The 113,379-nt window shown below is 43.2% G+C and overlaps 6 protein-coding genes across 8 annotated transcripts; all 6 read left to right on the forward strand.

Annotated features, from left to right (window-relative positions):
• Positions 1–1,497: 1,497 nt before the first annotated feature.
• onecut1 (one cut homeobox 1) lies at positions 1,498–7,278 on the forward strand (the record flags this gene model as incomplete). Its single annotated transcript, XM_079159757.1, has 2 exons — positions 1,498–2,941; positions 6,989–7,278. The coding sequence occupies exons 1-2, from the start codon at positions 1,864–1,866 to the stop codon at positions 7,276–7,278; spliced, it is 1,368 nt and encodes a 455-aa protein (XP_079015883.1). The 5' UTR covers positions 1,498–1,863.
• Positions 7,279–16,045: 8,767 nt separating this feature from the next.
• On the forward strand, positions 16,046–43,106 carry atosa (atos homolog A). Its single transcript, XM_079166444.1, has 12 exons — positions 16,046–17,110; positions 33,718–33,902; positions 34,483–34,679; positions 35,193–35,318; positions 35,500–37,330; positions 38,330–38,455; positions 39,224–39,312; positions 40,409–40,505; positions 40,857–41,015; positions 41,167–41,235; positions 41,614–41,807; positions 41,916–43,106. The coding sequence occupies exons 1-12, from the start codon at positions 17,080–17,082 to the stop codon at positions 42,067–42,069; spliced, it is 3,258 nt and encodes a 1,085-aa protein (XP_079022570.1). The 5' UTR covers positions 16,046–17,079; the 3' UTR covers positions 42,070–43,106.
• A 653-nt stretch (positions 43,107–43,759) lies between these two features.
• Positions 43,760–46,591, forward strand: arpp19a (cAMP-regulated phosphoprotein 19a). Its single transcript, XM_079180122.1, has 3 exons — positions 43,760–43,927; positions 44,819–44,941; positions 45,036–46,591. Exons 1-3 carry the CDS (start codon positions 43,871–43,873, stop codon positions 45,204–45,206), a joined length of 351 nt encoding a protein of 116 aa, XP_079036248.1. The 5' UTR covers positions 43,760–43,870; the 3' UTR covers positions 45,207–46,591.
• A 1,170-nt stretch (positions 46,592–47,761) lies between these two features.
• myo5aa (myosin VAa) lies at positions 47,762–89,619 on the forward strand (the record flags this gene model as incomplete). Of its 3 annotated transcripts, none has more annotated exons than XM_079161681.1 (42): positions 47,762–47,788; positions 57,614–57,724; positions 58,778–58,949; positions 59,255–59,399; positions 60,676–60,832; positions 62,157–62,300; positions 64,330–64,411; positions 65,221–65,328; positions 65,653–65,759; positions 66,016–66,281; positions 66,441–66,522; positions 66,793–66,933; positions 67,942–68,067; positions 69,845–69,928; positions 73,562–73,717; positions 74,157–74,254; positions 74,372–74,458; positions 75,103–75,211; positions 75,437–75,648; positions 75,863–76,019; positions 76,337–76,576; positions 76,680–76,928; positions 77,681–77,774; positions 77,871–78,016; positions 78,194–78,307; positions 78,483–78,617; positions 78,942–78,998; positions 79,187–79,414; positions 79,878–79,886; positions 81,468–81,568; positions 81,753–81,809; positions 83,358–83,438; positions 84,770–84,968; positions 86,122–86,215; positions 86,329–86,478; positions 86,764–86,918; positions 87,075–87,164; positions 87,550–87,700; positions 87,862–88,144; positions 88,260–88,434; positions 88,589–88,669; positions 89,225–89,619. In XM_079161681.1, the coding sequence occupies 42 exons, from the start codon at positions 47,762–47,764 to the stop codon at positions 89,375–89,377; spliced, it is 5,613 nt and encodes a 1,870-aa protein (XP_079017807.1). In that variant the 3' UTR covers positions 89,378–89,619. The 3 variants fall into 3 exon arrangements, with proteins under 3 accessions (XP_079017807.1, XP_079017805.1, XP_079017806.1); XM_079161679.1 differs by lacking the exon at positions 79,878–79,886 and adding an exon at positions 85,623–85,688; XM_079161680.1 differs by lacking the exon at positions 79,878–79,886.
• Positions 89,620–94,466: 4,847 nt separating this feature from the next.
• On the forward strand, positions 94,467–105,052 carry gnb5b (guanine nucleotide binding protein (G protein), beta 5b; the record flags this gene model as incomplete). The annotated part of the gene is made up of 12 exons (XM_079160669.1): positions 94,467–94,592; positions 95,993–96,104; positions 96,786–96,922; positions 97,099–97,140; positions 98,504–98,580; positions 99,133–99,265; positions 102,795–102,938; positions 103,122–103,213; positions 103,632–103,680; positions 104,019–104,115; positions 104,374–104,550; positions 105,021–105,052. 12 exons carry the CDS (start codon positions 94,467–94,469, stop codon positions 105,050–105,052), a joined length of 1,218 nt encoding a protein of 405 aa, XP_079016795.1.
• A 2,755-nt stretch (positions 105,053–107,807) lies between these two features.
• Positions 107,808–111,824, forward strand: bcl2l10 (BCL2 like 10). The gene is made up of 3 exons (XM_079186633.1): positions 107,808–107,882; positions 108,866–109,312; positions 110,883–111,824. Exons 2-3 carry the CDS (start codon positions 108,869–108,871, stop codon positions 111,003–111,005), a joined length of 567 nt encoding a protein of 188 aa, XP_079042759.1. The 5' UTR covers positions 107,808–107,882; positions 108,866–108,868; the 3' UTR covers positions 111,006–111,824.
• The last annotated feature ends 1,555 nt before the right edge of the window (positions 111,825–113,379 follow it).

The raw sequence follows: 113,379 nt of genomic DNA on the forward strand, positions 1-113,379 counted from the left end.
CCGTTGACATTGACTTCACATCAGAGACAGTTTAACTTCTTCTCTTTTTTTTCCTTTTCTTTTATTTAACTCGTTCAACCGAGCGTTGGGTCTATTGTGGGCACCCTGACAGATGCGGGGCCCCTAGCAGGTCCAGGACAGGGAAAAGTCTGAAAGGTTAATCTGTCCCCCGCAGATGTTGGCTTTGGGAGTCTTGAAGCGTCACCTTTGACATGTCCCTCATTCAGCGGGGGGTCCAGCAGGACACTGACCGCTGCAAGCTGTCACCTCGGCCGGCTGAGGACGCCCTGCGCTACCGCTCTATTAGGCTAAACGGCCCCTGACATGTAAGCATGGGCGGCCTTCTGTCCGGCTGCAGGTTTGGGGAGTTTGACACTCATGCAGCATTATGCACTATAACAACACGGGGATACCAGTCATGTTATGTGTCAGCATGTCATTTCCTCCGCGGCCTTGGATTTTATAGAGAAGCTGTTTGTGTGTGTTTGTGAGTGTATGTGCGCAATTGTATTATTTGGAAGTTCCTGTCAACAAAAATAAATGTTCTCTTTTTTGAATAAATTACATGTTGGCGTTTTATTTGTAATGTGATTGTATAGGCAAATGTTTAAACTTAAATGATTCTCAAATGTAGGGATTGAATGTACACGTGTCCATCTCCAAATAGGACAAGCACAAACACACACACACACACACACACACACACACACACACACACTGCTGGGCTTGGTTCGTTAAGCCTAATGGTTGAACAAAAGACACATCTGCTCATCTTTTTCTATCAAAAGAGAAGGTACTACTGTCTTCTTCGTTTGGTTAAACCGCCACATATTTGGCAATGGGGGTGGGGTGGTGCAGCTGAAGTAGTCTGATAATGAAAGAATGGATCCATGTGGTGACCATGAATACAACTTTATTAGCAGCCCATTAGCAACAAATTAAGTCAGCATGATTTGTTGTAATTTCTGAAGCCTAATTTTCTGCATTCTTGGGAAGAATTAAGCGTGTTTTCATTGGAAGCTTGGAGGTTTTGAATCCCAGACCGTACTAGTTAAAAATCAACTCCAAATGAACCCGGAAGTTTACTTCATTTGCACTTAGTAATTTAAGGAGGACTGGAGATACAGCCTCATTACAGCCCTAATGAATGGCACATTTTCTATATAACAAGTGGCAATAAAACGTTAGGCGCTGCATCCAGTCCATTTGTATAGGTGTATTCTGTACTGATTTTATCAGAGATCCGTCTATTTGCATTTTGAACATTTCAGTAAAGGCTGGATATGGGTTATAGGGTAGAACAGCTTTCAGCAGGTGGTTAGATACCGCCCTTCCTTAATAAGGTAGGTGACGTCAAAGCTACGAGGCGGCGTGTGTGTGCGCGTGTGTGTTTGAGAGAGAAAGAGAGGGAGAGAGAGAGTATGGGAGGAGATGGGATGTTCCTAATGCGCATGTGTAGACAGTGATCTGTGCTGCGGTGGAAAAGGGGCTGGAGACACACAACTAAAGAGATGGCGCGGCACCCGACCGGAGCGCAAGGACAGCTGGCTGGCGGTGGGGGGGCTTGAATTATAAAGAAAATCTGAAAAAAATAATAATAACAAACAAAAACAACGACAACAAAACGACTAAGAAAAAAAAAACGGGATTCGGAAAAGGAGTTTCCATTCTGCAAAACAGCGTCAGAGGTAGGAGAATATATGTGACTATAAGGACAGAGAGGAGGCAATAGCAAAGGAGGCTCCTGCAAGAGGAAGAAAAAGCAACAAAATACAATTGAACTTTACTGGACGTGAGGACTTCTGGACATCACCTAACTGCGGTAGACCAGATAGATGGTTTGTCCACAGCGCTGCACGGATCATGAACGCACAACTGTCGATGGATATTGGCGACATGCACGGAGTGAGCCATGAGTCCGTGGCCGGTCACGGACAGCTGCTGAGTGGACACAGTCCGCATGCCCGTCCAAGCCCCCGGGGTCTAAGCCACCGCGCTATGGGCATGGCCACCCTACTGGACAGCGGAGACTATCACCCCGGTCACCACGGACACTTGCATCCAGCCATCAGCATGTGTGAAGCCCCCCCTGGCATGAGTGCGAGCAGCACTTACACAACCCTAACCCCTCTGCAGTCCTTACCCCCCATCTCCACCGTGTCCGACAAGTTTCCTCCCCATCACCACCACCACCACCACCACCATCCCCACCATCCTCACCATCATCCCCACCAGAGGATCCCCGGAAATGTCAGCGGAAGTTTCACATTGATGCGAGAGGACCGGAGTCTGGCGCCTATGAACAGTCTGTATCCCGCATATCATCACAAAGATCCCTGTATGGGCCAGAGCCTCTCCCCGTTGTCTGGTTCCGGTCTGGCCAGCATACACACGTCTCAGGCCGGCATCCCTCCCTACGCTCATCCCGGTGCTGCCATGCCTGGTGAGAAGATGCTCACCCCCAGCGGGTTTGAGGCTCACCACCCGGCCATGCTCGGCAGACACACGGAGCAGCACATGAGCTCCTCAGCGGGCATGGTACAAATCAACGGCCTCCACCACCACCCGCACGCCCACATTGGCGCGCAGGGGCACGGCCAGGGGCTGGGGAACAGCCAGGAGCAGGCCTCCGGTCCGGGGCAGCAAGGGGGCGGCGGTGGAGGGGGTGGTGTTTCTGGGGGCCAGATGGAGGAGGTGAATACCAAAGAGGTGGCGCAGAGGATCACCACGGAGCTGAAGCGCTACAGCATCCCTCAGGCCATCTTTGCCCAGCGGGTCCTGTGCAGGTCCCAGGGGACCCTGTCCGACCTGCTGAGAAACCCCAAACCCTGGTCCAAACTCAAGTCCGGTAGAGAGACCTTCCGCCGCATGTGGAAGTGGCTGCAGGAGCCTGAGTTCCAACGCATGAGTACACTCAGGCTCGCAGGTGAGCGAAGCCTCGGTAAAGCCCCCTTTTTGTTTTCATCTTCTGAATGTGTTGCTGAGAGAAACAGACGCTCAAGTCAGCACAGAGGATCATTGGTCCTGAATACTACCCTATTGAGCAAATTGGGGTTGGGGACTAAAACTGATGTTGTACCTTTTATTATAACAAACAGAAAAAACATGTTCCAGCAGTGTAATGTAAAATCGCATCGGTGTAGCATTCAGGACGAATCTCCTAGGCTGTTAGTTGTTTAGCAAAATAGCATACAACACAATGTCTCCACTTGTCTCCAGAAATCATACATTTATGAAAGATGCTGGAAGTGAAATGGTTTTAAATTCAAGCAGGAACTACATGCCTTAGGATTTTGTAGAACTGACGACCATGGATTCTTTCGATAAGGCCTCCAAATTAGAGCCTCATGTCTGGGGGGGGGGGGGGGGGGGGGTTCTGTTGGATGGTCAAATCCAACATTCGTGTGTTTAACAATATGTGAAGAAGCTAAAGTTGAAAAGTTCTTCGCCAAGTGGATGCTCACGAGTGGCCTGATATCAATACGCATCCCTTTTCTGCCTCTACACAGATTTTGGGGTTGTGTGAAACAAGTGCTCATGTCATTTTACCTCAAAGTATCGACCGCTGGACTGTGTGCGTAAGCTGATCCTTCGCCCCAGAAATCGTTAGGAATGTGTTTATTTTGGTGTAAATGCAACCGATCAGACTTTTTTGGTGATGCCCTTGGTGTAAACAGTGAGAGGGAAAAGTGTGCGTGCACGGGAGAGTGTGTGATGAACTAAATTTAAAAGCTGAAGTCATGCATTATTTAGTCAGTGAAATGGGCTTTGCCTTTTAATTTGTTAATATTATAGGCCCTTATTTCAGAATAGAAGAGAGAGCGTGTGTTTATGTTTTGGTCGTAAACTAACCCTGACTTGGCTGAGGTTTCTCTAATTAACTGATAGACCTCTGTATTAATTTGTCCCTGAGGTATACACACGAGTCAATTAGGGCGCGCATTGAGGCCCAAATTGCACGTGCGCGTTCACACACCCAATGGATTTTTTTTAACGTTTATAGGCCCAATCAATGACCCTCCAAATGGGCTTTTTGGCTTTTTGAAAAGTGAGGCTGCGGCCACATGGAAAGTGCGTGATTTTGCGTACGTGTGTGTACGTGCATGCTCGTGCGTGTGCACGTCAGTGTAATCGCAATTGATTACTTTTCAGTTTTCCCATCTGCTGCTGCTCTGTGTGTGTGAGCGTGTGTGTGTTTGTTGAAAATTTGATTTTATCACTGACTTTTGCAAATTAGTTTGTAAAAAAGCTGGTTTTCTATTTGATCATATGTGTGATCAGACTATAATTGACCAGTAGTCTGTTGATTCGTATTGATGATGCTGTGGATTTTTTTAAAGGAACAGCAATTTGACTGGCTATACTGGGAAATCAGTGTCTGCTTGAGTTGTGCTCATTCAGTTTTGCTATTCACTTTTCCTTGAGCATGTCCTGTCTTGTTTTATCTCAACTTTTTATTAAAAAAAAAAATCATGAATAAAAATGACAAAGCTTCTCTTGAGCACAAACCTAAAATATAAAATCATAGATTTTTCCTGGAAAACGCCACCAAAAAAAGGTTGGGAGACGAGAAATTCTTTACAGTTAAAAACTAAATTAATTTGGAGAGAATAGGCTGAGCGCCCTTGTATTGATCCGTTCGTTGCGAGGTGAACTAGATATGGGATCGTGTGCTAAAGTAGATGTGATATACTTATTGATTTTAGGCTTCTGAAATTAATCTCGGGCCTTTTCTCCCTTTCCCACGTATTCAATTACCCATCTGAATTTGCTTGAACAGAACGAAATAGAACAGAATCGAATATGCTAGAAACGGTTTGGACGTGGGCAGGTATGATTTGGCACAGGACAGAATGAATACATTCAGAAACGAGAGATCAAATCAAACTCAGTAAATCAGTTGTAATTGCAGAGAACATGTTGGTTGATTCTTTCATTGTCGCTGGTGCTTTTGGAAATTGTAAGTGAATATTACCCGCTTACGTTCAAGGGTTGAATATTTGCAGCGCAGAGGTCTGTTTGTTGTCCTCGTGCTCTCTGTGAGATTATGAAATGCAGGACTATCGTCCCACCGTGTCTGTAGGCCCAGTGTGTGCAGTCTGTTTGAGTGTGTGGAGTTATCTGTGTGTTTGTAATGATTAGCCGGGAGCAGCAGCAGTGTGTGTGTTTATGTGTGTGTGTGTGATTAGCGTGATAACGAGGCCGCTGTTATGTCCCTCTGGTCCTGGGAAAACTACCTCTCTGCCCGGGCCTCTTGTCCCGGGGCCGGGCCGCTCTGTGGTGGCTCCTGCTGTCTGAGTGGCCTTCACCGCTGCTGATTTATAGCGGCCCTTACACGAGGAGCTCCGGCTCTCTGTTAATATTTACCAGCACTGGAGACACCGGGCTGCTCGAACTCACAATTATACTCCAGTTTATGGTCATGCAGGCACGTCGCTGTACTGTACTTTACCACACACCTGAGAGCGTGTTAACATTACAAGGTGGGATCAGCAAAATCAGCTTCAACTCGGCTGATTTAATACATCTGTTTATTTTTATATCGTTCTCTAATAACGTTTAGGCCTACTGTTTACTACCTATTTGAATATGAAAGACAATGGCACGTACATAAAAACTAAATACGTTCATAGTAACTCGAAGTACTACGCCACTTTAAATACACTACAAATGCCTTAGGTAATATAGCAATGTTGGTCGTTCTTATGCGCTCCAAATAATTATTTAGGGATTTAGGGATTCTTCATACTTTGTTCGCAATGCTTCATCGCATATTTATTTAATTCGTTTCCTTTGTACATTATTGTGTTTTGAGGTTTTCTATAATAAATTGCTTTTATTCATCAGGTGCATATTGCAAAATTAAACAGCACTGGTTGTAAAACGTGCTTTGCTGTTAGAATATGCCGTTCATTAATTTCCCCAGTGAGCAAATATTGGGCCTTGCTCCAGTGGCCCACGCCTGCCCCCTCCTGGTCTCTGCTCACCAATGAACCTCTACATGGCTGTAGGGCTCAAAAAGAGAGAAAAAATGGTTTCGCTGTCAAACGGATTACCAAGTCCCCCTTTCCAATATTAGATGATCTGTAGTTCATGCTTCCACATACAGTGTGTTACGGCGCACCGTTGTTTTCAGCACCTCGGACAGCACATTGTTCCCCAGCTGACAGGCTGCAAAGCAACAGAGGACAATGGGGTTCCCTGACAAAATGCGGAAGAGTTTAACCCCGCTACTATTTGCCTGATGAAAGAGTGTCTTGAGCAAATGTACCACTGCTTCCAACCTGCAGACTTCTGTACAAAGTCATATCTGACAGATAAACTCTTCAACACTTGTCGTCACTTTTGAGTCAATGATAAATAGCTCGTTGACTATAGGCTACAACATCAGAGTACATATATGGGTAGAATTTTAGTTTTTATCTAACTCAAACTGCAACAGCTGGTTTTACTAATTAACAAGTTAAACCAGAGAGGAGGAGCATTCGTCATCATTCAAACTGTGCAGCTTGTAGAGATAAGACATTTAATGTTTCTAGTTTGGCTCTTGATTTCATGGTTTACAGTTACAATAATGGAAATTTAAAACCAATATTTGGTGGATTGTCGAAATACTATCTTTTCTGAATTGTCATATTAGCAATATAAATAAAGTGGTCTCAAAAGCAAAAATGAATCTTGATATAAGCATCTATTTAACCAAAACAAACCATATCAGTTAGTTTGGGTCAAAATGGATTGGAAAATATCTGCTATTGGTATTGGCTTTAAATAATCAGAGATGAAAACAGACTTATACGTTAAGCTGGTTTGAGGGAGAACCACAGAGATGATTCATGGGTTAGTCTATGGATTTATTCAGGACTTATTTAATCCAAGGTCATGGTGTGATGGAGAAAAGATTGACATGTCAGTGTTAAGTAGATTCTGCCCTCTCTCACAAACACACTCTCTCTTTCTGTCTGTCTCTTTACTGAATCCTCCACAGCATGTAAGCGTAAGGAACAGGACCACGGCAGAAGCGAGCGGGGGAGCGGGTCCAAGAAGCCCCGGCTGGTGTTCACAGATGTGCAGCGGCGGACGCTCCACGCCATCTTCAAGGAGAACAAGCGTCCATCCAAAGAGCTGCAGATCACCATTTCCCAGCAGCTGGGCCTCGAGCTGACCACAGTCAGCAACTTCTTTATGAACGCACGCCGCCGGAGCCTAGATAAGTGGGTGGACGACGGCTCCGGTCACCCACCCAACTCTGGCCTCAATGCCTGCACCAAAGCCTGAAGACGGACTGATTTGACCAACTCCTGGACTGACTCAACCTCGGTGGAAAAGCTTTAAAACTTAAGAGAAACAAAGAGAAACTTAAAAAGACCTTGAAGCAACGTTTTGCCCTTAAACCTGTACTATATTGATATTTATAGTATCCAAAGATGAAAAAAACAAACCAAAGACTTCTTGTTTGACCTGCTTTCATAAGTTGTTTTCAGCAACACATTTAAGTGTAACATACTGCAAAAAGACTATAGTTTTACCCCCCCCAACCCCCCCTTCACGCATACTCACTGTCACTGGTCTCTAGCTTTACTACATCCCCCACACCTCCCTACCCAGTATCAATCTATCATTCACCATCCTTATCTTTAATCTGATTGGTTGGTTTTAATGATGGGTACCTACATGGAGGTTTAATCAGCCTATTTGCAGTCTGATCTGCAGCTGTCCACACCCTTGAAAAACAGCCAGAATGTGGCGCTCCGGTGGGATTGGCCAATCAACTTTAAAGACAAAGAAATCCTACAGGAGCAGCTGGATTGTTGTGCAACCTTGTTTGGATCGGTGGCGGTGGACAGTCTGTCTATCTGTCTGTCCAGCTGTCTGTCTCTCTATCAAGCATTCCAGACAGACGGGGAAATGCCCATGCATAGACTGCTAACCCAAAACCCAACCCTGAAGCAAACCAAAAACCCCTAACCTCAACCCTCATGGTAGTGCTTTCTTCCAACATGCTGACGCGTTGAATGATTTAAACAAGAGAAACCAAAGCCTTCTACACCCTGAAGCCTCTCGTGCAGCTTAGAAATAAAAACCACTTCAGAACCTGCTATGAAGTAATTTGACCAAAGACTATATTTTGTAGCTGATAATCTGGAGAGTATTTTTACCTCATTTCCTCCCTTACCTCCTGAGATAGACTGTTAGTTAGGCGCCACAAAGAAGAGAATGTCACCGCTTATGGTCCAGACGACATTTTGAGTCATATGTTCCCTGCAAATGGAAATACTATATGACACAACCCTGAAAATTAACTATTGATATTTGCCTTATAGATGCCTTCTTAAATCAAACTAAATATTAGGGTTATATCTTCGCAAACACTCTCGAGGATGTTCCTGTAAAATGCTCATTGTGAGGATTAATCATTGCAGAGGCATCCTTTCCTGTAAGTCTGTTTAGCTAATGCCTACAGATTTAATTCAAGTGTATGTGTTCAAATGCCAGCAGCTGGAAAACAAAGACTAATACATTCTGTAGTTTGTTTTCTCTGCAAGGGTGAAAACAAAAGACGCAGGCTCTCATGCTCTCTGTGTGGTTGTGACATATTGAAGGAGACAGGTGGCCTCTGATGGTTTTCGTTTTTTTCCGGACAAACTGTGTCACCACTCTAATAATAAGCATTCAGCATCACTCCGTCGTCCCTGTGCGCTTCATACGTATTTGATTTTATCTCCTCATCAAAGATGTTGGGTGGAGGGGATGATATCAATGATCAAATCACTTTCAGGCACTTACACAGCAATGTCACCTCGTCACCTGAATACGAAAGCACCCCACCCTCCTCTTGCCGATCCCCAGACCCCACCCTGCCTCCACTCTCCTGGTGAGCTATGCATTTCAGCACTAGGAGGAAAGCACTACACGGGGCTGGCCCAGGGCAGCGCATCATTAAAGATATTGAGCTGGCCCCTTGCCGTCATCCCCCTCATGGCCAGGGTTAGCAGCTCTACATTCATCAGAACAAGCGCTGAAGGAGAGGCGAGCTGCTTCTTCGCCTCTGAAAGAAAAAACCAAAAAGACGACAAGAAACAAAAATGTGTCAAGACCTGCTGATGTTTTATAGTGTGAACCAAAGATGCTACCTCACTCAAGTTCCATACGTGATTTCTATCACTTTGATGATACCAAAGATAACCAAAGATTTTTTCTCATTGCACGGCCTCTATGAGTGGTGTTAAAAGATGTTGTATGTCTCCCCTCCCCCCATCTCTCCTCTCTCTCTCTCTTCCTTTCTTCTCCCCTTTCTCCCCCTCCCACCTGCACTCAACCCATGCACCCCTGCTATGCTTGCTCTTGCTTCATCTGTGCTCTGATTACAGCTCCATAGATAGTCATGCTGATGTAGCTATCGGCAGATATGCTGATCCAGCCATAGATACACACAAGCGGCCATGTAGGTGCCTGTGGGGTACAGCGAACCTGCTAGCAATCCGTCCTTCTTTGTGCTTGGTAGCACTACCAAAGTATTCATTTCTACCATGAAATGGAAAAGCTGACATTGTGGCTTTATAAAAAGAATATGGTTTTTGTTCGGTTCATGATTCAGAGTACCCTGCTGGAGTGTCTTTTTTTGCAGCTTTTCTACTCTAACCTGCCTCTAGTGTGTATCTATAGGTTGTTAATATTGATCCACCAAATAGGTCAGACGTCTTGACGTCAACGTAGACAGACAAGCTGACATGGGCAGAATTGTTGACTCAACTATAGGCAGACATGTTCCTGAAAGTAGAAGCAGACGTGTTGCAATCTTTCTAAAACTCCCAGGACGAGTGCCTTGCTTGAACCAAAGTGTTAAACCGCTGTTGACCTCTCACCTTTGACTCTGTGAATACCTCAGCCTGTAGAAGGGCCACTACTGAAGAAACAAGGAAAAGGTTTTTTTTTTAATCACACCGTGGTGCTTTCGCCAGCGCAACCATGCAATGAAAACATACCAAAGGAATTTTTCTTGTCCACTTCAACAGATTAAACCAAAGGTCTTTGTTTCTCCTCCCCTGCTCCCTTCTTCCCCTCCATCCCTCCTTCCCCCAATCGTCCTTGTCTCTCTGCTGTGTGTAGGAAGGTTCAGCACTCTGGCCGTGCATGTCTTTACCAATGTCTCTGAATACCTCATAGTAATAATTCCTTTGAGTTCTGCATTGAGACGTCTATCTGTGAGTAAGGCAGAACTCCACCCGTGTGGTAACTGTTATTGTTACTTCAAAAAGTTGTACGATTATCTATTTTGAAGCTGTTGTTTTTTTTTTTGGCAGAAGTGCTCTGTTTCGAGTCACGGACGATGAGTTTCAGGGTTGATGTATGAAACTTAAGGGATGGAGGGAGAAGCATATTTTTTATCAGACATTGGGTTATGCCAATATTATGATGGTAGACTATTGCTTTTACAGGGTAAAACCAACTGCTGTGATATTGTGTTCATGTTTTCCCTTTTCTCTACTTCTGTGTTGTGATTTTAATTTAATTGCATTTTGTAATGGTTAACCACTGCTTTAATTTATGCATTTGTAGAAACTCTAGATTTGTATATAGTAGGTTTTTTGGAAAAAAAAGGAAAAAAAAGACAGTTTTATGTTACAGCCTTATTTCCCACGCTTAGATATAAAAAAGGAGTAGTTTGTATTCTTCTTCAGCTAAATCCTAGCCGGCATTTCAATGTGTGTTTTAAACACTGCCAGAAACCCAGACAGTTGATTTGCCAATGCAGACAAAGTTAAACAGGAGCTACTTTGTTGAACAGCTGGCAAAAAGCAGTGTGTACGTGTGTTTTTTCTATTCTTTTGACTTTTGAAAAAAACGGTTATTTTATGGGTATTACTGCACATCCAAAGATTTTTAAAACAAACCAAAAATTGGAAAAAAAATATGTATAATGTTGAAAAGCACTGGCATTTGTGAGGTAGACTTGTTGAGTTTTGATTTGCCATTCGCACGGGTATAGAATGTAGAAGGCGTAGGGCTATGTAGACAAGCTTACTCTACCATGTGGGGAATCTCCTGTTCAATGTACAATCTGAAGCATTTGAAACGAGGGGCTGCAAGTCCCGCTCACTTTGCTGTCTCATGCACAGAGTGAGGTGGAGTGTAGGCTGGGCAGCCGGTCTGCCAGGGGCTGTGCCGCGGAGCTGGGTCTGTTTTTATTGCCGTGGCACTGCCGCCTCGCTCCATCTAGTATCTGTTCTTTTGGTACGTACTCGTGTAATGACTATGAGCAAAGTCTAATAAAACTGCAAAGAACCTTACCAAGGAATCAATGTGTGAGTGTGTATGGGGACGATCACCTGCTCATTTCCGTTTTCTGTCTGTGGATGAGTGCGAGTGAGCGCGTGTGCAACTCAATTGCCAAGTACAGCTGAGGTTTTGTGTGTGTGTGCTCATTTGCATGTGTTCCTTCACTGTGTGTCTGTCCGTTGTTAAAACCTGTATGTACTGCTGGTGTGTATGCATGCGCGTGACTGATTGGTGCATATCCCAACAGTGGGTTTGACTCCCCCTGGTTGTCAGAGGCCTGACTGTTAGTACTGCTTCCTCTCTGTCCTGCAGACAGCACAGTATCAGCATGCTATGCAGCCGTTATGTCACAGAATGGATGTTTCCAGCAAAGTATACAGGTGCTTACATTACAGTTATGAAAGCCTGAGATATAGATGGAATGGATGGTGATTTTCCCCCCCCCCCCATTTTCACAATTTCGGTTATTTATTTTGTCCACAAGGAGTTCCCATGTGATGGGTAGCTTGGCTGCAAGTCTCATAACAATACTGCGGCGCCTAAGACAATCATCTGGATCTCTTATGCTGGGGAACTAGTTTTCTCACCCGCAGAGGGGTGTCCTCCAGCGATTCATATACAAAGATGCTTGAAGGGTTTTGATAAACAAGCATATTTGTTTTCATAGACATTTAGGAATAGAATACAGTAGTATAGTTCATCTTGCACTTGCATTTCAAAATGAAATCTCATTGCTCTCGTCGGCCTTGTGCTCTTGTCAACCTTGATCTCTTTCTTTTGACCTCCTTCTCAACTCACAATGCTTCTTCAGTTTTCAGTATGTGTGTGCGTGTGCATGCGTGAGTGCCTGAGTGTGTGCACGTGTGTGCAGGAGAGGCAATACCGTCAGTGTTACTCTCAGATGTATAACTCCATGTCTCATGACTTGATTTGTCATTGCTGTTTCCCAGGCTTTGCTACTGCTTTCTCAGTGCCGTGCAATATCATCTGTTGTGATTGCTAAGCAAATGAAAAAAAGAAAAAAAAAAAAAAAAGAAAGAAAATTGAGAAGCAAGTGATGATGTCATCCAGCTTTTTTCAGTGTTCAAAATGTTTCAACATTTCTGTAGTCACAAAAAGTAGAAAATAAACTGTTGGTATTTCCAGCTTCTGAATCCTGGCTCTTGTTATTATTATTTCATTTTATTTTGATTGCGTTGCGTTTTGTCTTTTTTGGCTCAGACAGGCAAATCAATAAAACATCAAATCAGATAAGAAAGTAGAGGACAAGCAGATGTATGAGACTGTTTTGCAGGGGAGCCTGCATGACAAGTAGCTTTAGAGTACCAGTGGATAGGTTATGCCTTGCTGTCTTGGTTTAAAGGTTAATTTGCACCGAGGGGCCCCATCTTTAAAAATATACAGGCCTATACATTATATTTAGCTGCTTAAACAAATCACTAATTATAAAATAATTTGGAAATTCTTAACTTTGAATAACATGTGGGTTGGAGGGCTCATTCCCATTCATAAATTAACCATAACCACAGTCCAACAACTAAGGTGAATTTGTTCAAAGTGTGGCTCAATTCATTAATTCTGAGCTTAGCCATCACTTTATATACTGCTGTGTAATGTCAGGAAAGCACCAATAGCAATGGAATCACCAACTCTGACAGCGCACTCACATGTATAACTATTTAATTTCCTTTGAAGATCTGATGTTGCTAAAAAGTCAGAAGTCATTTGAATTCCAAATGGATGAAATACAAAATGATGTGGCCCCTTTAAATAACTTTAAAATGAGCAAAGTCGTTGCATCAGCAAAGTCATCTGGATCATTATTCTAGCCGTAATATGTTTTACCTTTAGTTACATAGAAACATGAATGAATCAAGCCAAGCCAAGCGGAGACATCTACACATCAATCCATAAGTAATTTCATTGATTGAACTCAGCAAAACAAAACACATTAAATAGATATTTCAATGGGATTCTTCTGTTTGTGGCGCTAAACCCCACAAATCCATCTGTAAGTAATCCATCACACAAAGGTGATATGTTGTATAGGTGTCTCTGATTGCACTGATTCAATTTGCATGACCAAAGTTGAAGCAAAAATAGTGAAACTTTTTGACAGCAGGCTACATTTTCAAACATAGTAAGTTGAATTCAAATGATTGACGTTCGAGTTCAAAGTCGCATTTCTCAGTTAGACACTGAGTTAGTAGTAAATTACTGATCCTCATCTGGCCTCTAAGTGGGACTATGGTTGGACCAAAAACGTTGTCAAACTTGTCAAAGTAGCAAACTCGACCCAGGGCTGGAAATACTTTTTCCTTTCTAGTACAGAAAGATCTATTTTAGAATAAATATTACAATTGTAGTCTGTTTTCCTTTTTTTATTTTATTTGCCGCATTACTTGCATGCTGCCACTAGATGGGGCTATAAACAAAGGAGCTTCTTTGTTTGCATTTTTCCAACATTCACACTGAAAACAAATCACACTAAAAGAAGATCATTTAAACCCACTGGTCTAATAATGTTGCAGAGTAAAATCAATATCTACAAACAGAGATATCTGTCTCCCCACATTTAAAATCAGAGCATCCATCATTTAAATGATATTTGGTTAAATTACACTGAACATTTAATCCATTACATTACAGTCATTTAGCAGACGCTTTTATCCAAAGCGACTTACAATAAGTGTATTCAACATCGGTATTCAAGAGAACTACTAGTCACCAGAAGTCATAAGTGCATATCCTTTGCTAAACAAGTAATCCAAATGAGCTTTACATCAATGCAGATCTTCCGACGGTGGATCTGAAAACGTTCTCATATCTCTTTAAATCAGCAAGGCTTTCAAAGCTCTCTCAGGGTTGCTACTGTTTTGTTGCTACTGTTTTGTTTGTTTTGTTTAGGAGTTGCTAGCTCCAGGATTTACCTCTATATGACATCATCACAACGTCATTACAAACCACAAGGTTCACACACCTTTAAAAAAAAAAGAATACACCTCTTTGTTCCAGGTTAGGCTGTATTTGCTAATTTTAGATCTACAATTAAACAGAACACAATTACAGTTTGGGCACCAGTGCAAACTCAAAGTGGCTGATCTTCCCCAAGCTGTTTCCAGGCTCAAACCTTGAAAAGGACACCCCATGGTTTCTTATGGGTTTTGACAAATGCAGGATCTGGCAGATTATGCCTCATTTCCTTAACTGTAGGAACCACAACGTTAAACACCAGGTGACTTATCCCGTTTAACATCATTGTGCTGTGTATCAGTCTCAGTAGACTTACATTGTAAAATGTAATCCCTTGCTATATAAATGTCCATCATCAACTGGTAGATGTTTGCATTGTTATCGTGGACCTATGACCCGACATTCTCTGGGTCACTTGTCTATGTTATCAGAAACAACGGACAAGTTAGTCAATTTAAAATATATCAGACTTACAGCAAATAGTCTGGCAGGCCCTTTTTTTTGTTATTTTGACCCCTATGATGGCGATAGGTTATAGCTTTATTGTTCATTTCAGGAGTCTGTCCAGAATATCATATTAATACTCTTAATTTCTCACACTGTGGAGTATGTGAGTCACAAACACCAAAAACACACAAAAAACAACTGCAGCTGCCAAACAGATTTGAGAAGCAGATTCTAGTGTCCTCGTGTTGGCCTTTGCCTTTGTTCCAAGCGGTTCAGAGAACAGATTAAAACAAAGAGCTCTCTCTCTGTCCTTTATTATCTGTACCAAAACGGCAATGGGCCAAATCCTGCACTTAGCTTGAGAAGTGAGCAGAACCACTGATACTAGATCTATGTTTCTTTTCTCACTTTAACTTCACATGCAAACACTTACTTGTACTTTGCTTAAACATAGGTCTCATGTAGGGGAGAACGGGGTTGGTTGTCACACTTTCTACTCTAGTGTGAATTGCTCATCATCAAAACATCTTTCAATAGTCATTCCTACATTAAATTGAAGCTTAAGGTGTTGGCTTTTCTGGTTGGCTCAATATTGGCCTGCCATGCTTTCAAATTGTTATCTGACTTACAACCCATAGCTTTTTCTGTTATATTACTTTATGATTATTATCATAATTTTGATTATAATTATTATTGTTGACATTATTAGTAATGATAATACGACATAAGACATAGCTCTCTTTTGTTTACCAACACAACAAGGGACACATATAAGGCAGTTTACTTCAATAATATACACAAGCAAAATGATTAATTCCTTTTAGATATCAGAAAGAATCACGGGTTAATATCTAATGTATTCGCCAGGAACTCCTCTTGGCCAGTTACGACTTTTAACTACAACATACTACCCGCATTACCTTGAACACAGACGATCTTTGGCGTCCTATAAGCCAAAGCAAGCCACAGAACAAAATGTTCACGACGGGGAAAAAAAAGACGAACCCTCATGTGTGCACGTGAACGCTCACCGAATTCCACCGACCAATCAGCGTGCAGAGAGAGTAGCCCATCTCTTGTTCGTGCAGTTCTGTCAGTGACGCGACAGAACTGTACAGGAAGATATTCAGGTTTTTCAACAGACACGACGCGTGTCTTCCTCGCAAGTTTCTGGTACCACTTGTAACTTTAGCGAGTTGGTATGGCTGCGAGTTCATGCGAGGCTGGCCTGGCAGACAGGGCGGAAGTGACGACAGGGGCTGTTGTTGGGACACGTGACCAGAGCTGCGCTGATCTGTTTTGACAAGCAGTGAGGGAGGGAAGTGAGGAGGGCAGGCAGCAGACTGTGAGCATCACGACTAGGAGGGTTCACTGTTTCATCTACATGTCGTCTGAATAATGTCAGTATCGACCTAGTCTCTCTAGTTTCAGCAAGTCAACTGGTCTGTCCGCGTTTAATTAGCATATTATACCCGAGTAAACGCTCGCGGGTGAAAAAAAACGTTGCCCTCTGCTACGAAGCGGAGTTACGTTAGTCTATTTGTTGTTGGTTTGACAAAAAGTTTTAATGAAGATCGCAAAGGGAAGTCACGTTAAACAGATGGCGACTAATCGAAGGCTGGAGATGGATAGAAAGCGGATCATATCGGTCTGATGTCACCGGTTTAACGTTTCGTGAGAAGAACGATGCGCTGAATATGTTCTCGTCGTAGCGAAAGAAACCCCCCCCAAAAAAACACCGAGACCGTCCGTCATCGGAATCGGTATATTTTCAGCTCAGCTGTGGCTACCTGCGCTATATTGGGCTCGGGGTGTTTGGGAGGTCGTCGTCACCAGTAGACGCGTAACCAAACAAGTGACTGATTAAGTTAGCTGGTTAGTTACTGCAGAGTTAGCGAGCCCCCCCCCAGAGTCGTTGTGAGTAGCCCATGTTACAGGAGAGGGGCACACAGAGATGCATCGCGACGTAACTGTGGTTTAGGTGGTGGAATTTGAGACGAGCTGTGAGAGTAGCCATCGTGCTAGTTTACATCACTAGTAGTCCGATTGTTTTACTCGCTAGCAAGCCGATTGACAACTCCTTTACCTAAGCGCTAACTGCGACTTGTCTATCAGCTGTCTTTGTGTTAGTCTAGTCGGCAATACAGTGCGACTCGATGGAAGCGTACAGTAGTAGCATGCTAACAAAGCAATGCTTTGTTGTTGGATAGGGGGGCAGCAGCTGGCACCAACACACAAGGCACCAAAGCTGATATTATTGCTTAGCTAATACTAGCAGGTTTCAGTCACAGAGAGGGTTTTTTTTTTTTGGGGGGGGGGTCCACGCGGAGAGAAAGAGACCACTGAGAAGACCCTCCAGGAGATCCTGAAGGCGACCTGATGACACTGGACAACATGAAGTCGGAGCGAGGTACGTGGGGAACACACTGACACATATAGAGGGGACTTGATGCTGTGCATGTCCAGCTTTAGTGGACTGACTGTACCCCCATCATCACCCTGAGAGAAGAACCAGGCCAGGGTGTTGCGTAACAGCTGGTCATCCTGGTCACTGGTTATGTGAATTAACAAAGACCTGACCCGGGTCAATGAGGGCGCCTGCACACAAACACACTGCTCTAGTTTTTTTTTGGATGTTAACCCAAATGTCAGCTGTTTCTTTCCCCCCATTTCATTGGCATCAATGTATAACCTGCAAGATCGTCTTGTAGCAAGTGCTGTTCCCTTTTCCAGGAGCTCTTGTTTTGACGGTCTCATGCACGAAGGCTGCTGCAAAGTGTTCTTGACACCCACCCTGTTGTGGAAATCAGGCTCCTGCCGTATGCTCTGCAACCTGTTTACATGTCGCTGTCTCTGCAGCAAGAGGTGAAGCAGGGACAAGAGGGGACAGCCTTGTTTGTTTCAAAGTAATTATGTTAATTGTATTGTTGCATTCATTTATGAAGGGGATTTCGGACTCTGCGTCTTAATCTGTGCCCTGACACAATTAACATTAGGTGTCGTTTCAGCTCCTTCGTCCTGCAAGCTATCATTCCTTTTGTGATTGAGTGTACACAGTTGTTTGTGATCCAGGGTTACAGCTGACGTGATCAGTTGTCAACAACACAATAGCACCATACTTGGAAACAGTGGAGGGCCATTGTTCTTTGTCATGGGGAGATTAGCTGCAGTCAATCAGGGATAGTCGGATCGTGTTGTTGTTTTTTTTCATAGGTTATGTTATGCAACTGTAGCCATGCTGCTGACTGGCCTGAGTGGGATCCTCCTTAGACCACAATATGCTGGTAATGGGACTCCACGAGGCACATGTGCCCTATACGGGCCGAGACTTTAACCCTAGGCTTGCCCTGCCGTCCCTTGACTGACCCAGACATCTGTGTGATGTGACTGGCCAGCATAAAGGGCACACTGGCGTACACTGTGTACAGTGTAATTATAGACTAATGATGCAGCACGGCATGCTGGGTCAACTGTGAACAGCAACACTTTCTGTTGCATGTTGTAAGAGTGGTTGGTTGAGGACTCGCATCGGGTAATATTGACATCATTTTACAACCAAATACTCCAGTATGCCTGCTTTGTATCAGCCACGAAAGACAGATTGGCTACAGTGAGTCCGATCCTCACCCTTTGTGGATTGTCACCACGGCAGGTTTGCTCACTCACTCACTGTCATGTTGTAATTATGAGCCAGTAGAAGCTGATCTACAAGCAGTGGCTCCCTGTTTGACTGGCAGACACGATGGGGCGATTGTTATTTGGCTATTGTTCCGTTCCTGTGGTGGAGAACGGCATATATCTCCTACACACACACACACGCACACACGCACCTCCCTTCTGTTGCCTCTCTCTTCTCCCTGGTCTGAGAGAACCGGGCCGCAGTGGTGACAGAGGCTGTTTACTGAGTAGCTTGGAACACGGCAACGTCGAGGCAGGCTGTTTCACTGCTCTGACGCTGGATTGAGGGTTCCTAGGAGAGCCCAGCTATATTAAGTCTGAAGGGGGGGGGCGGTGAACAAGTCCAGACATGTGCGTCTTACACTGAAACTCCTGCAACAAGTGTCAAAGGCTACGAGCTCCTGGTCAGGTGGGTGTGAAAGTCAAGCCACGGCTTTGGGTGGGTGATGAGGTGATAGGTTCGGGCAGTACCATACCTTTCTGTATCTGTGTGTGCTGATGTTGACCTTAATGAACAGATCTCATGTCAGGCTGATGTGAACAATCCAACTTCAGTTTCTTAGTCACTGCTGCCACAACATGGTTAGATGTTGCCACATAAGTAGTGATGTCTTGTTACAGCCTTATATTATCTTGGACATTATTGGTGCCGTTGAGTGTACATATCAAACTGAAAAACAAAGAGCAGAACTGGGATCAGTTGGGAACCATGTACCGGAATTGGTATCCAAAGAAAAGAGCAGCATCAGTTTAGACAAACCTCAGCTCCTGATGAAAACAAAGAATTTAGACTTCACGAGAGCAGAGTTTTCTTCATGGTCTCTTTGTGAGCCAGGCTTTTGTTATAAAGGTAGAAGAGGAGCACTTGTGTTGTGCTCAGGGGCCCAACCAGAGTCATCTGACCCCCTTGTTTTTCTGTGAGTCAGAATGGCGTGTGTGTGAGTACATGCGGGGTGTGATGAGACCGTGAGTGTGGCAGAGAGTACGCTAACCGATTGCTACTGGCTAATGCGCGCTGTGCCGTTGAACCACGTGGCTCAACTGACAGCTTTTACTGGTCCCATAAAGAGCTGCTGTTGGAAAGACTCTCGACCTGTTCACACCAGTCAGGGAAAACATGGCTCGCCTCATCGGGTTTCAGCCGAAGTGTGGTAAAGCTGAGTTTTATTTGCATCCTTAAAGACATCATTTTGTTTAAGCGTGTTCCCATCTCCACATGTCGAACAGTGGAATTTACACCATACAAATATGTCTGTTTCTGCTCTACTGTGGTCCCCTTCTCAACCACCGAAGGGGACATTACAAGTAAAAGACGTTGTATTTGATGGTCATATGGTGAAATGTATGAGCAATGAGCTAAGAATGGCGACTGAGTGCTTCCTCCTTTTTATGCCCTCAACCACAGCCCTCCTTCTCTTTCTTCCACACACACATTAAACATTATACAGAGGGATGACTTTAGATTTAGTCATGTTGGAAAGACTCCGTCAGCTGGCAAGCCTCTGCGCTGTGCTCCGGCTCTCTGTTATGTTACTTTGTGTTTTTGTATGGTGCTGCTTCCTGTTTAAAGTCATTAGTCCTTTAAGGAGGAGTTAAATACAAGTCCCCCCCCCCTCACTCAATTTACTCCACTGCCTGTGCTCAGCCAGATTACAGCTGCCCTGAGACGTCCGAGCTTAGGGTTGCCAAATTCCCAGAATATTCACTTTCCATGGGAATTAACAGGAATCTATTGGGAATTAATGGAAATGAACGGGAAACATAGGGGTTATCTGCCCAGGCTTTATTTACTCTGTCATGTGCTGAAAGAAACTATCTTTTCTGCCATATGATAAGAAGACATAATTCATTGATTTTCCAAATAAATCCATTCATTTGTCAAATAAATCCATTGTGAAATGTGCCATGTGGTGAGATAGCTAGCTAGCATGTTAACTAGTGCTTAACTAGTACTTTGAATGTTCGAGCCGACAGTGTGGGCCGTGTGCAAACTTAGGGTTTAAAGATGAAGATAAAGATTTGTATTTTTACTAATTTCTATTTATTGGGATGCTGGCAAATTATCTGTACTTTTGACAAGTGTGCTGCTGAATTCAGTGCACGGTTACAATTTGACCGTCATTTGAACCACAACATGCCATGAGACCTAGTGTTTCATGTGTATTTCCCCCACAAATAAGCTCACGATTAAAAAGTAAGCTTTTTAAAATGAAAAAAAAATTCTGCACTTAACTTTTCTTGGAAATGTTCTGCCAATGAGTATACACTCTTTCTCACGAGAGACCCAGATAACCCGGAGCGACATACACAGTTGTCCCGTACAGCACCTGCCTCGTCCTCGTCACTGATTTACCTCGTAGCAGGAGGCAGCCATAACAGGTGCTCTCTGCCGTCTTACTTCTCTCACACAGTGGGAGTTCATTTCTATAATTTTTTAACTTTATCGACTCGTTTATTTACTGGCACTCCGTTCTCAAGTTCTCTAGCTAAATCAAAAATAGACTGGTTGAAGGTGCTGTCTTTTTTAATATTTGTTCTTACCTATAACATGTATGACCATTGGAAACTAAACACAACACTCCAGAAACGGACTCATTGAAACACCTAACGTTGTATTTCATTGAGATTTATTTCAAAGGTTTGATTTTTTTTCCCTCACCTATGGATATCCCTGTTTTACGCATAAACAATATAACATCAACTAATTGCAGTCAACACGAGCATTTCACCATATCGCCTTTTCAATACAACACCACCCAGCTGCACTGAACATGTTGGACTCCCTCATTGTACAGCGAGATTCAGAGCTGCCTTTCGCAATGAACACCGATACTGGGTCGGCATTCAGCTGTGACTTACTATCCAGAGCCCCGGAGTAATCAGCCTAAATCTATGCTGTTGTGACAGGTTTGACTGTAAGTAGCCTAGCCGTCCTTATTCCGCTATATTGGATTGGACACCCAGTGCTCCCAGTCCAGCAACGCTCTGACGTAATGCTAGAACATTTTATTTAGCACACTGACCCTTCATCGGGACATGTGCACAGTGATCCTTACACATTTAGTACAGCTCTTCTGTATCGCGGCTCGGTGTTAACGAGCTGTACGGACACGCATAAATACACCGCCCAGACTTAGTGTTGGACCGGCGAAAGCTGAGAGTAGCAGCATGGGTCGCATTTCTGCTGCCAGGGTGCCACTGAGCCAGTGATGTCATTGTTGCTGGTGCGCTCGTCACATCCTCCCTCCCCCCCCGTGGCTCCTCGTAGCCAACCGGCAGCCGTCTCTACAGGACCAGGAAGAGCCATCTGGACCCTGTGGTGTTCTCCTGGTGGTGGTGTAGATGTGGGAGCGGTGTGCATTTCTGTGTCTTTATTTCTGTCTGTCTTTTGGCATATTAAGTTTGTCTTCGGTTATGTCTCTTCTTCATCTGAGGGTGTGAGTGAAGTAGCTAAAAAGTACAAACTTGTCGTATAGAGACTTCATGAACTATTATTTGCTGTTGACCTCTAAAGCTGCAGCAATTAATCAATGTAGTTGTCCACTATTAAATTAATGTCTAACTATTTTGATAATCAATTAATCGGTTTGAGTAGTTTTGTAAGAAAAACAGGTTTCTGCTTCTCAAATGTGAGTTTTTTTCTGGTTTCTTCACTCTACTATGAACGTAAACTAAATATCTTTGCGCTGTGGGCCAAACAAGACATTTGTGGACGTTATCTTTGGAAAACACTGAACGTCATTTTCCACCCTGGCATTTTATAGTGAATTAACGTCTTCTCTTCTGGTATCTCCCTCTCCCCTCCTCTCTTTTTCTCTCCCGTCCTCTGAGTCACGTCGCATAGTTTCAGCTACTGTAACACCTCAGCACTTTAACACCTCCACCACCACCACTGCAGGTAATATCTTAACAAAAAGCTTATTGACAGAAAGAAAGCTTGCTTGACTTACTATCTAAAGCACACAAAGGAAGTAGGTGACAGTAGGGCCTGACAGATTGATCAGCGTGCATTTATATTGATTGCTGGATGACGACATGAAAAACATTAGCTCTCAGTAGTGTTCATAAAGCACAATGGCAGCAGAATTTCTCTTAAATTAATGAGGAAATAAAGAAAGCGACAGTTGGATTGAAGAATCTGAGTTTTCTAAGGCCTGCAATCTGTGCTTTCACTCTGGGAGTACACTAATACTGATTTAAACAAGACAAAAAATAATATCCATGGAGCGATAATTGACCCATCTCTAATGGGAACTATTCCTTTTTAAAGTAATATAATCATGTTTCCACAAACTCCCAAGTCTCTGTTTACGGAGAGTACCTCCGGGGCACATTGTTTATTCACAAGAGCGTGAGGTTAACTAAATTTGAGACTCGTCACAACTATCCCCTGTCCTTCTCTCCATTGTCTCATCTCATCGCTTTCAGGCCAACAGGCCTCAATAATGAGCGAGGCGATTCCCCTTTCACCCCCAGTGCTGCTTCATGCTGCCAGTCAGTCTGTCCTGTTGAACTGGGTTAATAATCAGTTTTCTTTTTCTTTTTTTTTCTGTGTGGAGACATACTGTTACTGTTGTTTAGAAAAAGTAGTTCTAGATCATAAATACATGGGATACGGTAAACTAATGAAAGGAGAGAAGGTGAACCAGAGCTGTTCGATGGCCTCTTTTTGTGGCAGATGAATCATTCATTAAGAGAATGCTCTGAGGGTTTTTTTTCTCTCCCGGCACATCAAGACTTCGGCCTTGTGCTTTTTTTTTTTTGTCCGAAGCGGTTAATTCCAGTTAACCCCCCCCCCCCCCCGATCGGCTTGTGCCACAACTGACACACTTTTCGTTACGCTGCTCGGGTTGCTCATTTTGGACTCTCCTTTCTAGAAGTTGGCATGGACAGCACCGGGGAGGTCAAAGGCCTGTGCATTCATGTTGGACAGGGCGGCTTTTGGTTACAGAGAGAGGCTGGTTTGTCCTACTGCCCTAGTGTCCTGTAGATACCATCAGGCAGCTTGCTGAAATTGAAGCTGCTCTAGGAAATATTTAGTGTCCGACGTTGCCATAATGGGAGGTAGGAATTGGTCGAGGAGACTTTGTCTGTGCACACAGTTAAGTTAAGTGGCCTGCAGAATTAAAAAAAAAACGAGTTTCCAGAACATTTATTTTTTTACAACCCGTAGGTCACTGCGTCTGAAGATCAACTTTTCTAGCATTTCAGGAAAGATGAGAGGAAGATTGAGGAGAGAGCTCTGTGATGAACATGTAAATGTCACACATGCAGTTAAGTCCTCTTTAGCCACTAGTATGCCTACCTCATTAAGTATTCATGGGTCATTTATACAATCTCTTGAAAGTTTACAGCACACAGCATTTTCTTCAGCTTGACATTTACTCAGCCAACTGCTTTGGCACCTTGAAGCTGCCCAGTGCAACCAGCCTTCCTCTTTCAGCCACCGAGCAACTCATCTGAATAACAGCGGCTTCAAGTACCTTACTCAAGGACTGCAGTTGCTATGGTTGTTGAAGTTGAAGAGAGCATACTGTAAATCATTCCTAACCAAGGTCTGGGATTTTAATTTACAGCCTTTGTGGTCAGGAGCTGGCGGGGAGTATTCTGAATCAAAGGCAGTAACCGGCCTGGTTAAAGGCATGCAGCACTCGGTCAGCCACCGTTACCTAACCGTGATAGGCTGCCATTGTTTCTGCCGCTTTCATTCCACAGAACCGACCTGATGCTGTAAGAAAGCTGAACAGCACAAGTGATTTTACTGGGATTTGTGTGCATGGACTCAACAGAAATGAACTGCAGCAAGTGTGAGTTTAAAATAGATGACCTACTAATTCTAAATACGCAGCTATGTTCGTAAAATATGGGATGTTTTTTTTTTTCTCTCTATGGCCATTTCAGAAAGCCGTACGGAAAAGTGAGACATGGACATGTAAAGAACTAAGTGAAAGAAGTAATTGATAGACCTAGCACATGGATGCTGTCTAGAATCAGGTCCTAGGTCAGACGGAGCCTTACAGTTACTTTCGCCCTCTTCAGCTGAGGTGAGGTCTGTCGGTTAAGTGCGTATGGCTCATGACGAAAAGTTTTCTTCCCACAGGCTCAGAGCTTGTTTACCTTGTGACTTCAATAGTGTGCTCGCTAGTTGCTGAGCTTCTAAACAACCGCTTTCTTCATGGCTGACAATGATGCGTGTCAGAGAGAGGGCATGGTGGTGGGTCTGTCTGGGTCGAGTGTGTGTGTTTGTTTTTTGGCAGTGGGAGAATAACAGCAGCTGAGTTCACAAAACAGAAGAATGGTTCTTCCTCAGCTGGAAGTGTACTAAGTTCCTCTCAGCCAATCAGGGCTTGTTGCTACGTGGGCTGAGAATCTGCCCCTTTGTGTTGCAGAGTGGGAGACGCGCACACACACACACGCACACACATCATAGATCCTAAGTCTACAGATTTGAAGAAACGTTTCACTTAATGAAGTGGGAGGAAACTGGGAATGTATGGAGGAAGGCTAGACGAGCACATACTATTGGAAACCATAACAAAACTTTCTGGTACCAAGTAGTGATTGACAGACAACGGCCTTAGTTTACTCACAGCCAACTTAAAAGTAGAATCTAAACTACCAGGGGTCACGTGGTCTTTAAGCAGTCATTTAAAACAAATGTTTTTTAATTTCAAACGCATCAAACTGTCGCCAGTTTCTTGGCAGACTTCACCACCACTTCCAGTGTTTTTTTTTCTTTTTTTAATGTTTTAACAAAAGGCAGACAAAAACAGGAACGGTGAGCTGGCAGTGACTATGTTATGAAATGCAATGGAAACACAGCTGACCCTGTTATTACAATTGGTAATTTAGCAGCAAACCTCTGGAGAACAAAAAGACACAAGAGGAACATAAACAGTGAGACACACTGACGATAACATACACACCCGCGAGTACGACCACATAAACGGCTTAACGGACACACAACAGTGTCTGCGTACAACGCAAGGACATGGTATACAGTCGGAGCACAACGACGTGCTCTCACACAGGCATATGCTGTGTGTGTATATACACAGTGTGTGTCATAAAACACACACTAACGGAGCACAACAGGAGCATTAATTGCCTTGAAACACTTTCTTGGCAGCTCGCTGTCACGTATTGGTGCAGCTCATTCCTACAAACAGACCCTCTTCAATCAATCACCGTGGCGGGATTGTTGAAGACAATGTCTCCTTTGCCCCGGTAACAACCCCCCCCCCCCCCCCCCCCCCCCCAACCCAACCCAACCCCCCGGTCAAAAGTTTTGATCACAGAAGAGAAGTGACTGAGGCCATGCGTCTGAGTCAACTCCTTTTTATATTGGGACTTTAAAAGGACCAGTGATGCTGTATTGCTTTACCACAGGGCTCAGTTAATTGTCTTAAATGCTACTGCTTGCATATTGATAGTATACTAGAACTCTTGTAGTATTGTCTTGGCTCGTGGGGGTTAGTCGATTTTTTTTCCTCAGACGTACTAATAAGCAAAGTCTCAACTTATTTATTATGAAGTAATCTAAAATGTCTAGCTGCTGAAAATATCTCATCAAATAAAACCTCAGGTTTCATATTCTTAGCTGGTGATCATCTGCCCCCCTAAAAATATATCAGCTGTTCAAACCGACAGGCATCTCTTGCCTGTCTTCATGTCCTCAACATGGGCAGTGAAAGACACAATATGCTTTAAGTCACGACGACGCCATCGCTAGACTGCAAAAATAGACGCCTCAAGGCTAATTGGTCTGTGTTCGTACTGGTTACTGGTTTATTTTTGTTCTGCCTTTCAACACCGTTATGAGGAACATGAAAAGACTAAGCAGTTGCAGTCGCCACCTTACCTCAGGACTACCAGAATTTGCAATTAAGTTGTAACGTCAGTGTGGAAGATCGGCTGGTATACGGCACTACATTTTAGTGTGACATCTTGAAGAGGACAAACGCTATGCTTGCACTCAAAGCACTCGTGTGTCTGCAGGTTTCAGGGAGCTTTGACTGAAGTACAACATGTTATGCTAACAAGCAAAATACTTCACAGAATTTCTGTAAACAGTGTTGTGTAAGCACAGCTTTTACTGAATAGCAGATGAAGTTATGTCCGTGGATCCTCAGAATGTTTTAAAGTTGGCTGTTCTGTGTGTACCAGATTGTGCTACATGGTACTACATACGTTCACACATTCATGTATCCACAGAGTGAGTGGATGCATACAGTAGCTTCTCTTTAGGGCCTGGGAGTTGTCTTGTCTTGCACGTTTTGTTGGGAAGTGCTCATAGAAACCCTTCAAGATGGGGAAAAGGAGATGCAGTTCAGTTGGTGTTGCAGACCAGCTGGTCTCCAAATATAGTCAGACTGCAGAACTGGCTGTGGAACAGAAAAGACAGCATTGCAAACAATTCCCATGGTGGTGAAAAGCAGTGGCCAGAGCTGCTGACACTTCGGATCTGCCACCTGCTTTGCCACCATTGCATTTGAAAACCTTAAACCGGCTGTGTGCTTTCATAGTCTTGGGATAGCTGCATAGTGTACAACAACATGTCCAGGGGATTTTAGGGTAGCTCCTTTTGTATTTTCCAAATATTCCATTAGCTATTTGTGCAATGCTTTGGGAAGAGGGTGGTACTTAACTAAGCCTACTAACTACAGAGCATAGACATCAAAGGAACCCAGTATGGCATACGTTTCAAAATCGGTTCTTAAGATGCATCTCGATTCTCTCTTGCATTTCAAACTCGCCTCTCAACGTTGTGATCGCCTGTGACAATTCTGCGACGCTGCGCTTTCCATTCTTAATCGCGACCCCTGAACGCTACAGAAGTAATCCACGTGCGTCTTGTTTACTTTCTAAACTAGGCCTGTGTGGACATCCGTTACCACAGACTTTGTGCGATCGTACCCGCGCACTCTATCACTGTATTGTTCCACCACGTGGTCCAGAAAGCGATAGTTTTGTACGAGAGCTGAGTGCTCGTTGCCTAAAACAGGAGGATTTGATTGTCTGCATTGTTTACTTGTGAATAAGGGTAACTTGTTATGTCACGTGACTCAGAACATGCTGATTTCTGTGTTTATACCACGAGGATGCTGCTACAGGCCCGATTTTATTTATGTTCTTGTGCGTGGAAGTTAAACCCAGTTAACACATCTCTAGTATTTGTTACTAATATTGAATTATCAAAAGATAATGGAAGTAAATTAATCCGTTTTTTTAAATTATGAATCATTATAAATATCCCAAAATCATGTATATAAATAGTTTTTAATGCATCAAAATGAATGGATAATCGTTTAATATTCGCATCGTAGCCCTCGGGAATCAAATCGTGAGGTGCTGAGAGATTCCCACCTCTGACTTCAGGCATTCACCACATCAGCCCCTTTTTAACATGGCTGCTGCTTGCAGACACCATCACAAAGTCATCAAATAATTGATTTTAAGAACCTGCCCTTTAAAAATCAGAGAGAGAGAGAGAGAAAAAGAGAGCTACCAAGTTGTGTCTATATTTATCTTACCGGGGGCTGCAGTAAAGAGATTTGGCATGGAAGAGCCTTCAGTGTATTCTCCCATTCTGCCTCTGTGTATTCGTGATAGAAGTGCGTGCGCGTGTGCGTGTGCGTGTGCGTGTGCGTGTGCGTGTGCGTGTGCGTGTGCGTGTGCGTGTGTGTGTGCGCGTGCGCGTGCGCGTGCGTGTGCGTGTTAGGGCTGCACATCTCAAATGTTCTCACTTAAAATTGAAACTGCAATTTTGCCTCGCTGTTCTCAGGGTAACCATTTGAAAACGCAAACAATGTTGCCTCTGTGGTCTTTCGTACGATGACACACTTTTGCTGGTGACTGTACGATCATACGTGCATAAAAGCGTGTTTGACTTTTTTTCATCCAACAAAGCCCCACGCAACTGAATGAGAACTGGTGTTAAAGTTAGATCTGTGTCAGTTTCTGCTCCCACCAGTCACGCACAGGTCAAGAGATGAACACGATCTCGTGAGTTGTTGAGCAACTTAGGGAGAAATGAGAAGTGCTTTGTTTGTTTCAGCTGAGGTTCCTGCGAATGCAAAACATGGCAGAATCGTTTGCAGAGAGGTGTGTGTGTGTATATAAATAAAGCCCTGGGTTGTTTCCCGTTTCCCGTGGAGAACATCCGGTGCTGTACCTGATCAGAATGAGGAATTTGCAGTCGGCAAGGAACCTTGAACCTTCACTGTTCAGTTCCATTCCGAAGGAGCTTGATATCATTGTGTGTTAAGCCGACACACCTCAGCGAGCTCGGCACACTGCTGCCTCTGCTGTGTGGAAGCTGCCTGGAAATGCCTCGAGCACACAGCCTCCGGGCAGGCTGCTTATCTACAGTCTGCAGGTCCCAGAAACAAATTATAAATGTCTTAAATCATATCAAGTGTGGACCTCAGATGATTTTAAACACAGAGCAAGTCTAACATCTTCAAAACCCTCTGGTGTGCATGCTGTGTTGTTTTTCATGCAGGAATTGCTCCACTTCTACCGACCTTTGTTCTTACTTTTATTATTTATCTTTCTGAGAAAAGGGACTCATTGGAGCAGTGATGGCCTTTTAGTGTGGACAGTTATTTGTTTACTTTCACAGCCAGTGAACTGGGACAAATCAGTGACAAGTGTACCACTCGAGCCATTCTTTGAAGTGTTTATTTTTGTCACACATTTACATTGATTTGAATATTACGCTTGGATATTTTATACAAAGTTAAGTAGAATTTGAACTCCCTATTGATAGTGATTTGTCCCTATAAACTCAGCTTACTCGTCCTTCTGTCTTTAAGCTCGTCTCTGTGTTTTCCTGTCTGCCTTGTTTGTCTGATTCTTGTGCAGCTTTTTTTTGTTCACTTCTCTGTTGGTCTAAAGTGACCTTTAAACTTTAAACTGTCTGTAATACATTTGTCTACTACTATCACAACATATAGACTTGTATGTTTTCATCTTTACGAGCTGTCACAAAAGAACAGTAACGATAATTTGTTGTCATTTTAAGCACCTAATTTTTCTTGGGTTTTGAAATTTAGAAAGCTTAGGTCAACTCAGATGACGTAAATGCCGCCCAATTCACTTATTTTCTGCCAGGTTTCTCAAACGTTTGCATGAAATTCACCTAACAAACAGTTAACTGGAAACCTCGTTAATTTGACTTCCTGTCTGCCTTTTTCAACTAGCAGTGCGTGTTTCCTATCTGCCCTTTAGACTGCTCCTCTGTCTTTTCTCTCTCCCTCTGAAGTATGTCTCGTCTCTCCCCGGTTGCTGCAGTATAATATTGTGTGTGTGTGTGTGTGTGTGTGGCGCTGTAGTCTTTGATAACCAGTAGTCTAGCCACAGGTGCACTCATCAGCGTTTTGTTCCGGCTAAGACCTTGATCTGTGACTCTTCTTTTTTTTTTTCCTCATCTGCCGCTGGCTTTTGTCTCTCGTCCCCCAACACAGACGGATCACTAATGAGGAAAGACCAGCTAGACTCTCGCTGTGCTCTCTGCTTCATTTGAATGAAACGCGGTCGCAAACAAATGACAAACATAGTGAGCTGCACCGGCTCAACAGAGGACGGACGGGAGTGGTTTTTGCCATATGGCTTCTTGCACAGCATTCAAATTAGCTGTGAGTATATGTGTGTGACTGTTTGAGTGTGTGTGTGTTTGCAGAGCAGCGTTTTGCAGTAGAAAGAGGGCCAACCATGCAGTGATTGTGTTCCCGCAGTGCACAGATTAATGGGTCGGCTTATATGAACGTGTCTCCCACTTAGTGTCTCTCTCTCTCTCCTCCTGTCCGTCTTCCCATCTGTCTCTCTGTTTTAAAACGGACACGCCGCAAAACGTGCAAAACTGAATCCAGCAGCATGTATTCAAACGACAAGCTTCAGAATCTCACTCGCTGCCATAACCATTTGGACCAGGCGCTGACATGTTTGACTCATTTGCCTCTCTTGACAGGTCTTAGGTAATGATGAATCACTCCTCAGTGTGTTACAGTGTGCACTGCAGGCGTGTTTACTCTGAACACTCTTGTCCGGTAGGCCTTTTTCCATTCCACATGACTCTATACTGATCTCTTGGCCCGAGGACACGGAGAAAGCTGAGAGGTGTGTGTGTTAGTGTGTGTGTGGGGGGGGGGGGGGGATACAGGTCCAACCAGGCGATCTGTAGGCAGGACTCCAGCTGCACTTGGTGGCAGGCGGTCACAGGTCTAATAATAAGATGCCTGAATCTAAATTCGAGGCGTTACATAATTCAGATCACACATTATCGGGAGATGGAGGAGAGGTCACACGCACATGGAAAAGAGTCGGACCAGTGTAACATGATTGGTCGGTATTGTGCAGGATGCATCAGCAGAGCCTCTTATTTAAGAAGTGGACCTAAACCTGATTATGTTTTCCTCAAGGAGATGTGTTTTTGAATTTATTTTTTTCTGTTTGCATTTCTCAAGCAGTGCTAGTAGTTGCTATGGTACTTCTCAAACAGCATGCATGGAGACCAGTGGACTTTACACGAGGAGGAGGAGGAGGAGGAGGAGGAGGAGGAGGAGGAGGAGGAGGAGGAGGAGGAGGAGGAGGAGGAGGAGGAGGAGGAGGAGGAGGAGGAGGAGGAGGAGGAGGAGGAGGAGGAGGAGGAGGAGGAGGAGGAGGAGGAGGAGGAGGAGGAGGAGGAGGAGGAGGAGGAGGAGGAGGAGGAGGAGGAGGAGGCTGCATAAATTATATTAAATATTTGTACCATTGATTTGACTCTAAAGATCTCTGCGTCAAGCTGAAGAAACATCTGTTTTTTTCTTTCTTGAATATTACAATCGGATTGTTAGTTTGGATTATTTCAAGCTGTTGAAAAACTATGAAACTGGGTCTCAGTTCTGTAAATGTGCCTCTGAATGTTGAACACAGCTCTGTCTTTCCATGTCTATGGAAGGGTTTCTTGCTTCTCTGCCTTTTATGTGTTGTCCTGCATCCTGATCACCTCCCAGCTTCCATTTAGGCTGTGTTTCTTTGTGTTTGTGTGTGTGTGTGTGTGTGTGTGTGTGTGTGTGTGTGTGTGTGTATAGGCTTCATAAGAATGTTCTATTCAGTCACGACGCCCTAAAGAATGACAGCTCTCATCTATGTGCTGGGCCTCTTATCCAAAGCCTCCATCACTAGTCCTTTGTCCTGCACTGCACTGCACGTGTATGTGTGCATGTTGCTGTGTGTCTGTATGTTTTCAGTGGGTTGGTTCACATGTTTGGTGATGGTGTGTTTGTTTTTTCACTGTGTCTTCGCGTGTGTTTTTGTTATGTGTATTCTAGCCGTGTGTATGTTTGCCTTTCCTAGAAAGCAGCAATTTGAAACCCACAATGCACACATCATCAGGGCTCTGCTTGTAGCACACAGCTTGACAAAGGCTGTTTTCCACTGCTCCCTTAATCACTCTTTTACCTCCCTTCCTTCAACCACCTATGCTTCCTTTCTATTTTGCTTCTGGCCTCTGTCCTGGAGCGTCACCTCGAGCACAATGTCCCTAAATACGATCAGGAACCACAGCCTTTCCCAGTGTGTACTGGGAACACTTTACACTGCCCACTGCTGTATATCTCGTACATTCACCCATCATGTGAAGGTGACACTTGACCTTTGTCGTACATTCTATTCCTCTCGCTCCCTTTTCCTCTCTCACCGTTGGTCCCTTGCTCCCTTTGTTCAAGCCTTTCCGATTCCAGCCCACGAAGAGAAGGAGATTGTCCCTGAATGTCGCCTTCATCCCTTTCACCCTGCGTTTATTAAGCCTACAGCTGGCTAACAGACCCCCCCCCCCCCCCCCCCCCCCCCTCCTCTCTCCCTCTCCTTACCTCCCCTCTCCTCCCTCCTCATGTTTTGTGTTGGACTGCGCCTCTCTCCACGTGCAGCAGCAGCTCAAAGGCATGTAGGAGGAGTTCCCTGAGAAGGAATGTGCGTGACTGGCTGGATCACTGCGATATGTACACACACACACGCACGCACACACACATTCAGCAGCAGCAGCTCAGCTCGTAGATCACACTTCTGCAGAGCCAGCTGAGAGGGACTCTGTTCTGGCCAGCCTGCCTCTGGTGTGAGGAGGACAGGGTGTGTGTGCATGTGTGCGTGTGTGTATTTGTACTTCTAGACTTATGAGGACTTGACATCTGCAAAATGATTAAAATATAAATAAAGTATCCACATCATCGTGACCTAAAATGTCTTGGACTCCGATGTAAATGAAGGTTGGGGGAGGGCTCGAGACTGTAGACAGGCGGCTTCTTTACATAAGTGTCTCTTCTTGTGCGCTGTAAAGAAAGAAAGCTGTGATTCTCGGAGCTGTTGTGTGTCAACTGACCTCCTGCGGGATTCTGGGAGTTTTCTCTGGAGGAGCGCAGGAGATAAGAGCGCTAAAACGGGTGCCTCAACATTGGGCTAAAAATACTTTAGATCTTAGCTTCAATTACAACACAAGCAGACCGGGATTTTGTTAGTTTGGTTTTCAGGAGACAAACTGAGGAGCCACAGCTCGTAGCATTTGACTGGTGACCTAATAACACCGCCCCCGTCTCGACCCTGGTCAAACTGCTCTAAACTTGGTTATTGTGATTAGTAGGGCACAGCAGGGTGGCTCGGAATGAGCCATAATCTGAACGAGACAACCAGACGAGTATTCCTTGTTGGTCTCCTTTCTGAGTCTTGCTGTTGGTTCAGAGGGGAATAGTCTGTTCCTGAATGGTGGAAGGTTGACTCAGCTCTCTGTCCTGGTCACCATGCTAGCCCCGCCCAACCCCACCCTGGCAAAATTGGTGGCGCACCGGGCGGTGCAGCATGACGCTACTATTTCTGTTGTTCTCTGTCCTCATTCTGTTATTTTGTTTGTAAGTGTTCTTCACAATGACTGCGAATGACGTCAGTGTGAGCATTGTCTATACTTGTATGCAGGTGTGTGAGTACTGTATAAGCGAGACACAGTGTGTGGCTTCACCCCTCTGCTCAGCTGACATGGGAGGTCTAAATATATTCCTCTGAAGCGGTCATACTGGAAAGGTTATGTCGCCCCCCCCCCCCCCCTTCTCTAAACAAGTCTTTCCAGCCAAAGTTAAATAACCTTATCTACTGCGGTGAAACCAATTCAGATGTAAATGAGGGTAAATACATGTCAATGCAGGCGGTTTTCTGTTTGCATCTGTATTGTCCCCCCCAGCATCTGTCGCAGCATTGGCAGATTAGTAGTTTACCTGCTGCTTTCCTCCGATTGGTTCCTTGTTTTGCTGTTTGGACGTGAAATGGTTTGAAAAGCTCCGCTGACCCTCCTTGTTTCTCTGCCTCTCCTAGATGCAACGGAGGAGTTTTTCGAGTACGATGCCGAGGAGTTCCTGGTGTTTCTCACCTTGCTCATCACAGAGGGACGGACGCCAGAATATTCTGTGAAGGGCAGAACCGAGGGGCTGCACTGTCCGCCAGCCCAGTCGGCCATGCCGCCTCTTCACAAGCACGAATGCAGCGACAAACTGCCCCAGGTAACACACACACACACACACACACACACACACACACACACACACACACACACACACACACACACACACACACACACACACACACACACACACACACACACACACACACACACACACACACACACACACACACACACACACACACACATCTATGCACACCTAAAGTGTGAACAGAAGGCACTCTCTTCTCCTTTCACTAGAGGTTGTTGTTGCTGCTTCATTTGCGTCATTCAAGTCATGAGCATTTTATTTTAGGCCTTCTTATGCAAAGGGATGCACATTTGACATATTGTTTGTTGTTTTTGAGATATTAGTGATGACTGGTAACTCTGAACTCGGCACCCAAGACACCACACACACCTCTTTCAAACTGTACAAAATCTAGACATTATACACTTTACAAACGGCAGCATTTACAACATGGCTTTTAACTGAGATGTGACCGAAATAAAATCTCTTGAGACATTCATCTCTCAGTGAGTCTCTCTTTGTGGGTCCCATCTGCTTTGCCCCCTAAAGCTCAAGGCCCGGGTGTTGACATTCAGTAACGAACACTAACCCTCCACCTTTGTGTGTCCAGTGTCGGCAGGCGAGGCGAACCCGTTCGGAGGTGATCCTGCTTTGGAGGAACAGCATCCCCATCATGATCGAGGTCATGCTCCTGCCAGACTGTTGCTATGGTGACGAGTGCCCCCCGAGCGACCCCATCAGCGACCCGATCATCAAACAAGACGCTCTGCTGCTGGAGAGATGGACCCTGCAGCCAGTCCCAAGACAGTGAGGCTCATATACACACATGATCTTACTATTTAAATATGGGTAATGCTGGAAGAGAGATGTTGTTGTCCGGTTGTATTGATAGAAAGGAGATTATGCTTTCCAGCATTTAGTTTAAAATCTCCTGTTTACAAGACAAACATGGTGTGTTTTAGTTTAAAGGTTTGTAGTTAAAAGGCTGTATCCAAAAAAAAACGCTATTTAGCGCCCAAAACAGCGTATAAACCGCCACAAGAGCTGTGAAATCCCTACTTTTTTTGTGTTTAATGAAAACATTCCGTGCAGGTTTTATTGTTTCTGTAATGTACAGAATAGCTAAAAGGTGACGGCTAAAAAAAAGTATGAAATGCAAAAAATGAAAATATTAAACTTGGCACTCGGATGGTTAGTTAGCCTTACAAATTGGCCCACTTTCCTACTGACGTGTAGAAACGGGGAACGTTGTGTACAGGTTTTCTCATTAACCTGACATACTGGCACATTTCCTCCTCTTTCTCACTGTGTTTCTAATAGAAGCGGTGATCGCTTCATTGAGGAGAAGACGCTGCTGTTGGCAGTTCGTTCTTACGTCTTCTTCTCTCAGCTCAGCGCCTGGCTCAGCGCCTCCCATGGTATCGTCCCAAGAAACATCCTCTACAGGTCAGTAGTAGTACTTGATCTAAAGTAGTCTTCTTTTCAACTTTTTGTTTTGAAAAATTGAATCAGAAGAAGTAAAACTGAATCTCTGGAGGCTCTGACACTTCCTGGATATTTTAAGATTTAAAAGTTAACGATGGCGTGTGAATCTCTCTCTCTCTCTCTCGCTGTCTCTGTCAAACAGGATCAGTGCTGCTGATGAGGAGTTGGTGTGGCAGTTCTCCCAGCCGCCTTCAGAACACATTTTCCCGGTCCCAGATGTGTCCCAGAGTGTTGCCCTGCAGGTCCGTGTCCAGTCACTCCCACGCCAGCCCACCTATCCCACCCTGGCCTGCAGCATCCATACCGGCCTGCCTCCGCTTTACAGCAAGACCGCCAGCCTCAACCCAAACCTCAACAGCCATGGTGGCCTGCCCACCCACAAAAAGAGCCAGGACCCCAGCAAAGACGACCTCCTTCACAACTCTATCATGTACAGCAAGAGCTCCAACCCCATGTCTGGCCTTCTCCTCAATGGATTACCCATTACTCATCTCCCCATCAACAACATCCCCATTAATAGCCTTCCCCACACGGCTGTTCCCTCTCCTTACAGCAAGAGGAGCCAGGAGCCAGGTGAGGACCACACATATCAGAATGGAGAGCTTCCGCAGGTCAACATCCCCCAACGTCAGGGCTCTCCGCGGTTCCACAGGTCCTCTCGCTCCCCCACGCCCTCCCGCTCCCACTCACCCTCTCCACTTCCCACAAGCAAGGCGGGGAAGTGGCTGTACTCTGCTCTCAATGGTTCATCTGACCCCACACAAGTGGAGGATTATGGGTCTGGCACCAACAGCAGTGATAGGTCTAAGGGGTCCATCCCTGAGCCACTGAGAGCTTTTAAGAATTTCTCCTTGGCTGAGCCGCCGCGTTGCCCCTCCCCAAGGTCTGCAAATGAAACAAACCCACTGATTGGCTCCCTGCTGCAGGAGAGACAGGAAGTAATTGCCCGCATCGCACAGAGGCTCAACTTCTGCGACCCTACAGCACCGCCACTTCCCCCTGGCCTTTTTGCTTCTGACAACCCTCCCAAAGCCGTGTGGGGCAACAACCATGACGACATAACTGCCAGTAAGACCAAAGAGCCCGAGGTACCGCCCTATGAGTCTGTGGGACGCGTGTGGCCCGGCCACTACAACACGCCCGTGACTGACACTTCTTTCAGCAAATGGGAGTGCTCCTCCCCTAAACCTGCAGCGTGCAGGAAGCTGAAAATGACCGAGACAAGAGACGCAGAGGATGAGAAAGAGAAGGAAAAGGAAAAGGACAGGGAGAGAGACGGCACCCTGATCGCCCAGGCAGTACAAGACATAACTAGACTCATCCAGGAGAGACTGTCCGTCCCCTCTCTGTCCCCGAGGCACAGCAGGAGCGGCAGCCATCTGCACCACACGCACACGACAACAGTCACACACACGGTCCGCACATACTCGCACACCACACACCTCCCACAGGCCTCACACACTGCCGCCAACGGCCACATACCCAGCCATCATGAAACTCACAGAGGCAGCGTTCGCACCGCTGCCACACATGCGCCCGTTTGCACAGACGAGCCCCGGGGTGATCCGGGGACCGAATGCCATTGTCCCAGGGCCCAAAATGGTGCTCACTTTATACTTGAAGAACCCTCATTCAAAGGCCAGTCCCACGCCCAGGCTGGTCAGCGTTTACGAACTCCCCCACAGGAAAAGCTCGTAGTCAGGACACCCAGCAGCCATGACACCCCTTCTGCCTCCCATGTCCTTGAGAACAGCCCAAGGAATACCCAGATCTTTAGTTGGATTTGCAATGATGCCAGCCCAGCCATGAACTGTAACATAAGCCACAACCACAGCAAGCCTCAGCCTCAGCTTCAGTCCCAGATGCAGTTCTGTGCACCAGCCCAGGCCTCTGCCCTGCAGGATGAGAACCAGGCACCCTCGATGTCTGGATACACCTCCAGTCCAGACATGACTCCCCCTTCTACTGTCCTGGTAAGGGACTCCTCACTTCAAAGGACATTGTTTGTGCATATACCATTGAGTCATAGCCCATTTACTAATCTGCAATTATTTGTCGTGCACTATCCCTGTTTAAAGGAGCCTTGGTTGAAATGCATCCAAAAAATTGGTATCCAAATAAGTTTATTCGTTTAATTGCAGAGAGTTGGAAGAGAAGATCGATACCACTTTCATGTCTGTGCAGTAATTATGAAGGTACATCCAGCAGCCGGTTAGCTTAGCGTAGCACAAAGACTGTAAACAGGGAAACGGCTAGTCTGGCTTTGACCAAAAGTAACAAAATCCCCCTTATTTCTTGGAGTCTCTGCTGTTTGTGCTAAGCTAAGCTAACTGGCTGCTGGTGCTAGCCTCATATTTGTTGTGAACATTTTACTCTCAGAAAGAAAGAGAATAAGTGTATTTCCAAAAATGTTAAACTATTATTTTTAGTAGTAATCTAAAACGGGTTTGTACATTTAGCTATGATTCTTGGAAATTCTATATTTGATTAAACAAGTGACTCATTCCATCAAATAAAATATTGTGAGTCTGAAATTATCCACTAAAGTACTGTTACTTAATTTCAGAAATTATAGGTCACTACAGGCATCACATTTTTCCAATTTAGCTCGTCAAACTAGAAGGAACCTCATCATTTAAAAGCTGCTCAGTGATAATACGTGTTTTGCTGGGAGCAGATGAGATGTCGGTGGTAATCAAGACGGCATATGATACATGAGAACGTGCTTAGATGAATACAGATCGTTTCAGTTTACTTGCAAACTGTCTCTCTCTCTCTCTCTCTCTCTCTCTCTCTCTCTCTCTCCTCTCTCTCTCTCTCTCTCTCTCTCTCCTCTCTCTCTCTCTCTCTCTCTCTCTTTTCTCTCTCTCTCTCTCTCTCTCTCTCTCTCTCTCTCTCTCTCTCTCTCTCTCTCTCTCTCTCTCTCTCTCTCTCTCTCTCTCTCTCTCCATCTCTCCATCTCTGTTCTCCAGCGAGCTCACAGCCCGTCTCCGCTTCGCCCCTGCAACACCTGGAAGAAACAGAATCGCCACTCTTTGGATGCTACAGCGACCAAAGCCTTCCACCCCTGTACTGGCCTGCCTCTGCTCTCCAGCCCTGTAAGAAACACACAGTCATTGTGCATCTGTTAAGATACCACTAACATGCATGCTCCAAGTCACAAACACTTACTGACTCAGTCATTGTCGGTGTCCGGGCAGTTGAGTTTGCCATAACACCACACTCACTGCCCTTTATTTCAAGCCATCCGAAGCATTACTCACAGTACTTTCACCAGAGCCTGTGAATGCTCGTCGTAAAGAGACTTTGAAGTATCTGGCAGCTGCTTTTATTGCTGCTGCTGTTGCTGCTGCTGGTCCACTGAGTTGTAAGCCAAGGTTAATGTACACACACACACACACACACACACACACACACACACACACACACACACACACACACACACACACACACACAACACACACTCTCTCAGGCAGGTGGGGCACGTGACTCATCTGTGCCTGATCAACCTCAGTAAGCTTGTCAAGATTAACACACTCCTACATCATCACAGCTTCCTGCCTTCTGATCGGTCTCACTCATACACGTAAACACTAGAATTTAAACACAGACTCTCGGTGTCACACGGTCTCACCAACACACAAGCTCACTTATTTTCACATACACATCATGACATCATATTGCACACATTTTTGTCATACCTTTAATACTTTGCAATCGGTTAATCTTTATGATTCCGTTTGAATCTTTTACCAAAGCCAAGACAAGCCCTAGATTTTCAATACACAATATATATTATAGTCCAAGCTCTGACCTAGATACTGTGAAAGTTGCTCCGTGTTAATCATGTCGTTTGTGTGCTGCAGGTTCCTCAGAGGAAAAACCAAACGGGCTACTTTGATCTGGACACCTCTCTGGCTGGCTGTAAGGGTTTGCCTTGGGCCTATGGGAAAAGGTACACATTTTCTCACCTGGGACCTTTTTGTTACTATAGTTAACAGACTCCAAATCAGTTTGTCCACGAGGATAAGGCTGGGATACTTTCACGGGTTTAATGCAGTGTTAGTAACAGTTAAAAGACAACATTTTTGTCTTGTTTTACAGTTGCCTCCCACGTCATCTGTTTATTATAGTACCATCTGGAACAAGTTACTCATACTTTGCATCTGTAAAACTTGTTTTTCTCACTCCGCAACATTTCAGCTGTTACTACGTGCAAGTGCCAGCAAGGCATTGTTTTTTAAGTTGAATACATTTTATTGTTTTATTATTTGTTTACCACCAGTATTAAGTCATAGGACCAGTGTATAAGGGATCTATATAAGAGAGGAGGTTTGTTTAAACCAAACACGCTGACATAGCCTTGAATCAGCAGCAGGTTTGAGAAGTATTGTCTTTTGTTGAGAGATCAGACAAAAAGAGTGTTGTTCTGAGTGCTAAGGTTAGGTCAGCCCTGTTCTGCTGACACGCTGCCACCTGCTGAAGCTCTGCTGTACTGTGGCTGCATCTAGAATCGCACACATTCTGCTCAAAATGGCAGACAGAACTGAGCTGGCTTCATATACACGGAGCTTCATGGCGCTGCCTACACACAGCAGATGTGGGTGGTAACGCAGTGCTTCTTTTGATGGAAGATGCTTTTAGAGTTCTGGCTTCAGGGTGTAAAGTTCATTTTAGCAGCCGGGCAACTTCTTGTCAGTTTGGCTGAGGTGGGTAAAAGCCATTGTCGTGCTCGCCATATATTCTTTTTCTTTTTTTATATTCTAGTAGATTTGCTTGATTAACAAAAATATATAACAAAAGATTTGAGTGAGCAATGGACTAATTATTTTTGTTCTGCCCTTTCCTTCAGTAAATTACGTCATCGGAGTAACACAAATTAAATTCAGTCTGAGATCATTTATATCCCACCCTGGACGCAGGTCTATTCAGACACAACAGGAATGCTTGTCAGCTTAAACATCTCTTTATGCTCTTTAAACGCATCTCGCCATGAAAACAAGTTGAACAACAAGTGTGTGTGTGTGTGTGTGCGTGTTTTAACCCTTCAGGGTGTGTCCAAAGAGAGAGGGGTACACCGAGGAGTCACAGCAGCTGTTCAGTGCCAGCGCTCCACCTGTCGGTCTCAGTCTGCTGGGAAACTTTGAGGTAGAACATACAAACACACACATTAATTCAATTACAATGATCAAGTATCAAGCTCCCAGTAGACCACACCACACCAAACATCTGTGCAATACAATAATTATTCTGTCTGTATATATAATATTTTAGTTATTGTGGATTTTTTCTTAACTATTTTAATTAATATTCTTTACTGTTTTATTACTTATTTATAATACTTGTTTTGATCTTGTTTTTCTACTATGTCGCTTGTTTGCACTATTCACTATGCTGCTGTAATCCTGTAAATGTCCCCGCTGCGGGACTAATAAAGGATTATCTGATTTTATCTTATCTTATCTTATCAAAAATTTAAATATTGAACTGTTTCCCCAGGAGTGTGTGTTGAACTACCGCCTGGAGCCTTTAGGGTTGGTGGAGGGTTTCACCGCAGAGGTTGGGGCCAGCGGGTCCTTCTGCCCGAGTCACATGACCTTACCTGTGGAGGTGTCCTTCTACAGTGTATCCGATGACAACGCTCCCTCACCATATATGGTGAGATTATTTGTTTCCAGTTAGTCAATCAATAGTACTGTAAAAAGCCTGTCTGACTGAGCCTTGAGCTGAGAGCTGTATCTGCACACAGGTGTGTATTACCTTTTGAATGCCTGTTTGTGACACAGCTGTTGTCGTGTGTTTCTCACAGGGTGTGATCAATCTGGAGTCCCTGGGGAAAAGGGGCTACCGTGTACCTCCATCAGGAACCATTCAAGTGGTGAGGAAACTTTCAGCTTTTTCCACAAATGTAGAAATGATCTAAACATATGGATTTATATGAAATATCTGCATGTGTCGCACACATGGCTGAGAACAAAGAGCTGATTACACCAAGTAACAACGGGAAAGGGCAACCCCTAGTGGTTATAGAGGAAGATTCATCATCTACGGTGATGTTTTTATTCATTTATGGTGCTAATTTGAAAGACATTTTCCTCTATATTATATTATAAGGACGACATGTATAGTGTGGTGTTCATTTCATGTATCTTTCACAGCATGTAAGGTTGTGTTGTTATAGGTCAATGAAGTCAGGTCACAAAGAGTTAGAAACCTGTGTAAATCCTCTCAATGCTTCTCCGGTTCTGCCTTTCAGACCTTATTCAATCCCAACAAGACAGTGGTGAAGATGTTTGTTGTGATGTACGACCTACGAGCCATGCCAGCTGGACAACAGACTTTCCTGCGTCAGAGGACCTTCTCTGTTCCCGTCCGCCGTGACACAAACAATCAGACCAGCAGGAAGCCCCTCGGTCAGGGACGCACCTTGCGCTACCTCGTTCATCTGAGGTAAGTTGTCCTTTCATCTCTAGTGCGCATCAAAACTGGAATGCATGCAGCAACTGTTTTGGTGATGGTTCTCCTCTGTCTTTCGTCTCCCTCTCCAATCTCAACCAGGTTCCATAGTTCTAAGTCTGGGAAGATCTACCTCCATCGGGACATCCGTCTGCTGTTTTCCAGGAAGTCCATGGAGGTGGACAGTGGAGCTGCCTACGAGCTCCAGTCCTCTACAGAGTCCCCTATTGACCCACCATTCTCTCCCCGCTGCTGAGACATAACCCCCCCCCCTCCCTCCCTCCTCCAGCTGGCAGGCGACTACTGAAGCTTCAATCACACCTTGATGCCAGCGATATAGACTCTTGCGCAACCCATGGCTACATAAACTGCTCTAAAAGAGAATTGAAGGACTGCAGTCTCACAAGACTCACCTGGCATGTGCCCAAATATATCTTATGTTTCATCCCTCCTGTCACCCAGAACTGACAAGAGAGAGAGGGGAGGGCTAAGAGCCTGGGAGATTTGATGGAAATGGTGTTCTTTGTTAACTACACAAAGAGGTCGGGTCATAGGTTACAATTATAGGGTATGTTTCAGGTTCAGTTCTCCTGGTTAAGAAGGCCTTACCAGATGTGATAGGTCGTTGTTTTTCCTGCTGTTGTGTGTATCCCCTCCAGCGTCTGGCAGGAGAGTAGAGACCAGTGATCGTCTACAGAAGCAGTTGGACACTTGAAAAATGTCCGCAGAGTTTAGGCTACTGTACTCAAATCAAAATGTTAATTGGACTCAACATGATAAATCAGTGTTCAGTCGCAATTTATTTAGTTATAAATGCAAAACAAGGCCCTTTAATCGTTGAAGAGCAGATTGATTGACCTGAAAGTGAAGCCTGTGATTCCTGAGCTCGGAAGAGGAAGAGGAACATCATTCGCTTGTCCAAGAGAAAAACATACCATGGACCACTAAAGAAGTTGAATAATCATTCAGCTGAAAGCATCACAGCAAAACATCAAAAGTGCACTGTGGATTTTTTTTTTCTTCTCATAACTGGAAATGAAACAGAAAATAGTAATATTCTAATACTTTTGTACTGTTACAGAACCACTTTATTGGAAGTGTTGCAATAGAAAGAGTAATCTTAGTTTAGTGTTTACACATTCACTTACCATCAGTTTATTTAATATTTAAATTAATATTTCAGTTACTACTTGTGACGTCTGTCATGCTAAGATGATGTAGTGCAAACTGTATATCATAGTATGTATTTTTGACATTAATATTCAAATCTGAAAAAAATATATCTATCTTCTAAAGCAATCTGTTAGCTGTTCTGTCTCTTTGTGTTATTATTATTATTATTATTATTATTATTATTATTACACTACATCTCCATACAGGAATCAAAGGAACAAAACACAGGTTATTCTGCTTTAAATTTGGTTCCTAACGGCACCTTATGAGAAAAACAACAGGGCTGTGGCACCCTTTGGGTTTTTGGATTCATTGTAAAAACAGACGGTGATAATGGACCAAAAATGCTAAATTCAGTAACATGGTTGACTTTGGTGAGGGGCCAACATGGTTTATCTATAGGTGATATTTCAATTATAAAGCAGAAGTTGTCAACGTTTTTATTCACCTGTAATCGAGCACAATGTGAGCAGAGCTACCGCATATTTCAGTCTCTAAACACACTGCATGAAGAAATTATATTGACACATAAAATGCACTACACTGTGTTGGTCCGTGCAGCATTCATCATGCTCCAAATCTGAGGATTATTTGGCTGAAATCTGGATTTGTGCTGCAGCACATGGGTCTAACAGCTGATCGGTGTGTTACGCAATGCAAATCCGATCCCAGCACTATGGGAGGAGGCAGGAGTGCCCGAACGTGGACGCGGATGGTGTCTCCGCATGTGACGTAGTACTTTCTTTTTTTTGTGTGTGCGGGAGTGCGCGCTCGACAGTCGGCTGGACTGGAAAGTCACAGCAGAGGATTTGTAGATCACTTGTTCAACTAGTCTCGAGTCGACTAACGTTGGATCTCGCGTGTGAGATCACGGAAATACAGAAATGTCGGAAAATAACGAAGAAACACAGACAGCCGAGGAGACGCCAGTGGACCAAAAGGTAACGTGTGCAGCACTGACTTTGTTATAACTGTTACATTTTTATAGCTTCTTCGCCCCGCGCTCGTTAATGTTGACATGTCAACCGAAGCCAGCTAACGTAACACTACTGAGCCCTGGGGTCGAATTTGTTAATCTTAAAGTCAAACTTCATAACGATATATGCCATTTAATGTCACCAGTTAACGTGGCCTGCGGTTTCAGTTGCTAAAACAACGAATGTTTCGGATGGTGTGTGTGAATGTCAGAGGTGCCGCTAAAGCTAATGCTAGCCGCCAAGCTAACTGTCATGACATTCACACACACACACACACACAGTCACACTGGACAGTAGGTAGCGTTAAAAGTTAGCTCAGATGCTAGTGCTATTTCAGCTAAACCCATAAGATTGTGCTGTGGCTTGAACGGAATCTTTCATTTCAACGTTAGCTTCCTAGCTACCTAGCTAGTCCCAGCTCTAACCAACAACAAACTGACGGTTATATTGTTAATGGTCCAACCCACTCAACCCACTGAACAGCTTTAGCTCCACAATGACTTGTGAGGGCGCTGTCGAAGAGACACTTGCTTTTATCTTGATTTGATGTGAGCAGCAGATCCCAATACAACGCAGTGGTTTGAACCTCTGACAACTGTTATGTCAATATATTAAAAGGTTGCATAGGTTTTATCCAGAAATGTTATGTTTTAGTAAATGGTTACTTTACTTTATTAGTCAAAGGTTTGACATGGAGCCAGACTAGCTCTATACCGCACTGCCACTAGCTGACAGACGTTTCAGTGGGAGCCTGGGGACACCTGGCGATAGTCTCTTGTTGTGCTGCAAGTGGTTTTGGAGCAAAACGTTTTCCCCCTAAATGTTCGATGCCTAATGACTCTGCTTTGTTTTCAGGAGGTTCAGGACAAGATGATCAATTCGGAGAAGTCAGAAGAGGCTAAACTGAAGGCCAGATACCCAAATTTAGGAAACAAACCCGGGGGCTCCGACCTACTTCGCAAACGCCTCCAGAAGGGGGTGAGTTATATCTTGTGTTTGTCTGCAAACAAATTAAGCAAACCCGTTGTGTGTTGCAATGCAGTTCATGTGTGAATCTTCTGTCTCTCTACAGCAAAAGTACTTTGACTCTGGCGACTACAACATGGCCAAAGCCAAGATAAAGAACAAGCAGTTGCCGACAGCTGCGCCGGAGAAGACCGAGATCACAGGGGACCACATCCCCACCCCCCAGGACCTGCCCCAGAGGAAACCCTCTCTGGTGGCCAGTAAACTGGCAGGCTGATGCACACACAGCCCCTGCAGCGCCTCCTGGCTTTTACCCTTTCTACTCAAGTCTCAGAGCTGTAACATTACCTCTCCCACCCCTCACAGTGCCCCCTCCAGCCTGGTACCCATCCAACAGGAACCCACATCTAGCACCCAGCAAACTGCCGAGCTGATTCCCTCAAATCCATTTTATTTATGTCCCCCGCCCCCCATCTGGCCCCGCCCCCACTCCCTCCTAACTGTTTTGCCTTCCCTTGCTACTTCTCCAAACCGACTGCTCCCCGTCTGTCTCTGTCTTCTTACTTTTCCATGGTCCTTTTTCATTTTTATCTTCACTTCCATTTGAGATGCACTGAAAGACAGGACATTCAAGTGTGATGAGTGGATTGTGACGCTTCTGTGCGACTTGTGGACGACTGATACCACGGTGTTCACTGGCTGAAGAGAGGAGCGGGCAGCGCAAGCTGCGCCTCGAATGGTTAGAGGGCTTTACTATGGTCATCAGGATCCCTCAGTCTGGAAGTGTGTGTGTGCGTGTGTGTATATATACATATATTTATATATATATATATATTTCCTTTTGTTTGGCACAGGGGCAGATGTCAGCTTTTTAGAATGTTTTACATCAGATTTGTATCATTATGTATTATTTGTATGCCCTTATTCTAAAGGATGCTGTCAATATGCTTTTTACTTAACGAATATGGTAATCCAGTGCAGAGGCCAAGCTTTTGTTAACACTTTGCTTATGAACCATGGGAGGAAGCTGTACTAAAAGACCACATAGCGATGGCCAGAGTGTGATATGGAACCGCATGTGTGCTGCATGTCTCCCGAAGGTGAACCTCACTGAGCTCCATTTTAGCTTGAAGACATCTTGAATCTTTGAAGAGTGACATGTTGCTTCAGTCTGAACTGCAAGTGTTGAATGCTTGCACTGTATTCATGGCGTGCCATTCGTTTCAGTTCAGATGAGGACACGGTCCTCTCCTTAGGTCAACATTTCTGGTTTCAGGTTGTCACGAATGGAAATGTAACATGTGAGAATATGAGGCAGAGGGGTATATGGGACCTTAAAGCTATATTTCTGTGAGGAGACTACATTTATGGGGAAAACGTATACTGGGAGCAGCTCTGGGCCCTGGGAACAAATTCTGTTATTAATCATGTTCAGACTTGGGCAAAATCTTCTATCCCCACGAGTTGAAGTAGTTTTATCTTTAAAATGCCCATGGCCCTGTATAATGCTTTTCCGAGGTCCTTACTAACTGGATGAAGTTTATCTGTGATGCGGTAAATTGAAGCTAGCACAACATCCGTCCGAGCTTCTGCATGTATATGGCTGCTGTCACTTTGTGCCATTTTGTTTTGTAAATAAAATAGTTTTGCACAAATGTTTAATTGCTGTGTCGTGCGTGTTACGTTAACTTTTTGATGTTTTGGGACGTATGGTCAAATTGTCTAATTAATGCAAACACTGGACCGCAAGCTGTTGCCATTATTAATATTAATGGTTTTCCCAAAATTCACTTGATGGGAAAAACAAGGATGAAGAAAAACAGGCACTGTCATTTCCACGTGTTTTGAAAACAGTGCTTCAGGACAAACTTCCCCTTAGAGTTCGTCAAAGATGTTTTTGACCATCAGTAAAGTAGCTGTCAACAAAAGAGTGCAAAAAATCATGTGAACTCCAGTCAGAGGCAATCAAGCATCACAGTCAGTGACCCCTCAAGAATGGAGAACTTTTCTATTTCCATTTTATACTTTCCCTTTTATAATTAAACTTATGTGAATGAGAAAATATCATTTCAGAAACTGAATATAATAAGCTTCCTTTTGCAAGAACATTCTAGTTGCATCTTACTGCAAGTTTTTACCACAAATTCAGTGAATCAGGCACTTTTTTATTTTTTTCTTTGATAAAGTTTTACCCAAATTTTGCTTCGGGAAATCATACACATTTTACATTAAATTCACAAATTGCTTATATAAAACTATCCCAGCATGTACACATATTACATAACATAACATGATATTATCTTCATAATACTGAAATAATCAGAAATGTATTGATTTGGGCCCCACAGCTGAGGGCCCTAACTTACAGTTACTTTTAACTGTGTTTAATTCAGAAGGTGGATCCTCATAAAACACAGTATATTTACAGCTAGAAGATGTGATTCATATTGACATTTAGCCATGCTAAAGCAAAAAGAAAAGAAAACATCACATAGATGGAACTACATTGTTTTTTGTTGTTGATGTGTTATTAACTCGTCACCACCAGGGGGCGCAGTTTCCCACGCGGCGGCAGCAGCAGCCCTCTCGGTTTGGCTGAATCATTTCATCCATTGTACCCAGAATGCAAAGTGAGACATAGAAACCTCAGCAGCCTCAAGCTTTCCAGGTTATCATGGCGATGAGAGACACATCTTCCCCTTGAGTCCCTGCAGCAGCAGCAGCATAAACAGGATTTCTTCCACCGCTTCATAAATACACAACGAGTCCCATGCAGCGCGGGGACTTTTAGCCCAGATTGGAGAAAGGACATATAGCGCGTGAGTCCCCGCCATGGCAGCGTCGGAGCTGTACACAAAGGTAAGACAAGTGTATATTTATATGAAACGCTGTGTAGCCGGATGCTAGCATGTCGGCTAAATACATGTCATAGTTCGCAGGTTTTAGCTTCATGCTAAGTGCCTTCAAATGTCCAGGATGTTCTCCCGAGAAACGTGCTGACAGTTTGATTCTCGCTACGAAATACAAAGTGTTTTTAATAGCGGGCTCGGTGGAGGTTTTTAAATGAATGAAAAAGGATGTTGAGACCACACAAAACGTGCTGGTTTGACATTCAGTGAGAATGTGCTCGTGTGTTTAAATATAGATGTCAGTGTAACGCTGAAATGGGTGCAGCTGACTACAAGACAGTCGTTTTGTCCCCACGTTTGTCCTTTTCATGCATAATACGAAATCAGCTTTATTATTACGTGTGTCATTTGTCCCAGGATATCTTCTTCTACTGGGCCTTTTGTGTTTTTTATACTGTAAATCATCCCCCTCTGGAGGCTCGGGGGGCTGGGGTGATGCAAAGGCGGTGCCAGCCATCATGGAGGCTCTGCTTTTTACGATTTTAAACCATAACATTCGCCTCTACATCAGCCTTGTGCATCGTCATGGCCTTGATTTCGTGTTGTATATCGATGGTTGGTGCGTGTCTCTGGTTTTATTGACCCGGTGCTCTTTGGGTGTGAGCCGAGTCCCGCTAGGTTGGGTACCCGCTAAGATGCTGCGATGAGCTCCGCATCCGGGCAGTTTTAGCATCCTTTTAGCATCCAGGATGTGAGGACTAGTGGATGGAGGCCCTGAACGCCTCGCTGGAGCTGCACAGCCCCAGATGCTCACTGGTGAGAATATGTGACTCTCACAAGGTCACAAGTGCTGCTGCTGCTGCTGCTGTGCATTGCAAACCCAAATAAGAAAGTGCGCGAGGAGGGAGGAGGAGATGAGTCACCCATCCCCCTACTTTGACAGCTGGTGTGTTCAGCTTGAATAAGGTGGTGCTGAGGAAACGTGACTGTGTGTGTGTGTGTGTGTGTGTGATGATGATGATGATGATGATGATGACTATTCCTTTTTTAAAATATGTTCTTAACAGCAGCACTGCAGTGTATTTGTAATTGTAAACGCTCTACTTCCAGTTGGCTCTCTTATGTTGTGTTTTCCCGCCTCTGTTGTTTAAGTGGTCAGCAGCCCTTTGAACCAGATGACACAGATTTGAACCCTGTTGAAAGGTTTGAGTCCCTGCTGGCTCCTTGAGGCACTGAACCTGATCTGTGATCATCACAAATACGTCTTGTTTTCGTTTTCATTGCTGAAATCATTCGATTACTCATTTTATTGATCGACAGAGAATTTGACCGTAAGTCATTTTCCGAAGCAAAGCAAGAAATTCACTGGTTCCAGCTTCTTAAATGTGAATATTTGCTGATTTTCTTTAGTAAATTAGTACATTTAATGCGTTGTGTTTTTGGATTGTTTGTCAGACAACAATTGGTGACATCATCATGGACTTAAGGAACTCGTAATAGGCTTTTATTTATTGTTATTGACCGAACAAGTAATTGATTACTCGAGAAACTTATTGGTACAGAGTGTCCTCCCTGCAAACAAGTTAGATTGTTGCCACAGAAAGTGATGGTGGTGGCTTGAAATGAATGAAGAACATATAAAACATCCAGTATGGTGTCAGATTAGACTATAAATCTAAGATAAATAAATAAAGTTGTTTCCTGCTTTCACTCCCTTTCAGCAAAAATGATATTAATGTGTGTTGGGTCTGGTTAAATAGCACCCAGGTTAAAACTTAAACCAGCCATCGACAAAATGCAAGTAGATGTTGACTGAAGCTGCTCAATTAGCTCCTTCTGCCAGCAGCATTTAGCTCATTAAATGGTGTTAAATGGGTTTAATTGCAAATGAGTGGGGGTTAACTTTGGATGTACGTGTCAGTGTGGCACAAAGTTAGATTCAGCTTTGAATGGTCAAGTGTGTTTTAGAAGTCAGACCCCTCTCTGTGATTTAGTTTTCCAACACAGGGGTGGAAACACTCTGCCCTTTGTGCGTACGACTCGGCCTTATAGAAGCTTATTGAGCGGGTCGGAGCAGCTTGGTTAACGTGCGCAAACACGCACATACAAATACACACGAAGGCATCAGATTCACATACAAATACACACGACGACATCAGATTCACTTACAAATACACACAACGGCATCAGATTCACATACAAATACACACGAAGGCATCGGATTCACATACAAATACACACGACGGCATCAGATTCACATACAAATACACACGAAGGCATCAGATTCACATACAAATACACACGACGGCATCGGATTCTGCTCCTGTCGGACCGTACAGACAGAAGAGAGGCGAGTCAGAGGGGAGGTCAGCGTTTGTGGGTTGGAGGAGAAGGACGACGCTACAGTTGTAAACATGTATCGCCAATAAAAAGTCTGCGTTTTTTTAGGTTTATTCAGTCTGAGCCAAATAAAGTAAGTGAAAGAAATGGGGATGAAAACTAGCAAGAGGTGATGAATGTGAATGAAACAGTGCTGCGTAACTAAAAGCAGAGCTGGAAGAGAGGGCGGATGTTCTCATGGAAATAGAAGTGAGGCAATGCTCCATTAGGTGACTCAGAGATGGAAAGGATATCCAGCGCACAGCCTGGAGTTTCAGAAATACATACTGCACTTGAAGTGTTTCGCTGTACCAATGAATGCATAAACTGTATCTTTAGAATGACTAGACTCAGCTTCATGAACCTAAACTGAGAAGAACACCATCTCCTCTGCAGATCTCCTTTTTCACAACAAGATATATGGATGTAAAAGTCGTATAAAGATGTGTTGTAGTCCAGACATTGTTAATGTTGCACCCACCCTCTGGTTCCCCCTCAGGTAATCACTGTGAGCACGTTTACTGTCGTTTGCACTGTTAGCGCTGTTAGCCTCTAGCCACCGGCTCAGCTGTCCCCATTTCGAGAGCCATTCAGAGGCAATAGAAACTCTACCAAACTCACATTTAGCACCTTTTCAATGCCAGAGAGCTGTTTTGTTACTCTGCTATTACTTGAGGAGGGGCTGGGAATCATAGATTAATCCACAACGCATTAATACTATAATGATTTCTTGCTTATGAGCATGGCTGTATTACAACACAGGCACTTTTAAATGATGTTGTTGTATTGCATGAGAATTACCTTCATTACATTAAGATCTTTGGGTATCTGATCAGTAAAACCAACAATATGGCCTCCAGTTATCCATAAAGCAGGACTCATTCATACGCTGTTTGTGTATTCATTGCAGTGAGTGGTGCTTTCAGGTCACTCTAGACCGCTTTGATAGAACAGTATGTGACAAACTGCATTCGAGTTTTTGCCTCTTCAACTCTCTCTCACACACACACACACACACTGGTACACATGTCGTCATTCATTTGTCAAGCTGGCAAAAGGCTAAACTGTCAGTGAGCTGTTCCACACTTGAAGTGCTGCAGCAAACGACAGATAGACGTCTGACTCACACTCACAGGAAAGTGCGTCCCAGCGTTGGTGCGATGTTTCAGTCACGCTGACGGCACCCTAGCCTAAAAGAGGCGCCCGCGGTGCAGCAACGGGAGACGTCAGGGGTTCATCGGGACTGATTCATGTGGGTCAGAAAACAGCGGTGCTTTGAAACCTCGTAGCATTGTTGCACAAAACGGCCACTCAGTGATGTGAGGGAGCGATGTGTTGTCATGAGCAGCTGATGGGGAAGGAAAACACCTGCTGTTACATCACTTGTTGGGCTGTTTCCAAAAGCACAGCATGCTGGACTGTTTCAACCCATGAGATAGCGGCGTAGCAGTGTTTTTTTTTCGTTTTTCTCTCCTCCCCAGCTCTATTTGAGAGCATGTGCATTAGATTACTGAGATAACCTGGTTAAAGTAAATTGCGCCATCATGCTGTATATGCTCTGGCATGTAGTCATCGAGGGCAGATGCCCCGAGAAGGGGCTGCATGTCTGTAGCCGAAACAGTGATTATGACTGTTGTGTGCTTTCTTGTAATGATTTTAGGAACAAACGTCCTTTTTTTTTCAGCACTCTCAACCGGTATCCAAAAGTACATGAAATGGGTCATTGTTAGACAACACAGACACATATTAAGTGTAGGTGACTAACAGCGACTTTCCAGCGAGATTAGACTTGCGGACGCGCTGGATATAAATGATTTCCCGGATCCAGTGGTTGAATTTTGAGTGTTTATTTGTAAACGTAAACGTTGATTATGGCATACTTCAGTTTGGACGTTAATAAATTGTTGCTCTTCTAAAACAAGAGGACACTTTCACGAACAAGTCCGAGGTTCACTGCTCGTCTGTCGGACAGTTGTTGTTGTTTTGGAACCAGGTCAATGTTATTCCGACCCGCCGGGCCGTCTGCCTCCCAACTCATGTGATCGAGAAAAGGAAGACTTTTGAAAAACAACAGGGACGGCCAATCACCCGTCCCGGTGCGAGGAGCTTTTGCTCGTGTCTGCCGACACACACTGGGAAGCTTTCATCCTCCAGTGAGCTCCGGAGCTCGGTGCTCGGTGCTCGATCGGCACAGTGTGGCTGGAGGCATCCAGAGAACCAGCGGACCCGCAGCATGCGCTAGAGACTCGACAAGGAGACACGATGAACCGGGAACTGGAGTATATGTTTGTCAGAGTAAGTTTCTGCTTCTTTTGAGCTTTCAATACTCAACCCTCATTAAGTAGAGGTATAGCCAAACTAAAGTTCAACTCTGAGATGGACTTTTAAGTCAAATCAAACTGTCTGATCAGTTGAAGGAGAAGCGTCGTTCTCTTTTTAGCATGTGGTCATTTGATAAGTGATCTATAAGTTCTGGGCTTGAAACCTCTTGAATGTACAACGTGGATCTCCTGACACACCCTTGTTCTGCAGAGGAAAAAAAAAGTGATGTCACTGAAATTGGCCCGGGACACGACCTAGCTGACTAGATGGAGAAGCAACAATACAGTACGTAGCAGCAATATTCTCTCTGAAGCGCTGGTTAGCTTAGCACGGCTTATTCTTCATTTTATCGTCTGTGTATCTTTTCCTAATTGATAGACACATTGTGGTTCAAACATGAAAAGAAGAAGCACAGCTGTGTGATTCTCATGTAGAAGAGAACTCCACCACTCCAAGAGTCAGCGCCGACTACACTTAACGAGATTAGACACTGGGCATCGTCACAGCTTCTTAGTGAGATACCCTGATCTTTGGCAGCCAGTGGACATTTGTACGCTAGTTGTTCAAACTTCAACTGGTTTTAGTTTCTCTCCCACCGAACTCTCTCCAGCAGCGCGGAGGTCTCTGTATCTTGGCTTCACGCCGCGTCTGCCCAGCTGAGCAGAAAAACAGCAGATTCTCACATGAGTGGCATCATGTGACGAGGCCTCTGCAGTCTGGGACTTCCATTGACGGCTTTACTGAGAATATGTGAGCGAAAAACCTCCGCAGCCGTCTGGGAAGCTGTCTCTGCCGGACCGTGTTATAAAATGTTTTTCACGTTTGAATCTATTTCTACTTTGGTCATTCTTACGACGTCGTCTTTAAGGTGTAAAGAACAAGCTTATTTCACCACAGAGCAGAGGAGTGTCGTTTTATTGGACGAGGCGACGTGGATAAACTTCAATAACGGGTTGAAATTTGGAAATTATTTCCATGCGAGTGGTCCGATAGGGGGTTCATTTGAGCCCTTTTCAATGTTAAGTGTGAGCAGGAGAAAAGCGTGGGAGGGTTCAGAGGAGTCATCGCAGGCCAGAGTGTCTTCAACCCAAGAGTGAAAACTCAGAGTATTAGCGAGGGGAAGCCTCTGTAATCTGCCGTTGACTTTGTGCAGATTTGTAAGCACTTGTCATGGAGGCCCCGCCCCGTCGTTACAGCCCTACACCACCAGCACACACACACATACACACACACACACACACACACACACACACACACACACACACACACACACACACACACACACACACACACACACACACACACACACACACACAGTACTTGTACACACACACACACTCTCCCAATCTCTGTGACCTAATGTCCTTGCAGTGGTGTTGCAGTAAAATCAAGAGAAAAAGGAGGTTTTAGATTTACTGTTGAAACGAATACGACTCTCACCGCATCTTAAAACTTTCTTCATTGTTTAGAGATTACGACCATCTTTGAGATCCATATTGTGGCTCACAGTTTTGGATGGAATGGGCTTAATCTGGCATCTTTTATTCATGTCAACAGATCTATGTAATGACTTCTCGGTGTCGTTGACTGGAGTAAGATTAGCCGGTGTTTGTTAGCCTAATCAGGTCGTGATCCTTTGTCTCAGCTAAAGCAGGATTAGCTTCAAGAGCAGCCTTTCCCTGCTGCTAACTGACCGCTACCACTGTGAGGGAACGTGTAGACTAGTTAATTATTTGAAATTAAAGAAATTGTGTCATGAAATACAGTACACTGCAACTAGAGCAATGGTGTTGCTACATCAGATTATAGAGAGTATTTTACTGTCATATCACTGTTTCAGACAGAGGTCTTACGAAAGACGTATGGGAAATGTAGGATCCAGTTTTTTCAGAGTTTATCACAGACTAAAGGACTAAAAGTCAAGATGTCTCGACCACTGCTGCGGAAATTCTATCCTTTCCTTATTAATCTGTCTCTTGTGAATCCCTCAACCATATGTTGAACCTCCTTTAATCTAGTGTAACAACCAAATCAGACCTCCCTTGACTGGATCTTTAAGGACTGGAATGAAAGAAAAAGCAATTAAACGTATGCTCGGGGCGGGATCACACTGAATACATTGAAGATGCCTCCATTCATTTGAAATGAGAGCATCTGTTACTGACTGGATGCAGATGGGAGAAGAGCGTGCTGCATTGTTTGCATGCATCCTCTCCATAGTGTCATTCTGATCTGTTCTACATAATGCAACTCGTATTGTCTTTACTGCTCTCTTCCTTGAGCTCTGAACCCTTTTCTGCTTTTTGCACATTTAAAAGAAGCACACAGTTATCACATTGAAAGCATGTGACCCTGGCATCAGTGTGACCCTGAGGTAAAGTAAAGGAACTACAGATCCACGAACACATTTAGCACTTCATAGACAGTGTATGCACACCTATGCATGCGGCATATGTGGGGCGAGCTCGATGCAGAGACACTTTAGTCATGTGATGTCTGACGTCACAGATGCTCTGACGTCTTTGGTCCTCTTTCTTCTCCCTCTCTCCTCTTCGTCTGCCGCCCATAGCTCACGAGCCGGACCATCGCCCGTCCCTCCGTCAGGCAGACGGAGAGGCTGCACTCTGACTCATCACAATCTCTCTCTCCAGCTCTCAGACGCTTCTCTTTTCCAGCTTGTGTTTCATTGTGACGGATAATGTCCTTGAAACATGTAAATGTGTGTGTGTGTGTGTGTGTGTGTGTGTGTGTTTGAGTTTCATCCTTCATCTCTCCTCTGTTTTCTGAACCCAGGGGAATTTGTTGGTCTATAAATATGATTATTATGATCCTAGCCTCTGCAACTGCATTATATGTCTGTCTTTTCGTCCCCATAATCAGGTACACACACACACACACACACACACACACACACACACAGACATGTTTGTGTTTTGAGAAAGAAAAGAAATGTGCAGATTGGCAGCATATTTCACCGTTAACTAATTCCGGATAAACATGTTTGGCACCTACTGACATGTGAAACAGGTGTGTGTGTGTGTGTGTCTGAGAGAGGAGATGTGTGTGTGTGTGTGTGTGTGTGTGTGTGTGTGTGTGTGAAAGAGGATCAGGAAGTGTGCTCAGCAGTGCAGTGATGTCTCTTTGAGGTGTGATGCTGCTCAAAACTCGCTGTTGCTATTTTTAGCCTATCTCCTCATCCTCATCCTCATCCTCACTCTCTCGCTCTCGCTCTCGCTCTCTCTCTCTCTCATATATATTCTCTGTTGCTAGGAGGCAGCAGCAGGATGGTGTCCTGTGGGGACCAAAAAGGTGAAACCGATAATGAAATGTTGGAATGGGAGGAGCAGTTTCCCTGCGTTTTGTCCCCCCTTTAAGTAGCTATAAGGTTTAAACTGACATATTTTACATCTTTAGAAACGTTGGGAACCCCTCTACCATTTCAAATAAATATCGGCTGGTTTGAACAATGTTTGGCATCACAGCAGGGGTTTGTAGTGACTAAACAAACAGTGGCCTGGAGGGGGTTTGAACACAATGGGTTTCCACGTTGTTAGATGTCTTTAGTGTCAGTTAAAGTTTCCCTAATTCATACATTCATTCTTTGCTTCAAGAAGACTCAGCGTGCGTTGGGTAATTTTATTCATTGTGGACTTATTCCTTATCCCTTCATTCATTTTTTCCATTTTTCTGATTGTGGTTGGCTGTTTTTTTATTAACTTTGGCCTCGCTCGCATAGATGGCATTGCTTCTTTTGAGGCAAACCTAAACCACACGGCACACTACCTCACCACACTGATCCCACAGTGTGGTCTTCCTGCAGAGGTGGAGAGAGGAAAGGATTAGAGAGAGGAAGAAAAACATTGGGACAACCTGGGGGCTTGGTGCTGGTGGTGGAGCTCATCAGCATGAAGAAAACATTTTATTATACAACGTCTCTGTTCTCGGATAGACTTTAGCTGCTATTTCACCCCAACACGCTTATTAAAAACGAAGAGTGAGAGACAGACAGGGGAGAGTTTGTGTGACCATGATGTCATGATTCAGATGAGCGGTTAAGCAGCAGACCGAATTGTGCTTTCTACAATCCTTCTCTCTTGCGTCTGTTAAACTGCCATCAGCGGTTTATGTAGCGAAGCCTAAAGAAGCCGTGAAATCGATGTTAAACCTCCAGAAAGTATCAAAAGTGTCATTCAGATACTCCTGTCTCAGTAGTTCACTGTCGGTGTGTGAGATTATAACACGTAAAGGTTTTAGTCTAAATCCCGTTGTGATTATTTGATCATCTTTCTCCTCTGACCCGAGTAACGCTTTAACAAAGACAAAAAGATGAGTGCTGATGGATTCTACACATCAATGTCAATAAAGGACGCATGCCACTGGAATACAAACCCCAGCAGAATCTGTGATGTTGAACCTCTTAATTGACTTTCCTCTCATCTTTCTCCCGGACGTAAAAATCAAATTCACTGTAAGAAAAACAACCTCTGTGTTGTTTGATTGCTGACTTATGACTTCACTCCAGCAGCGCCTGCACACACACGCGCGCGGGCCTCGTCTTTAACGTCTGTGTGGTTCAATTCACTGCACAGTCATTAGGGGTGTGTGTGTGTGTGTGTGTGTGTGTGTGTGTGTGTGTGTGTGTGTGTGTGGGGCACGTAAGCGCTTACATTTGTGAGCTGGATTCCTCAGCCATGTGACTGTCAGTGTTCATCACTGTTTTTCCACATGTCTGTAATCAGCTGATTACCTCCAGTCACAAGTCTGGAAGGCCTGAAACAGTTTTAAAGTGAACTGTGTGTGTGTGTGTGTCTCTTTGAGTGTGTGAATATTCAATTACAGTATGACCGCACAATATCCACAACTGCAACAGTGTGTTCCCGTAACTGAACTGACCTTTACGGGCCGTGAGCTCATGACTGTGGAGACATAGACCCCAGTGTTTTCTCTGAGCTCACACTGTTTTAACAATTAGTAGAAAGGAGGTACACATAAAAGTGTCCCGTTAGACCAGGTGAAGGGCCTTTATCGAACAGGGAAAGTGTTGGTTATTTTCAAATAATTGGCATAATTTGTATTCCTCAAATGCTACGACTGGTCTTTATCTAACTCGTCTTTGCTATTTTCTTTCTTTCAGTGTGCTCGGGTGTGGATCCCCGATGCAGAGGAGGTGTGGAAGTCTGCCGAGCTGAATAAGGACTACAAAAATGGCGACGTCTCCCTGCAGCTCATGCTGGAGGATGGAACGGTGAGGATGAATGGAGGTGTCGGGTGGGGAGGGATCAGTCTCTCCCTCTTTATGTCTTTTTCTCTTTGTTTCATCGTCTGTCTCTCTTTCTCGCCGCCTCAAAGACACTTCAAAGTGCCGGGTCTCATTAGTGGTTATTGGTTTTAGCATTAGCACTTTCCACAAATGAGACCTGCTTGCAAAGATGCCCCCCAAGGAGCATTTAAAATGTGTAGCTGTACATTTTATACTACAAACAGCTCTTAGCTCCTAGTACTCCTGTTAATGAAAGCATGCTGGCAAGACCATTCGCCATATTGCTCCTTAGAATTTAGTCCCTTGATCATATGTAAAGGACTGCATCCATGTCTGTGGATTTTGCAGCTGATCTATGTGCAGATTAAATTTACAGATAATTTAAATTGATGAAACAACAGGTTTAGATGATGGAGCTGTGCTCTATGTGTGTTTGGTAGATAGCTGCTGTTGAAGATGATACAAAAAAAAATAGCATCACTCAATTAGTCAGTCAAACAATCTGATTATCGAAATAATTCCCGATGTTGTTTGCTCAACGACTTCCTGAATCAACCTTCCTAATGAAACAAGCATCAGAAAGAGATCTATTTAATAGAGGTATAAAGAGAGAGGGGAACCAAAGTGAAAACAAGATTAATAAATACAGCTTTGAGCGACTGCCGGTTTTGTTCCAGAGCCGTTCCAAATCAGAAATCTGTCTCATGACATTTTTGAGAATGCATGAAATACCGGCTGATATTGAACTTAAGCAATATAAAAGGACATGTTTGTCTCTCACCATTTGGTGGTTATAAACCTTGGCATAGTAAGGATGACTAATGCTTGTTTTGAGAAAATTTAATTTACAGTCGTATTGTATTTATTCCATGACCACAGAAAGTTTTAACTTTATTTACTGTCATGTGTTGGTCAAAATCATAAAATGAAAAACCCTCTAATTTAAATGAATGAATTCACAGTGTTGAAATGTGCTTTGCTCATCACATAATGTGTTATAACTCTCCTGTTTTGCTCTGCTCTCCTGTTCATCTTCAGAACGTTGAGCACAAACTGGACCCCAAGACGAAGAACCTGCCTTACCTGCGAAACCCCGACATCCTGGTGGGCGAGAATGACCTCACAGCACTCAGCTACCTCCACGAGCCGGCCGTGCTGCACAACCTCAAAGTCCGCTTCGTCGACTCCAAGCTCATCTACACTTACTGTGGTAGGCCAATGCAGTTCCACTTTCCACTTTAAGGAACGGTAATGTAAAGAAAAAACACACATAGCTTTGAGTCGAGAGGCGATCAATGTGGTAATGGAGAGTTAAGTCATATGTCTGCTACACAACTGTGGGATCAAACAACATGAAAACATTTTACAATCTGTAGAATTTCACTTCTCCAGTAGATACCGTATGTGATACAACGCCTACCCTCTCAGTTTGGAGAGACGCGTCTCAGTTTGTCACATGTTGGATGCGGTCCAGTTCGGCTGCAGGTGAGCTCATACGTTCCCTCTGTGTCGTAGGAATCGTTCTGGTGGCCATCAACCCGTATGAGCCGCTGCCTATCTACGGCACAGACATCATCAATGCGTACAGCGGTCAGAACATGGGAGACATGGACCCACATATCTTCGCCGTGGCAGAGGAGGCTTACAAACAGATGGCCAGGTTTGTGTGTGTGTGTGTGTGTGTGTGTGTGTGTGTTACCTGAGAAGCCTCGGTTCTAGTCTCCTTGTTGCTCAGCCCTCCCGCTCTCATCTGGGTTTGTAGGTCAAACCTGAGCCAGAAATAGGCTCATGGTGGTCTCACCATCTCTCTCTTGCTTGCTCTTTTAATACTGCGTCTCTCTGCGGGAGCCAACCAGTAGATCTCTTAGGCTGCCCTCTGGGAGTTTATGTCACGAACACAAAGATATACACATGTATACTAACAGTACTGTATACCAAGTTTAATCAGCAGTCAGAGCTTCCTTCCTTCACTAATGCAGGGCCGTTTTAGTTGAGGCTGGCAGTAGTCAGCAGTAGCCCTCTCAGTATGTCCAGTGTGATGTAGCACTTTACGCACACAGTGGCTTTACTGCAGGACATTCAGTGTAGGGCTGCACAATTAATTATATTCATAATCTCAAATGTTACAGATGCAGCCTGTCGACCAGCTGAATCCTGGGAATGATTTAGTACTTTTGAGTGTATATATATATATATATTTACATGCAATTTTTATTCTAAAACTAAATCTTTTAAAATCAGCTACAAAGTTTGCAATGGGTAATATTTTCTGTACTGAGAGGAATGGTTTGAATCAGTGCCAGCCAGTGGGAGTCAGGCAGTGCATGTCATACAGTTTGACTCCACTAATAAACACTCGGCTCACGTTGTTGTGAAACTGTAGCCCAGTCTGGAATACTGTCTCCCAACAGGCTTCACGTGCCCACAACGGACACGGCCCCCTGACACAATGTAGAACTCTAGGAAGACGAGGAGGCCTTCCCAAAAACTCCAAAGAAAAAAATGAAAGAAGGCCCGAGAGAAGAAAACCGAAGCATACATCCTAACTTCTTAAAGGGCTAGGGATGCAATAGATGGAAAAATGCCAAATGCGAAAAAGAAAAAAGATTATAACAGAGCCAGCCGACATACCAGCAGCTGGGACTTTATTTCAAAGAGAAGCGTCTCAGTAGGACGAGGCGGTGCTGCCTCAGGATTTTAGTTAAGTTCTTTGGAGAATTTGGAGGGCAGCTTGCTGGTATATTAAAGCATGCACAGGGAACAGGGGAGTAATACGGTGTTTTAACACCTGCTCTGGCTGCAGGCATTAAAAATGCCTTAACTCCAAAGAAACACCCTATGAAAGGACAATAACACGTGGTGTATATATATATATATATATACATATACAGCTTCCTTATGTGTTTTTTTTATTTACTTTTTGTTCGATCTGTCAGGGACGAGAGGAACCAGTCCATCATTGTGAGTGGGGAGTCCGGAGCAGGAAAGACGGTATCAGCCAAATACGCCATGAGATACTTTGCGACGGTCAGCGGCTCCACCAGCGAGGCCAACGTCGAGCAGAAAGTCTTGGCCTCCAACCCCATCATGGAGGTGAGAACAGGAGGCTGTCTGTTGAGTGAGACCCTGGATCGTTTCCAGTTTAATCTTAAAGGAGACCGACACTCAAAGAAGCCCAGAACATTTCTCACAATTTAAAATGAACATATTTTAAGCTTCTTCTTCTTCTGAATTAACCATTTACTGAATCTGACATTACTCGATTCTACTTTGTACAACCTGAGCATGAAATGTGTTGTGGGTGTGAAGGACTGGAAACAGCTCTGCATCATGTTTCCCAACAGTTTATGTGTGGACTCTTGTTTCCTTGCCCTAATTACTCTCCAGGACATTCACAAGCTTAGTTGATTGGTGGATGATATGGGCTGAGTGTCATTACGTTTGCCCTTCTCTCTTATCTCGCTCTTCTCCTTTGGCATTTACTTCCTCCCTTCCCCTCGGTTTCTCCACCACACTGTGTTTTTCTAGCCTCGAGCTGCTCTCCCCTGGGATAACACACTGGTCTTATCCTTAACTGTGTGTGTGTTTTTTGTATTTCATCCTTAGAGTCATGAGGACAGGAGGGGTTGGAGAGCTCCCCTGTGCCCATATGCTGCCTCCCTTCCTCCCTCTCCTCTAACCTCCTCACATCCCCCACCCTGTCTGTCCTTTACAACCGCTCTGCTAACACCGCTCTCGTCCTCCCGGCCGCAACTTTCACCTCGAGCCAATCAGAGACAAGCTGACAGAATGAATAGAAAGCTTTCTTCCGTCGCAGAGATGTCACTTTAGCCTCTAAGCCTGGACGAGAGTAGATGGTTGCATCAGCCGTTCCGATATTACAAAACCCGTGTGTGCGTGAGAGTGTTTGTGTGTGTATGGCTGATGCAGGCAGAGATTGAAATACCTGCTGAAAGACTCCTTGTCTGCAGTGAAAGACTGTGTGTTTGGCCTTAACTCAGCGAGAACCCTGACTGCTCACACACGGTTTAACTCGGTGCAAGCCGGCTGCTTGAATAGCTGGAGTGTTTGTGTGTTTGCAGCCCCACCCGTCTCCCGACAATTCCTCGTAGGGTCGTTGATCAGTCCTGTTTAGTGAACTACTAAGGCTGCTGACTTTAGCCCATTTTTATTTTTGGATGTGTAGTCGCTCAGCAGGAAATGTCCCTCAACATATCCAACTCCTGTCTTTGGAAGGACAGAAGTCCATTTAACTACTGATTTTAGTTTAGACCGATCACAAATAATCTTCATCTTATATCAGGTTGTAAGCCACAGTATGATGTTCTGGCGCACTAGTTTTAGGATCAGGTGAAAAAACATATACTTCTGCTCTAAGTGCTCTATCTGAATTTAAACACTGTCTTCCGTCTCTCAGGCCATTGGAAATGCAAAGACCACCCGAAACGACAACAGCAGCCGCTTTGGGAAATACATTGAGATCGGCTTCGACACGCGCTACCGTATCATCGGCGCCAACATGAGAACGTATCTGCTGGAGAAATCCCGAGTGGTGTTTCAGGTGAGCACGTGAGCGTTTTGTTTTGTGCCTGTGTGGATATTTTTACTGACTTGCACTCGTTCCTTAACTCATTACAGTCTATTACTCCTCGACCATCACATATCCATGCACAAAGTTAACCTTTGTACAATTCTACAGTTTTCTGCATTATATCATTATTTAAGCTGTAAACAGATAACGTCTTCAAACATTACAACAAAACTACCTTTAAATTGCTGTATATTAAAATTGTATTTTGTATTATTGTGTTATGTGTGTTCGACACTCCACATTTAAATTGAAACGTTACATTAAAAAGGCAGACTTTGTAATTATAAATGACACGGCACACACAGCTACAAGCACACTGGGACCATGACTCGGTAGGTAATTGGCTCCCGGTGGCTTTCACTTGACCCTCGTGTTGCTGCACACGCCATTCGCACACACACGCATGCATGCATGCACGCACAACCAGTAAATAATGTGCCTCGGGTCATATGTTGAAGTTCAAACTCTATTAGCTGCACAGGAAGCCGGTGACATGCGGGAAAAGACACTTGCGTAACCCCTGTTCTTTGAATAGTGTGAGTGAGATGTCTCACTACGGGATAGAGTCTGACTTCCCAGCTATGTCACCAATTGTAGTGGGCACACAGTCCCTGGTTCAATTCCAGCCGGGGACCTTTTGTTGCATGTCACACACACCCCTCTTTCTCCCTGCATACCTCGACTCTGACTCTACAATCACTATCAAATAAAGGCAAAAGTACCAAATACAATGTGTTTTTTTTTTAATTGGAAGTTTGCCCTCTCATTCAACAGGCATCAGTTATCAACTATTCTGCAGATCCTTACTTATTTTGCCCACGATACAACACTAGTGCTAACCCTGGTCAAAGCATTTAAAAAGTTGGACTTAACCAACATTAACTGTCTGGCCCTGGTGTCCTTTAGAGCACGAGAAGAATGCGGCAATAACTTCTTTCTCCACAAAGACAAGTGGGAGGAAACAAAGTAAACAATCCATCTGTCACACCGGGTGAAAGCACAGCACACCCCCCCCCCCCCCCCCCCCCTTTCTCTAGTATCAAAGACATTCTCATTTTTTAAATAATAATTACATTTCTGCCCTTTTCTTGTTTAACTCCTCCTGTAGATATATTTTTTTCACATGGTTAGCAAACATAAAAGATCACGATGTCACAGCTTTTATATTTTGTGAAGTTCTATCTAGATGGAGTTCATTTGCTTTTTCTCTTATATAGCTTTATTGTATATTCAGCGGGTGTGTTTGCTAACTGGTGGAGCCAGTAGGGCAGTGTCTGGATAAGGAAACATATTTTAACTCTGCACACACACACACACACACACACACACACACACACACACACACACACACACACACACACACACACACGCACACTGTCTTTGCAACACTGTTGGAATGAGGATGTTGGCGGAAAACATGATCACTGTCCTCACATTTCTTACATGATTGCCACCCATTTATAGGTGTGTGAGTGTGTGTTTGAATTTTAGTAGCAGAAGCACCATTGTAGGACACAGGTAGCACACTGACATCCTTTTTAGTTATTCATTCTGACTAGAAATTGATTTATAACTCAAGTTGGATGCAGTTGTTTATTATTTATGCACATTTACTGTATGATCTATCAGGTATTACCTCCTCATAGGTTTGGAAATGCATGCACATGTGGGCCACTTCTTGTTTGATTTCCTATATGTCTGGGGAATTTAAGTGTAACAAATAAACATGTAATATTCGCATCTGACTTAATACTGTCTGTTGATATGCCCTTGAGCAAGGCACTAAATCACCAACTGTTCCAGTGGAGCTTCCAGATGTTAAACTGTCAGCCCATATGATTATACATTACCCACAGATGTTCCCTGCAAGAAGGCAGGTTGAAAAACAGTCTAGAATCTGTAAATCAATGCATTCATGTGCTGCATTTTAATAAGGATGCCATACAGGTGTGCAGGCAGCATTTCCCTCACATTATATGATCTTCATGCTTTGTTTCAGGCCGACGAGGAAAGAAATTATCACATCTTCTATCAGCTCTGTGCATCATCCCATCTGCCTGAGTACAAGGCGCTGAAGCTGAGTAAGTGTCATACATGTGTGCATGCATCCACACACACACACACACACACACACACACACACACACACACACACACACACACACACACACACAGAGCTGCCAAGTTTACAGTAAACTCCACAATCACACCATAAGCAATGACAGGAACAGTAGCTTGAAGTGAGAAGGAACAGCTGGAGCGAACATCTCATTTTCTTGTGAAGACGGGGTCACTGATTGGACGAGCCCCCCCCTCTACATCTTTGGAAAACGCCGTAATAGACCACAGTTACATGTCTGAAGAGCGCTGACAGATATCAGGTTTTGTATCAGTTTAGTAACAAACACATTGACTCTGTGTTTAAACAGGCACTCAGAGCTCTCCCACTGTGGACCTGCACCTGCTCATCCAAGTCATGGGACACACACACACACACACACACACACACACACACACATACACAGCTGCTGTCTTTTCCTCTCCTGCTGACTTCCTGGCTCAATAAATGGGGTGGTTGTCACAGTCGTGTCAGTGCCTCTTGTTGCCAGGAAACAGGCCATGCCTTAATTCAGTGTAAAGTGTGAATAGAGAAGCAGATTGTGGGAACGTTGAGCTAACATCGTTTTTACACAGAAGGGTTCTTGATGTCACAAAGTATGATTTTAACAGCTCCCCCTCGCCAATTTAGAAACAAAATGTTATCTTAAGTAAACTTCTATTTATTGAATGAGGTACATGCTGGTTTCCAATACTCCAATACTTGCACGAGGTAAAACTGCACATACTGCCTGTTTTCTTAATGTATTCACTCTCTCCGTTTCTCCACTCAGGCAATGCAAACGACTTCTTGTACACCAGGCAGGGCCGCAGCCCGGTTATCGGCGGTGTGGATGACACCAAGGAGCTGTCCACCACTCGCAAAGCCTTCACATTGCTCGGTAACAGGCTCGCCCTCACATAGAAAAATCCACCAACATTCAAGTATGTCTGTAAAATGTACACAGTGTAACCCAGTAGTCTAATATATCTTAAGAGAGCTCACACGACTGCTGGTTAACCGGGTTAAAGTATTGTAAAATTAGAAGAAACACTTTGTATTTATAGTTTTCCAGCTCTTTGAATGTGTATGTGTGTGTGTGTGTGTGTGTGTGTGTGTGTGTGTGTGTGTGTGTGTGTGTGTGTGTGTGTGTGTGTGTGTGTGTGTGTGTGTGTGTGTGTGTGTGTGTGTGTGTGTGTGTGTGTGTGTGTGTTTTCCCCTGCAGGTATTAATGAGTCCAATCAGATGGGGTTGTTCCAGGTTTTGGCTGCTATTCTTCATCTGGGAAACGTGGAGATAAAGGACAGAGACTCAGACAGCAGCGTCATTCCTGTGAGGATAATATTAATACTGCATGCAGTTCAGATTGACCGTGAGACAAGATGAAACAGATAGCTTCATATGTGATGGCCTGTATGAGACGGACATCTAAAAATATATGTGTTGGGCCAGTTAGAGCTGAGGAATAAGTCAGTGATGCTTATTTGCGCTACGTGTTTACTTTCAAATGAGGAAATCCATTTTTTCTTAGCTGACATGGTGTTGGGTATTTCCTGGTATTGATTAAGATCTCCTCTTTTCCCTGTAGCCCAACAATCTCCACCTGACGGCGTTCTGCGAGTTGGTGGGCGTGACCTACCAGGACATGACTCAGTGGCTGTGCCACCGGAAGCTGAAGACGGCCACAGAGACGTATATCAAGACCCTGCCCCGCCTGCAGGCCACCAACGCCCGCGATGCGCTGTCAAAACATATCTACGCCAAGCTCTTCAACTGGATCGTGGAGCACGTTAACAAAGCCCTGATCACCAATATCAAACAGCACTCCTTCATCGGGGTCCTCGACATCTACGGGTACGTCTGTGCATCCGCCTGTCTGTGTGGGGTGAATTATCACTCATAGGTTAAGAGACTTCACTGTGCACAACATGGCTAAATACTGTAGTGAAGTAAATTGCTCTGACTTTCCTAGCGGTGTACTAGCACCTTGACTCCTCTGTTCTTCTTCTCAAGGTTTGAGACATTTGAGATCAACAGCTTTGAGCAGTTCTGTATCAACTACGCCAATGAGAAACTCCAGCAGCAGTTCAACATGGTGGGCAGCATGCATTTTACCTCTTGGATTGCACGTTATATTTACAGATATGAAATTGTTTTGTTTCTTTTTAATTGTTTGATGCAAGTATTTAGCTTAATCCCCCACCTGTGTGTGTGTGTGTGTGTGTGTGTGTGTGTGTGTGTGTGTGTGTGTGTGTGTGTGTGTGTGTGTGTGTGTGTGTGTGTGTGTGTGTGTGTGTGTGTGTGTGTGTGTGTGTGTGTGTGTGTGTGTGTGTGTGTGTGTGTGTGTGTGTGTGTGTTTGTACAGCATGTGTTCAAGCTGGAGCAGGAGGAGTACATGAGGGAGCAGATCCCCTGGACTCTGATCGACTTCTACGACAATCAGCCCTGCATCAACCTCATAGAGGCCAAGATGGGCATCCTGGACCTGTTGGACGAGGAGTGCAAGGTACGTTTTTATTCCGTTATTATTCCATTACATTCAGTGGGGGGTTTTTTGTATTGAAAGACACTTAAGATGCAGAGAGAATTGTTGACAGACTCTGTCCAAAAGAATGCATTTTATCCTGCTTTGGTTTGACAAGCATAACAACCAAATAGACTGATCATAAATCTTCTCATCTTTAATCGGTCTTTTAAAGAATGTGCAGTTACATAAGACTTGATGACTTATGAATACTGTTTGTGGAATAAAAACGTTCTCATACATGTAAACAAAGAGTGAAGTAAGTCCGTGCTGCATACTGAGCAGAAGCATGTGGGCTGTGGTGGAACCTCTCAGTGAGAGCCTTCCACTAGTTCACACCTACATTCTGCTTTACATTTTATTTTATTTTTTTTACAGTCAACCTGCCGGTGACTCCCACCACACACTTGACCCGAGTCTCCCAACGCCCACGCTTAATAGTTCACATCAGGGTTCACCTGCAGAAACCCAGCATACAAACAGTGACCACCTTCTAGCGTACACAGTGAAACTGAATGGATGGATCGCGTGTTTTTATTTAGTTGGAGACGCTACACACGCGTAGTAATGTTTGACGGAGCTTTGGTTGAATGTATATGAACTATAAGCGTTATCTGAGTTGATATTCAGGTTGCAGCCGGTGTAGATTAAAGGCAGTGCACTTTCACAGCTCAGCCGGTTCACTAACAATGCTGACTAATCTCTCTGTGGCCCTTCACCGCTGCAAGGTCATTTCACAAGCTGTTGACATTCGAGGTGGTCCACATCGCTAACATAATTGGAATGTAACGCAAACACAACATGGACATTTGGTTTGACTTCTTGGCAAAAGAAATATCAGAAAAGATGTTGTCCTCATGCACTGTGTAACCAGAAAAAAACCCTTTTATAAGAATATCTGAATCTACTTGAAAGTTTGAGTACTTTGTCTTGCAGTGTATTTATAAGCATACATATTGTCTTACCGCGTGTTCTCCGTTTCTCTACCAGATGCCTAAAGGTTCGGATGATTCTTGGGCTCAGAAACTCTACAACACCCACCTGAAGACCTGCTCCCTCTTTGAGAAGCCGCGCATGTCCAACCGCGCTTTCATCATTCAACATTTTGCTGACAAGGTGGGCTTGGTTGTGTTTGCTTAATGTCTGCATATTGTTCGTCATAGTATAAGAGGAGTTAGATTCATTATTTGTGAAAGTTTGACATTCAAATTTGGCTGGAAAACGAATGGCAGGTCCCTTTTGTAGCTCCTCATACAACACTTTGGGACATATTGGCTGCAGTTGCTGCTGCAGTGCTGGAGATATTTTTAGGATGGCTGGAGGACAGATCACTTTTTTTCTAATCATTGTTTTCACTCACTAAAACAGTACTGCGGTGAAATGTTTAGAGTGTGTGTGTGTGTTTGACTCGTGTAATCCACTTTAGTGATCCTTGGAAAATGCCTGATGCAGATATTTCCCATGATGCATTGCATTGAGCTTAGAGCTCAGTGGGAAATGCATCCCACAGTGTTTGGTAAATAAATCATCATCCCACCATGTCTCTTCAATCCATTTCAACCTCATCATTAGCCGGCTTGGTTTTAGCTACTTTTCGGTTTGGATCATAGATGTGTATTCTAGCTTCTGATGGGGTTAAAAATGATTTTTGGACTTGAGCTTGTGGGTTTTCTTTCCTTTTTAATGTCATTGTGTTTCTTTTGTCACTGTGTCTCCATATGTTGTCCATGTATGTTTTGGTTCTGTCCTCATCATGACAACCCTTCCCTGCCAGCAGAAGGTAAACACAGGCGTTCTTACAACGCTGGTCCGCCTGTAGCTCTTCCTTTAGCTCCTTTTTTTCCCCCCTCTTTCATCTTTCCTCCTTCCCTGTCTCACTCGGTCACTGAGGTATCATCACTCTAACAGCGCTGATGAGATTCATTCTTTGGGACATATTGGCTGCAGTTGCTGCTGCAGTGCTGGAGATATTTTTAGGATGGCTGGAGCACAGAATCACTTTTTTTCTAATCATTGTTTTCACTCACTAAAACAGTACTGCCGTGAAATGTTTAGAGTGTGTGTGTGTTTGACTCGTGTAATCCACTTTAGTGTTTCGTATCCTGTGATGAGGTGCTGTACGACGCAGTGTTATTTTTAATGTCTGTTTTAAGAGCCTCAGTATAAGGTTACAGATAAACGGGGTCAAGGACTAATGCAGCTCCCCTGCCATTAAAATGGGATCCTTGGAGATATTTCTGACCAAACATTTGAAAAGATGAATGTTGATGTATTTAAAGGCACTTTGCATCAGGAGTTCATGTCCGTACATGAGCTACTCTGAGGGTTTTACTCTTTGCCTTGGAGCTTGACATAAAACCAATAGATAGAAACATTTAACTTTTTATAAATGTACCCGAATTATTAGAACAGTGAATACACATTTCTTTGGGTCAGATTATTTTGTAAGATCTGCAGGAATGTGATTAGGAAAACAAAAATGCCAGGTAGAGCAGGTAAATCGTAGGGACGCAAAACCGAACCGTAAAGAAACGTACAAACCAAACCGTGAGCTGAACCGAACCGTTGCGTTATTTGATGAGATGCCAGAGACAAAGAAGAGGCAATTATCTGAACATAGGACTACTTGACCGTTAAGTACCCTGCCTTTCATGTATAAATACAGTATAATATAAAATGATCATTCATTATTATCAATCAATCCATCTATATATTTTGGAGGTTGTGAACACACAAAAACCAAATCTGTGGCCCAAAAACTGCAATACCTATCGAACCGTGGGCTTGTTGTGCTGTTGCTCCACCAGTAGAGTGAAATAAAAGACCTGGATAAATCCCAGTGAAATGTCCTCACAGGTATTGTAACACTAACTGCTCTCTTGTTGTTGGGCAGGTGGAGTACCAATGTGACGGGTTCCTGGAGAAGAACAAGGACACAGTGAACGAAGAACAGATCAATGTGCTGAAGGCCAGCAAGGTGAGCAGTACAGACGCACACCTACGTTACATTTATATATACATGTATAATCAGTCAAAAGCAGATCCTAACTGGATTCATGTGCAGAGAGCCATTTGAACACATCAATGTACGTCCACTGAGATCAAAGCCAAGAAGCCTGCCGCTCATGGAGAGCTGGTGCACCTGGTCTGTGTGTGAAAAATAGACGATTGTTTAGTGACCCAAAGTCCCACCTGAAGGCTCAGGGATGCAGCGCCCTCCTCTGGCCATGTGGAGGTAGTGTTGATGCCAGAAGTGATGACAAATGCCCCATCCAGGAGATTTATGGCCACAGAGGTTGAGGTTTTATTTGTACATCACAGACAACGCTAAACACACTCACACAGTGAGTCAGGTCATTGGCTAAACATGGCCCACAGAGGATAAAGATGATTTTGGTTCATTATTACGATATCAATATGTTATTATGATATATTTTGCTACATATTGCACCCGCTAGTTTGTCCAAATATATTTAAATAGCTTTCAGAAAGGCATGACTAAACCTAAATAAGTTTATGTAGTAACAGTAGTAATACTGTACACATTTTGCAAACTTCCATGGATCCTTATGATAAACGATCTTTGATTTACTAGTTTTGTCAAACACGGACATCACAACAACCTTGTGATAAAGATTATTTTTGCTTTCAAAATGTCTTAAAGAGTTGATTCCACAGTTTTTCAAATGATCATTATTACATTTTTGGGAACAAAACTCTACAAACATGCACACGTTCTATTAAACCTAACTTAGCCAGATCACCCCCGAAGTGTGTGTGTGTGTGTGTGTGTGTGTGTGTGTGTGTGTGTGTGTGTGTGTGTGTGTGTGTGTGTGTGTGTGTGTGTGTGTGTGTGTGTGTGTGTGTGTGTGTGTCAAAAAGCCATTAAATCTTCATTGCTGTTTTGATGCACATACACACACACACACACAAGCTATGATGTAGTGTGTTTGTCCAAAATGCTTTAAGTGACCATCGACTGTTCTCTTATAGACTTCATCAAGAACAGAATTGGGTAAGGGTTGAAATACTGTCTGCTCTAACCTCTAACACGATCACTTAACACACACACACACACCCACACACACATACTCATGGATGTAAAGTCTGAATGTTGCCATGGAAATCAGGGAGATTTAAACAATTGGGATTAAATGGTAATGAGCTCTTTAAGAGATTTAGTCCAATTAACTTTAGTTTTACTTCCCTGTTAAGCTTATCCCATCAGTGTGTGTGGGTGTGTGTGTGTGAGATTGTGTGTGTGTGTGTGTGTGTGTGTGTGTGAGTGAGAATGCACATTTTTTCCAGCTAGCTGACTGTTCGCTCATACCATGAGGAGATGTAAAATGTCTCTTAAACTGGTCAACATTTAGCAGCGAACTGTTTTCATTGCATCACCGTCTGTTTTTTTGTGATTTCCCTTTAACGTTTAGACGAACAGAGAAATTCTCGGGTGATGTGTTTTGTAAGATCCTGCTGTTGATAGCCCTTCAACTGTCAAGACAGTTAAAGGAAATTCTGGTTCATTACAACTTGGGTCTTATTTGCAGAGTCTTGGCCATTGTCTTTTTCAGTATTGATAAAATGGGACTCGCCAAAGTCATTTCTGAGATCTGGTAACGGCAGCGTTTCCCCTACCATGTTATGTAAACATGTAAACAAGCTAACAATTTAGCCAAATTATCAAAACCACTTCGGTTATCTAAACCCAAAGTAAGCACACCTGAAAATGTTGCTAATAGTCCTTCATTGCACAGTACACATTCTGTGTGTACTCGCCAGTACAGTGAGTCCATGTTGAAACAGGAAGTCCATTTATAAACTGCGATAAAAATGTACATTTTACCTTTCGTCTTCGTTTTCTCTCCTAAATAAATTCGGCTAATTTGGGGGTTTGTTTAAAACCTGCAATCGTCTCATCGTCGCACACGTGTCCTGCCGCAGTGGACTTATTTTTTTTAGCTGTGTCACTTAAATACCGGATCTTAGCAATTGGCCCAAAACTCTGTAAAGAAAATCCAGGTTGTATAAAACAGGAACTTCCGTTCAAGTGTATGCCGTTAAATACTCCAGCGTTGTAATGCTTTCAAAGAGCACCCGCATGGCTCAAAACTGCATCGTGGCTCTCGCATTCATGCAGACGAATGCTTGCGAGTCTAATCAATACGGTGCATTCGAGAAAATGCCTGATGCAGATATTTCCCATGATGCATTGCATTGAGCTTAGAGCTCAGTGGGAAATGCATCCCACAGTGTTTGGTAAATAAATCATCATCCCACCATGTCTCTTCAATCCATTTCAACCTCATCATTAGCCGGCCTGGTTTTAGCTACTTTTCGGTTTGGATCATAGATGTGTATTCTAGCTTCTGATGGGGTTAAAAATGATTTTTGGACTTGAGCTTGTGGGTTTTCTTTCCTTTTTAATGTCATTGTGTTTCTTTTGTCACTGTGTCTCCATATGTTGTCCATGTATGTTTTGGTTCTGTCCTCATCATGACAACCCTTCCCTGCCAGCAGAAGGTAAACACAGGCGTTCTTACAACGCTGGTCCGCCTGTAGCTCTTCCTTTAGCTCCTTTTTTTCCCCCCTCTTTCATCTTTCCTCCTTCCCTGTCTCACTCGGTCACTGAGGTATCATCACTCTAACAGCGCTGATGAGATTCAAGTTATGCGCGTGTGTGTCTTTGTTTGCTGCATGGGGAGCACTAGAGGCACTCTGAGAGGAGAAAAGAGGGCTGGACATAAAACCACGGGACAAAGGATGGAGGATATTTTTATGTTTTCAGAGTAGAGTCTTTGTGGCCGTGGCTGTCCAGATTATCCTGCTTAATGACGCTGGTGCAGAGGAGCAGCATGGCAGCGCTCTGAGCTCAGCAGGAGGAGCTGAAGCTGCACATAACACAGCATCCTCCTCATATAACCTCAGTGTTATATGGAACATGATGCCTTTGTGTGTATCATACATGATTTATGTCGTAACGCCATGGCGAGATAACGCCATGCAGTCATATATGGCCACTGCATACTTTCATATATGACAAAACTTAACCTTTCGTTTCTTTTTATTGGATTTTTTAAAACATTGTAACACCTCTCTGACTGGGAATACGTTTAACAAACACTCATCAACAAAATCAATCTACTCACTCATCTACTCCAACCATCCGGCAGAGTTTCTGCTGTCTTTGTGTGAAAATGTTGAGATGAATTAACTCTCATGTCAAACCATCTCTGCAGTTGAATACTAGACTAGATAACTTGATTGCTTTTTAAATAATAAACTGAAGTCATCAACATCGTGCTTTTCGACACTCAAGTGAATTCATGAAGGCTTGTGGCAAATGAAGGCTGTCGTTATGCTTTGTAAGGCTTGATGCGATAGGTAAGAGAAATGCATACGCATGCCGGGAACTGTAAAACGAGGCTGTTAGAAACATTTATCGCTCATAAATATGTTTTGTATTTGCACTAAAGCTTAATTTAACAGTACATCCAGAGCGAAATGCTTTGTGGATAACCTACTTTTCAGTAAATCAATATTCCCCTGCAGTGTGTCTCATGCTGCCATCAGCTGCTCTGTTTGACTGTAAGCGGGCTGCTTTCCACAGTTTCACCTGCTGGTGGAGCTGTTCAAGGACGGGGAGAAAGCCACCAGTCCCACTGGTCAGGTCTCCGGCACCGGAGGCCGGACCCGCCTCAGCATCAAACCTGACAAGGGCCGTGAAAAGAGCAGCAAGGAGCACAAGAAGACCGTTGGCTGCCAGGTTGATATCTCTTTTCAGTGTTTTTGTTCTGTGGACTGATGCAGTTACATGCATACTCAGTGGAGGTGTTTACACAGGCGCTCGGTCCGATCTAACTGGACAAAGTGAGATCAGATCCAGCACATTTTGGTAGATATCAGATCACATTGAATATATATTAGATGCCCTGTTTACCCACATGTCTTTTCTCGTCCAAATTCATTGTCAAGCGTTTGTTTTTATTGCTGCCAGTTGTGACTTGCAGCTACATAACAATTGGGAAAGAATGACTACTTGAAGTTTCCGTTGGTTTGGAGGGATATCAATTATTTCTTAATCTGTTCTGATTGTTTTTAAATCAATTATATTGCAGAAAACAACAGCATGTGTTCGTAATGATGATTATCCAAAGCTGCATTTTACACTTGAAAATGATGCTGATGATCGTCTTCTCTTGTAGTTTCGTAACTCGCTGCAAATGCTGATGGGTACTTTGAACGCAACAACCCCGCACTATGTACGGTGCATCAAACCCAATGACTTCAAGCTGGCCTTCACGTGAGTCTTCCTCTTCTTTATTTATGAATTGTTGTATCTCATATTCTCTAAGCCGCCATCTTAGCTCAAGTGTAATTTATAGAAGCCATATTTACTGTTGTTATTTGATGTTGGCAGGTTTGACCCGAAACGTGCGGTGCAGCAGCTCAGAGCCTGTGGTGTCCTGGAAACCATCCGCATCTCTGCTGCAGGTTTCCCATCCAGGTACTGATGCATCTGTTCCCCGTACACTGTCTCGTGTTGGATACGTGTTGTGTCCTTAAAAGAGTTTTTAAAGTTTCCGAGCAGAAGGCAAATGCAAATTGACCCTACATGTAAGAGTCTGCTGTACAATTAAGTCTGAATACATCCTCACAACAATGCAGCCAGCCAGCCAGCTCGGCGCAGGATTGATTTGATTTGTGTCTTTGTTGTCTATCAACGCTCAATTTGTGCAAATGATTAGATGTAGAGGAGACTGTTTTGTCTAGCCTCCCGCACAGGATTTCAGTCTGGCTTTACTTACTGGTCTCCTTAATACATATCAGATAAATATTGATTCTGACCGTAGGATTTGAGCAGAACCTTAAAAAAAAAAGCATTTTCGCATGAGAAAACCGATTTTAGTTAGAATGAATCCCCTTACAGGTCATGTGTTATATATCATAACAATTTTACAACTTGACACCACCAACATGCCTTGCATTATGTGGTCGTGAGTATTTTTCTTTGCAGAAAGCCAAGCAGCAAAGTAAACCTGGTTCCCTCTTTGCAAATTGACTTTGCTGAAAGAATGCACTTGATTGAACAAACAGCAAATGAATCGAATGTTTACGTCGTGGTTAACTTTCTTTGTGTGTGTGTCTCAGATGGACGTACCAGGAGTTCTTCAGCCGTTACAGAGTGCTGATGAAGCAGAAGGACGTGTTAGCTGACAAGAAGTTGACCTGCAAAAATGTTCTGGAGCAACTGGTGCAGGTCAGGCTGTCTGGGTTTTTACCTCGCCTTCATTCTTAACAAGGAAAAATAATGGTTATAATATGATTTGCATTGTTTACGGCACCTATACATTTAGCTTTAGAGTCCTTTGTTCTGCTCCTTTACCCTTCTAAGCAAACAGTGGTCTCACAGAGTAAATCTGTCCCTTCTTTGGTCCATCTAATCACCGTCTTACTCCTGATCTCTGCTGCTGTCTTCCTTCAGGACCAGGACAAATACCAGTTTGGTAAGACCAAGATCTTCTTCAGGGCCGGCCAGGTTGCCTACCTGGAGAAGTTGAGGTCGGAGAAGTTGCGTGCTGCCTGCGTTCGCATCCAGAAAACCATTCGCTGCTGGCTGGCGCGCAAGAAGTATCTGCGCAAGCGCAGCTCTGCCATCACCATCCAGAGGTTCACCAGAGGATACCAGGCTCGCTGGTGAGTCAGCTGAACTCCCTTCAGCCATTAAAACAGAACAATGACATGCGAACGAACACATTTGATTCCTTCTTACGGATTGTTTTAAAAGACGACGCTGGGTAAAACTATTTGTTTTGATTATTGCAGTTAAATTAGTCGCAGGATGAAATAGCTGAGGTCTAAAGTTGTGTTCAAGGCTTAGTTGAGACCTGTTTATCTCTGGTCTCCTCAGCCTGGCCAAGTTCATGCGTCGCACGCAGGCGGCCACCATTATCCAGAAGTACCAGCGGATGTGCGTGGAGAAGAAACGCTACAGACAGAAGCAGGCTGCCGCTCTGGTCATGCAGACGATCCTCAGAGCGTACATGGCCCGGCAGAAGTACCAGGCGGTAAGACACAAATCACAAAATGCTGCAAAATGAATTCAACCTAACCGATTATTAAATCCTAAGATCCAGCTTTCTCACAAGAACAATTCAACTAAACATTTGTTATTCTTATAGTTCAGTTATAGTCCTACTCTGGCTTACTCACTCGCTTCTACAAAATACTGTAACAAGCAAATCACACCCTTTGCAAGTGTGACTATTTCAGAAAGGAACAGATAGATATATCTATAATATATATTTACTGTACGTAATTATACCCACATGGGCTCTTATCACTCTTTCTGCTTCTCCTTTGCTGTTTCCGTTTCCGTCTGAAGTTACGGCGAGAGCACAAGGCGGTGATCATTCAGAAGCGCGTCCGCGGCTGGCTGGCTCGGTGCTGGTACAAGCGCTGCCTCGTCTCCATCGTCTACCTGCAGTGCTGCTTCCGCAGGATGAAGGCCAGGCGCGAGCTGAAGAAGCTGAAGATCGAGGCTCGCTCAGTGCAACACCTCAAGAAGCTCAACAAAGGCATGGAGAACAAGATCATGCAGCTGCAGAGGAAAATCGACGAGCAGGTGAGGGATTTCCCCCAATTTTTTTTTTGTCTTCATGTATTGATTTATTTTGTCATGCGGGTGTTTGACTTGCCTGTTTTTATGATCCGTCCCATGCCTCCAGAAAGAGGATAAACGGTTGATCAACGAGAGGCTAGTCGGTCTGGAGACCACCTACACAACAGAGAGCGAGCGGATGCGTGGCGAGCTGAGCCGGCTGCGCGGGGTGGAGGAGGACGCCAAGAACAAAGGCAACCAGGTGTCCTCGCTGCTGGAGGAGCTGGAGAAGCTGAGGAAGGAGCTGAGTTCCACACAGAAGGAGAAGAAGACCATCGAGGACTGGGCGCAAACCTACAGGAACGAAATGGAGACGGTAAGACGGGATCCACATCTGTACCCGTAGACCTGTAGTGGTCCTGGTCCTCCATCTCGTAGATCTGGAGATGCGTTTTTCTCAATTTTCTAGATTTCAAGGGAAATTCACTTTTTGCTTACATACTCTCCTTAAAGCCTCTCCTGTCTTCTCTCCTCAACTTAGTTTCCAGCTTTTAGTGAGACTGTCGCGCTCAAAAGTCAATTTGAAGTCAGTTGCTCCAGATTAGTACAATGTCCCATAGTTTCCTTGAAATGTATGTATGTATATATATATATATATATATATATCACAAAATATATTTTTTGGCTTAAATATGCATATCGGCACCAGAGGAAAAACGTTTTTCCCCAATTTAGGAGCCAAATCGAACCAGTGTGAAATGGGCACATGGTGGGGTCAGAGGGCACAGTTGCCCCGGGGCAGGTGAGCACAAGAGATAGAGTAGTGTGCTAGTGAGGTAGCTACTGAACTGTGTGTGTGTGTGTGTGTGTACTCTGTTTTTTCTTTCTTTTGCTGTGTTTCTGTCTAGTATTGTCTGTTTTTTGTCTTCAAATAACCCGGGGAGCATCTTTTAAGAGTTAGGAGTTACAGTAATGTGTTAGATGTGGAAAATAAATGGATCAGTCACATTTAGTTCTGGAGAATGAACTTCAGATATTTCATGTTGAAGATGCTGACCTTGCTTTGCACAACATGTTAGTTACGGATCATTTGTTAATGTGTGTGTTTCTGTTTGTGTGTGTGTGTAGATGGTCTCGGAGCTGAAGGAGCAGAATGGCTCGCTGAAGAAAGAGAAGGACGACTTGAACAGGTCGATTCAGGAACAGAGTCAGCAGATGACAGGTATGAAAACGTCACCGCCTAAATCATCCATCTAGTCATACAGAAAGGCGTAAATGTCTCCTAAACCATACAGCGTGTTTCTTCATGACTCTTCAGAGAAAATGGCCCGTGCGATATCAGAGGAGACTCAGCAGCTGAAGACCGATCTGAACGAGGAGCGATCTCGCTACCAGAATCTCCTGACAGAACACCGCCGCCTCGAGGAGAAACACGACGACCTGAAGGAGGAGATGGTTTCCTCGGTGAGGAGCACATGCACGCGCCCAGTCAATACTTATGAGATGTTTAACTCGCATATGAACATCATTTGACATCAAATGGTTTGTGATAGTCAGCACTTAGCTGGCACTTACAGTCTGAAGGCGCAGCGGTGCGAACTCCAGTCTAAATGAGAGGTTTATTTTCTCTCTCATCTGTAGAACGTCTCAAAGCCTGGCCACAGGAGAACAGATTCCACCCACAGCAGCAACGGATCAGAGTACACGTACAACTCCGAGTACGCCGAGTTGGAAGAAGGTTCCCGTGCCGCTGAAGTAAGATCGTTGGCATTAAGTACACATTTAATAAGAGGGAACATCCAGAGATATGGTTTCTACTGTTAGTTGCTGATGTTAAAGTGGCCGTTTCATTTTAAACGCATTTAAACGTCGCCATTTAGATACTTTTCACGGGGCATGTGCTCTGTCCTCACATTTCTTTGTCCTGCAGGATGTGACCCGAGGAATCGACACCTCGCTGACCCTCAAGCTGCAGAAACGTTTAACAGAACTGGAGCAAGAAAAGCAGTCGCTGCGCAACGAACTGGAAAACAAGGAGGACCAGTTCCAGCGGGCTAGAGCCAGGGTACCGACACCCACACTGGGCTCTGACATATATCATATTATCAATATCTGTTATATTAACAAAAGATATAACACTTGTACAACACCTAGTTATAAGCCTAATTTAAGTGTGTTAACACTAAAGGATTGTAAACCTACAGTAATGCTTGTATAGAACCGAATAAAAGCTTTCTAAAGCCAAAATATACATCCGTAAGCCTTTAATAACCCAGTGGAAGGAGTCATAAAAAGTGTAAAAACAATGACTTATTTGTCCTATTCTTATCAGGCCCTGTTCTTATTCTGTCTTGTGTCAATAACAGAGTTTGTCTTTGTCTTGTTTCAGGATGACGTTGAGTTTAAAAAGGCTCGTGGGGCAGAGCTGGAGTACGAGTCCCTTAAGGTAAGCTATGAGAGCAGTTTAAAGTAGAAATGCTGGCACATGTGTTCTCGCTGTTTCCAGATAATGACTTGATCCAAAGCCAGACATCTTCTTTTATTAGTGTTTCCGTAGCTCCAGAAAGCCTCCTTTGCCACTAGTTGTCATAACTATGACCCCCCCGTCACTGACTTTTTTTTTTTTCTTCTCAGCGTCAGGAGCTGGATTCGGAGAACAAGAAACTGAAACATGATCTGGTGGAGATTAGGCAAAGCCTGCTGGGTAAAGCAACTACTGGTGCTGGGGCCCCGGGCTCCCCAGCTTACAAGGTGGTCTTGGAGCAGCTCAACGCCTCCTGCGAGGAACTGGAGGTCCGTAAGGAGGAGGTGCTGATCCTGCGCTCCCAGCTGGTCAGCCAGAAGGAAGCCATGCACCACAAGGTAGAAGAGCATTTAACGGTCTCTGTTTCCTCTGTGCTTAAAGAGTTCATCACCACTGCTCAACTGGAAATGATCCAAAGATCTTGAAGAGCCTACTATATGGCTCTGTGGTCACATGGTGCTGTTGTTCGTTCACAAAATGAAGCTAGATTTTGGTGGATGTCTCCTGCTTGATTGCATCCACCTTCTCACATTTGTGTGTTGTGTTTTCACCGGTGTCTGCTTCTGTTTGTCTCATTTGTTAGCACAATGTCCCAAAACACGACTAATGGTTCAGGCCAAATCTCTAACGGCCTAAAGATGACTTGAACATTACTTGATTGACATTTAAACTCTAGTTAGTTGGTGATTTAGGTCAAATCCCATTATTATTTACACTGTATGTCGATATTGTTTTCACTGCACCGTCAGTGTCTAACTCTCCTGTCTCCACCTTCTCTCCTCCATCCACGCTTTCCCACAGGATGAGAAGGTACAGTTTAAAAACTGCATCATGCATGAGTTTCACACTTTTTTCAAAGTGGGTGTTGCATGTAAAACCTCCGTAGGTAAGAAATCTGATCCAGAAATCCATTTTATATTTCATCTCAGTGATGGCAAGCAGCAGCACCGCTCTGTGCTGCTCTTAGCACCGCTGCAAGGAGAAATGTTAAAGTAACTTAAAGTTTACTCATAGATACTTGAAACAGCTGTATTTCTGGTGGTCGTTCAATGGTGGAGGTTTCTTACTTTGCACTAGCAGCTGCTCAAATATGGCTTCTTCTAGTGGGTTTCATAGAGAGTTTAGTGTAAGAAAAGGTTTCATAACATCAACTATAAACTTCAGTACCGAAAGATTAAAGAAAACAATCTTGCTCTTTTTCATCTGCCACCACCAATATTCCTTTTTCCACCATCACATGATAAAGGAAACTCCTGAAATGCTTCGAACATTAAACTAATGACATGTAACGGTGTGAGGAGCATTCACGGGTAAGTGGTCCCTCCAAAGTGTGACAACTATTTGCACTGGAACCATAACAGGTGACCAAATTATTGTCAAAACGAGAAACCCAAAAGTGAAGCTGTAACATAAAATCACAGAGGAAACACAAGATCAGTATTCTTACTTTAAGAGGCTTTACACACACACACACACACACACACACACACACACACACTGTCCCCTCCAGGCTGGAGTTTGATGAGCTCATCTGTCAAGTCCTTTGTCTGTGTGAATGAATGCAGTTATGGACTGTTTGTTTCACTAAAAGTCACTTAGAGCTCTGCTCATCAGCAGCTTTTACAGCAGCCATTTTCCATTTGTTCTTGTGAACACTGTCTGTGATACACTCACAACCCGCGGACGGATGTCACTACGAAACTAAAACCCTCTGCGAGTTGAATTTGAAATGGCAGCCTGTACATTTCTGTTCATACAAAGGCAACAGACAAGGGGGGCTCACTTCACAGTGCTGAGCAGTGGTGACTACTTGTGTCTGTACTTAGTGATCGTAGGTTTAGAATTATTCATGTTGCTCACTAAAGAAATAAACGCATTATGCTGCAGCTACATAGATGCACAGATATGCTGGTTCCCATGGTCCATGCTAACCTGTCTTCATATCAAACGGTCACATTTTGATCCCAAGGGACCTAAACCCCTCGTTACTTATCAGCTGATGCTCAGCACCTCTTGTCTCTTGAAAGCTTTAAAAAAAGAAAAGCCACCGCTGTGAAGTGACGTTCCCTGTAGATAGACGGCTGACGCCGAGGCGTCACTTGATGGCTTGTCACCGTTTCATCCCGAGGCTCCCACTGGCTGATGATTGTCAGAGTGAAAGGACAGTCGTAGCCAGCAGCTATAGTGATGCTGGCAGGGAGTCGACAGCGCACATGCTGCATTCATGAAACCATCGATCCGCTCGTCTTCATTCATACACCACCTACACCGTATGAAACGGCTTCACGGTGCTGCTTGGCTAAAGCGGTTGCAGCAGCCAGGTGGCTCTTTTAAATGCGGTGTAAGTCTTTCTCATTTATCCCCCGTTTCCTTTATTTACCTTTTCTGTAGGAGACCATGACCGAGCCTTCTGTCTATGTCGAGGATGTGTCCAAACTGAAGGACGCTGGTGAACTCAAGCAAGCGTACATGGGCATCAAAGACACCAACAGGTACTTTGGTACAGCCAGTTCTCCTCCAGGCCTCCAGGCTCTCCACATTCATCAACGTTGAATTCACTCTAAAGCAACCCGAGCACAACATTTGTATCTCACTGAGCTCTCGCTCCATTCTTGATATCGGCGTGAAATATGTGCAAGAAATGTGTGTTTGTGAACACTGCCTTGTCCTGTGCAGATCTCCTAGGTTCACGCGTAAGCCGTTGGAAGTCAGTGACCTCCTGAGTAGGCTGAGGTAACCAATGAGACGTGGCCTATGCATCATGGAACAGAGCATGCATGGCCACACGCTGATGCCAAACCCGAGTCGAAAATGTTTACTGATATTACCGAAGCGGAAACCGCCGACTCTACGTTGTAGTGCTGATGAAAGCTTGGGTAGCTTTGCGCGGCGTTTTCTGGCCCTAACTGCATGTGGAATAATGCAGCAGCTCTAGTTACAGTTAAAGGTCTTACTTGTGCTCTTAACAGACCGTGTTCACCAGTGTTCAAGGAATGTGTGCTTGGCTTTTGGATTCAAGTTTTAGGATTTATAGGCCTGCATGGGATTCAATGAATCAGCATGTACAAGAGCAGAGTCTCTTAAACGGAAGGTAGTTTCTGTTTGAGCGCCAAACAAAGATACAAGGATTGTTTTCAAAAGCTCCGGTCTGTTTTTGGAGATGCTGCAGAACTCTTATGTTCACAGTGCAGTGTTTACAAAATATGCGGCATGAAAGCATGGACATGTCTGAGCTAAAAAAGGTGTATATATGTAATCTTCTGTTGTAGTTTAACCTTTATTAACACATGGATTTACAACCCAACTTCCTCCTACACTGACTTTTCAGCAGTGATGGGTTGGCTGTCGCTGTGGGAAGCCTCCTGTCTCAGCTTTATGGAATGAGTTTGGCCTAAATCCTGCATGAAAGCCCACTCGTTTTCTTTGTTTGTTGAAGCAGAGATGCACAGCACACTTTGAATGAATTGGATGTTGATGCGACAACATTACTATACTTATATAATACACTTAAAGTTACCGTGTTGAGGGAAACTCTTCACATTGTTACTTATCAAAGTGGGCCAAACCTCTGCGCTGTGCATCTCTGCCGTTCTACCTTTTTCTTCCATGTTGCTCCCTTTGTTGCCTTCTTTGTTCACACACTGACATACGAGTGTACAGTGGAGAGTATTTAATACACAGCAGGCTACATTTAGACAATTAAGGACTTCACCACTGTTGCCATCAGCAGCGCCGTAAAACCTGAATCTGTGGGTATCACAGTGTTGGAAGTAATTACATTTACAGATCACAGTCCAAATCCTGATGGCATAGAAAGTTTCCACTTTTAGTTTGGTGGTTAAATCATATAAATTAAAGCTACTAAGAGGAACCTTTTTTTTGTTTTGATTTTGGCGGTGCCTGTGGATTAAAGTGGTAGAATTTCCGAGTCTCATTTGAACGCAGCAGGGTACGACAGTGGCTGGAGGCTTGTGTGCTGATGTATCTCATGTAGAGGCATCGGCATTAAATTGAGACCGTTTCATTACACGTTCCTCGTAGTAACTTTAAAAGGTAGATGTGACACAGGTTTTTTTTCTCCACAGTCACATTCAGTAACTCCACATAACATTGCATCATATTGCACAGTGTTTTTACATGCACACATGCAGACGTCTCAGATAAGGAGAAGAAGGCGTATTACTGTTGTCTTGCACATCTCTTTCCAACCAAACCATCCCGCATTTTCCTTTTTTGTCATTGTGTTGTTCGTGTTCCTTTTGTGTTTTGTTTGTCGGTCAGATCTGCCGCTCCAGACTTCCATAAGCTGAATGAGGACGGAGAGCTGTGGCTGGTTAATCAGGGCTTAAAGGAAACCATCAGGTGGAACTGTGTTTTTTAACACAAGTGTCATTTCTTTTTTAGCATGATACGTTTGCCTTTTCACAGGAAAGAATGTGTGCTGCTGTTCTTCTTCATGCACCTCTTCTCTCGCTCTCACGCTTTATCAACCGTTTCTCTCGCGTCTTTGAATTTATTCACAGGACATGTAGTAGTTGTTGTTATTTAGGACTCCTCCAGACTAATAGGAACAGCTTCTCTAAGCCTAATTTATGTGTTATGCATTTGGCCCCAGACCTCATTAGATGGGCCCTATGTGGGTAGTTTTAGTGTTGTGTTATAGAGTTAGCATATCATGTATTCTACCTGGGTTCTTAATGGATCGTCATTTATTTAAGGTTTTGGTTTGATTTTCCCATTTTATTTATAACAAAGTGCTTCAGAATTTGTCTTCATTCTGCCACTAACCTTGTTTTACTCACTTATAATGACAGTCTGTAAAATATCTCAGCTTCTTGTAAAATATTAACGTTAACATTCACTGCAGAGCTCGCTGAGTTTTTTTGCATCGTGCAATGCTTTTATGCCGTCAGCTGGATTAGATTTGCTAACTGATCAGTCGTGTTTTATTTCTAACGTCTTATGTATAAGTAGTTGAAACACAGCGAGAAAACAAACCTTGTTTCTGACATTTAACACGATTCCTAAGAATTGTTCACTAACACATTACTTTCTGCAAAGCTTATTCCTTTCCTTGCGAATGTCTTTTTTTGAATTACACAAGGGGAGAAGAACCTGAGAATCTTTCTGAGCATTAAGACAGCCATTTACATTTTAGCAGTAGTAATAAGTGAAAGTCTCACTGGATCACTTATTGCCGTTCACTTATTGCCATATAACTTGTATAACTGACAGAGTTTGGCGTTACCAAACTAGAATGAAGAGATCCATGAACAGTTTGGGGAAGCAGATCCTAAACCCTCCGAAGCAACAAACTCGATCAGCTCTACCTTGCCACGCCTGACCTCTGACCACAGAGTTGGCTCAGCTCAATTTTTAAAGAAAGTGAAGCTTAGTGAGTCAGCAGATTTAAAGTATGTGTTCAGAGAGGCTGGACTCTGGGCTGCTGGTAGTGTCTGCACAGCATGCTGCTGTCCTGCGTCACCGGAAAAAAAAGAAGAAAAAAAAAGCTCGCTCTGACTGTTGTTTGTTCTTTTACTTACACTACAATGCTGATTTATTTTTCCTCTCCTTCTTCCTTGTTTCATCTTTGGCACGTCTCCTCTCTTCTTCTTCTTCTTCTTCTTCTTCTTCTTCTTCTTCTTCTTTCCCCCCTCTGGTCTCATCTCCCCCCCCCCCCCCCCCCCCCCCAGGCTACTGGAGCACCAGCTGCAGACTCAGCGGAGAGGTTACGATAACGAGGTGGAGTCGTTGCGCGGCGAGCTGCAGAATGTCAAGGAGGAGAACAACCGTCAGCAGCAGCTCTTGGCCCAAAACCTGCAGCTGCCTCCAGAGGCCCGGATCGAAGCCAGTCTGCAACACGAGATCACCCGGCTCACCAACGAGAACCTGGTACGCCGCAGCACACACACAAAGATGGATGCAGGTTGAGGAAGAGGAGTAACTTCAACCTCAGTAAATGTAAAGTGCACATCGCAAAGAGTCTCAGCACACTTAAACACTAAAACAGCGAGACTCCACATCTACAAATACACACACTAGCAGAATCCCGTACATACAGGTAACAATGTTTTATACAAGATTACGGTTAAGATATAAAAACGTTAACAATGAAGACATTTATATGACATAAATGTGTTTATGTAGCCCGTGGAGTGACCATATCATGATGGGTTTTATGCCTAAATTTGTAAGCATGTTCTTCTCCGACTGAACATGACTTTTGTATTCAAATAATGAAAACGATTTTTAATGTCTAGTAGCATCAACATTTCAAGTTACATTATACATGCTCCCCATGATGGATCCATAACTAACAATTTAAAAAAACAGTCGGAAACATTACACATGATTCTATTTCAAATAAACATGTTTGCTACATTTGAGCCCCGTTCTTGCACTCTGCAAAGCGTGGCAGGAATGGCGACGTGTTTGGGTTGGTCCTTTCATCTCCACTTGTGCCACGCATACAAAACCTGAAACGGTGTCGCACACACACACACACACACACACACACTCATTTGTGTGGATGGTATCACCTGACAGGAACTCCTGGCTGAAGACCCCACGGCATCCCGAGAGGCTCGAGTCACCATTTTACGACGGATGGTTGTATGTAGAGTGTGCGTGCATGCGTGTGTGTTTGCACGTGTCAGAACTAACTGAGGTTGTGCGTTTTGAATGAAGCAGCGCTGAATGTCGCTCTAACTCTCCACAGCGGCGTCTTCTAACTCACAGCGGAGCAGCTCTTCACTTTTTTTCTTGTTTCTAACAGCCAGCGAGTCCTTCAGCTTCTCTTCCTCTGAAAAAGCAATCAGCACAGCAGCTCTCATGTTGATTTTAAACCCCCCTCACCCCTCCCCTCTATTTGTTTGTTTGTTTGTTTCCAAGATGGAAGTAAATGCAAAGCCAACAACTGATGTACAGAAGTGTTGGAGTGTGAAGCTGAGAAGTCGGAGGCTTGCCGTTGGTCCTCACTATTCTCTTTTTCTTTCTCTTTTTATCCGTTTCTCTCTCCATCACTCCAACCCTCGGCCGGTTTCAGGATCTCATGGAGCAGCTGGAGAAGCAGGACCGAACCATCCGCAAGCTCAAGAAGCAGCTGAAGGTTTACTCCAAGAGGATCGGAGAGATGGGGGGTACTTGAGAAATTATGGATCAGCAAAGACTTGAGAGTCTGTACATATTATGTGTTTCGGTGCAACAGGAGAAGGATATTGCCTGACTGTCATGTCTTGTGTGTCTGTGCCAGCGGGTCAAACCGAGGGACAGACGTCTCCAGGACAGATGGTGGACGAGCCCATTCACCCCGTCAACATTCCTCGCAGGGAGAAAGATTTCCAAGGGATGCTGGAGTACAAGAAGGAGGATGAGCTCAAACTGGTCAAGAACCTCATCCTGGGTAAGAGCTGAGTATGAAGAGCAAGAAGCAGCAGGTGGAAAATTAGATGAAAGATAGTCATCAAAACTCTATCAACTTTAAAGAGGTTATTTAAGGACAAACCACTTAGCCTAACATGGAACTTCATTAATGTTACAAATAAAGGCTTCATTCACAGTTTCTACCGTCTGAAATCTAGAAACCATCTTGTAGAACATGAAGCTTTGTATTGACTGCAGAAACGTCTCTCCTAATGTTCTCCTCAGTCCATCGCTGAACTCTGAATTGCTCCTCTTGTCTCTCCAGAGCTGAAGCCTCGTGGTGTGGCTGTCAATCTGATCCCAGGCCTGCCGGCCTACATCCTGTTCATGTGTCTGAGACATGCAGACTACAAGAACGATGACCAGAAGGTCCGCACCCTGCTCACCTCAACCATCAACAGTATTAAGAAGATCCTAAAGGTTTGTTTTTTATTCGGACTTTGGGGGCGACGTGTACTGTTTCGTCGTGTTTTTTTTATCAGTAATTTGTGGAATGTTTGACTTGGACAAAGACTTGACTATTACCAGCTGGTTTACTGACTCCAGTTTGCTCTTCCTCTGGTCTCTTCCTGTCAGAAACGAGGAGACGACTTTGAGACGGTCTCCTTCTGGCTGGCGAACACCTGCCGCTTCTTACACTGTCTGAAACAATACAGCGGAGACGATGTGAGGCTCACACAATGCACACCAACATGGAAACGTTTTAGCTCAAATGTGTGCACGTACATGAATTGGGTTTGGTAAACTTAGAGGCAATTAAGCAATTTTGATTTTTTTTTTGGTGTTTTTTCTTGGAAGAAATCGATCAACCGGTAGACAGTAAACATAAAACGTTAAATTAACTGGAGATTGTTTTTTGTATTGTTTGTAGAAAATGAATTCGCCGTTCCTGTGATTGCAAATGGTGGTACTAGTGATGGAAAGTGTAAAAGCTGACATGCATATAAAATATCATAGATTGGAAAGAAATAGTTTTTTTAATAGAGTTGCTGAGGATAAACAGAGGCTCCTATCCTCTCACATGCCTCTGCCTTTATCTGTGTTTTTTTAGACCTTCATGAAGCACAACACGCAGAGGCAGAATGAACACTCTCTGTCCAACTTCGACCTGGCCGAGTACAGACAGGTGATCAGTGACCTGGCCATCCAGATCTACCAGCAGTTGATCAAGTGCATGGAGAGCATCCTCCAGCCCATGATAGGTGTGTGCATGTACATGTGTGTGTGTGTGTGATCCTACAAGCTAATGCTCCTGTAGCATTGATGGGATTTGCTTTTGTGCACGATACAAATACTTATAAAGCGTGTGTGTGTCTGTGTGTGTGTGTGTGTGTGTGTGTGTGTGTGTGTGTGTTCCCTGCAGTTTCTGGCATGCTGGAACACGAGACCATCCAGGGAGTGTCGGGGGTGAAGCCCACAGGCCTCCGTAAGCGAACATCGAGTATCGCCGACGAGGGCACCTTCACGCTGGACTCCATCCTGCGGCAGCTCAGCGCCTTCCACTCCACCATGTGCCAGCACGGCACCGACCCCGAGCTCATCAAGCAGGTGGTGAAGCAGCAGTTCTACATCATCGGAGCCGTCACCCTCAACAACCTGCTGCTGCGCAAGGACATGTGCTCCTGGAGCAAAGGCATGCAGATCAGGTACAGTACGAGATGTTGCTGCTCAGAGCGGAGCTCCAAAGTGTGGCTGATATCTTTACCCATTTGTTTTCTTGTTGTTGTTGTTTCTTTACCTGTGACGTGTGTCTGTGTGCAGGTACAATGTGAGCCAGCTGGAGGAGTGGCTCAGAGACAAAGGTCTAATGACATTCGGAGCCAAGGAGACTCTGGAGCCTCTGATCCAGGCCGCTCAGCTGCTGCAGGTGAAGAAAAAGACTGACGAGGACGCCAGGGCCATCTGCTCCATGTGCCTGGCCCTCACCACTGCTCAGGTAAACTATCCCGTCATTTATTAACAACATTCAAAGAGACCAGGCAAGCTTTTTAAATCATCGTTCTCCACCCCAGTCTGTTTTAAAAGCTTAGAAACCCCGTTCACTGCAGGGGAAATGTGTTTCTAACCTCTCTGTGTCGTGTCTCCTCCAGATTGTGAAGGTCTTGAACCTCTACACTCCAGTCAACGAATTTGAGGAGAGAGTAACGGTGTCCTTCATACAAACCATACAGGTGATTTACTCCGATGTATCAATACAACACTGACATGGTGTTGCATGTGGCTACAGTATACAGTATTAAGGAAATGAATGCTGCTGGAAAACACCACCTGAAAAAAGTTACACCTTCCAAAGCACTAATTGAGTCCAGTAACGTTAAGTTCATTTTGATAGTGAGTAACTTCAATCCTCAGGTATAGCACTTTAACACTGTACTAATATATTTGCATTTCTTGATCCACTTGCAACAGAGTTGGCGGACCTTCTCTACACTGACCAATTTTCCTAAAAAATGACATGTTTTGTATTTCTTTATGTACTTTTCTACTTTCCAGGCAGTTACTATTTTTCAAACAACAGCTTATCCAATCACAGTGAATTTATCTGCACATTGTGACTTAAATTAAAGGAATAAAAAAATTTTTTTAGCAGCAATGCAAAGCACTAGAATGTGCAAAAACATTGGTACAGTCCCTTAATGAACTGAACCTATTTCAAGCTATTCACTTTTTTGTTAAATTCAATGTGACTGCATATTAATTATTTTATCTCTTCTTTTTCCATTCAGACTCGCTTGCGAGATCGTTGTGAGAGTCTGCAGTTGTTGATGGACACGAAGATGATTTACCCGGTCACTTTCCCGTTCAGCCCTTCCTCCCTCGCCCTGGAAACCATCCAGATCCCCAGCTCGCTCAACCTGGGGTTCCTCACCCGCGTCTAAACCGAGGCCCCACAGGCCATTTTGATGTAGAGACCACAGTTTGAAATTGCAAGTCAATAAAAAATTCATATTTGTATTCACATAGTTTGAGCAATTATGTCCAAAAAGTTAAGTGAAAAGCCTCAAAGAGCTTCTAGTTGAAAACATGGATTCCCGTTCTCTTAAGAGATCCTTTGGCTGATCCGGAACATTGACTCTCAGAAAATCCGACAAAGAAAACCCCATCACATACTGAACTTTCAACATGCATCTGTACAATACTTGCATCCTCTGAACGTACACATGCACGCCTACACTCATGTGCACTTTCTCTCTTACAAAACGCACAAACACACACGACACTCACGGTCGCCGCCGCTGGTTTAAATCTGTCTGTAAAAGGCCATCGTCCATCCACTGCTTGTAAAAAAAAAAAAAAAAACGCCTGCCTCTTAGAGAAGCCACAAGAAAAGCCCAGTCGGGCTGATAAAAGATCAAATCTTGTCAACGCGAGAATGTACGTCACACTACACGGGAGCGGGGGCCCGTAACTTGATCAATTGTAGTCTAGCTTCGAATGTTGGATCTATATTTAATAAAGCAAAGTGAATACTGAGTCCCAGTGGGAAGCCAGCTGAGTGACACCGCGCTAACGTTAGCTCTCTGCACACCATGTCGAGGCAACCTGGACCAGGCTTCGCTCTGTCGTCGTCATTTCACTCTCTGAACACGGTCAAGGCGAGACGGAACTCACCGTCTGTACTATATTATTTATACATATATAAATATGAATAATATATATCATGTATTTTATTTATTGCGTTTACCTCCGCCCCCACCCTCCTTTTATTAGATTAGAAGCTTTCTCTTTGCAGTAAACATGTCTGATGTGTGAAGGCCGGGACCATCATTTCCCACAGCTTTGTAAGGACTGTTTTAGTTTAGGTCCATTGTAGGCTGTTTATGTCAATATCAGGTACATTGTGTAGTATAAATTCAAGGAGTGCCGGCACAGATGATCATTTGTTAGCTCACGTCTTAACGTAGAGATGTCGATGTTTATCCTGCATTTCAGGCAGATGCAGTGTAGCACGGGTTTTAACTGAGGAGAGATTGAGAAGGTACGAGGTTCAAGCTCTGACGAGGGTTTAACCTGCTGTCATCTACACTGTTTACAGCTGTGACCAGAGCTGAGCGTCACAGGAAACACTGGCACAAAGATATTTAACATGACACTCTGCTCACTGCTGTATCACCGGGGGGGGGGGGGGGGGGGGGGGGTTCTTCCTCTCTCTACTCGTCTTCTCTGGTCACAGCTCCAGTCAGTGCTTTGAAGCGGTTTTACTATTATCAACGTGGAAATATTTATTTCAGTATTGTCACTTTTCTTAAGCGTTAAAGCTGTGTATATTATGAAGCCATGTATCACTGAGCAGAATGGACAGAAAAGGTTTCTCTGACGTTGGTTTTGGGGAGTTTGTCTCAAACTTGTCCAGCTTTACACCGGTGTCCACTGCTTTATTCCCACACTAACACCAACACTAACTGCAGCTTAGGGGACCGATTCCTCTCCTGTCCTACCCGCCTTCCTGTTTAGTGGCTAGGAAGGCACAATATGGAGCCTTTTAGAACCAAAAACAATAGAACATGTGGAACTGCACTTTTCCCACATCTCAATTGCATGGGACTACTGGCGTAGAAAGATATTTTGGTCTTTTCTGTTTGGTGCTCTGGTTGTTTTTGGTTCAGATATCCGGACATATTTGCTTTCAAAGGCTGAGGGTGATTTTGCGCCACACCCCATACTCTCAGTCAGTGTGGTGTAAGAACTGCACTGCTGCTGCTGCTGCCCTCATCTAACCTCCATGGGCTTGGCTTTGCCAGCATTACTATTTACCAGAAATGAACCTGCATGCTTTTGTTCTTTTAGTTGTTTGAACAGAGAAACCTAGCTGAGAGTCGTGGGATGAGTGTCCGGGAATCGGCCAATCTACAATAATTCCTTTGTCTGCGTTCACATGGTCCTCGCTGCCTCGTGTTTAGCACTTTTGCCCGTCTACTTCCTGTTGTGCCATCAGTATTAACAGCCAACCAAATTTGCCTCTTGCCCTCATGTGAACCTTATTTTTGCCTAATGACCTTACCCTTTCACAAACTTATTTCACTTTGACAGAATATTTTTATTTAAAGGTGCTTACACATATAGGCGATTGTGAATGGTCACCAGTTTCAAACCGACCAACACAGGAACTAAGAGTGAACTTGCTGGTGAAGATACAGTACGTGCTGAGAAATAACTATATTTTACCACGGTGAAGTATCTCATTAAAATGCCATATTAATTACAGATAAAAACAAATACTAAGTGGAGTAAAGAGAAGTTAGTATGTGAAGTTGTTTTGTGTTGCACTTGTATGTGAGAACAATGTGATATCCATATGCTCTCACTGGGACCACATGTTATCAGTCTGCCTTCTGTCATATCATCTGGATTAATAGGTAGTTTGAAGTATGGTTTGTGTAAAGAGTACATTTCTGTGGCGAGGAAGACGGCAACTGAAGGAATTAATTAACCACATGAATGTTTTAAATTAATGAAGTGTTTCATGATTTTAGTCGCACATTGTTGGACAAAGCCTTATCTGAAATGTTTGCTATCTAAATGACTTAAACACGTGATCAACATTGTGGCATTGTTTTGTTCAGTCAGTGCAGGTTTTATTTTGTCTCCACTGTAAAATGAATATAAATTGTTGAATGTGGTCACTTTTTGTTTTGATAAGTCGTCCTTTTGTCCTACAGTTGGTGTCACAGATGGGTCGCACTGTTTAGCCATAAGTCCAGATGCACTTTTCAGACGTTGCTGAGGAAGTCGGATGAATGAGAGATAGATAAGGATTGTAAAAAATAAATTCTTTTTTCTTTTGACTCCCACCGCCTTTCTACTAAACTGCGACGCATTAAGCTTCCTCTACCACATTCCCTCTGCGAGTGGGCTCTTCACTTTTTTTTTTCTTGCTGTTTTATTAAAACTACAAATTAATGCAAGTCACAGGTAAGAAGACAAACACTCTTGTGACTTCCGTTGCTGCAGCAGCAGCAGCAGCAGCCGTCTCTCCCTTGGTCAGACCATCCTCGTGGACTGATGTATTGAGAGTGCAGAGTTGGACGGCTGTTCTAGTTTCAGAGGAGAAAAAAAAACAAAAACACACGTTTATTCATTTTGTTGAGCAGAGCTGCGGCGTCTTGTTCCCCTGGGCTTCTCTTGGGCTCTCGTGTAGGAGAAAGTGTCATTCCTTCACTCTGTGTTTTTACATTAAGGAGAGAGTTGGTTGTATGATACGACGTAGACATTATAAATGACCATTGTTCTTATCAGCACTAGCGTTGATTGTGCCATTTTAAACATTGTTAAAAACAGGCCGTATATCATCACCCCAGCTGTTGTGGTACTGGTGTGAACATGCTGAAGCCACGACCAAATGTTTCCTCTCTGACCCATGTGTACATTTGACAAACTGGACTGTTTGTAGTTTCTGGTAGCTGTGCTTAGTGAATGTGTTCACCGTTAAGAAACTTGGAATAAATTGTCAAATCTGTAAAAGTAAAATAAAATAATTCAGCACTGTTTGATTGTCTCTGGGAGATTATTTCTGGGGGTTTTTCTCAGTCTTTAGTCTTTAAGAAAATGTGATTCTTTCAGTCATAATAAACAGAATACGCATTCTTGATCTCTTTTAACTGTCTAGTTTATTGCTCTTTCATTGACGGCACAAGAACTGAAGACTTAAGATCATCAGACAGATGTAATAGATTACATTTGATGGGATTGCACAAATCTGATTACAACATTAACATCAAACAAAAAGGGAAGAAACATACGTCATGGTTGTTCTATAACACGGATGGCACCTTTTTGACTCAAAATAGGAGGCGATGTAATGTAACATCATGCAGTTTAAAGAATTTGTTAAATATGAAATCTATAATGTGTACTGTAATAAGCTGTGAATGTAACTTTCCGGGCCTCGCAGCTTCAGTAATGCTTCAGGGACGTATGGAGCGGAGCAGAGCCACAGCTTAAACACTTCACTAAGAAGCTTACAGTTCCCTCACTGACAATCCTCTTCACTGGAAAAACTCAACTTAGTTCTCCGGGGATAAATACCTGGTGTACAGAGGGGGGAAAAACATTCTCTTGTAAGGTAAGATTTTATCTTTGATATGGCTACTATTTGTGTAAATATTCTTCTGCAAACTGATGTTTTTTTGTATTTAATTTGGGTTGAATTTATGGAACATGATGTGCAAATGTGAGTAGAGAGTTTAGAGTTTTAAACTTGTGATAAACCAGCTTAGATGGAGTTTGACTGGTAAATTCTATTAGTTTCTGCTAAAGTTCATTTTGTACATGATGATTACCTCAATAGCAGCCTCCGTGATGGTGAATTGAGTTTGGAGTGTGTACGAACATAATGGCAGCTCAGTTTGAATTCAAATTGCTAACATAACTCACATTATTTGATTCTATGTTCTTTACACTATAATACCCGTATTAACGGAAGGACTGAACATATAATGATTAACTTCAGTCTCTAAATGAGGTTGTAGTTTTCTGCTGATTTTTTATTTTTACAAAATGTAATATAACAAATTGAAGGAAACGACGCACATTAGTATGTTTTGACGTTATTGTTTAAGTCATACTGTTTATTAATGTGTTAATATTGTAAAAGTTACTATTAGAAAATAAGCGACAGCTTCAAATAACGGTACAGTGCATGATATAATGAGGGTTTGCAATGGGGAAAATGTCATATGTAGTTGTAATTTGGTTGCTTTGGAGTGTGTACTGGATGTGAGCAGTTCCCAGAATAGCTCTGCTGTACTCCTTTCCTCTGGAGCTCAGAGAAGGATCAGGCTGGAGTAGATTACCAACTACTTATCTCCAGACACACACACACACACACACACACACAAACAGTCGCACAACGGTACAGAAATTCAAAAGAGCCTGAATAAACCAAAATACCATATAGCTGCTTGTCTGACTCTTTATGTTTGTGTCTGTGTTTTCCACAGAGCTCGTTGTTGGGGATCATCTGCAGCCATGTGTGACCAGACGTTCGTGGCGGCCACTTTTGGCCCCTGCGAAAGCTGTGGGAAAGCCAGTCCTCTCATGAACATCTACATTAAGACAGAGGCCATCAACTACTGCTCCTTCTGTGTGGAAGTGGTATGTTGTCCTTTCCGTTTCTCATCACCTAATATCTGCCACATAAATGAAGTGCAAACTATGGCAATGTAGATCTGACAAGATATGTACCAGCTGAAAAAGAGCGAAAGAAGAGAAATAATAAGTTAGCACACTGTGTCTATGGCCCTGGAGTTACAGGCGTCCCCTACTCTTAAGTTTATCTATGAACATATGTGATAACAGCAATCTGTGAGGCAGCTGCCAAGCGTCTACATACAAACGCATCTTTAGTTTGATGAGGATCACACTAACACTTGCTGTTTTACTGAGGACACAACACACAGCACCTTTGTCATGGAACTGTATTATTATCTTAAAAAACACACACACACACACACACACACACACACACACACACACACACACACACACACACACACAGATGAAGTCATGAGGACCTTTCAGAGAGAGAGACGCATGCCACTGAGCCTCCTCCTGATCTGTGGCTCTTTGTCAGCTCACTCGATACCAGTAACTATCCTAAAAGAATTTGATTAGAGCATTTATTTGTTGTTATGGAAAATACTGAAATATTTTTGCAAGAAAAGCATAACAAAAGTAAAGTGAAATAGTGATTGAAACTCCACGTCGTGAAAACCTTAAATCTGCGAACACAGACAACTCTTTTAAAATATATCCTCTATCAATTTCCTTTTAGCTTTGATGAATGAACGATCCCTTAGACAAAATGAGCCAATCAAATTTTTTGTCAATTATTGTCAATTTTCATTAATTTGTGGGGGTATGTGTCTGTCATGGTTTTAATGGTTTGAATTTTAAAAGGAAATAAAAAACTGGTTAATGCTGCGATGTCATTACTGAGTTAACATTTAATCTAATATTAATAACTTGTGACAGAGTAATGCAGCTTAAGTGGGTGAGGGCATGTTAATATTAAGCTGAAGGGAGGTTGAAATAACACAACTTTAATGAAAACCTTAAAAAGTTTATAGCATTTCAAATTGATGAAATGCAGTAGCAACAGAACTTAAGGAGACAAAAATAGTGTGCAGCTTAGGCTATAATATCCTCAAGGGTCAGAAAAAAAGTTACAAATCGGTTTTAAACTTTGAACTCACGAATTAAACTACGGGAATATGTGGAAGACTAAACGCTGCACGGGTGTCATTGCCTGTCGGTGCCTGTTAAATGAACATGAATGTGCAGGATGGAGGGAGGAGGGGGGAGGAGGGGGCTGACACACTGAAGCGGAGCACGAGCTGTGAATGTGACACGCGCGGCGGAGCATCACTTTCGCTTGGGGACGAATTTAACAAACCTCTAACCACCGAACGTCCTCGGTAAATTTCCCGTTTCTCTTCCCCTTTCCGCTCCCTCCTGAGGGGTTTTTTTTTGTTGTCTTTTTTTCCTCTCTAAAGATGGCTTGTCAGGGGCTCCAAGGAGGGGAAACCGTGGTGACATTAAAGAGGGAGAGCGACAGTCTGAAGAAGAAGCTGGAGGAGGAGCGGGCCAAGCTGAGCGACATAGAGTGTAAGTGTCTGGGACAAAATAACAACTATTGCACCTGCTGTGGGCCACCGCTAACAGGCTGCAGCTCTGAACTCGTCTTTTCTACATGTAACGTTTTGTTTGTGGCGGTTATACTGTTTACTGAGAGACGCTCACCGTGAAGCATCATCGCTCAGGTATTTCCATTTTCTGCTAAATGTTATTTGCTACTTTCTACTCCTCTATATTTCTCTGACAACTACTAGTAACTTTGCTGAATAACATTTCTAGATACAAAACCTTTCAAATATGACAAATTGCCCAGTGGTAGGCTGTATAAGATAGTTCAAATCAGCTCCAACTTGACTAGTTACAAACATTAAATGCATCTCTATTAATCTATTAATATATCTCATATAATGATACAACACATACAGGCACCACTCTGCAGCATTTGAAGTACTTTTACTTGTAATACTTCAAGTAAGTCTACTTGTATGTATAGTATTTTTAGATTGATGTTTTCCTACTTGTACCGAAATAAAGGTTGCGAGTAGTTCATTCAGTCAAAAGTTCTCATGAACGTCACAAAACCAACTGAAGTGTGTGTGTGTGTGTGTGTGTGTGTGTGTGTGTGTGTGTGTGTGTGTGTGTGTGTGTGTGTGTGTGTGTGTGTGTGTGCGTGTGCGTGTGTGTGTGTGTGTGTGTGTGTTGGTACCTCAGTGAGCCAGGTGGCTGAGAAGATTGAGGTCTTGGGTGCCCTCTCCATAAAAACCAGACGTGTACTGAAGGGTCATGGGAACAAGGTTCTGTGTATGGACTGGTGTAAAGACAAACGCCGTCTAGTCAGCTCTTCACAGGTAGGCCTACATGGTACACCTGCGTGTACTATGTACACACACACAGATGTATATTTAAGAGAACTATAGTGAAATATGATCTAATACAGGACAATTGTTATTTTATGCTGAGCATCACTGTATATGGGCTCTATTTATTTGTTCATGTTCAATGCAGATTTTCCTTTCTTATTTAGGATGGCAAAGTGATCATCTGGGACGCATTTACTCTCAATAAGGTGAGTACATGTCTGTGTGGTAAGACAAGATAAAACAAGACAATACAAGACAAGATAAGATGTAATATGTTATTGTCCGAAAAGGGGAAATTTTGCATTGACATTAGTGCTGCACACAGCTGCAATCCACCTAAAACAATACATAGCCAACAGACATCACAGTACAACCCAAAGAAGAGGTGGGAAAACATGTCAAATGTTGCCCATGCATTGAGAAATAAAAATACATGTATGTTATAAAACAGGAGAGAATTGTAAAGTCATATAGAATACATGAAACAAAAATACAACTGTACCTCTTACCTGTGAACTACAAAAACAAGGATTAACCTTTTTTCTTATTGAAACTCGTATAGTAGTGTTTTTGTGCATTCAGTATGCAGAACAATGTGTGACTTCATTAGATTAACAATAACTATAAATTTAGGGGCTGAATTCAACTTCCTATCCCTTTACGCCTTGCATTAACGTGCATTTTAGGTGATTTAGGTTTGCAATCGGCTAGTGTTGGACCACATGACACGGTTGTGATCCGACTGACTTAACCACCTGTGGGTGTGGTCAGAGACGCGTTGTGACCACATTGAACATAAGTGTAAATGCAGTTGCGGTTATAATCCATATACAACAAATACGTGACGGATCTCAATGTGGACGCTGGAGACGCATGTTGATAAACAACACAGCTAGTCGTGTGCTGAAACAATGTCGCACTGATTTCTTTATTTTCCATTTGTTAGATACTTTGTAATCCGATTCTGGAGTTACTACACAACAGTACAGTTCTTTTATTTCTTTTATTTCAATGTAATCAAGTTAAATCATATCGAGATACAATCTGGATACATGACTCATTTTAATGCAAGGTGTGAAGCGGGTCTCAGACTTATATTTTCTCTAAAAGAAGAGAATGAAATGCACAAACAGATAATCACACGTCTTTGGAGACGATGGGTGCTAGTGTCGACCGTTTGCTGCCATTACTCCTCTGAGAGTGAGGGTGCAACACGATCACAGGGAAATATGCATTTAAAGATTATCCATCCATCTGTCCCCTGTAATGACTGTGCGTGCGTGTGTGTGTGTGTGTGTGTGTGTGTGTGTGTGTGTGTGTGTGTGTGTGTGTGTGTGTGTGTGTGTGTGTGTGTGTGTGTGTGCCTGAGTGCACTTCAATAGCAGCCAGGAGGATTCAGCCTGATTTGACCTGTTGATGGAGTAGAACCACACTCAACATAATCCCGATTAATACTGGTTTACCGCAGCTGTGTGTGTGTGTATATGTGTAAGAGAGTAGTTGGTATATGCTTATTAAAGAGAATGCATCTTCCCACCAATGACGAATTACCACGAACATGTGTTACAGGAACATGGGGCGACCTTGCCGTGTACATGGGTCATGGCCTGTGCTTATGCCCCCTCAGGTTGTGCTGTGGCATGTGGGTGAGTACAGAGGATTTCTCTTTTTATTGCCTGGATTTATTAAAAATCTACTCTTTCCAATAATTAAAAATCAACAACAAAACAGTTCATTTAAATAATAGTTTTAGAATTGTTTTAATACAAAGTTATTGCTATTGTGAAAGAAAATGCAGATGTGTTTTAGAGATACTATCTTATTGTGTTCAAGTGTAACTTTGGAAAAACATCAATAATTTAAATGAACCTGGTTGCTCTTTTTTAATAACTGCACACTCATGTATTCTCTTATATATAAGTAAATACTGCATACAGTGGCTACTTCAATTCTTTGTAAGTGTTAGAAATAATGCTTCAGCTATTGCTCAGTGGAACTAAATTAGATCCTACTGGGAATATGTTTTATTCAATATTCTGAATCTGACACATAATGTAAGAAAAGTTAATTTAATACCCAGTCATCATTTCTCCGTGAGCCTGTATCATTATGCGATATCCATGCCCAGACTCTGTGTTGTTATTGTCTACTATTTCATCAGTGGCCCATCATCTAACTTGTTTTATCTCCTTCCAAAGCGGATTGGATAACAAGTGCTCGGTGTTCCCGCTGTCACTTGACAAAAACGAGAATTTGAATGCAAAGAAGAAGTCTGTTGCCATGCACACCAACTATATCTCAGGGTGCACCTTCACCACCTCCGACATGCAGGTGAGCAGCAGTTCAATGCCTTCTGATAAAACTGGAAATATGAGCATTTTATAGATTAAACGTTGGAATATTGTATTAATGATTAAATGCATTTTTTCCACTTGAACCAAAAAAACAACAACATGGACTATGAATACATTCTGAACCATAGTATGTTCTGTTTGTATTTATAAGATTTGTAGATAAAAAAAAATGTAACGTTGACTTGAATGCAACAGTCACGGTAGGATCTGAACCTGAAGGGTTTGGTGGAGCTCGGAGAGGACTTGGTCCAGCCGGGGGTCTGCCATGAGATAAAGTGTGCTATTCACAGTCTTTAAATAAATGCTTTTTTAGCTGATTTATCTTCCCAATTACCCGTGAATACATGGAGTATATTTACTCTTTATATTTGACACTTTTCACGTTCTACAATCTGTACAATTGGCGTACTTCAGTTGTGACACCACCACCTTCATGTTAAAAGTATTAGAGCCTTGCTGGTCCATACACGAGCAAGAGACAAGCCAAAGATCTTCTATTCCAATATCGATCATTTCATATCTCGATAACAATATATATTAAGATGTAGCATGTTTTCGGGCAATTCAATAAATATATAGTCTATATGAAATAACCACATGGTAAAGCTCCCGTGTGAATTAAATACTTGACAAATGAAAAGTACTAGTAGAGTATTTAGAGTAGAGTATTTTCTCTTTTAATGAAGAACTTTGGAGCAAAATTTAATCAATTCAGATTTCCTGAGAAATTTAAGTTAGCATGTGCTAGATGACGTAATTATGCATCTGGATTTATGATTTCATTAAGATAGGATTCCATTGAAAGACAATAAATTGTCAAATTGAGTTACGGCCCAGCCCTAATTCATATTCTATATGTGTAATGTAGGTTAATGAGTCAGCATCAGCTAGATTTTGTTTTTGTTGGCTGTGCCTTTGACTCCCCAGCAGGATAGAAAGAAGTTTGGGACCAGACTCAAAAGGAGAACATTAAGGACACGGCCTGAGATATTTAGCTTTAATAATTTGCTCCTCTCTGCCCCTCAGCAAGGCAGAGGGGCACAATGACAGAGCACTGGGGGATGGATGGCAGGGCTGAGAAGGGGACAGAAAACAGACTGGAGGGGTGGTGATGGTCCTCTGTCCTGAGTTTATTAATAGACTCTGAGTGGTTCTTATCAAGGAAAGAGGCCGTTATCTCGAAAAGAGTGGAGCACACTGACCTGAGGGCAGAACATTTAACACGCAGACACGCACATACATGTGTTCTTCCTGAATTTCTCTTTCATGCTGCATCTCACCCACAAAGACATATGCATGACCATGAGCACACTGTAACGAGCCTTCATACTTTACCATTGAAATAAACAATGGCAGTGCTGGACTACATTTGAGGGCTCAGAAAGTGTGTTACTATTCATTTTGATTTCAAAGACTGGTTCCAGAGTTAGGATGACACACAGTTTGTGTTGTTGTGTCTCGGTGTATGTGTGTGTGTGTGTGTGTGTGTGTGTGTGTGTGTGTGTGTGTGTGTGTGTGTGTACTTTTTTCACATCTCTCTGCCAATAAACCGGATGTTGTAACTATCAATGAAGAGTCCCAGAAAGTGTTTGTTTTAGAGGTGACCTGCACATTTGACTCTAGTCTAGACTACTTCTTTTCATATTTAGCTGCCTAGGACACACTCACAGGTTGGTCGTAAGAAGACTTCAATACCTTGGAGCTACACGGCTCGCAAAGTACTCTGCTGTCTCTGCTATCATTGGCAGCCGCCATATATGGCAGACACTTTGCGACTCATATCCTTGATAACTGAGTAGGTCTACTTTGTTTTTTATGTGTGTGTGTGTGTGTGTGTGTGTGTGTGTGTGCGTGTGTGTGTCCAACTGAGAGCAACATTTAAGTAGTGCATTGGCTTTTGAGAGTTTTGATATGATAGATCTGCTGTTGCACTTTCTCATTAAAGTCATTTATATATTTATATGTGGGATCACTGGGTAGTTTAATGAACCCCTGCATGTATTTAATAAATGGCAACATGCAGGTGGTGGTAAGAAGAATCAGACTGATGCAAAGGCTCTCTGTTAGATCAATGAGGTTCCCATCTGTGTGTGTTTTTGTGTGTGTGTGTGTGTGTGTGTGTGTGTGTGTGTGTGTGTGTGTGTGTGTGTGTGTGTGTGTGTGTGTGTGTGTGTGTGTGAGAGTGAGTGTCAGTAATTGTGGCTTACTGATAATTGCATTCATGTTGAAACTAGAGCTACATCTCAGTGCAGGCAGGATGTGATGTGTTTTTGTGCCTGAGGTCATCCAGCAGGAGCTCTCTAATCCACCAGCCCTCACAGATCTCTGATGTCTGCATGTGTCTCTAAGTGCACATGATCTGTTTTCATCAGAGAGGTCGCTGACATTATGGAATTGTGTTTGTATGTGGAGACATTGTGCACATTAAGAGTGAGGAGGTGGTGACCTTTAGCTTTTGTTGTGTGTGTGTGTGTGTGTGTGTGTGTGTGTGTGTGTGTGTGTGTGTGTGTGTGTGTGTGTGTGTGTGTGTGTGTGTGTGTGTGTGTGTGTGTGACAACAGAAAAGAGCTCGGCAGCATTTCTCTACCTGTCCTCACTATTCAAACAGACTTTATGAAGCTTTGACGCTGTTCTGTTTTATTTAAGCCACCACTGAGTGATCTAATCTCCGGCACTAGCCTTGTACCTTTAGATATTATTCAATCAAGTCAATCGTTTCCAGTATATTTTGGGTTGTTTAAACCAAAAATAAAGAAATTATAAAAAGTTATTTCATAGTTTGTCATAAAAAAAGTAATTATATATTTTGTCAACGTATATGTTATGTTAAAAAAATGAAAGTCAGTATAATATGAGATAAAAAGTTGTATTAACATAAAAGAGACGTAAAAAGTCATAGCTTGATAGTTGTTAAAAATTAATTGTATATTTTGTTATAAGAAGTCATAGTATAGTATGTCGTAAAAAAAGTCATTAAATGTAATTGTATATTTTGTCAAAAAAGGTCATAATTCATTGACAAAAATGTCAATATGATATAGCATTAAAGTTCCATTATAGTAGATAAAGTATGTGATACAAGGTCATATTATGGAATATAATAAAAAGGCATAGTATAGTTTAGTATAGTATAGTTTTCGAGAGAACACAGAATTAATCTCAATCAAAATACCTCTTTGATGGCACAGGAGGAAGTGCCGCCACCGGCTGCCAGTGATTTGGGCAGTTTCTGAAGCTGTATCCACAGTTCCCTAAATCATACTACAGTGTTTTCAAAGACAGGACAAATTCCATGATGAGATGAAGTCAACTAAATTATTAAAAAATATACTGAACATACATGTCTTGCTCCAAAATACTTTGAAATAAAGTAAGCTTCATGTTTTCATATTGTTTCATTCTGTGTTTTTTTTGTATGTATGTTGAACATGTGTGGCGTGCCCACACTCTTGTGTGCATGTGTGCGGGTGCTGTTGTCCGTGTGTCTGTGTGCATGTGTCTGTTTAGCTCCTGACCTCCAGCGGTGACGGCACATGTGCCTTGTGGGATGTGGAGAGCGGGCAGCTGCTGCAGAGTTTCCATGGTCACACAGCTGATGTCTTGTCCCTGGACCTCGCCCCATCTGAGACTGGAAACACGTTTGTCTCTGGGGTGAGAGAGAGATAGTGTGTGTCTTTATGTCTGTCATGTGGTCGCAATTTTAAAGATTCTGAATTTCTTTTTTTTACTGGACAGCAGCAATATTTTCATTCTCTAATGTGTGTGTGTGTGTGTGTGTGTGTGTGTGTGTGTGTGTGTGTGTGTGTGTGTGTGTGTGTGTGTGTGTGTCATCAGGGCTCTGATAAGAAGGCCAACGTGTGGGACCTGCGCTCTGGACAGAACATTCAGTCTTTTGAGAGCCACGAGTCCGACATCAACTGTGTTAAGTGAGTCCAGCTCTTTAATATATAAATTAAAAAAGTCCTGCAGCATGACATACAAATTAAACTGTTATCACACTTCAGCTCGTACTATTAAAAGTGGAAACTTAAACGATATAATTCCTACCTAGATCATCAAAATGCAGAATGAACGTAGACACAGATGCTCACCATCATAGACATCTGAGGCACTCTGCTACCCTTTGATTCTCTTTAACGAATGAGAGACTTTAGTTTATTTGTATTTACCCTTATTGTAAATCTTGTTTTCAATTTGGTAAAACTTGATGAGACCCTTAGATTAGATACTGAAAACAAATCTGTCTTTAAAGTTGGGTTTGTGGAAAAATATTTAGATTTGAGTTTGCCAAATGTGCCAAAACACACAACTTTCTTATTCTATTGTCGGGTCGTGTGTGTTCAGGTACTACCCCAGTGGAGATGCTTTTGCTTCTGCTTCAGACGATGGCACAGTGAGTCACGTCGTATGACCTGCTGATCAGTTCGTTGTGATGTGTGTACTGGTCATGTCAATATGTGCATGTGCAAGTTTGGACTCACTCTGAACCACTTTCTTGTCATAATTTGATAATGGGGCGAAGTCGACCATCTCAACTAGACATTTGTCAGATTGTGGTGCTGGCAGGCCACTTCAAAAAGAGTAACGCCTGTCAACAGAAAAAATACATACATGAGATTATCTGTGATGTACAGTAATAGCGCCTACTGTAGACTAACATTACCATTGTCAACTTACCCCATGTGTGTCTGGTCTTGTCTGTGTTGTTACGTGTTTACTGGCGTTCCTCAGTGCCGTTTCTATGACCTGCGAGCTGACCGTGAGGTAGCCATCTACCAGAAGGACAGCATCCTGTTTGGTGCTTCAACTGTGGACTTCTCTCTGAGTGGTGAGGAGTTTTGAAGCACTTAAGGTTGAATCAACCATTGATAGTCTGTTGAATAATATGCATCACTCATCAGCATCTACTGGGAAAGTTTAAAAATCACAAAAGTAAGAAGTATTTCATATGAATAAAGCTATTTTCAATCATTTAAGGACATTTCTTTTTTCTCTATCTCACAATTTCAACCAATCCTTCGTCCTTCTCTACTTCTCCTTATTCCAAATTCCCCACTTCCTCTTTCGTACCCTATCACGCCCCCAGGCCGGCTGCTTTTCGCTGGTTATAACGACTACACCATCAATGTGTGGGACGTTTTGAAGGGAACTCGTGTCTCCATCCTGTTTGGCCATGAGAACCGCGTCAGCAGAGTCCGAGTGTCACCTGACGGCACGGCGCTCTGCTCGGCCTCCTGGGACAACACCTTACGGGTGAGCTGGAGTTTCCCACCACAACATGACTTTATCATTTTTCCGTTGATCATTTCTCCTTTTTTGTTTGTATAGCTTTTTCTTTTTTTTTTCACGCTTGGGATCACATCACAACAGCTGTGTTTGATTCATTGATTTGGAGGATAACATTGAGCTTTTGAATAATATTAACAAATGAATTGTGATGTGATCTTTTTTTGGTCAAAAGGGTTAAGAGTATAACTAATCAGCCCTGTGCAGGATATGTGTTTTTATCATATTAATCGTGATCAATAAGTAAGGTTGGGCTACTTACCTTCGTCTAAAAGATTTATGAGTCAAGTGTCTGGTGACAAAAAACAATGTCCATAACATAATACATTTATTTCCTCTAATTTTATTTTTTAGACTAAAAGTGTGTTGTATTTTAAAGTTGTTTAGCTAGTAACTGCGTAAAAGATTCCTGTCTTCTCACTGATTCTTCTCACTTTCCTCATGCAGATTTGGTCCTAGAGCTGCTATCACACTTGTGATCCAGTGACAACAGCACCAGCACCATGCGACTGCCAAGACTACAAGTCCCAGTCAACACTACTGCAGGAGTGTGTGCATGCAAACCTTCAGTGTGACAAATACACAAAGCTCCTGAAATGTCTCTTCTGAATGACAATATATCATCGTCCCTTAACTGTAGTGTGAGTATTCATTGAGGATGCAGTCAAGTTTGGATTCCTGATATTTATTATTTTTAGCTTGATGACTGATTGTATAAATATGTAATTGTTTATGCTAATGTCAGGGAAATAATCGTGAGAGTAAAGAGCCGCATGTGTCTGCTCTGTCATGTAGATCTCCAGGCAATATCAACGATTATCTTGTAAATGATGAACATTGGTTAACTGTTGCTGTATACCTTTTCTGTGAGAATCAAACGATCCAGAATCAAATTATAGGTTACACACACTGTAATACATATATATATATATATAAAGGAAGACAACTTCAATGTAGCCATCAATTTGTTTTATTCCAATATACATGAATGTCCACAGCTTAGATAAATCACTTATATCCCAAATAAAAGAGATTTTAAGTATTTTTTGTTGTTTGTAGCTTTGATTTCTCTTCTGCCTTCAATTCAGTCAGTTGTTCTGATAACCTCACTGGAAGCCTCAGAGTCAGAACAGATTAGGGTGACCCGACATGTTTATGCGTTAACAAAATACAAATGGATGGTTGGTATATCCGCTGCTTTTAACTGATTGTGCCACACAGGCGGCATTCAACTGCGCCGAGGTAGATCTAGATTCAATCCCAATGGCTGACATTTGCATTTCTGTTTCCTGAAAGGGAGAAATGTAACTATCCGGAGACCTGGCGATATTGTCAATATGGTCTTTTGTTATTTTCACAGATCATTCTGTATGTGTGTGTTGAAGACACTATTCTCAGAAAGATATGGCAAGAAAAACTGTTGTCCTGATTATTCAATAAAAAATTAAGAAAATCTAGATGGGCTCAAGGGAAACTGTAGCATACCTGTCTACCACCAGGGGGCATCACACTTCATCACTAGTGTAACAGCAATGCCTGGCTGTCCTTCCTATAAACAGTTCTGTTGTACTGGGTTTGTTTTTTTAAGAGTTCACTTGCATTATTTAAGAATATGTATCCTGAAAGAACTTGAGTTATGTAATCCATCACTGTGAACATTAAGTCTACATTAACTTTTATTTATAACATTTTGAAATGCTGGTGCACAATTGTGGAAGCCTTACAGCTCAATATAACACTCACTTTTTTGAGCACTTGATGTCATTTTGTATCTCTAGTTGGAGATTATGCTGTGTGTCTCTGTGTTTTCATGACTGTTTGTCCAAGTGTGTGTCCTCGAAACATTATTGATCAGATGGTCTCTCCATTTTACACCTCTTTATTTTTCTAAACTGTGGCAAAAGGCACCAAAGTGACCAGTCAATAACGGCACAGGAGGTTGTGAGGCTGCTGCAGCATCCTCATTCCTTCCAAGCGTGTCAGCTGGAAATTTGTAGGTGATAGCTTTATATACTCATTTTTTTTATATTTCAATTCCAGCCTGGTTTAAAGGGTTTTCCGGAATTCAACGAGGGAAACACCCAGAAGGAAACACCAACGTAAAGAGAGAGGCTGGTGAGAGACAGGACGAGAAAGGGACTGATGGACGAGAGGACAGAGGGGTATTACCATGCAGAGGAAGTACCCAAAAATATCACCTGCTAAGCCACATTACCTAAACCGTTTGCTTTGTCTGCCACTATAATTTGATTACAACTCAAAGCATTTTTCACTTCCTCATGAAGATCACTGAACTGTTCTCTGTGTGTAGTTTACAACTAGCACACACTGAGAGCGAGAGAAGTGAGACTGTTTGGTGATGAATGAAACCTAAGATCACGAGCCTGCTGAGACCTATATTTAGTTTAGATAGGTCAAAAGAAGACGACATCTATGGATTTACATAAAGGTGTTGTGTGCGAGAGCATTTCATTAAGTTCTGCAGTAATGAAAGTCAACTAATATTGTTACATCATCTCAGGCTGGGACTGTCTCTTTGTGTTACAAAACATTATTGTAAGCGTCTTTGAGTACCTTTTTAAAGCGCTATACAAATAAAATGTATTATTATTATTTCTACAAAGAAATCATCCAATGATGCACTTCAAAAACTGTAGGATGTGATAACCGTTCATTTTTCAGGGATTTTGATAAATGTAGGCTATATCCCCAACTAACTATTAATTTCATCATTATTTAATTTGCTGATTATTGAATTAATTAATTGTTTAGGTCTATAAAATTCAATAAATAGAGACATAAATACTCAATAGAAGGCAAACAGTCACATTTGAGGGGATAGTTGTTTGCTTAAATGATGACCTTAACTATTAATCGATTGTCTAAACGTTTCTTTGATTTCTTCCTATATGCTACTGCAATTGTTATTTACTTAACGTTATATTGTAATTTTAGACACTTTACTGATGAATGCAGAGCGATGTTATCAATACAACTTCATATTAGACCTTGATAAACAGCTGAATGCATTTAAAATCCACATACTGTGGCAAGTTAATTCATTTTGTTTGTTTTCTACATGATACCTGATAACCATAACGTATTTAATTGGGTGTTTTTTTCACTTGACTGTCGGTTCCATTACTGCGTTATGAAGGGACTTTCTTGGGTTTTTCTGCGGGCAGCGGATAAAACGATGCGGAGGCGGAGTCACAGAATAAATGTGCAGCTGAAGGGAAGCTGTGGAAGTATCGAGGTTCTCCTTCCGCTGTCCGTGTGTGTAGAGAGCAGTCTGATATCGCTGGGAGGGTAAGCTTTTTGTTTCTTTTTATGCGCGGAAAATGTCATTTCACCGACTTACGCACACGTCCATTTGGAAATATAAAACGTTGACCACACCGAGGTGCTCGTTTAATGACTTTAAACGGCGGTTAAATGCGCTGATGTGGCGGCGCTAGCTCATCGTTGAATGTGGTCCTTTGTGTCCTCCATTGCTCTGGTGACAGATCAACGGTTAGTTAGCGGAGAAAAGGCAGCCGGCGAGCCAACTGCCAGTCCACCGGTTAAAAAACGTTAACACGCTGATAATAACCGTTATGTGGCTCTCACACTACAGTGCTGTTTATATCGTGTTGATAGTCTATTAACTTAACTCAGCGTTAGCTGTATTTAGCCTCCAGCATCTAGCGTTCACACTAGTGGTGTCTGTTCCGTTCATAACGCTAGCGTTGCTGTTAGCTGCCTAGTTAACATTGAACACTTTGCTAAAGCTGATGCTAACTGTGAACTAACGTCGTTCATTGGACGATGTGCTGGTTGAATGTAACGTTAACTGTAACTGTTCTAAAAGCTTTAGCAGTTTATTATTTAATTATTCAAACAATTGAATTAAATAGCAACATTTTTAATGAGCAACTAATTGTTTATAGTTTTTCCAAGCAAATAATTGCAAAACGCATCCCAACTGTTTACATTTCTTTTTTTAAATGTAATATTGTTTAATTGAATAATATCGTTTTTTTTTTTTTAAACAGTTTGTTCAACAAGGAATCTTAAGATGTCACCTTGGGCTTTAAAAATTAGCATTTTCAGTTGTCAGAAGTTTTGTAGACCCACCAATATTGAAGTAATAGGCATATAAATTGATAATGTAAGTAGTTGCAGCCCTGAGCTGGTTACTCCATATTTGTGGTTTTTCAGCAGTAGTACAGTTACCTAATACTCACACGTCAGCAGGCTCGCTTAGTTCATAAATTAAGGGAACTGTTTTATTTTTTCTTCCCCCTCATCAGAAAATGTCGTGCGGGCTGTGGAAAGAGACCTTGGCTCTGGCAGAGGACTACCTGTACCTGTGCCGCACAAGCCCACGGCCAGCCCCTCCACCTCCCAGCGAGTCAGCCGCTGCCATGAGGCGCCTGGCCCAGGACATGGAGACGCAGCACCAGGCTCGCTTCCACTCCCTCGCTCAGACCTTCCTGAAGCAGTGCGGGCCGGACCCCTGCTCCAGCCTCAGGAAGGTGATGGAGGAGCTGGTGGGAGATGGACACTTGAACTGGGGGAGGGTTGTTTCCCTTTTCACCTTTACTGGGGTGCTGGCCAGGCAGCTGCTGGAGCAGAAGGGCACGAAGCTGGGGCTGGACCCTGGGCAGGAGCCGGGACACTGCAGGGGACTGGCAGAGACCATAGCTGATTACCTGGGAGAGGAGAAGAAAGACTGGCTGCTGGAGAACGACGGATGGGTAGGTTTAAAACAACATGTCCGCTTCTAAACGGACACTGCAGAGCTGAGTCGACACAAATATCCTAGATAAGAGAAGTGTTTTCATGGTCAGCCAGAAAGCCAGTTCAAAACGGATCTGTAAAGAATCCCAGGACATCTTGAAAGTGAAAGTGATAATTTTAAACTTGTGGCGTTGGAAATCACCTAGTTTGATAGGATCGTGTTTGCTTCCTGCGTGGGTTTGTATTGAGATCAGTGTGTAAACTTGGCTTAGTTTAGATGCAGCCTCAGACGTCTCATGTGGCTGCTGTGATTATATGAGTAGCAATAGGCCAGATTGTGAGGAATGTAGTGTTCAAGAAAACAACCAGTGCAAATCCAGAGCCATGATCAAACCGTGTTGGGCTTTAGATTATCAGTGTTTTTGTGTTGGTTAAACAAAAGCGGTGTTGTCGGGCCAAATTTGGACTATATTCTTGTTTAGCTACTGGAAATCCAAAGCACAAAGATCATTTTAAACCTGCTCGTTGTGGCTTATTTAACTGGAACAACTTTTAAGGGATGGACTAAGGCCCCACAAGCCTCACCAAACCGAACACAACTAAAGTTGAATGTCTGCCTTTGTGAATGGGTTCGCCCTGGCCCCCGCCCCCACACACACACACACACACACACACACACACACACACACACACACACACACACACACACACACACACACACACACACACACACACACACACACACACACACACACACACACACACACACACACACACACACACACACACACACACACACACACACACACCCCTCCTTTCTTCAGCTGGCAGCTGGTTTCAACAGACGCGTAACCTGCTCAGCCAGATGGACTTTGTAGTAACAGTCAAAGCTTCTGTGTGTTGAACTTGGCATCAGCCATATTGAGAGTTAGCGTGGTATGACTAGAAAAACAAGCAGCTGCAAAGCAGAGAAACACCTGGAGCTGAGAGCAGGTGCACTCGCTGGTCGAGTCTGTGTGGCTGCAGCTATAGGACATGAAGGAGAAACACACACACACACACACACAGCTGGTGACTGAACACAATCTGACCTTTTTTTATTGTCTCGCTAATGGAGCAGAAGAAGCAAAGAATTGGTTCATTATTGGTGTTACAAATGAAATGATTTCTGTATAAACAGCTAGACAATTGGCTGTTTTTTCTCTAACTTCAGGTTGAGACTTATTTTCTTACTTTGAAGAACCTCTGTGCTGTCAGGGTATTTGAAAAGTTGCAGACATCAGCAGCACCCTGAGAGTGCACATTATTTTTGTGTTTGTGGAGAAACACGGGGCTGTCAGAGACACCGACATATTTTCCAAAACATATCGTGTAATTGCCACCAGCCGTCAGCTAAGCCACTGTTAGTTAGGCGACATCTTGGCAGCTAATACTTTCTCTTTTGTTTTGTAAAAACTTAGTGTATGCAGAAAAACTGAGTAGCAGGTAAATATTCTATCTTACTAGCAAACAAGAAGATTCTCAACATTTCTTATGTTCTCTCTCTCTCTCTCTCTCTCTCTCTCTCTCTCTCTCTCTCTCTCGTAGGAGGGGTTCTGCAAGTTCTCCCGCAGTGCCAGAGAAGTGGGCCAGGACTCGTCCATGAAGACGGCGCTGTTTGCTGCTGCCGGTGTGGGCCTCGCTGGACTCACCTTCCTCCTGGTGCGCTAGCTGGCCTTGGACGTCCTCAACAAACCCTCATCCATGTTCTCATTTCATCTGGCACAAGTAGACATTTTAGTTCCAACATCAATGCTGCAACAACAGGCTTTATCTGTCGTGAATTCAGGGTTGTATCTCAAGTCATCAACTGAATGTTTGCGCACCCCACACACACACACACACACACACACACACATTAATACTGGCGTTTTGTCACTCATTCCTTAAGATTGTAAAAATGATCTCAATGCCTTCTAAAATGTTGGTGTAAGTGACGTCAGCTTGCATATCAGACGGTTGAGTTACAGAAGCAAAGGGTTTCTGGACAGAATCTTCGCTCTCTTTGTATTTTCTACTGTGCAGCTAAGACTAAGACTTCTTTTCAATTTTCCCACAGCTTTTGATTTTGAAATTGTCTGCTGCCTTTTTTTTTTTATTCATGCGTTTACCTTGAGTTGTGTATGTGGTATAGAGCCATTCTAGTGTACAATGTATAAATTAATATATTATATTTATATGAAATGAAACTGTAAGCAGTGGCCCTTTTTTTTCTTCTAACTGATCCACAGCTAATTCGGTTATTTCATTGTTTTCTGTCCTGATTTACATGGTCAATGGCTGAATCCAGCACTCCAGACAACACGACGGTGCTATATGTTGTGAAATGTTTCTCATATCAATCAAAACGGGGACCAATCTGACTTTAAACATGTTGCTGATAGAACAAACTGTTGCTATGGCATTTCCCCCCCACAAATCCCTTAAACATTATATTTTTACATTGTTTTGGTCTATTTATTTGTCACTGTTTTTATAATTAAAAAATTTAAAAAAAGAAGCAATTATTGAGTTTTTTTGTGTCTGTCTACTTTCTTTTTTCAGTGTGATCCATTGTTTTCCTCCAAACGTCTCCACAGCAGGTCAGGAGTGTGTAGAGGAATATAAATAGTAAATGATCTGCCCTCCTTTCATATACAGACATTGTCATAAATAAGATATGTTCTGCTGTCTGCCTCTATGCTCCTCTGACCATCAGTGCTTAAGTTACGCAAAGTGCTGCATGAGCAATATATTCTAAGGCAAAAATGTATTCCTAACTATCTGAGTTAGGAGAAACTCCTAAAAACAAAGACTGGCTGTGCAAGTCCTAACCTCTTCAATTAGTTTTAATTAAGCTGTGTTGGGAATTTATATTCTGTCTACAGGCCACCTCTACATTAGAAACACGGCCATTACGCTACTTTTACAATTTTGTGCATAGCACATTTATTCAAGTACCTTGATTAAATCATTTTGAAGTAATTGTACTACACTGGATTGCCATTATATGCATGTACCTTATACTACTTATATATATATATATATATATATATATATATATATATATAGTTTACTGTAATAATCAAACAAAAGCATAATTCAAAACATGTTTGTTACTTTGGTTGAAAGTATCAACATAATCTACTATGAATCAAACATTAATAGCTATTTATAGTAGATAATGAGATAGTTGAAGTTGCAGTTTGTAGACTAGACTGAAAGCTTTGTATCCCCCCGAAATACAAGATGTTTAACTAACAGAATATAAAGTCACGCACTTGTCTCTTACAAATGAGGCCTGTGTGTGTGTGCGTCCGCCATGACACTGCATCGAGGTCATTGTGCCTGCGTCTCTTTGACTTCTCAAACACAGACAAAGAGCCCATGTGTTGGTCTTTATATTCATTTGGAGCACCAAAACTGAGCATTTACCCTAGTAGACACAAACACACACACACACACACACACACACACACACACACACACACACAATTACGGTCACAACACATAGTCACATTGTTTGCGAGAAAGAGAACCACAACAACTTCTGATGTGGGGATCTGTGTTTCCTGTTGATAGTTTGTACTCTACCAGTGAAACTCAAATAGAGTTGCAAACAGCAGACACATCTCCTGTCATTATCGTTGTCTGTTTAGGATATGGATTATACGGCGCAAAGATTACATGGACAGCAGTCCGCTGTAGCTGATTTAAAACTTAATCTAGAGGGTTTAAAAAGTCAAAATTTAGAGCGGCAATATATGTGCTTTTTATTGTTTCAGTCCATAAGCTGATTGATATCTTTTTCACTGTCAACAAATCCCGGGAAAAGACTAAACCAGCAGCGGATTGACACCAAAAATATAGTTTATTTCTGAGCCGCTGGGGGATGACCCCAAAAGAGTGATGAGGAACTCTGTGACCTTGAGGCTGAGCAACACAACAACAGACAGCTGGTCCAGATATCAGACATTACTGCTCAATGATCTCACACAGGACAGTGGAGATGTGATCAAAGCAGTGGTTCTCAACTGGTCTGGCTGCGGGACCCACCATCACCCCT

Source organism: Pholis gunnellus, assembly GCF_910591455.1.
Source record: "Pholis gunnellus genome assembly, chromosome: 1".
NCBI classification, from domain to species: Eukaryota; Metazoa; Chordata; class Actinopteri; order Perciformes; family Pholidae; genus Pholis; species Pholis gunnellus.

Coding starts and splice junctions, on each gene's coding strand:
- bcl2l10 (XM_079186633.1), top strand. CDS start 108,869: ATGTCGTGCGGGCTGTGGAAAGAGACCTTGGCTCTGGCAGAGGACTAC. Junction 109,313..110,882: donor TGCTGGAGAACGACGGATGG/GTAGGTTTAAAA, acceptor TCTCTCTCGTAG/GAGGGGTTCTGCAAGTTCTC.
- arpp19a (XM_079180122.1), top strand. CDS start 43,871: ATGTCGGAAAATAACGAAGAAACACAGACAGCCGAGGAGACGCCAGTG. Junction 43,928..44,818: donor AGACGCCAGTGGACCAAAAG/GTAACGTGTGCA, acceptor CTTTGTTTTCAG/GAGGTTCAGGACAAGATGAT. Junction 44,942..45,035: donor GCAAACGCCTCCAGAAGGGG/GTGAGTTATATC, acceptor GTCTCTCTACAG/CAAAAGTACTTTGACTCTGG.
- atosa (XM_079166444.1), top strand. CDS start 17,080: ATGACACTGGACAACATGAAGTCGGAGCGAG. Junction 17,111..33,717: donor CAACATGAAGTCGGAGCGAG/GTACGTGGGGAA, acceptor TGCCTCTCCTAG/ATGCAACGGAGGAGTTTTTC. Junction 39,313..40,408: donor CCTTGGGCCTATGGGAAAAG/GTACACATTTTC, acceptor TTAACCCTTCAG/GGTGTGTCCAAAGAGAGAGG.